Raw genomic sequence first — 142,543 nt, forward strand, 5'->3', positions numbered from 1 at the left:
GGAGGTACTGGTTTGTGGTGTCACTAGGGGATCTTTTCTTAAGGTGAAAGGAATATAAAGCCTTTGGCAATGGTGATCCATCCTTCTTACTTTTGTCATGCCTTTTCTTTGGCAGTGTTCATGTCAGCAAGGAAAAGAAGAGCTTGTTAGTCCAGCTCTGTCTGTGTCACAGTGAAGGTCCAAAGAAGCAAGCCAGAAACTAGCAGTGATGCTTGGACAGAAGGTTGCAGAAGAGATCTTGCTTGTGTTCACAGGCTGGTGCATATAAACATACTGAAGAAATGGAAAGACTCACTGCTGTAGGAGTGTCCTGCAATGGGAAACCCACCTGCCACGTTGCCTGGCTGTCTCAGAAGGGCTGCACCAGTGCAGGAGGGCTCATTGTGTTACCGTGCAGTGAATCATCCAGATCAACGCCTCCCTCACCTGTCTTGACATGTAGCACGTTTTGAAGCATATGATTAAATATTGTGAGTTGAGGCCCTGTGATTTTGTGTTGGCTCCTTAGTTAAAGACTTATCAGTTGAATGACCATAATGCTCATCAGAGATGTTCCTCTGTAGGTGAGAGCAGGAAAGGATACTTTTATACTGAGTTGGTTCCTCAGTCTTTCTCCCTATGCTGTTGCTGAGAAGGGCTAGAGATTTTGTCTGGAGGCAAAAGTGCAGAGTTGGTGTTGCCCCAAGGTGACCTACAAGTGGTCTCTGCCTTTGCTACTGAGCAGGGTGAGAGGTGGGACAGAGCTTACATGAGGCCAAGGTAGCTGTAGGATGAGGACCTATTTCTCCAGGATGCTTTGCCCCCTCAGCTGTTGGCTCCATCTCCCTCTGCCTTGGCCTCATCTCCAGAAATGAGTCAGACCCAAGAGAAGTATAGACACAGGTCCAGGGAAATGAGACTGGAGAAATTCTTGTTTTAGGAGTTGGCAACACAGCTCTGTGTGCTTCCTAGTCCTGGAGTATCTCTTGTTCTTCAACATCCAGGAGAGTGTGAGAGTCTGGGGTTTCCTTTGTGCTAGAGGTAAATGTACCTTCAAATACTTCTTGTACCCTAGGAGAGCTCTATGCTCTTAGTTAAGATCTGAGTGGCCTGTCTTGCCCCAGCCAAAACAAGACTGTTCCCTGTATTTCTTCCAGTACTTGTTTTATCTGCCCCATGAGATAAATAAAGTTACTTCCCTGAGGAGGCTTTGAAATAGGCAGCTAGAGACCAGCAGCTGCAGTATTTTCTTACTATGTAGTCACACTACACTTTTCTTTCCTTCATCCTGTTCCATCCAAGTACTTTCCATGGACTCATCATGTAAGCAATCCCTGCTCCCCTGGGGCTGTAGCCCCTTTCCACTCCATTCCTGCAATGTTGTTACTCAAAGCAGTATCTCAGCATGGTGCCTTGAAAAGAGCTGTTTTTCTCTCCTGAGTAGGTTCTTCAAGGCTGTTATTACTTTTCCAACAGCAAATACAAAGCAAGTGGAAATGTTGGCTGATGCTGCTAACAAAATTCTTAAACATCTATGTGTGCTTTGAAATGTTTTCATCCCGCTGCCTTGCTCAAGGGGTACCAGGCATTGAGGGAAAGCCTGTCAATGTAAATGTCAGAGATCTTTGGGTTCTCATATCTGTTAGGGCGATCATGCCTATTTGCTATTTCAGAGGTTGGGAAGCTGTCCCAGCTGGACTCTTTAGCACCTGGACTCACTGAAACAAAGTTTTTTTAATCTAACTTTTATCTCGGGATCTGAATCCCCATGGAAACCAAGGAGCATATTTGAAAACTCAGTAGATGTATGCAATTCAGTGGCTCTTATGTCCAGGCACATGAGTTTGTGGGAGCACTCCTACCACTGAAGGAAAATCATGGTTTGGTGGCCTCAAGAGGGAAGGTCTCTGAGGCCAAAAGAACAGGTCCTCAGGTAAGAAGCTAGAGCTGTAAGCCACCAAATATGGACAGTGTTAATCCCCATTCTCTATAAATTGTAATGTCTGCTGAGGTTTTAGGGTCTTTGCAAATCAGTCAGCTTCTACTGATATCCTGAGGACTGCCATCGGAAAACTGTAATAACGATGCTGTGGATAATACCAGGCCCTTTAGCCACTCAAGGCTCACCTCAAAGAGAGATTTATTTAAAGTAGTAGTATCTCTGCAAAGATGCACTGCTACCTAGGACTGAAATAAAGACTCTTCCTTCTCCTCTCTCAGCTACATCTCCTACATCTCCTTGCCAGGTCCTCTTTTGACAGAAATTAACCCTGGTACCTGCTGAAATCAAAAACAGTCTTCACACAAATCCTCCCTGTTCTTGTTTTATCATCCCTATAATCTGGGTCACTGTGTCCAATCAGCCTAGGTCAATATTTAACCCTTTTTCTATCACCTCCTCCTGGTCAGCTGCTTGGTTTTGAACTGCTTTGTACACCCAAAATTAATGACGGCATCTTAGAAGGATGCTTTGGGATGAATGAGGAATTTGACTACTGGGGAGTCCAAATCCAAAACCCTCCGCTATGTATGACAACTGCAGACCAGACAAACTTGTGACCCCCTTCCTCCCTCCCCTGCACACTCGCTGGAGAGCAGCAGAGCCTGGGAGATAGGTAAGTATGCAGCACCTGGCCTCTGAGCCTGAGAACCACCACTGCTTTATGCCTTCCAGCTAATGGGTGGTTTTAGCTCTGCTAATCTCTAATCAGTGCTGGAGAAACCTAAACAAACTGGCCTGGACCACTCCAAAGCATTTGTAATTACTGGATTAGGCTCATAGATAATGCATTTAGGGCTCCTCTAAAAACATCTCAGATAAGGTAAATGTAAATAAAGTGGCCTATAATTGACTCTTCTGCTGACGTTGGAACCCTGGCTGGGCTGATGTACCTGGAGAAAACAATATGAGGATGGAGAGGGGTGCCTGGGGCATCAGGCAGGTTCAGACCTACCTCTGAGTGTGACCTGTGGAGCAGCAGAGCTAAAGGTGCTGATCAGAGTCACAGGAGCTTGCAGGGTACCTGTGCTCCTTGCACTGGAACCAACCAAGCTGCAGAGAACAAGACCTGATGGAAGTGTGAAACATGCTGATGAGTTTTGGGTGGGGGCAAGTAAAAGAGGCTGAGGTGTAACCACAGGTGCAGTGCAGGTAAGATTTGCAGTAAACCCTGAAGAAGAAGAAGACGTGATGCTGGCAACTCATTTCTGGGCTGTTATTTTATTACCTCAAAAGCTTGCCATTTTCAGCATGATTGCCTTGGGGAGCAGCTAGCTCTGTGGGCAGGATGGAACAAGTGGGTCTTGCAGCGCCTCCCTCCTCCCTACAGTGCTCTGCTCAGCTCACTCCTAGCACCACAGTTCAGTCGGCAAAGCTACCGAACTGGGGTGTTTGGAGGCATGTTAAGTTTCATGAGGCAAGGCAGAATGGGGCTGGAGCATCAGGGACCTACAGTCTTGAGAAGTGTGTGGGAAGAGCCAGAGAATCAATTGCCTGGCATCCAATAGCCTACATTTCAATGCTATTTTGTTTCTTTTGAGGGGCAGTAGGGGTTCCCGCTGCAGAGGATAGGAAGTGGGACAGAGCCTCTTCTGCCCCTGCTCCTGACTCACTCTGGCCTTGGGCATGTCCCCCTGCCACCCGCTGGGAAGGGATGGGGGCAAGGGAGGGAAGACCCCTTGCCATCCCACTCTGATGGGCTTTACTGTGAATCAGTGGCAATTCCCTGGTTTCAGCACCTCGGCAAACCTTCTGCTCATGGCCATAGTTTGCTGAATCTCCAGGCAGAAAGCAAGTTGCTGGCCATATATCAGTCACAGCCTTCCTCCTTGCAGCCTCCCCTTCCCCATCACCTGCCCCTCACCATGCCAGCTCTGGGACACAGAAGACTTTCTCCAGCACTCATTGGAGTGTCAGGCTATTGAAAAGGAGGATTTTAAAAATAATCTTCTTGAATAAATCTTTTTTTCTGCTCCCTGCCCCCCCTATCCATGAAAGAAAAATAAGGGAAAGAAGAAGGCAGAAGGGCACTTTGTTTTCTCCCCCCACACACTCACTGTTGTAAAATACTTCTTAATTATTGGGAGCAAGAGGATCTCTGTGCTGGGCCTCTACTTTTTGTTTGTGAGTTTATTTTTCCTAATTCATCCTTGACAAAGGAGAGAGCCATAAAAGAATCAACCAGCACGTCTGTGGGAAAAAACTGCCCTGAAAAGGGTCGGAGGAATACTGTAGCATTTCCAAACAATTCCAAGGGCTAAAGCCTCTGTGAGATGCAGCTTCAGCTATAACTTGCCTTTCTAGGAACAAGCCTACATCTGTTTGGCAATGCCATATTTTGTAGGGTAAAATAAACCCTTGAGAACAAACAGGGCAGCTTATCCAGAGGGGTAAATGCCTGGGAACAGAGCTCACTTGTTAATCCTAAAACTGTCAGCAAAGACCCACTGGAGAAATTATAGCTGGCCATGGGCACTCAAGCTGTTTTCCCTCTGCCTCCCCGCCTCCCCCCATCCTCACAACAGCTGTAAAACCTTTATTGTTCTGCTGGAGTTGGAGAGCAGCAGAGAGAGGTCTCCCAGCTCAGGGCTGTAAGCAGCAGTGGCAGGGGGAACATCTGATCCATTGTATCTGCACTGGTGTTATTGCTTCGGTGGCGGACAAAGAAAACGACTGCGGTAAAAGAACAGCCTGAGCACCTACTAAAGAGGCATATGAACAGGAAATCCTGGCTCGTTCCCACATCTGAGCTGCATAAGGTTTCTTTCCCTACAGGATCATTATGTTTATAATGTCCTCTTGCAATTCAGGCAGCTGAGCTGACAGAGCTTCTTCCCTCCCCCTACACTTTACCTTCCTCTCATCAGATTTTGAGCCCTCCCTGTGGAAAAATGATTTGTGCACAAGCAGCCTGCACAATGGTGCTTATAAGGAATTTGCCCCTGCCAGGAGTTATTAATGGCAGCCCAGTAAATGCCCCCAGCAAAATGGGCCACTGCAAGCATCAAGTGTGTGTTGAAAAATTGGGTTTAAATCGTCCCTTGGGGAACGACCTATTGGCCACCTAAAAAATGCAGGATTGGTTTGCTGTATAATTAAGTTCAGACCATCTCTTGTGCTTACACATGCAGAAACCCAGATGTCAGCTTGGTACGAGTCAAAGTGCTGGGCTGCTTTGAAAGCACCAGAAGACAGACCATGAGGACATAACATTTGCCACTGGAAGAAAACCTACTTTGAATGCTTGGAATATTTAACTGACTGCAACAGATAATGAGCCAAACCCTCTTACGCCTCCAAATATAGATTCCTTAGTCATATAAAAATATCTCATTAGAACCAAACGTGAGTCATTAGTGAAGTCAACAGCAGATCATAAAAAAGGTACTGAGAGTCTCCTTCCTGCTATTCCGGAGAAGTTGTGAGTGTGCAGTGAAAAAAAATTCATTCAATTTTCTATTGAACATCTGTTGGCAAATCTGTTTTAAAAGGAGGCTTTTGACGGGCTGCTGGTGTGCAGGGCTATGGATCCCGTTTTTGCACTTTGAGATTTGTGGGAATAACATTTGCAAATTCTGTGCTGGCATTTTTTCTATATCTGTTCTCCTTTTTGTGAAATCCCAGGGATTTCACAGAGGATCCTGAATGCTGCCGTTCGTCATCCCACCCTAAACTTGTGGATCCCACAAACAAACAGTTGTTGTAAAACTCCAAAGCCATGAGTAATCCTGTGCTGAAAGTTGTGTCCCACGAGTTGTCAACAGCAGCATTTTGCATTTTTCTTAATTTGAAAAAAAAACCAAAACCAGAACAAAAAAAAATTACAGCAGCAAATTTTAACTTTAAGTGCCCCAAATCTGACATTACCATGGCTGAGGGAACTCAGGCTGCCTCAGTGCCTAACTTTAACCATATACCCCACAAAGATACTGAGTTTTTCAGCTTCATCAGCTTTGTTGCATTCCCTTAGCTTTGCTGTTAGTATTTTTTTTATTAGGGAAAAAAGTAACTTCTATGTAATATCCCTGGTACTTAAAATCCTCTGTGTAGTCTGTGACAGACATTAAAGAGAGGAGTGATAGGGCTTGAAAGGGGTGTTCCAAAACCCCTAAGTCCAGAGCTCTGTTGCTATGCCTCTGGTTGTACCCCAGCCTTTGGGCACCCTCATGGGGCAGTGCCATATGGGAGGTGCTGCGATGGCTGCAGGCAGCTTTGATCAGGGGGTGAAATGGCCTGTGGGCAGCCAGGCTGGATATATGGGCAGCCCTAGATCTTCAAGGGGTCTCACCCAACCTCAAGATCCTGCTTTCATGGTGGCTCCTAGACCCAGTGTTTGGTGGGCCACTGGATTTGGGGACTGTCCCTGAACACAGGTGTTGGTCCCCTTCCCCATGGTGGGACCTGGACTGAAATGGGGATGCTCATGCCAGGCCTGGCTCTTTTAGGGCAGCGGCGTGAGAGTGGGCCGTTGCCTTCCCCCCAGTTCCCCCCCTCGTCTTCTCTCTCTGGGGTTGTGGAGATCACACAATTTCCCCTCTCCCAGCACTGGGTGTTCCTGTGGGGCACGACCCCAGCCCTCTTGTGGAGTGGGATGTCCACACCCCTATTAAGTGTCTCTGTGGGGCAGGTCCTGATTCACTGTGTGTTTGGCCCCACTGTATTCAGCAGGGCAGACCCCAACAGCACCGCGAAACAGATCCTCATCCTCCGTGGGGAGACCTTGTTTCCCATTGCCGCAGGCCCTCGCTCCGTATAGATAAGACTCCCTATTTCCTCTTTGGGTCATCCCCAGGCATCTGTGAGCAGCCCCCACCGCACTCTGGGTCTGATCCCCTCTCCCCTCCGTGAGGCACAGCCCCGACCCCCGCGGGGGAATGGGGGCGGGCGCGGGGGCGGCTCTAGGACCTGGCGGCGCCGCAGCGCGCTCGGCCCCGCTCAGCCCCGCTCAGCCCCGCTGCGCTCCGCTCCGCACGGAGCCGAGCCGAGCCGTGCCGTGCCGTGCCGTGCCGTGCCGTGCCGAGCCGAGCCGAGCCGAGCCGAGTCGAGCCGAGCCGTGCCGTGCCTCCCGGTTCCGCTCCTCTCCGCCCCGCGCCACCCTGCGGGGGGCCGAGCGGCGCGTCCACCTGCCGGCCCCGCCGCCCGTCAGTCCCGCCATGGCGCTCGGCGGGGTCGGTCGCGGTGCGGCGCGGGCCGCCTGGCCGCGGCTGCTGGTGGCGGCGGCGGCGGCGGCGCTGGCGCTGGCGGGGCCGGCGCTGCCCGAGGTGCTGTTCCGCTGCCCGCCCTGCACGGCGGAGCGCCTGGCCGCCTGCCCCCCGGCCGCCCGCCCGCCCTGCCCCGAGCTGGTGCGGGAGCCGGGCTGCGGCTGCTGCCCGGTGTGCGCCCGCCTGGAGGCCGAGGCGTGCGGCGTCTACACGCCGCGCTGCGCCGCCGGCTTGCGCTGCTACCCCGACCCCGGCGCCGAGCTGCCCCTGCAAGCCCTGGTGCAGGGACAGGGCACCTGCGCCCGCCGCCGCGACACGGCCGAGTACGGCGCCAGCGCCGAGCGCCCCGCAGGTGAGCAGCACCCGGCCCCGGGCACCGCGGGTCCGGCACGGCGCGCCGAGAGCCGCGCACCGGGGACGGGGCACCGGCGCGCCAAGACCGGGCACTGCGCTCCGGGCACCGGGGACCTGGGGCTTGGGATCGGCCTCCGGGCGCTGGGGACAGTGCATCGTGCAACGGGCACCGGGGACAGTGCTCCGGGTAGCGGGCACTGGCGACAGTGCACCGGGCGCCCGGTATCGGGCACTTCGGCACAGTGCACCGCTCACCGGGCACTGGCGACAGTGCGCCGAGCACCGGGCGTGGGGCGCTGGGCACCGCGCACTCGGCACCGAGTACCGGGGGCAGCGCCGGGGCGAAGGGGTACCGAAAGGTCCAGGGGACAAAGGAATCCTAAAGGGTGACCTAAAGGGGGCCCTCCCAGGGAACAGGGACCCCGCCGGAGGGCAGGGAAGGGAGATCTCTTAGGGAAAGGAGCGAGAGTGAGTCCAGGGAAGGACAAAGGGGGTAGGAATGAGAGGGGCGCTGGAGAGGGGATGAAGCATGAGCACATCCCTGGGTGTGTGGGGAAAATGGGGTACTTGAGGGTTAGAGAGGTTTCCTTTGCACGGTACAGGAACCCCAGGGGGGAGGTGTAGCGGAGGGGGGGGATGCTTTGAGTGTCAGCCTGGAGGTTGGGGTCTTCTAGTGAAAAAAACACCAACCCTAAGGGGACAGATAAGGGTGAAGTTTGGGGAGATGCAGCTGAGGGGCAGGAGAGTCCTTTGGGGAGCAGAGGGAAGTGCGTTTGATTCAGATTTGCGTTTGGTGGAGGAGTAAAGTCCCCCTGAAGGGTGATGGGTGTCGCAGAGATACGGGCAGAGGCGGTGTGGGAGGACTGTCTGCTGCCTCCAGGGAGTGGGTGGCTGAGGGACTGCGGGAGCCCTGCTATATGAGGGACCTGTTCCCTATGGCTGCCCTCCCAGCAGAATCCACGCTGGAGCTGAGGTGTTCTCTGCCAGCTCCTGTGGGGGTCCTGGCTCCCTCAGGCCAGGCACTGGGTGCAGGGGGAAGAGGAGTGTCTCCTGAGGGCACAGCCCCGGGGACAGGGACGCCAACAGGCTCCTGACCTGTTGCTGTGATTGCAGTGGGAGGGAGTGTTCCCGGGGTTGCCGATACAGCAGAGCTCTGTTGCATTAAAGCCTAGTCTCCCTTGCGATGGACTGCAAGCTCTTTCACTTTCCGTGGGATGTTGAAAATTGACAAATCAGGTCTGGAAGTAGAAACCAGCACTTTCTACTTTGTAATCGCCCCTCCTTGACTTCTGCCTCCTTGCTGGTTTTGCTCTCCTAGCCGTGGCTGGGGCTCTGACCCCGTTTGCATAACTAGTTCACATGCACGATGTGGAGTTCCCTCCCTTCCCTCTTGAGGCTTTATTTAAAAGTGCTCTGAAGCAGTCTGTACTTCTTGGCTTCTCTCCTCGTGAGGATGGGAATGCAGCCAGGTACCTGTGCACTCTTCTCTGGGTACCTGTATACACTGCTTCGCTCGAGGAGGAGAGATGGAGAGAGAGGAGTGAAGAAAAAACACCAGGAGGAGAAACTTTGCAAGTTGCAAGCTGCTGATTTCCGCACCCAGGGTGCAACTGCTGTGGTCCCCACTCCTGTCGGCCCTGCTCCTTTGCCCAGCTGTGAAGGGCTGTAGAGAGCTGGAAGTTTGGACAACACGTCTATGTGAAATCTTCCTTGACTACATAATATGTGTCAAGGGAATGAATTTTACACTCTCCAGAAAAAGCCAAGGGCATTTAAATTTTAAGGAATCTGGTGCTGACTTCCAGGCTTATGCTTTTACAAGAAGTTCGGGGGGGGGGGTGGAGGGCATTGCAGTGATGGGCTGAGAGGTGAATTAATGCTACTTTTTCATTCTTACTGACTTTATTTCAGAATTATGTTAACTTTACTTGGTGTTTTGCTTGATTTTATTGTCTTTATTTCTTTTAAATGGGTGTGATTTATTTGACTGTATCTCTATGTGTAATATTTACAGACATAAATAGCACAGTTTAAGAACACTTTAATGTGTGTGGTGCTCTGTAATATCCATAGGAGGTGGATAATAAAAATCCTGGCACATCCTTAATCAGCGTGATGTGAAACATGCAGTTGGAATATTCACAGTTGAGCATGTCTTGGCAGAGGAGCTAAGGGTTTGCTCTCTTCAGATTACGAAACTTTTAACAGGTTGTTGTAGCCATTAGAAAAAAAACCAACCAAACAAACAAAAACAACCAAACCCACAGCAAAACCAAAATCCAAGCCTACCAGCTTCACTTGATACTCTTCAGACTCACATCGTTGCTCCCATCTGCATTGTGCTTGCTAAACATATTAGAGGGAGCTTGAGCTTGCTTTTAGTTTGGTGACAGAGAAGGCACTTTGGCACTCAAAAGAGCCTTCAAATGCTGATGTTAAGCCAGTTTCAAGAGTGCCCCAAGAGCAGGTTTTTGTCTGCAAAAGGCAGGTGTGGAGGTATTTTTAGTGTGGTTTGTTTTGTGGTGCTGCTTCTTTTTCTTTTTTCCCCCCCTCTAAATATGCTTGAAGGTATTTACCTTTTTCCCCTTTCCAGCTTGAAAAGGCTCCTTTGGCTGATTCAGGACGGAATGCGGAGCTCGTGCTATTCCTAAATTAAGAGGTTGGCAAGTTTTTTGTCCCTGATGAAAGGCAGAAGGATTGCCCAAATGAAACAAGGAATAAAACTCTGCAAATTCTCCTGCTATGGCTCCAACATTGTTTAGTCTTCCACTTAGATCTGTAAAGCCAATCCTGAAATGGTTGTAGGCGGAAAGTAACATAAACCACCATGTAGCTAGGAAGCAGGGGATGTTGTTCATTGCACAAGAGGCTTTGGGTATTTTGGAGATGTTGAGAATGTTGGAACAAAATATCAGCAGTCTGTGGAAATCAGTCTGATTCCCCCACCCCTGGGGAGGTGAGTGCATCAACTCACACCAGTGGTGGGAGCGAGACAGAGGCTCAACATCTCCAGGGATCAGAGCCTCTCAAATATTCTTGATGCCAGTGCACTATATTCCTTTAAAGTTTGTTTCAGGTCATTGTGTAACAAACTGATGTACTGCTGACTGGAACCGCCTGACCTGAGGACAGAGGGCTGTTACTGTGCATGCAAAGCTCGCAGAGCTCGTGCCAGTCTTGAGTGTGTTTATTCTCCAGCAACTCGGCCAGATTTATCACACTGTTTTGCAGATGGACTAAATGATGTGCCCGAGGTTCTCCAGGACACAGGGAGAAGAGTGAGGGCTGTCTTTTCTTTGTGTTAGCAGTCTGTCCTGGCAGATAGGGCCCCAGTTCCTATAGCCATCTTCTTTTCAGACAGGTCTAGGGTGGCATAGGACCAAATAGGTCCTGGAGACACAATGTGCTTTCAGAGGCATTTTATGTACCACCATTGGGGTCTTTCAACCTCTGCAGTATCAGGCAAAAGGTGGGGATGATGCCTTCTGTTTTAGTTGTGATAAGCTGCAATCAGAGGCTTGTGTGATGTTGAGCTCTCACCTGGGTTCAGCTCACACCTTGTGTCAGAGTAGGCTGGTTCAGGAGCTAGGCTTGTAGCAATCCAGGTCCAGAAAACAGGGGTCAGATCAATGACCTGAACTGGCTCAAGGTGCAGTGGGGTGTCCAGCAGGGTGCCAAGTGCTGCTCTAAGATGGGAACTAATGTTAAGAGGTGGAGCACAGCAGATGTTAATGATGTTAGCAATGTCCTAAATTTTCTTCCACAAGTTATGAGAATAGCTGAATAACATCTATTTTCTCCTAATGGAGACAAGATCCTAGGAATAAAACGTTTTCCACTGTGAAAAAAAGGTTCTTGAGCCACTGTTCGAAGCTGACTAGTTAAGGAAAATTTTGTCCCCTTTGCCAGTGCAGTTCAGTTGTGTTTCTAGCATTGTTTTATTTTGTTGTTTGAATACTTGTACTAATTCAGTGGGACCTTCCTCAGAACTCACTGCTAGATGTTGAGTCCTGCTTTGGAATATCATTTATTAAAACAAATGTGTTTTTTTAGTTCATGCCAGTGCAAAGTAACCTTTCCAAAGTGAAAGAGAGCTGTGCAAAGAATGCAACTCCAAGCAAACTTGAACTTGGAGGGCTGGGGTTGTCTTATTCACCTGATCTACGTCTCCAGTTCGAACTCCCACGATACAAAAACAGCGTCAAAATAGTTAACTGTTAAAAACACAGCTTGCTTTAGCATCCAACTAAAATCCTTATTTGGGTAGATCCACATGCCACACATCCTTCCTTATGGGTCAAATGTCAAAACCTTCATTTCCCCTTGGCATAAAACTGCTAAAAGACAAGTTTAATGTATTACTCCAGAACACAGAAGACTCTGAGGATGGAGGTAGCATAATATAAGTGGAATTTTAACAGCAACTTCAAAACCATGCCAGTAATGCTATGAATGCTTTTTTCATATCCACTGAATTGCCAGGAACACTTCTACTTTTCTCCTGCTTTTATAAGGAAATGAAGCATCCGTCATGATCTGCATGTGCTTTTGTGTATCTGTCCTGCCCCCACAACTTCTGACCCTGTCAGTCAAGCTGGTGGATCCAGCGCAGCAGTGGATGTCCCTGAAGGCACTCTGCTGCTGAAAAGTGGGCCAGGGTAGAGGAGTGCCAGGCTGTGAGTGTCCCCATCATCCTGTGCTAGATGCCTTTTGAGACAGAAGCACATGAGCAAGAGGGAGTTTAGTTACAAGCGTGGCAAACAGATGTTCAGCCTGGCTTTTGCAAGCTTGGGCATTACCAGACACCAGAGAAGCCAAATGCAAGAACGAAATCCACATTAGTGGGTTAATATGTCTATAGCCACTATAGTGTCTCCGCCCAGGATAAGATGAATGTCTGCAGAGCTCCTTGCCTTGGAAGAAATTATTAAAAGTGAAATGCAATTACAGCTGTGAGGATGGTAAGTGAATGAGAAGACCACATCTGTCCTTGCTGCCTCTGGGGCTTTGCCAGTAGGTGGACCAGATCTCGATGCTCCTCTGTGGTAGCTGTGTCTGGTCAGGAGCTAACCTGGTTGGGCCTTGTCATCTTTTAAGTATTAAGACAATAAATAACACCACTGTGAAGCAGCAGCTTGAAAATAATTCTGAGGCCCTTGCCTCAGTCCCACTGAAGTTTTCTGTGGTGGAAGGGATGCTGGTGTGAAAATGGTGGTTTGGAGGGAGAGGGAAGCCTGGGAAGATTTCAAGGCTCTGACCCAAAGCAGAAATGTGTTTTTGTGCTGTCCCTTGGCAAATGATCTGTTTCCTTCTTGCCCTTTGCAGTTTCCTTTCCTCTGGATTTCAGGCTTATACTCACCGATTATGGTATTTGTCAAGGGAACAGCAAGAAGCCTCGTCTGTGAGAAAGTCCATGGCGTTTGTTTTATCCACATCCAGGAATTGAGCTGTGATAAACAATTCAGAAGGCACAACAGTGAAAACTGGAATGTGAGAGGTGTCTTTGTGTATGGCTCTGCACTGGATCTGGCTGCCGTATCAGCTGGGGCTAATTTATCTGCCCGATGGGCAGTTGTCTTGGTTACCCACAAACACAACTGGATTTGTGAAGGCAGGGTTTCATCCCAGCGGCCAGCAGCACTCCAGTACCTGCTTTTCCTGGTCATATGTTCTACTCTAAGGAGCTAGGAGGAATAGTGGTTTCCCTGGTGGATATTTGGCATTTCTACTTTGATTGGACAATTCCAGCATTCTGAGCATGGTCAAATCTGCCTTCTCTGATGGCACTGATTCCTTCAGGGAGAATCTTTTGCTCTAGGCAGACAGAGTAAGAGGAAGATGAAGGTAGAATGTAAAGATGCCTTGTAAAGCTTTTCTGTTACAGAAGGAGGACTAAGCTTGGTGTACTGAGTTTCCAGGCACAAGAATTCCTCTTTTCTTTCCTTGAATCAGTGTGAAATATGTAACTGTGATCTGGTGGCTGCTTAGCAGACCCCTTCTGTTAGAGAGATGCAAAGCCATTGCCATTGCATACACTTTCAGTATTGCTTCCATTCATCTTCACCCCAGCTCTTCCTTGGGGAGGTGTTACCTGAATCAGTGCCCCTGTGAGGGTGTCATTTAGCAGCATTTACTGACCGCAGTGGGCTCGGCTTTCCAACTTGTCCTTGCTCTGTCCATCTGCCAACAGGGAGAGGTTTTCCTGATGGCCTTGTGGAGAAAGCTGTGTCAAGTGCCCTGTGTCTTCCCATGGGAGGGAGCTGTGTTACACATGTGCACCCATGCAACAATGTGGTACCTAGTGTGCTGAGTGTGCCATGGGGTTTGGAGGCTACTGTGGTGTGTGGTCCTGGTGTGGACTCCCGAGAGAGAGGGAAAAATCCTTACTGGTGGTCCTGACATGTTGTGTACATTATTCTTGGCTGCGTTTCTTCTCTGCTGGGCTGATGTTGTGGCAGTCGTGCCCGACTCCCTCCCTGTCCTAATGCACATCCTCATGCTCTGTTGTACAGGTCTTGGTCTTTGTTTGGACTCCAGCTTAGCCATGATAGGGAATTAACCCAACCAAATCTTCACTTTTCTGGAAGGATGAGTTTTCTGCCAATTTATCAGATTGCAAATCTAGTAGTATTATTTCCACAAAAGACAAGCCACTTTCTGAAGACTTGAGTCTCACTAAAACATTTGCCGGCTTTCAGAAGTCACTGCCAGCAAGCCGAGAGGTGTTTCTCATTCACAGACTGTCCAAGCGTGACCTCATTAAACGGCAAGTTGACACCTAATTACAACAACGTGTGATGTGGCTATCCTAGGCAAAGGCTTAAGAGAATGGGGTTAGTGCTCAGTTATCAGAGCTTTGCTGCAGCCCAGCATTTGGCAGCCTTGTAAGCTTTTGTAACTGCTTTATTGATTGATTTCTTCCCATTGTTTTGCCGCGCGTCATTTAACTAGATAACAGTGGGAAGATAAAGTCTCTTCCTACATCAGCTTATGGCAGAAATAAATTGTTTAATCATGTACCTTTCCTATGGACCGAAATACTGGGAAACATCAGGTCAGTTTTATAAGCCTTAAACTATCCTTTGACATTGCAGCTTTTAGTCTGAAGAAAACTGCACTGTGCCTCTTGGCTGGTAAGGGAACAAGTTTGCTGCCTGGTGCTCTCTGTAGTCAAGGATCCCATTAATTCTGCCGGCTGTGAGGAACGATTTCTTGGTATTTCATTCTGAACTGTAATTGAGAGTGACACAAAACACTGGTGGGAATTGGACTGTGTTGAAATCCCTGCTTTTTCTTAAAATTTTCTGCAGCTAAACCAGCTCAGGTAGGATGAGGGGATTTCTAATGCTCTGCCCTTGAAATTAATAATATTTTCAACATCTTACTGACTGCAGGCAATTTTAGAGAGGAGTTTTTGTGCTTTGCAGCTTTTAGCCAGGTGATGTAGGATGCCTACAACAGTGACATGCAGTGCATTGCAGTCTTGCATGACATCATCTATGAGAGAGTCTTATAGTCATGAAATGTAATGTCGTGAAAATTCATGAAAGCTTTGCTGAGTATTTTTGCTTGAAACTACAGCAAGATTTCCCCTTAAGATGTTGTTTTTCAGACTTCGGAGCAATCTGTTCTTAGCTCTTCTGACCAGTTACAGAAGACCTAGTCTAAGCTAATGAACTTCTCTTGGCTCAGTGAGATGGTCTAAAGCCTTTCCATGCTTTCTTCTTGCTGTTTTCTAACTAGAAAAGGGTGGGCACCTCGCATCCAGTCTCAGGAGTGCTTGCTGTTCAGTCTGGGGTGACTGGTGGGTACAGGGAGTTGTTGAAGCTGGTTTTGTGGGTTTGGGTGTCTTCCAAGACCTTTTTTGTACCTCCAAAGATCAGGTATATGTGACCTGTCTTCTGTAGTGTAGGGAGCGTCCTGTATTTTAGAATTCCCACATTTTGCTCTCACAGGGAGCAGGACAGATCTTGAGCTGTCCCAGTGAAGGCAGGGAAACTGCACAGAATCTGACATTTTTTTGTATGTGAAAAGTTGCTGGGGGGTCATTCTCTGTTTGAATCCAGGAAGTTTTGTCTGTGGTGCTCAGTGTGCCGCTCAGCTGCAGGTTGAGCCAGGGGGAGATGCAGGGCTTGCGTTGTAAGGCCTCTCACACAGCCCATGTGGAAACGCTCCTCTCCCATTGCTTTCAGCGGGGGAGTGGCTCACCTCCATCTGGTGCTGTTTCATCTGGCACTTCAAAAGCAAGCAGAAATGGGGAGGGGAACTCAGGTTTAGCAAAGGGGAATAGCATGAGAAGCAGGAGCAGGACGGGTCACTGGCATGAGGCTCCATCCTCCCACTGTTGGAGCCCTGAGCTGGTGCTGGGGCTTTGCCTTGTAGCCCCAGCTGAGAGTAGCAACAGCCCTGGGGCTGCGGATAATCCAAGACAGTTGGGCTCCCCAGAGTGCCTGGTTTGTGTCCTGTGGGTCCTGGCCACTGGGAGGGTTTGGTGTGGAGGCTGCAGAGTTGGAGCAGTTTGCTACTGTGGTGTTCCTATTAGCAGTAAAGCTAATTCATCAGCCCTGGGACTTTCTGTAGTTGTTTTTAGTTCCTTCTGGTCCTCTTTGCTCACCCTGCAGTACCTGTGCTAAAGACAAATTCCAGTTATATTGGTCTTGCCTCTTGGGGACACTTCTCAGAGTGCTGCAGCCCAGGCTCCGTTCAGCAGCTGCTTTGCTCTTCTAGGTTTGCAGCTGAACCAGTGTGAGGAAAATGCTGAGTGTTAACACTGTAACAAGTACCACTGCTTTCTGAAGGTTGCAACAACTGTTCCAGGCTTCTTTTGGGGCTTTGAAAAGGCATCTCTTGGTCCAGCTGGCCAAGGATAATGTTCCTTTTCTGGAACCTTTTCTCTCTGCATTACTGGGTTCCAACAGCTATCTTTTTCTTGCATAGTACCCACTACTAAGGGCCATGATCTTGATACAATCTGTTAATGTGTCGAGGGCACTTTCCTTTCATCTGAACATCATACGAACTGGATTACGAGAATGGCAGGGAAACCACTGCTTCACCATCTTTATCTGACTGTAGTCAGAATGAACAAGTAAATAATCTGCAAAGATGGAAACTGGGATGAGGAGGCTTAAAGCAATGGCTGGCCATAGTGAACAAGACTGCTTCCATGGCTTGTGCAGAGGTGGTTTTAGGAAGATTTTGTTTAGACAGCTAGAAATCCAAGTTGTTTTATATACTCCATTACAGAGAACATTTGAGGCAGAAGATCTATATTTCTAGTGGTGTTCAGGGAACATTGCCATTCCTGGGACTGGATGCTGGGTCAGCAATAGACATACTATTTAGAGGCTGACTCAGCAATCCATCACTAAATTTAAAGAGCATACCAGAATTGGGAGAGAAAAGCGAGACTGTGGAAAAATGGTGCCTTCTGGCCCAACAGGTCAGGTCCCTGTGGGAATTCTGAATAATTTTGTTGTTGATTTTAGTAACTAAGATAAATTTTATTCTCTGCTTTTTTTCCTTGCCAGACTCACAGAACCTGTCATCCTCAGCTTGCAGGGAGTGAGACAGATTTCATTAATTCTTGTGCATTACTGAGGTATTTTGGTTGATTAGATTCTTGCCTGGAATTTCTCTGTGGAGGAGCCTGGCTTCTCACATGGGACACATAAAGCTCAATGTCCTCATACACCCAGCTGGGCAGTGGTAATACAACTTCTAGTATCTTCAGGACAAATTTGGTACCCTGTTCCTTCAGGGCACCTGTTACTGACCATGGCCAAGGGTGTGCAGGTGGAGATGGTTGGTCTGCTGAGCTTTGAATAAAGTCAAAATGCCTGGGTTGGACTGACTTTGTAGGTCTGTGAAGGCTTAGACCTCTCTGCACATGAGTGAGGCATGCTTGGTTGGGGGTCACTGGGAGGAATTTGGCATGGAACCCTCTGAAGTAGCTATCTTGTCTAGTAAAACTTGGGTTATGGGAGTTGGTCTGAGGAAGTAATAACATCCACTTTGGTTTCTGCAGCCTCTGTCCTGGGGGCTGGTTGGGTGTTGCAGGAGGCCACAGTAATCCTGCTGGTGACCACAACCAGATTAATGGCCATTTTGGCAGCTTCTCAGAAGTAAGGAATTTGTCCACTTTCACAATAATGGCTAGAAATTCCACATGAGTTAATTAGTTTTATTATGAGACTTGTCCTTCCTGCTCCTCCAGGGCTGTCTGAAATGCTGAACTCATTACATGAAGAAATGAAAATAGTACTAAAAATAAAAACTGGTATCCCAAGCCTTTTTGAAGAAAACCACAGAGTATACTGACATCCTCCACCAGACATGCTTCCCAAGCTGTGGCTTTTGGCCAGATGAGATCTAAACTCAAGTTTTAGATCAGCTGGAGCCACTTAAGCACCCCAGCCTGCTTCACAAGGCAGTTTTCTCTCAGCTTGTTCTCTGCTCAGCTCAAGCTGTTGATCTAGGCATCTTAATTACTCCCACAGTTTCAGTCTGATGCCATGTTCAGATCTGACCCCTGCATGTTGCACAGTGGAGGCTGCACACCTTCAGCCTCCTTTCCCCATTAGAATGGGTTCCCTACCTTGGAAGGACACTTTTTATGGTAGTGAAGTGCTTGGAAATACCCTTGGGAAAAGGTGCTCTGCACTTGAGTTTTGGTCAAGGGTATGCCATTAAAATGACACCATGGTACTTTGGAAAGGTTTGATTGAATGTAGGCAAGAGTAATGTTAGATTGAGTAAATATTTTGGGAGCTGAGAGCTGATAACTTTCCCTTGCTTAGGTTTGTGGGGAGTCAGCCTGCAGAAACTTAACCACTTCTCACGTGGCTGTTAAACAAAGGTTATCTATGGACTCAGTATGCTGTTATTTTAATCCCTTTTTAGAAATGGTGATGTTGTCTTGAGATTTGTCTGCTGGTAAGGGGCAGGTGTGCAAAATACATACTGCTTGCTGGTCATTCCAGTATTTGCTTTATGATTATTGCTTCAGATAACTGTGTTTGGACAGGGGTTCTCTTTTTGAGTCTAACCCCTCCTTTCTGCTCAGTCCCAACTTTGTGAACCAGGCTTGACTTGTTTTACTTTTCCCCTTGTTTTGGGTGAAGTGAGTTCAACATGAGAAAGCTGACCAGTAAGGTGGTAAAGTTCCTGCAGGTCCCACCACATGGAGTGATTGGTTGGTGCCCAGCTCTCCTGAGAATTGTGAGCCTCATCTTGTTACAGGGACTAAGGCCAGTTGAGCTGATGAAGGGCTTAAACACAGAATTTTCAGCATCAACAAAATGTGTCCTATAAAAAGAGTAAGAAATGAAAATGCAGACATAGATTCTTCTAATCTCAGATGGTTGGAAAGCTTCGGTCTTTTGATAATGTTTTTTATGGTTTTCAGTTGCTGCTTTCCTCCATTTTTCTGTTTATTCTTTTAATCAGGCTGATTTCAAGGATTTGTTACCTTAACTCCTGGCCATTAGGCTGGTCCTGCACGTGCTGAAAGTGACCTTTGCAGATTCAGACCATATTGAAAGTGCTTGGGCAGTGCAGATATGGCAGGGCAGTAGAACCAACCTGGCCAAAGGTCCATCACACCTGTAATCCTGCCTTAGGTGGTAGCCAGCAGTGCACAAATTGTGAACTTTTGAAAAGAGTATGAAGTGAGCCTTGCAAGGTGGGAACAGTGCCATGGAAAACCCACGATGCTGGCAATACCACTCAGCCCATGTTTTCAGGAATTTTCACAGCACAGCCTGGTCTGCTGGCTGGTTGCAGAGAGGTACCTTCTGTATTGGGTGAGCTGCCCTCCTGACTTCCTGGAGTGGGACATCACATGCTGGAGGAGTCAAGAAAATCATTGCCAGCGAACATCAATGCTGTGTCTTGAGGCTTTGGGATAAGAAGAAGTCCATGTACAAGACCAATCTGAAGTTGCTCCTACAAATCCAGTTGGCTACCTAGTTGTGTCTCCTGCTGCATTGTGTGTCCTGGAGCAACAGCCATAGTGAGAAGGGAGGTCCCATCACTTGGGCTGTGCCCAGTGGAAGCACAGCATTGCTCAGATCTGGTTTGATCGTGAGTTACATGCTAGGAGAGCTTAGCCTCTGGGTTGTGGTTGTTGGCAGTATCCTATCCCCTGGAGCTGATGTGCCCTAGCAGAACTAAAACATTTCAGGTGACCTAAAAAACAGCTTGAAACTGAAATACAGTGGTCCCCATAAATATTCAGTTGAGTTTGTTGTTTGTTGTGTTTTGGTTTTTTCACCCAGTTCTCTTTTGCTTTTCCCCGCCTGTATGGGGAGAGTCAAGTGAATGCACATCCCTTCCATGGCATCCCGTGATGAAATGGCATTTTTGGCAGTTAAATTATGCATCTTGCTTGTCTCATGTCATTATCAGCCACATTCAAGACTTGACATCAAGCTCAATGCGGAGTGTGAGAATACTCCTGTGGGATGGTTTGCAGCTGCAATGGGCTGCCCAGTGCCATACAGACCACATCCTGAGAGCCTTTGTACAGGCAGCACTAAGCTTCTGAAACTCTCCTCTTGAAGCAGTGCACTCCCATTGGATTTGTAAAACTTTTTAAATGGGGGAAGTTAGAAAAAATTTTGCCCAAGAAAGAGTTATGGATGGTTGGGACTTTAGGCTGTGTGGCAGAAAGAGTCTGCAATGCAAGACTGCAATTAGTGCAGTCACACGTCGACAAAGGTAATCTCTGTGAGAAGGCGGCAGGCTGGGCTGAGCTTTGGAAAAACCTGAAATTGCAGGCTGAGCAGTGTTGGCAGCGTGACCTGAGCTGGGCTGACTGACACCGGTACCTGGGGCTTGTCGTTCAAGGTGTGCAGCCTGCCGTGCACTGGAGTAGCCCTCAGCTGGGCTGTTCTCCTTTCTCCAACTGTGGAAGCATGAATGGTGCCTGGAGGGCATGTAGCCACAGCCTGGCAGGGATTAGGAGACTGCAGATCAGATACTGCTCCTGTGGTGGGGCTGGGGAGTTCAGCTGAATGCCAGCTTCAATACCATCAGGTAGGGTCACCCACCATCGCAGCTCAGCGTGGAGGAAATGCGATTTGCCCATCGTGACAGTGGTGAACGGCTGCATTTCAGAGCCAGAGAGGTGGCATTGGTTCCCCTCTGCTCTGATCCCACCCCTGTGCAGTGCAGGGGCCACTGCAAGGCAGTTCTGCCACCCTGTCCCGGCTGGCAACTTGTGAAGACAGTGGGTTTCTGCTGTTTTCAGCTAAGCAGCCTTAGGCCAGGGGTGCAGGTTTGCCCTTTTCCCAGATACACACCTGCATCTGTTGTAAGGCAGCCAAGGTACAGAGAGAGACTGAATCTTTGCAAAAGCCCCACAGTTTCCCAAGGAACTGAAGTGGGGACTGTGGGAGTGGGTTTAGACACCAAAGTTTGAGCAAACGTATGTTGCAATGCTGCCTGGAGATACTTCTGTCCAGGGGCTTTCCTGTGAAGAGACAGAAGAAAGAAGCAGAAATAGCAAGTGACTAAATGTCACGGTTACATTCCTGCCATCTGAAAAGAACTCCCTATTTTCTTTTGGCTGCAAAAATTAACTTCCCTTTTCTCTTCCCCAAGCAGGCGGCCTGGCTCCCGGTGGCCGTGCCCTCGCGGCGGATGCACAGGACGGTCCAGGTCAGGCTGAAAGGAAAACTCTCCAACTGGGGGCTTTTCACTGTTGTGCTCCTTTCTAAAGAAAATGTGCAGGGCTTTTCCTGGCCCTTGTGAAGGCCAAGATGCAGGTTTTTAGCTGGAATAGGGTAAGACTGGCCTCATTTGGGAGCTCTTCTGGGTTTTCAGCTATTTGCTTCCCTTTTTCATTCCTGCTGAGCTGTGTGGGGTGAGGGCTGGCATCCGGCTTTTTGTTATTCATGTAATTAATCTCATCCCTCCCCAACTGTGGTTATGCCACCCCCAGGCATAGACTGGCTGTTTGGCATCTGCTGCACTGTAAAAGCTCCACCTGGAAGTCTAGGAAACTGAAGGTTCCTAGGTATTAGTATGTAGGTACTTCTGGGTGTGTTGTTCTTGGGCGTGCTTGTCCTTTGGTCCTGGAAGACTCAGTATTGGGATATCTCTTAGGAAAGTAAGTTTCTTAGGCTGAACAGCTTGCTAGTTGCTGTACTGATAAGCACTAAAAAGCAATGATGATGCCACTTATTGCCTAGTTTAAAGATGCCAGGGCAGGGAAAATACTGAAAAGGCTCCAATGCAAAATTCTCTGGGATTGGGTTTCTTTTAATACTCTTTGCAATAGCAGAAGTCTGGACTTTTTTGGGGATGAGAGCCTGATGGATAAGGAATGATGCAGCACCTGGGAGAAGTCAACAGCTTGGTTCTAACTTGTAAAAGGCTTTTTTGGGTCCTCTGGTATCTCCTTAGTGCTGAGAAGAAAATACACATCATTATACCTGTGCTGACCATGTGCATTCAGACCACTGTGTTCATCCCAGTCCCTCTTGTCCTCTTCCTTTTCTGCTTTTTTTTCCCCTAGAGCCCTGTACAGTTTTCCCATTGCATTTTTTTTGTCAGCAAGTGTATTGTTTTCCTGCTATAAAGTTCTGCACTCTCTTTCTTCCGCTTGTGTTCTCTTGCTGCACTGCTGCCAGTCTAACCTTCTTCCTTTCTGCTCTCATATTTTCTTTGCATGTTTTCAGTGGGGTGATAGCAGGATCATTTTGACCTGTCTGGCTCAGTGAAGATCTGCCAAAACTTGCTATTGATCCAGAGAGAGGAGCGTCAGGGGCTATCCTGCCAGGGTGGGAGGGTCAGGGCAGAGCTCTGCATAAGCATGTCTGGGAGCATGTCTGTGGAGCTGACACATTCTGGGTTTGGAGTGTGATGGAGTCCACATGTTGGTTCCTGCTTGGGACTGATCATTTTGGTTTGGTTGCCAAACCATTAAAAGAAATAAAAAAAAAAGGCAAAATACAAGGTTTTATTCTGGTAACTTTGAAATATTGGCATTTTCCCTTGGGAGCACAAAGGAACCTCAAAACAAGCTTGCAAAGACATTTAGGGAAACCAGCAGCTAAAAACGTGCAGCACTGGAGCAGCTTTAAAGAAAGCAGAGGGAATGAACGTCCACACTCAATAGCAATGCTAAAGAATATGTCACCAGTTTACCCAGTGACTCAGGATATGTGGAAAGTCACCCCAAACTCTTCCCTTTGCCTGAGAGGTGAACACAGGCTGTCTGGGATTCTGCACTGTAAGACTTTGGGTTTGCAAAATGCTGACATTTCAGTTGGCGTAAGCAGCTGGGGGTGGTTGGGGGAGAGCCTGGAGGTACACAGTGATCCCGCCTGGCTTGATGAACCATCTGAGCAGCAACTGCAGGAGCCAGACAGGATCTCTGGCTCAGTGGGTGTGGAAGACTTTAGTCCCAAATATCCAGGCTCTTGGTGGCTTATGTTGTCATTGCTCTTCCAATTTTTGCTGAAATTGGACCATAAACATATGTCCTTGGTGGAGCTGCTGGCACGCAGGCTCTCCTCCACCCAGCTGGCCCCAGTACTGACCACAATCTTCTATTTCTTTTCCTTCTAAAAGGACCAAAAAGAAGCCTTGGGTTTGACCATAAGCCAACCTTTTTGACTTGGTCACTGTTACTGCTGTGATTAAACCCAAACAAAACCAAAACCTAGAATGTTTTCTCTATGTCCAGTTTTAGTTCCTTTTTTCCAGGTCATCAGCCAAACCAAATGGCCCCAGACTTCAGGTGTTTGCACCATCCTGCTTTTCATGAAAATGCACAGTTGCTTTATAAAATTCTGTGCAAGAATTTGGAGTTTTCCTACTTGCTCTCAAGGGCATTAGCAAAGAGATTCTCTTCTCTTGTAGCTGTACTGAGATTTTTTGATCCTGGCATTCTCCCTCCAATGTGGGGCAAGGAGTGGCCATCAAGAAGCTGTGGAGAGAGCAGTAGTGTGACTGTGAACCCAGGTGGACTTTGGAGAAAAGCCCTGTAATAAAGTTTTTCTGGGGATGTCATTGACCCTCTGGATGGGTTAAATGTCTGCATCTGTACCCACCCCATTCTCCCCTCGTGCAAACTGAACAGGACTTTTCCTGGAAACCCATCCCAAACCTGGGGCTATGGCTTACTGTCATTTAGTGTGGTGCAAATCCAGTGTCTGGATTGCATTTGGACCAGGCAGTTTCCAGTGAGTGTGGGGCCAAGTCCACAAGGAAAGTTTTCCCAGTTTTTGGTGAATTGAGTGACAATCATGGTGTGCAGGCTGAGACATATGTGAACCTTTATCTCTTGGCTCTTTTTGTCCAGTTACCTGAGGTGCTGTCTGTCTCCTCAGCATGCAAATTCCTCTCTACTCATAATTCAGACCTGTGCAGATCACTCTCTCCTCTGCTGATATCCGTTTTCTGACTTAGCATTCCTGCTGCTGTTGAGTTCTGGCCCTCACCCTTTGGGGCTGGCACCCACTGAACCCAGCTGAGAATGTGCCCTTTTGTGCCAGAGCTACTTGCAGGAGCTGGGGAGCTTTGCCTTCCCCGCTGTGAGCCTTTTTGGCTGGAGAATGCATGCCCTTTCCTGGTGGGGAGGGATTTAGGGGTGAGGGGGAGGTGAGAGCTCTCCTTGTGCTGGAAGAAAAATGATGAATGACTCTCTTGTGCTTCTGAACAAAACCAGGAAATGGGGGCTGGGGGGGGGGGGGGTAAGCAGAAAAAGAGGAAATGAGAACCAGTAAAGAGGCCTCCCCCGCCTTCATATAAGCAATCACTCCACAGCATCTGGAGCCCAGTAAAAGGGCTGTTCCCAGGAGACCTCACACTTGCCAGCCACACAGATCTCCTTTATTGCAGGCTCTTGGGGCTTGCACCCCCACCCACCTCCCCTGTGCTGTCCCTGCACCCGAAACCAGCCTAACAGAGGCAAACCGAAGCTCAGTTTTCATGGCCATCAGCAACAGAGATGTGCATGTCTGGCTCAGCTGGCAGGCCATGGTCTGGATCGATCCTAAGGATATGGCTTCGATGCTGTTGAAGCAGCCAGAGCACCTGCATGCGATTTGTGCTGGCATGCTGCCTGGCAGCAGCAGGGAACAGACAATGCCATACTCGTATCTGGTGTGAAATCTGTTGGAGTGGAGTCACCTCTCCTGCCCTCTCTCATTATTGTTTTGGATGCAGTAGATGTAGTAGGGATGAGCATGGAGTGGGTCACTGGCCACGGTGGTTTGCATCTGATTTTAAGCACCCTCTTCTGTTTGCTGAAAAGTGTATCTGGTAGGGACCTTAATAGGTTAAGCTCTTTCTGAGTGTAACCTTGCTAATGTTACTGGTTTAGTCATTATGGAAGGGTTTGTCAGCAGTGGGAGCGGTGTTCCTGAGCACAGCTATAAAATCAGAATGCAGGTTTCAGAGACAAACTCTGTGAGAGGAGTGGTTCTCACCCATTTCCAGCTGCAAGTGGTCACAGTTGATCACTGAGTATGTTCATCATCCCAGCTAAAACACTGACTGGTAATTTAGTTCAGTTCTTATTCCTGTGTTGTCTTCATCAAGTCCCACCTGAATTTATATGTTAAGTGAGAGACGGTTTGGCTGTTTGTCCTTCTGGAGCTGAGAGGGGCTGTTCTTCCCCTGGATGTAAGTCAGCGTGGCTTTTCCAGCTGTTGTCCTCTACTCTGGAGATGGTGAGTGTTTCTGATGTGGCATTTGGGATTTGCCTGGGAATTGTCAGTGTTCAGGTCTCTGTAGGAGAATTCTTCATCACAGAAGTAATGCATGTACTATGGAACCTCTGTGTTGATGAATGTTTTTGGTTTTTTACATCCAGAGATTATACTTTCATCCAGGCTTTAGCTCAGTGGTTGCTCACCTGCTTGTGTGACCCCATTTTCATTCATACAAATCTGGAGGATTGAGTGCATTATCTGAAAAACACATTTTCTCTCCTGTGTGGGCATGGGAAGGAAAAGGTTTCTCTTTTTTTTTCACTATTTTGAATATTTGCAGGGTTTTTTTTGAAATCCCTTCTTATTCTCTTGTCAGCAGAAGGGAATCCTTACCCTTTTTCACAATTTCAAAATGCAGAGTGGTATCTTCAGATTTTCTCTGGCAGTTTATGATTCACTCAATGCCTCCTTTTGGTTTTACACCAGTGAAGCTTTTAAAGCAGGGTCCTTGATGGCCAGGGAGTGAGGTGTGCTAAATCAGCACCTGTTGCTGCTGCTCTATCAGACCATGGGCAGGGGTGCGAAGTTTTGAGGATGCCCCAGGGCATTGTAGTCTCCTCTTGCTGCCCCTGTGTGAGAGGGACCTTATGCTCTCATTAGGTAGCAGCTGAGCCTGGAGAATTTTACTTTTTCTGGAAGTCACTTGATCAGAAACCCTGGTTTAGTTGACTGCTGCATTTTGGTCCCGAGCCTTTCAAGTTATATGGATCCACTCAAAGATCGAGAAATCTTTGCACTCGTCTTCCTTGGGAAAATCTCCTGAGGGAAGTCTGACTACTCTCTTGTTTCTGTAACACCATGCTGAGGTGTCTGTGCGTCCTGATGTCTTACTAATTTGCCAGTGATGATTTTTTGTAGTTATTTTTAACAGGGGCATTGTGCAACTAATAAGCTTTTTATTGGTGGTAAACAAGCCGAGCTAGGCAGGAATGCGGCAGAGGCTGGAGTGGCGGGTTTGCCTCTCAGTGCTGTAGAAAAAAGAGAGAGAGGGAGAAACAAAGAGAATGTGTGGCTCTCCTGCAGCCTGATGCTCCTAGCAGCCTACCCCAGGAGCGGCAGAGCAGCTGAGGTGCATACTCTGTACCTCATGGCCTGATTTTTGGGTCTAAAACTACTCTCTTCTTTGGTTTAAGGGACTTTGACCTTTGATGGGAAGGCAATGGCTTTTCCTACCCACCAACAGCTGAATTGTGCAGAGCCCAGTCCTGCCCTGGCCCAGAGAACTGCTTCCTTCCAGGCTGTGGCTGGGATGTTTGGGGCTGAATGCATAGAGCTGGATCTTGGTGTAGGGGCTGTGTAATACCACCCATCTCTTATGCTTCTTGCTTGACAAGCTCAAAACTAGATACACAGCATTTCAAAACACTGCTGGAACAGGAGTCAGGTTGGATGGGAAGCCCATACAATGAGGGGAAATGCAGGTACTGCCACAAAGTGTGTGGCGGTTGCCTTGAGTGTGCCTGGTGATGCTCAGTGTGTGAGCCCCAGCCTGTCACTGTGGGGCTGTGCTCGGGCCCTGGGACTCACACCAAGCTCAGAGCTGCCTGTGGCCTCAGCCCCGTCCGTGCAATGCATGTGCCACCACTGTCCAGGATAACCTCAAGTGAAAAGTATCAGACTTCAGTGGCCAAGAAAAGAGTGCTGACCTATTTTGGACACTTATTTATATTCCAGTTGCTTCTCTCTGTCTCTGTAAAAAAGCTGTTGTGATTCCAATACTTTAAAAATGTCCCTCCCCCCCCAGCTTTTGTTTTGAACAGGATATTATCTAGTACTAACATCTGTATTTTTCAGTAGTCAGAATAAATGTCTTACTATCTTTTATTTATCTTGATGAAACAACACTTTTACAGAGCAAAGCTGGCTCTGTAATACAGCTAAGCATTTAGTTGCATTGTGTTTCAATTTTACAGGATCTCCTTTTATTAAATGCCTTTGCTACCATTTATAGTTTTCAGACCAAAATGGAGAAGATTGAAAATATGTCACTGCTGGTTTTGATCATACACCACAAGAAGAAATTATCTAATGTAGGGTCACAAAAATTATGGGAAGCTGTTTGTTTTAGTTTCTATGGGTTTTTTGTTTGTGTGGTTTTTGTTTGTTTGGGTTTTTTTTAAGTACAGTTTCCTTCTATCACTTACTGGCTGTATTGCTTTGCTGAAGTCTTGATCTCCTGGAAGATCTTACTGATGAAAATGCCTTTTTTTTTGTCTTCTTTTCACAGTTAGCTATTCTCTAGCTTTATATGCTGTAGTTCACAGTTAATTTTTGATATTTTCAAAATTGAAACTATAGTGTCTCTGACAACATTGTACCATTGGAATAATAACATTTGAACAGCCCATCAGTGCAGCCATGTGTACTAACCCTAGTTGGATACTTGCCATCCTGTCGATTTTAGGACTTGCAATTCTTACTGTCAACAGTAGGAATCTAAGTAAGATACTTAAGGGGAAAAAAAAGGAAAATGCTATGGGTATGATCCATATGAATGATAGCTGTATTCTGTTGTATTCTATAATTTTTCCTACTTTAGGAGGTTTTTTTGTGTGCATCTCTGTTAGCATTTTTTTGTTTTGGTTTGGTTTTTGGTTGGGTTTTGTTTCTTTGTTTTGGGAAGAGTTGGTTTGTTTGGGGTTTTTTTGTTTGGTTTTTTGTATCTTTAAGACCTGACAGAGCAAGGGTGGAAACACTGAGAGTATCTTGCTTTATGGAAATTGTAAACCCTTTGCCTTCACTAGCCAAGCTGCAAATTCAGTGAATGGCACCAGCTTCGCCCTGTGTTAGTGCATCTACATGAAGATCATACACAACTCCCAGAAGGTCAGTGGGAGCTTTTCCCCATCATCCTTGCCCGCAGCTGGATTTGTCCCACAGTGTATCTGAGAAGGATTAAGGAACTTTCTTTGTTACACAGTTGTGTTATGTGGCTATTGTGCTGTTGTATCTGTGTTCTTGTCTTCAGAGTGTCTGATGTGAAATTACAAGTTTACATGCCCAGACAGACACACAGCCACCTGTACCCCCTGTGTGCACTGGATTGTCTCTGTGCATCCATGTGACTGGACTCAGGACAATGCCGTTGTGCCGTGGCAGAAGGGCTGTGCTGGGCCTGTGAGCTTCCAAGGCTGATGGCTCTGTGGTTGACATCAAGTATAGCTGCTCCCTGAGTATGGTCAGGCTGTGACTGTCCCTGCTTGTGAGGTTGGTCCTATGCAAGGTTTTGGAGAAAGGGACTGGAGTCTTATTTTGCCCTAAATGCTACTGTAAGAGGTTTTTTTTGATGTGCCTCACTGTGCAGCCAAATGCTCTGATGTAGTTTGGGAGTGCTGAGTCTGGGGATGGTTTTCATCCAAAGTCACCAGGGAGCAGAGAGCTAGAGCAGAGCACTCCTGATACAGCAAGGGAAAAGAGAAACATCTTTTGAAGAGAAACATCAGGTGTTTACTGAACTCATCAGGGGTTTGCTGGATTAGGCATAATGAGAGGCTGCTGAGTCTGGACGCTCTCAAGAGTTAATGATATGTATATAGTTAGTTTTATCTACAAAAATTTTAATGCAAGACATTTACTGGGAGTTGAAAGGGTTTATTCTTCAAAGTGAGCAGAATTCTCCCTGAAAATCAGAAGGCAAACTCGAAGGAGGGATGCTCTCTGTTGAGTTGGCATGTTTAATATGGTTTAGCTACTCTACTGTTAAAGTGAATTCAGATTAAGCTTCCCCTGTGTAAACAAGTCAGATGAGGGATTTTGTTGTGTAATGAATTGATGCAATAAAGTGGAAGCTGTAAAAGAATCTGCCCTGAGTGCAGGGAATGTTGCTGGAGCTGGCAGCACTGGCAGAGCTTTGGGTGGGGAACACTTTGGGGAATGCATGAGATCCTCCACTTCAGTCCCTGGCCCCCATATATCCTATACATGGTGTATCAAGTTTGAAATCACAATTTTCCTGTTTTGGAAGCACATGAAGATGATTGTTCCATTTTTCTTGAGTCTCTCAAAATTCAGTCCTTTGTACTTCGGCTTAGTTGTATTCGTGATTGCTGTTGGTTTTGTGCACACAGGACTCCACAATGTGCACACCAGAATGTCAGCAGGGTGAATTTTTGTTAAAGTTAGTGGGGAAAACTTACAGTATTCTGTATTGTCAGTTTCTTGGAGACATTTGGATCTGAATCTGAGGCTTGAGTGTTCTTATTTCCCTGTGTTGCTGTTTCCATATTTGTCTCTAAGCAGGAAGACGGATTAAATTACAGTGCATCTCTGTTAACGTGCACATATGGCAGCTCTCTAAAGTTTCATATTAATTTTTATTTTTCATGTAGTGAATAATATACATCCAGAGGGTTGAGAAAAGTGCAGTGTACAGTAATTGCTGGATATGCATTTAAAAATTCCCTGTGGAAGACTGTCTAATTAGATTTAATGAGCTGGCCAGTGAGCATGTGTGTGCATGTGTGCTTTCACCACCTCTCTTGAGCTAAGAGGATCAGAAGTGCTTATGTGTGTCTGAGGTGAATTGGAGGAGTATGAGGGAGAGATGTTTTTGCACACGGAGAGTGCAGATTTGAAGCAGACATTTACCTATGTTTGTGATGTCTGTGCTGTAATGAGGGACTTCCACTGTGGAGGCGCAGCATTTGATAATGCAGGTGGTAAATTAGAAGTGATTTTGCTGTGGTTTCAGCTGCTTAGGTGGGGAGGGATGGGAGCAGAGTATCTTTGATAATTGGTATCCCTTCCTCTATTAATGTATTCCGAAGAGCTGCTGGTGCAGAGGGTGGCAGAGCTACAGCAGGTCACAAGACGTGTGTGCCGTCAAGCTGACAGGGGAAGGGTTTAATGTAACTGGAGACAAGTGGTCAGTGAGGCTGGGATTTCTGTGAGTGAGGTGGATAACAGCCATCAGGTTTGCACATTTGTGTGTCTCTGATCTGTTCTGCTGGCTGGTTTCCCACCCCTCCATCACTGGTGACAACCTGGAGTTGGCTGTGTGAAGTTTGGCTTTTTTGCAGGGGCATGGCCATGGGTCAGTCAGTGCTACTTCCAAGAAGGACCAGTCTGGGTAGAGAGCCATGCCGAGAGGGTGGCCATTTTAATTAGCATTTCTCTGTGTTTTTTATTTTTATTATTAATTAACCTTTGTTTTCTGTCAAGAAAGTTGTCCTGAAGCGTGACTTAGTGAGCCAAACATGCCTGGACGAAGGGAGCATTAAGCCTGAACAGAGGGAGGGGAGAGGGTTACACTCTAATTACTTTGTGTGCATGTAATTTTTTTTTTGCCCTCTGGTGACTGATGGGTCTTGAAAGGACTTGCCAGGGTTGGTGTGTGATTCACCAGGGCAGAGCATGTTCTGGGCTGAGGCTGTGGGCTGTCTGGGCCTTGGATGCCAAGGGCAGGCGATGCCCTTGTGCTGGTGTTGCTCACATCTGAGTCAGCACTTGTGCAGCACAGCTGCTCCCCAGCTGGGGGTCAGGCCATGGGCTCATTGCTCACACCCCAGCCGAGCTGGACAGGGGGATGGAGAGGGTTGGTTGTGCCTTGTGAGCACTGCTTTGAGTGGGTTGGGGTGGGAGCATGTGGAGCAGCATCTTGTAGCAATAGGTGCTCAGAGCCATCCAGAGCAGATGTGAAGCACTGAGCAGCCAAAGTACTTCTGCCAACCAAGGGGCTCACAAATAGGGACACAAGTAGGGAAGAAAAGAATCAATACTCTCCCAATAGGCAGCAGCTTACAAACTACCACCTGCCACCCCTGTCCTTTTCTCTGCTCTTCATGCCTGGCCCTGGAGCCCATGCTACATATTTAGACTCTCCTGAAAAAATGGGACCTAGGTTTGCCTGGATGGGGAGTTGGAGCTCATGATGTTCATGTGGGAAGCAAGAAGAGGGAAGAAGGGGAACTGGGGTGAAGAAGGAAAATGGGGAATAAGCACTTGGGATGGTGCTCAGGGAAGAGGAGGAGAAGCTGGGGCTGACTGGGAGAGAGGAAGAGGATGAGGAATTTGTGGAGTGGGCTGCAATCCTGGCCTTGAAGCTGATGGATTAGGAGAGTTTGGCAGGGAGCTGAGGATCTGGTTGTAGGCAAAGTGTAAAGTATGTGGAATTCAAGGAGGGAGCTCCAAAGCCAGTAGGCTTGGCTCCTAAAGTTCCCATGAGAGGGAACGCATTTTAGTCTGATTTCTATAAAGGTTTTCCCTTTCCCACTAGTTTTTAGATCCACTGACCAATTCCTTGCTGGTGGGGTGGTGCAGAAGTCTGAACAATGATTTTCTTCTTGAAAGTTTCGCAAAAATCGCTGACCAGATAGAGGGGTAAAGGCCTTGTTAGTGTCCACTTGGAGAAGAAGGGCTGCAGGATGAGTTCAGCCAGCATCAAGGCATCTGCGTTGGTGCTAGGGGCCAAGATGCACTCACTGGTACACTGCTCCTGAGATGGCTGGATCTCTGGGAAACTGCACTTTCTGCACCAAATGGAATCATTTAGGTTGGAAAAGACCTTTGAGATCATGGAATTCAACTGTAAACCCGGCATTGTCAAGGTCACCTCTAAACCATATCCCTGAGTGCCACATCGTGTCTTTTAAATACCTCCATGGGTGGTGACTCCGCCACTTCCCTGCGTAGTCCATTTGAATGTTTGATAACCCTTTCTATTATGAAGTTTTTCCTAATATTCAGTCTAAACCTGCCCTGCTGCAACTTGAGGGCATTTCTTCTCGTCCTGTTGCTTGTTACAAAAAGGCCCCGAAGAACTTATTGCCAAATTAGATTTTGCATATGGAAAAAGCGTAACCCTGCCATGGCAGCTGGGAGATGCATGGGAGTGGGTCCTTGCTCATGCTGGGTGGTTCCAGGTTTGCATTCTATAGTTTGAGAGTGGGGTTTCCCTGCTTCTAAGCATGCTCTCAGTAACTTGAGTAGATCTTACTATTGGGACTTTTTTCTTTCTCTGTTATTTCAGCCTTCTCTTCTTCACCAATTTCTCTTTGCTGCTGCCTTAATAAATCTCAGTGGTTTGGAGAAAATATTTGTCCTATTTTCCCCAGTCCCCAAATGAATATCTCTTACATTATTTTTATTAATGAAAAATAGTCTCTAGCAAAAGAGAATGAGAATCTTTCCCATTTTGAGCAGTCATGTCCTGTCAGGGTGGTAAAGTCTATCTCCAGTGTCATCTTCAGTTCCATCAGCTCTTCTCTGGTGATGGAATATTGGTTATGTCTTGCAACTGAGTTTGGGTTTAGTGTGTTTCATTAAAAAAAGCGAAAACACCCCAAACCCCCCCAAAACAAACACCCCAAAAATCCAAAAAAACCCCCACGAACAAAACCAACCCCAAACCCCCAAACCCATCCAACTGTTTGGGGCTTGTTCCATTAAATGGAGCTGAGGAACAGTAGCAAGCTACCTCTTTTGCAGGAATTCCTTTGGCTTGAAAGGAATTATTCATGCAGTTACACAATCCACGTTGAATTTTCAATTTGTTATGGTTTTCCCCTGCCTCGTCTTTTTGTCTAGCAGCTCCTGCTGAGTCTCTTCATTGAGTGACATACTTTAGCAAGAGTTCTAAGGTGTGGGTGCAGTCCCAATCCAGCTGCTCTTCATACTCTGAGATGGTTGGAGCAAGTGGCTGCAGTGCCGAATGAGGGTCTACAGTAACTCCCAGTGTAAGGTTATCTCTTCTGGGAGGAAAACCCATCATTTTTCATCATGAATTATTTTCTAAGAGCCTGTGTTTGCCTGCTGTCTCAACTTTCCTCCCTTCATCCATGTGGGAAAGCCAAGCAGTTCACATTTCTTGCAGAAATAAATCTTGGAAGCAGAGGACTGCTCTGTACCCATAACCTGAACATAGTTCCAGTGCAAAGATAGCGGGAAAAGCTCAGGAGCCCTCACTTCAGGAGTATCTGCTCAGATGAGTGATGTGTAGTAGCTGAGCTCAGTGTTTTATTTTTCTCAAACAATTTCAGATGTGGGATGGAGGTGTTCACTGCTTATCCTGATGTAGGAAGCCCCACCATCTGCAACAGGAACCTGAGCTGCTGCTGGCACCTGTTAAAATTCAAATAGAAGCCTACATGTGCTACACATCTGTGGTGGGTTGATCCTGGCTGGGTGCCGGGTGCCCACCAAAGCTGCTCAATCACTCCACTCCTCAGCTGGGCAGGGGAGAGAAAATATAACCAAAGGCTTGTGGGTTGAGATAAGGGTGGGGAGAGATCTTGCACTGCTGCTGCTCTCCGGTTAGGATGATCCATGGGTGTGCACCCAGGTGGGATGGCAGGGAAGGCTCCTCCTGCCACCTTGTTCTCACTGCAGAGCCCACTGTTTGAAGAGTGTCTGCAACAGGAATATGGGGATAGGGTTGTCCTGAAAAAAATGGTGAGCAAGGCTCCTGATATCTCACCTTTACTCTCATGTGTTGCCCTCTCCTCTCCCCATGGGAAAGCAGCTCAGTTTGCAGGTCTTGTGCTGAAGTATTGGTGCAGTGGGTGATGCTGGGCAGCACTAGCACATTTGGTGATGCAAATGTCTGTGGGATGTGGGTTTTCATTTTACCTCTCCCATTCAATAGCCTGTTAGAGTCAGTGGAAGGGATTACAGGTGATAGAAGTGGCTGTTGCTATTAACAAAGGCATTTTATTTCAACTCCTGAAAAGCTCCAACAGAGAAAATAATAAAAATTCACTTGCTGTTCATGTTTCCAGAGTATTCATGCCTTGGAGATGCACCAAGATGGTGGAATAGGAAGATCTAAGGGAGGGTATACATCTCCTGGGACTGTGGTCAGGAGCATGAAGAACAGTTTACAGTAATATAAAACAAAGCATAGTGAAGCCAACCGATCCTTCCCTAAAGACCACTTTTGCTGCTTTCCCTTGGCACAGGCCTTGAACCTGACACCCCCTGATTTCTGTTACTAATTTCTCTTGCTGCAACAAGTGTTAAAATCCCAGCTGCTAAGCAGCAGGTCTGGGCTGTGTTTCAATGCCCCCCCTCCTGCCCCTTTCCCAAGAGCTGTTGACGTGCCTGTGCTTGCACCCTTTGTATTGTGTCCTCCATCCTGACCCAGCTTTTTCCTTTCCCCTCCCTCTCCCACTTTTGATGGGTTCAGGCTGGGGACATGAGGTGCGTGGTGGGATTTTTTAGGAGTATATCTGCCTTGACAGTGTTCCTTGAAAACTGTCCCAACCTGAGCAGAGCAGAAAACTTGTGAGAGTATTTGAATTGCTGCCTTCTTTGATGGCCTCTTGGCTGATGTGGCACAGGGGCAAATGCTGCTCCTGGCAGACACTGGAATTGGGAGTTCTCTTCCCTGCAGAAGGTGCCACAGAATTCCTCAGTTGCGGCGAGGCCTGCCCACAGGGTTCCCTCAACCTGCTATATTTCATTTGGGGTCTAAAGTGGCTTTAATTCAAAATTAATTCCTCCTGCTTGGAACAGCCCTCTTCCCGGGTTTCCTTCACGTGCAATGTGCTGGAGTCATGGAGACATGGGAACACCTCCAGGCCTTGATGGTATGTGGAGTAAAACACACCATTTCTCTCTGTGGGGCTGCTGTGGGGTGCTGCCCCATTGGCACTGTGCGTGCAGGGGCCGTGTCCCTTTGCCATGGCAGATGGGGACAGATGGTAAGCAAGCCTTGCCTGCAGGCTTTGCAAGGTGAGCAGTAACTGGCTTTCTGCTTCTCTGCAGGCTGCTCCCTAACATGTCTGTCCCTGCCTGTGTGTGCCACCGCCTGAGCCCCAGGGATGGGGAGAGCAGGCGGGCGGTATCCCCGGTGCTGCTCCAGGACCTGACTCCAAAGCTCTCAGCATTCCTGCTTAGTGCATGCCAGTGCATGCATGTATTTTATGAAGCAGAGTTCACCGTGCCCATTCTTTGTCTCTCTCCCACCCCTTAAAATTTCCAAATCTAACTTTTTTTTTTAATCCTCATCATATGAATGCACATTTCATGCATCCAGAGCATCTAATTACAGTCAAAGTGCAGGTCTTTCCCTTTAATGCCTGTATGGTGTGCCATGCCATGTTAACTCTGTTCGGAGGTTATCTGAGCAATAACGTGAAAACATGGTCCTTGTTTAGCTCTTGCACTCAGTAAAGACTTTCTTGTTTTAAAGCAATGTACCGCCTGTCCCATTTTGAGTCTGGCTTTCTTCCAGATGAGCCTGTGTGTGGGCACGTGTGGATTATCTTCGTCTCTATGGCTACCCTGAAAACTTTTGAACCAGAAAATTCAGTGGAGGGATTGAGCTCTAAGATGCTGGTTTTCTACAGCTTCTATGGAAATAATTGCTGGGTGGTAGGACTGTACCTTGTTCTTGTCTCTTGAGGGGATTGAGGAGAAACTCAGCCCGTGTTAGATGTTAGAGAACCAACCATGAACTCACAAGCACAGTCTGAGAAGATACATAAAAAAGAAAAAACCTAATAAAAATCAAGCTTTCTTAGTTCTATCACTCCAGTCTCTATTAATATTAATTAGGTCATTTTACTAATTACCCATTCATCTGTATGTAAGGGGCAATTGGTAGCTTGCTGATGGGTCCCAGCTGGAAATTGTAGAGCATGAGAAACAGACCTTGAGAGTCACCTGTGAGCAAGAGAGGATTGATTATCACCTCCACGAGTTCTTGTTTGCTAGGCCTTAAGTCATTTTGTCAGTTCCTGAGGTTTCATGTGGGATGTAGACGTGCGCTTTCTGATGAGGGTTAAACAAGTGCTTTTTAAAAGAATTAGTGCATGTGAGCTATTCACTGGTATGTGCTTGCTAAGAGCTGCTGTCAACATTTTGAGACGATAACAAGTAACAGTAGTTACAATGTCATCATCCTTATTATATTTTGTCTCTTTTTAGGCGCCTCCCCAGTTGGGGATTTAAAGATGTTTCTAATTAGTGTTTCAGGCACTGGGAGATGGACTTGCTGAGACTCCGTTGCAGACATGTCTGTATTCTGTCCCTCTCTGGAGCTTATTCTGAGGTGAGCATTATCTCTGCTCCCCTCGTGAAGGTCACATGGTTGGCTCTAAGCCTCAGAAGCTAAAGCAGGGGACTGCAAGGGAACCTTGTGTTGCATGTTTCTTGTGGGGCTTTAGGTTTCTTAGAGGGGACATAACCACTGGAGACTTACTGGCTTTTCTTGCACCATCAGTTGGATGTGCCAAGTCATTTTTCTTTCTCTGCCTTGTCCAGCTGCACTGTCACATAGCTACTGTCTGGCACCAGTACGTTTTCTAGCCCTACCATGTCTCTGGGTCTTTCCATGCTAGGCTGAACTCAGGGGATATGTAAAGCTTAGGAAGCAAAGATTTGGTGGTGAGCAAATGTATAGTCTCTTGTCAGCCTGTCTAGACTAACTGTGGGAGTCAGATCCTATAGGTGATCTTTTCCAGCATGTTTTTAAACCTAAGTAGTGACATTTCCCGCATTTCAGTCATTTCATGCCTGATGTAATAATCTTTGGAGCCATTTAAACCACTTTTTACCCATTTAGCAAAAATTGGCAGAGATGCTTTTAATTTTTGTACTTAAAATACTATGAATTTGATGTCAGACAACTGAATGGAAAGTATTTATCCATGTCAGTCCCCTGGACAGACCTCCTTGGTTCTGCTCCCTGGAGGACCCACCAGTTCATTGTCATTTTGAGCAGAAGAGGTGCCAAAACTGGCTTCATTCCCCCCCACCCCCTGCTACATCCCTCCAAGAGTATTTTGGCAGAAATCTGGCCATTTTAAGGCAATTGTTCTTTTCTAGTTTGTCAAACCTTTTCTTTCTTTCCTTTCTCCTGAAAGCTGCTGCTGTTTACACTCCTGCTGATAGCAGGTTGTCTCTCAGACTTTTCTAATTCCTTCCTCAGCTCCCTGAGCCCAGTTCCCTTTTTCCGATTGTTTCTTGATCATGCAGCACAACACATCCCTCAAGTTCAGTCTAAGCTGCCACAGAAAATGCTGTAGTTCCCAGAGGTTCATCCAGGTGGGAATTGTTGTGGAGTGGGTTTGAACTAGTGCTTTTTTTGGCATTAGAGCAGATGGAAGGACAAAGTTACAAGCTGATGTTGTCTTCAGAGAAGACAGTGAAGACTTGGTCTGAGATGTGGAAACAAAGAGGAGAGGAAAAAGCGTCCTTTCCTGAAAAAAGAGCTGCTGTTGCTCAAAGCAAGGAGTGAAATAACAATAAGTGTAATTGATGATGTGGCATAAGTGGTGGAGACAAGGCATGGAGGTAGCTGCCTCTGGACATCTGCACATGAATAAACAGCTGTCTCAGGAAGAAATTAATTTTCCCTGGGAAGAAATTACTCTGAATGGGAACTGGTTAGGGCAGGTTTACTTCAGCACAAGGCTGCATTATGCAGCCTTTTTTTCCTTCCCTTAGGCCATCTGGGGATTTCTTGGCTGATCCTGTTCATGCTGCTTTCTGTGGGTGCTTGAGAGGTCTCTAATAGGTGCTTGTGAACAGCTGTGATGGAAGAGCATAGAGTTGGCCTAGCTCATTAAGGGAAAATAGGTTCAGAGCAACTAAGGTGATCTAGGGACATTAACTGGTGGAAGATAAGGACTGGGTTTTTTCATTGCAGCAACCTTCTGGCATGATGGGATCTGGTGAGATAGGTAAATGTATGCTGTGTACATGGAAGCAATGAAGTAAGATTCTTGCTGCACTTGGCAAGGGTCCTTTGCCCTGCTGTGTTGCCTCAGCAAGGCGTGCTCATCTTCCAGTCATTAGTCATTCACTTGTTATTTCATTTTGTGGAATAGATTATAACCAGCTGAGGAGATAGGGCAATGTGAGAGACCAGGCTGCTGTCTTAAAACTGCTGTGTTGTTCCTTTGTCTTTGCTTTGTCCTCCTTCCAAACCCATGGCCATCCAGACCATACAATGGAGAGTAGAAAAGAGCATTCTTTAGAGTAGGAGGAGCAGACAGTTTGGATTTGTGCAAGTCAAGTTGCCTAACACTGGAGTTATGCTATTAATTGTAGAAAAAACAAGTGCTGGAGCCTGGGACTCTATTCCATAGCTCTGCCACTGGTGCCTGCACGATCCCGAGCAGATGACCTTCAGTTGCTCCAGCTTGCCTGCTTGATGTATGTAAGCATTGTGATGGTGCAGCGTTGATTTCAAAGAACTTATAAACTGTGATTCATTTAAGTAGAGTGAAGGCTTAGGACTGGAGTACTTCATCATCTGGCTAGTTTACTGCAGCCTTTGAATCAGCCAGGGCCCAGGAGATTCAGCAGGAGCAGGTGGATTTGAGGGAGGTTGGCATCAAGACCTGAACCTGAAGATCCACAGTAGCTAATCAAGTCATGAGGCAGTGAGATTAAGGGTGCTCACGTTTTCCCTTAGAGCCTGGCAGTTGTTCTTTGAAGAAAAAGTCTTCAGGAGACAAGATTATCTCTAAATGAGTCTGTTCAGCGAATTGTACGCTGGGACTCTGTTGTCCTGGAGGGACCCCAGATGAACACATTCATTTTAAGTGATAATAGCATTTGATCAAATGGTTCAGGCATAGAGTTATATTTATCACTTCTAGAAGACCATCTGACCTTTGCTCCCAGGGTCTTACAGTTCTTTCAGGACCAAACTTTGGTCCCTCTGGAGATGTTCACCTGACTGAGAGCAACATTCTCCCCGTGAATAAATACCTCATTACTGCCTGACTTTTCTCAAGGGCAAGTTGGAGACTACTGTTGCCTCTTACATGCCTAGGCTCACGTGTGTTTTGGCACGTACACCTCTTTGATATGAAAAATGACTGGTTGAGTAAATGCAAATCACTTCTGCAAAATTGCTGATTCTTGTTGTATGAGGGGGGAAAAAAGACGCACCCAAGTCTTGAGTTTGAGGAGTGTCCAACCTCTGCCACGCTTGGTAATCACAGTGCTGGGTGCCAAGGAAGAATAGGAGTTTTTCAGCAGGTAAGAAGGTGATGGTGGGGTGGATTGTGTTTGGTGCTGTGGGGAAATATCTGTCTCTCACCCACCCTGCTGGGTGATTTAGAGTGGGAGCCATGTCAGGGGGAGCACAAAGGCAGCTGTCTCTCCTGGGCTTGTGCTGGGGGTCAGTTTTGCTTAATCTGCATAATCTGACTTAATAACCAACTTAGATACACAGCTGAGGATTATTGCCTGGGGTTGTCTTGGTTTGGGCAGCTGCAGTGCATGAGGCCTTTTGTGAAGAGGTAATTTTTGGAGAGAGGTAGGTGAGGTAATTACCACAATCCTTTACTTGGATTTTGCTAAACACCTCCAGCTTTTGCAGGGCTGAAAAGAGAAAGAAAATGGACTTTTTCCTGACCTCTTGCCCCTTTTCACTTTAAGTTGTATGTTCAGAGATAATAGCATGCCAAAATAAAGGGGAATTATTTATGTGGCACTAAAAGCACAATCTGTCAGAGCAAGGGACTTGCACCTAGATAGCTCTTTAGTGTGAGTTATATGGCTGTCCTTGCCACAGTTACAAGGACTTTCTTCTATCAGCTTGATGCTAACAGTCATTCTGTCAAGAATGGGATTTTTATGATCCCTTTTTCATAGATACATACTGCTGGACAGAGTGATAAAATTAGTTCCTCAAGGTCTCTTAAGGATGGAGAAGCAGGGTAGGAGAGCTTGAATCCAATTGTCTTGAATCCTAGTGCACAAACTTGTCCCTGAGACTGTTTATGGGACTTTCCTGGTGTCAGGATTGATTTCCCTCAAGTCAACTGTATTGTATCAGCATAAATTACTTTTAAGCAGATTGTGGCCAGGGCCACATTAGCTCCTTTGAAGGACTTCACTGTGAAACTGAGTGTACAAAAATTGGAGTGCAATCAGTAACAAAGAAAGTACCGAAAACAAAGCTCTTTGGCCTTACAGGCAGTAACAGAATAGGCACTAAGACTTTCTTAGTCTACCAGAATCCATTTTTGTCTTAGTCTAGTTAATCCTCTTTCATTTGCATTTCCCCCCTTTTTGGCTAACATTGGTTTTGATGAAGAAACATGCCAGAGCCTGTGACTTCCATGACAAGTCCATTCATAGTTCCTCATGTTGTGCCAACTCTAATGATTCCATCTCAGACAGACCAGAGGTGAGGACACCAATGGCAAAGACTTAAATGTTCTTTAGTGGAGAGTTTTTGTGATGGTGTTTTTATGTGATGGTGTCTTTTGCTTTCTTTGATAGTATCCTCAGAAAGGAGAAGAGTCTCAGTGGCTATGATCAGAAGTCAAGGGCGGAAGAGTCAGTGATACCAGAAGCACTGGCATAGTCTACATGGACTAGTAGTAATGCCATCCTAGCTGTAGTAGTCTAAAGAAGAGCAAGGCAAGCTTTGTGAGGAAGGTGAAATTAAAAAGTGAAAATTATGGATATTACCTTCTATGGGGAAAAGAGAGAGAGGGAATTCACCATCTGTTGAATTTGGGATTAGCTGGGAGGAGGCAAGACAGAACTACAATAGGCAATAACCTACCTCTTAAAACCAGGATTTCTGGTATCCATCAGAGTTATAAATTCTTGGGGGATTTTTCAAAGGTGTTTTATGGGTGTCTTTTGAGAACCAGGGCTGAGAGGTCAGAGGCTGCCCAAATAAAGGTATGTACTCTTTTATGGCACCATTTGAACTGTGGGACTATTTTCCAGAGGATGCTGTAAATGCTTAAGATTTCCCAGTGTTCAAGGAGAGACTGGGGAAGTTAGTGGGGGTTAAAATCCCATGAAACAGTCCTTGATCTCCACCCACTTTTGTCTACTGTGTGAGATGAGGCTATGAGGACCTGTGAGCTGATACAGCTATTCCCATCATGGGCTGGTTGTTTTGAGAGACATCCTGGGGACAGGGCTAGTTGAAGGTATTTGTGAAGTGCCTTAGAAGATTGCAGTTCATCCAAGTACCTTTGGATGGATAGAGCTGTGAAATGTGAAAGAGGGGTGGCAGTGGTTGTGTGGATAAATCTCTGTAATATTATTGGAAAGATAAATGTTTCCAAAATAATATTGCTGTGGGAACTTAGGAATGTATCTTAATATCTAGGAATACACATTGGAAAACACATTGTATTAATAAGGTAAAACAGATATTCCTGGATGTGATAGCCCAGATTTTTTCATTAAATAGAGAACCAGCAAGTGGAGGTGTTATTTTAGGTTTTGTTTTGGTAACTAGTGTTGATGTTAAGAGGGCCTGGTTGTTCAGAGGAATCTAGGACTTAGTGCTCATAAAATGGATTCCTTTTAAATTAAATGGAAGCCTAAACAAAAGTAGATCTGGAACTAGAATACTTGTCTTTAAGAAGGCAGACCTTGAAAAATGAAAAAACCTGGTGGGTGAAGTCATCTGGGCAGAGAATCATGAGAACTTGAATGCAGAGTCTCTAATTCAGAGGTGCAGAAACTGTCTGGATCAGGGTTCCTAAGCAGAGGAGGAAAACAAGGCAGGAAAGGGCTCCTTGCTGAAGCTAGTGAATAGCCACTTTAAAAAGGACAGTTGGGATTAAACAGAGAGTCTGTAAGGAATGGGAAAAAAAAGATGAATTGGCAAAAAAGCAATGTCTTAGAGGTCAGGAAGGGTAGGGATAAAATGAGAATTGCCAAAAGTCAAGCTGTGTTGGGCCTGGCAGAAGAAATTAAAACAAATAGCAACAGGTTTCTCAGCTACATAAATAAAAAGAGACTTGAAGCCACTGTGCACCAAGAGCCAACTGGAAGATCAAAGATGATGTAGGTATGGCTCCAGTATTAACCAAACTTGCTTCAGTGTCTAGTACAGTTGGAGGGCATGAGGACATGGAAATCTTGGAAACTGAGAGGAAAACCTGAAAGAATTAAATTGATTGAAATAAGTCAGAGGGCAGGAGCACCAGCCCTTCTGCAAACAGCGTGTGTTGAAGGTATTGAATATCTGCAATTGTGCTGAGTTATGTTCATTCCTACGAAGAGAGAAAGCCCAGGAAACCCTTTAGGACAAATGATATGGAAGGCTGAGAGGGTCAAGAAAGGAATAAAACTGAATAGGACAGAGTGCTGGGATGGGCAGTGAAAGACCAGGCTGGAGACTCAGATGAACAGTACTTTTGCTATTGAAATCTGTCAGTGGACAGCTAAGACCTGTATGTTTTAATTGATCTCAGGGTGAGGGTGGGCTGCCATTCCAGCCCTGCTTTGCAAAAACCACCCAGGCTCACCCTATATCCAGAGAGAAGCGTCTTATGGGGAGGGAAGTGTTAACCCCTTCGAAAGCAGCTGGTAAGGCCTCAGCAGCAGTCATGAGCTAGAGAAAAAAGGATGTGGGCAGGCACAGGTGCAGGGAAGAGCTCCAGGCAAGTGGGAGTGTGTGCCATGAGGAGGGCTTGACTGCTCCCATGAGTTACAGGAGGAAAACAAAGAGGGGAAAGAGCATTGTGAGCTAGAGAAGAGTGCTGGCATGAGGACAGCATACTATAACTCAGCCCTGATAATATCCTGTCCAGAAAATACGGCATCTTCTGCTGGCTGGAGCTCTGTCCTTCTAGGACATCTTCTCCAGGTGATATCTGAAGGGCAGGGCAGATACTTTTCTGCTCTGAAGGAGCGTGATGTGGTGTGGCTGATGGCAAGTCTCATGTCCAGCGGCTCAGGAGGCCCTTGCACTAGTCCCAAGGAGGATTTAATTTTTTCCTTAAACAAGGAATTTTCTAAAATGTTTTAGTCCTCTTCATGAGCTCAGCAGGTTTTGTCAACACACAAGGAAAAAGTGCTGACCTTGCCATGCTAATACTGTTTCAGTTTGGCAGAAGGCAAGTTTTGTCATGGAAGAGTGGTTGTTGAAGATCAGTATTTATTCACCAAATTACAAATAAAATTGTAGTCTCAGAATTTGGGATCTCAGTCAAATTTGAGTTGGATTAAGGCTAAAGCAGTATTGCTGTTTTACAGTAGGTTTCACTGTATTTTCAGAGTAGAGAGATGTTTGCTGTTGTTAATACTGTTTTCTAGGTGTGTCTCCCTGTTCTGCCTGTTACCTTTTTTTTTAATTGACTTTGTTGTTAATTGTAGCAACCCAAGGGGCATTACATGCTCTGAGCTAAAGCAAGTTTCCATGTATTTATTTATTTACTGAGATTTCATTTATTTATTTACTGTGATTTTATTGCTCAGCATTTCAAGATAGCAGGAGTGTCCAATGTGTTTGTTTTCTTTCGGCTCTAGAGTTTGCCCTGAAGCCAAACCAAATTACTCCAGCTTTAGAGGGAGCTGAAATGAGGAAATCTGTGCTTTTTCACCTTAAACTTTCAATGAAAGAGGATTTGGTGAATGGAGAAGTGGCAAGTGATCAGAAAGTGAATATTTGCAATGGGGAAATGGGGGAAGACTTTAAAACAAAGCCCTTATACAGTGCTTATAACTAGATAATGTGGTAAAGCTAGGAGCAGAGATAGGGAATCGGTTGCTCAAGAGGAGGTATCTCGTGCATGATCTCAGGCCAACACTCCCAACAGGAAAAGGATAGCTGGCATCTCTGATACTTTAATTGCAAATGAAACAAAAGCTGACAGGAGAGAAATTGAGAAGCATCACATGCCTTTAAGGTCTCCAAAAGGCTCTTCCCCAACTTAGAGTGGGTCTTTCTAGAGTGATTTTTTTTTTTCTGTGACTCAGTGAGGGTTGGATTTTAAGCGTTTGCTTCTCTCCACCTCCAAGCTTCCCTGTCATGGCTGTGCTGCCTTTGGGGCAAAGGAGCAAGATGCACTTCAGACTGTTTATGGGTCCCTCTACAGTTTCATTCTGGGAACATCCCAGGGAAGCTGATGGCTATTTTGTTGCCAAATATTCTCACATTTTTTCACCACCTGATGCTCTATTAAGAGTTTGTTCCTTTGTCTATCTCCATGGCTGTTTCATTGTTTGGATGCTGCTCTGTTTTCTGTCCTTTGTAAGGATTTATGCCAACCCCGTCAGTCCCAGCAACTGATCAAGGCCCCTATTGTAAGGGATCAACATCTGGAGACCTCCATCCCAGCTCCACCACAGTAGGTGTGATCTGAGCACTGCTCTTTTCTTTGGTGGAGGGTCTTGGTTTAGAGATCAGCCCATGCAGTGTCATGTCTTCTGGGTGCATCCATCTCTGATGATCCCAGGTTAGTTTTTTACAGCTTTAAGGCCAGAAGAACAGTGACCCATCCTCAAGCCTGCCTCCTCGTCCAGTTCAGATTTTTCCTATATGAACTGCTGTTTTGACTAGGATGCTACAGAAAACATTTGGTTTGACTTTAAAATCACTCGTAACATGAGACACTATCACAACCTTTTGTAAACTATACAGTGCCTAATTATCTGTATTGTCCATGTTTGTCTAATCCATTAGTCTCCATCTCAGTAAAAGCATATTTGTAAAAGTTGCTAATTCCTTTTTGGTCTTTATACACGTAACTATAGGTGAAGTCAGATTTTCCCTAGTTGCTCTTTTTTCCTTCTAATATCTGACCAATCTCTCCTGCTTTTGTCTATGGTGCTCCATTACATATTTTAGGAATAAGAAAGAAGCTTGTGTGGAATTTTCTTTATAGGTTTTATTCACTTTTGCTTTTCATTATTGATAAACAGTTTCCATCCTCCTCTTCTCTTACACTTTCCTTAATAATAAATATTTATACTGCCCCACCAATTTACATAGTATTCTGCAGACTTTATAAGGGGCAAAGTCCTGCCCCACTTTCTAGTCTTTCCATACATCTGCATACATCTTCCATGATGTTGTGAGGGCACTGGGAGCAGAGATGATACAGCTTTCCAGGGAAGGACCCAAATACTGCAGACACTGTGTGTATTTTGCTTCTTTGGAGCTCACTGGGAATGGGAGACCTTCCTAATTCTCTTTCAAAGAGAGGGACACATACCAGCTGGTATATTTCATGCAGAGAGTGGAAGTGCTCTGATACTGGATGTTGCCACTCTACTTTCTCTGGTGCTGTAACAAAGCCTATCTTTGAATGCAGAATTTGCATTACCTGTAATTGTATCTCTTCCCTGCTAAGAAACCTTCCCTTCAGGGCTACCTGTTTGCTGCTCCTCCAGGTGCACTTTCTAAGTGATGTAGGACAGAGTTGTAGTGAAATGAGTTGTTAACTCAGCTCTTGCAGCTTTAGGGATGTCTCTGGTCTGGAGGAACTTGATGATGAACAGAGCTGTGGCTGTGTAGGGATCAGCCCAGTGAAGCTGGTAAAAATGAGATCAGCCCAAGGATTTTCTTACCATGGTATTCAATAGGAAGAGTCAAATGCAAATATGATGATTGCAAGCACATGTGGCTGTCCATTTTGAGACCTGTTCAGTGAAAACTGAATTTATCTGTTTGCCAAGAGCAACATGCTTTTCCCTTTAACCCTCAGGAAGCCTTTCAGCTTTAGTCTGGCTGACACCATAGTAGTTTATTTAGCAAAGCAAATCATGGTGAGGCTGAGGAAGTGGTGTGAGAGGCCACAGCTGGGCTTTGTGAAAGGTAGGGATGGGGCAAGGGAGAAAACAATTAGGTAAAAGCAAGTGTTTTGGTGCAGAGTTTTAGAGAGGGACTTGTAATGTTCAGTGGTAAATAGCTGGTTAATCAATGTCAAATTGTCTCTTGAAAGGCCTCTTAATTATTTCAGCCTGTGCCAGACACTGATATCCTTGAAACCTGAAAAATCCCATTAGAAGGTGCTTTCCTTGGGGCTGAGCCAGCATGTTTCACTGTGTGACAAGAGTGAGTGACGATGGGCTGGGGCTGTCGGAACAGCAATGGGGATGGCACTGGAGGGGTCTGCCTCTGTGTCAAGGCACCCTGCGCAGCTTGTCAGGAGCCAGCAACAAATCCCTTGCCTCTAGGGTGCTGTCCCAGCTCTTCAGTTAGACAGGCAGTGATAAGAACTGCTGCTGCTGTTTTCCATGTGCCCTCAACTTGTGCCAAAGCCTTCTGTAGTTGTGAAGAAGCTGGGCATTTTTCTGTCTTTTGAAAGAAGAGGTGTCCTGGCTCCCAGCACCTTGCCAGGGCTGCAGTTCGTTTTGGAGGTGTGATGGAGGCATTAGTGGCACACAGCAGGTGTACATTCCTTTCTGAATGTCACCCATTGGCTAAGGAGTCTTGAAACCTGTCTCAACAGGGTATAAAGACTTGAACTATGGTGTTTAGGTCTTTTGCTGACTTGTTCCTGTGAGCCAAGAGGGAGAACTATGAAATTGTGAATAGGGGGAAGAACAAGAAGATCACTATTTTTCAGTTTCATTCAACATCTCATGAAAAGATCAAGCGGAGCACAAAATTAAACCATGAAAGTCATTGCTGTAGTAAGTTGGAAATGGCCTTGATATAAATGGCTTCTAAAAGGAAGCATAGAAATTCATAGATATGGCTGGCTATGAAACATGATGATTCATATGCAGCCTCTGGCCTGGAAAGTTCCTATGCCACTAGATTCCAGAAGCAAAGTAGATGATCAGTCTTTCTGCTCCTCCTAACTTCAGGTGCTGACCACAGCTGTACCTGCTGTGGGTCACAGGGATCAGTCTGGTGCTCCAAAAGCACACTGGTGCCTTGGCAGGGAGACGTTGAGGCTGGGGCCTTGAACAAGTTGCCTGCAGCTGGATGGGTCTGCTCTATTCATCCTTCAGCTTCTGAGTGGGTGAGCTGCTGTGTCACAGACTCATAACTGGTTTGATCTCTGCATAAGGAACTGCTGCAGCTCGCTGCCTTTCTGCTCCCTGTCTCACTGGGACTGTTTTTGCCTCTAGTGAAAAAGAGTGCCAAGTAACTGTTAAATGCACAGCAACATCCACTAACAGTTTGGGATAGGAAGTGCAGGGTTTAATTACATTTTGACCCTCTTTCACTTTACTGTTCAGACACTTCTTTTCCTGAGCTTGAAGTCTTGTTGGACTGGGACAGGAAGGACCAGGGGAGCTCATTTGACTGCTGCTAATGCGCCTTGCTTTTTGCTCGCTTCAAGGGTGGCTTTTGTGTTTAGACATCTGAGAAAAGATACCAGGCAGCAGGGATAAAAGATGGTTGGACTCGGCACTGCAGCATGAAATCAAACTGGAACACAGCATTAGGACAGCTGACAGTGCTTTGAATATCTTATTCTTGTAGGAAAGGGGATAGGCAGGACATTGACACTCGCTTCCACTGGAAGAGTTGAAAGCCAGAGTTTACAAGGTGTGATACTGGCTGACCAGGTCTCCCTAGTACATGGGGGCAGAACAAGTAGCTGATGGTCTGGGCAGAACACCTGGGGAGATGACTGGTGAGGACTGAGGAATGTACCTGATGGGCATGGAAAGCAAATGGTATAACTAAGAAGCTTGCTCCTGAGTATCTGAAGTGTATTGTGGGGATTGCTGCATCACTTGATCTAGCCACTTACCCTGAAGCTGCAATAGTCCTGGTTTCAGCAGGTTATCCTGCTTTTAGCAAGTACAGAGTTTCTGGGCTGCATGTGTGAGTTGCATCCAGTGTTAGCATTAAGTAGCCTAATTGTGTGCATTTGGTACTCCACGAAAGGCAGGCTGCTTGCTGAGCACTCCCAGCCTCAGTCTGCACTGAGAGAAATACCTCTGGGGCACTGCCCATGCCACATCATAGCTGAAAGCTGTGGAAGGATGCTGGGCACGGGACCCTGGGAGGGTGCTGTAGGCCAGTGATGGTGCCCTAACTCCTTCCCTAAGGTGGCACCAGTCCTGTTCTCCCAGTGGCTGGGAAATACTTGGGGTGGCTGAGTGGGAAAGCAGCCAGCTTTACAGCCAGCGATCCTTTCTGTTCCCAACTACTTGGAGTCTGACTTCTTGTCTCTCAGGGAAATGGGCATCTTTTAGCACAGGACTTGGCAAAGGGGCTTTCAGGTAACCTCTCCCTTGTCTTCCCCTCTTTGGTGGGCATGAAGGACCTTTGGACATTCTGGAAGGGATTTCAAGCACCCCATGCATTGAAAGCAGGCTTCCTGAGCTGGGCTTTTCTGTTGTGTAGGCCACCTGGAAGGATGTGCCAGAGGAACCTTGCAGAGCAATTGTTTGTGAGCGGTAGCTGGCACCAGCACAGGCTGCACTGGGTGGATGGAGGGGGACATGGGGGCTGTGTTTTGATTCTGCGTTTCCTGTTTGTTGTAACTTGGCAAAGTTTCAGAGACTGCAGGGGCAGCAAGATCTTTTTTCTTTCTTTTCTCTATGGCATATACTGAAACACCTTCCACGACTAACTCTGGTGGGTTTTTTTTAGAGGGGGGAGAGAGTGGTAAAGGAGGAAAAGGAGGATTGGTGGTGTTGGGGCTCTGCAGCTTTGAAGCACATAAACCGGAATTTTTAGGATGGGTTCATTATCTAGAGAGGAGACTTTGCTCAAAGCAGCCCCAGAGCATGTAAGCAGCTGTCACAGGGCTTTTGTTCCTTCTTCAGGTGGGATTTCAGTGGAAAACAAAATTAAAAAGGAGGAAGGAAAAAAGAAGCGAACTTCAACCACACAAAACCCTCTCCCCAGGGCCTGGTCAGAAAATGGAGATAAAACAGCAATAAAGTCAAGTGCTCAATTAAGCCAGATGTACGTGCTTTAAAGCACTAACAGATGTGGCAACAGTGGCTCTAATGAAGTGGAGTTTTATGGACAAAGTGCAATGGAGGTGGGTGTGGGTGCCCGTTGCTTCCCAATGGGGAATAGCGCAGCAGCGCTTTTGTTCTGGGAACTGATGAAAAGGAGCGTATGTGGCTGCTCGAGGCTGGTGTTTCCCACTGTCTCCTTGGCTCCTTCCCCCTTGCCTCTGGGATGGCTGTGGTTACAGAGCTTTGCAATTGTGGTGGTCTATCTGAGAGCAGTGTGAGTGGGTTAATTACAATGCTCCAAGGCAATTTATCTAATGACAACCTCCCACCTTAGGGCTCCTGGGAGGTTTTGGTGGCCCCCTTGATGTGTTCCTTCCTTAGACCCTGTGCCTGGGGTGTTACGTGCCCTCAGATGACTGCTGCATTTTGCTTTGCAAATTTGGGGATTGAAAAATACAATACATAATGGCCAGGTAAAACCTGTTATTCACGTGCTGTACAACACTGGCAGTGTAGTGGAGTAACACTTGCTGCAGAGTGGCTGGCTGGGGAGGCTCACCTGTGCAGGCTCCCACCATGTGCAGGGTTGGTTTGGAGAAGGACATTAACATCAGTATGCTACAAACCAGCTGAAGGTGTCTGGCATTTTGGGGTGAACTCCATGAGAACACTAGTCCTTCTTGAAGCCAGGGGATTCTCTGCATTTCCTTGCAGAAGCTCAGTGTTAACTATTTGGCTTGTTTATAAAGGCATGGGACAGTCACCTGGGGAACATCACACCTTTCAAGGGCTCTTTGCCGCAAGCCTGGCTATCTTCCAAGCCTTTACGTGGTATCCAGATCCTCCCACCAGGAAAGGGGTGCTGTATAGATCAGGTGCATGGCAAATGTACTAGGGCACTTGGTGTTGAGCGTGCTGGTTGGCTGTACACAGAATGCTTCCTGGAGCTCTTTGAGTGGGAAGCTGACTGTTGCACACCCCAGCTTCCCTTTCAGTTGTTCAGCTGGCTTATCACATCTGTCTCCATCACTGTTTTGTTGTGGCCCGATTTTTAAGCTTTGCAATGCCTCTCTCCTCCTTGGGAATACAGCCTACTGGTGTTCCCCTTTCTTTTCTTCCTTCCTCTACCACAGTTTTATGACTCTCTCTTCCTGCCTTTTGCTCAGCAGGAGTCTGCATACTCCTGAGGTTGGAGCTTGGGTAACTTCATGGGTGGCCCAAAACAGAGAGTCATTTGCAAACAAAGTGAGATCCAGCCCCTTCTTCTATAAAGGCAAGAGACCAAAGCAATGACATCAGAGTGAAGCAGCAGGATGCCTGGCACTGCTTCCCTTACACCTGTGGGGAGGAAACTTCCCCTTCTGAAGGCCAAGTGACATTGATGTGGTCATGCTGTAGACTCTGGAGGCTGGAAGTCACTGAGACCGTAAAGGTAACTTGCATTACTTACATGTGCATGGCCCTTGTATGCCACAAACTTCTTACAGATTAGCCTGTGTGCAGTAAATTGCTGCCTTCTGGTAGTCTGTCCGTGAGTCTGAGCCCTTCATGGGGCACATGTGCATGTGCTGGTCAGCAGTGGGATGAATCTGCAAAGTCTTAATTTGGGCAAAGCTCCTGTTTATTTCAATAGCAGTGTTATATCAGTGAAGACTTCATGCTCAGAAAGCGGCAGTTACCTTGTTTCTGTAAATACACAAAGTAAGATAAATAGTAAACGTACATAATAAATGCATGTGCAGGACCAGGTTCAGTTCTCATGGAATATGCTAACATTCAAATTCTGCCTCTGCCCCTAGCTGGGAGAAGGATAAAATAAGGGTTAAAGAAATTGAGCAAAGTGACTGCAAACCCGAGTGAAATACTGCCCCAAAACCACATGAACAGTGTTTTGACATAACCTGAAACAATTGCAATGTTACTTAGTTGGAACATCAAATGAAGACAAAATCCCAAACAACCTAGGAGCAGCTCAACTAGTGCCTTAACTGTGGGATATAGTAACTCAGTAATAGCCCTCATGAGAATGGAAGGATAATGGTTATGAGTACTGGAGGCAGCTGGGAGATGCTGGTGGGCAGAAAAGACTCAAATTACAGCAGATACTGCCTCTTTCCATTCACAGTTCAGTGGTCTGGTTTTATTTGGAGGCACTTGTGCTTTATCCCTGGGAAATGCAGGTTTCTGGGGAAAAAGCCAACACAGAGTTGGCTTTGAGGGCTGGTGCGTGGCTCAGGAGCCGCATGGCGGGGGAGGGGGAGGGCAGTAGGTCCAGCAGACCTCGAGGTGACACTTGGTGGGTTTCTGAGAAGGTAGGAAGGAATTACTGTGATATTAGTATGTTTTGAAAAAGTCAGACTGTGAGGAAATGCACAGTGAGATTTGGGTGGGTGGTGAGGGGAGCCCTGGACTGAGCTGCCGTCTGGAAAATCTACTGTGGAAAAGTGAGATGTTATTTAAAAACTGGTAATAAAAATGACTGAAGTTCATTCCATTTGTGTGCATAATAGACTGGAGAAGCCAGTGTGTCTGAGAAGGGAGTGAAGCAATACCAGAGATAGATGAGAGATAGCTCTCACTTGCAGAGTGGAGCACTGCTCTGACCTTTTGGGGACTTTAAGTATTTTTTGGTTTATTTGTGGTTTGTTGTGGGTTTGTGGTTTTTTTTCCCTTCCTTCCTGATTTTGAGGCTTTTCCACCTTTCTGCAGGGTGAACGATCAGACTTTTGGCTGTGCTGCACACAGCCTTCCCAGATGGTTCACTCCTCTGCCATAGGCTCCTCTAGTCATGGTGTGTCCGGAGCCATTTCCCCACTAGCCATTGATCTTGATGGGGTTGTGAATAGGCATCACAGGGCACAGTTGGGAGCACTTCCTCTAGTAGCACATCTTTCCTTTGTTGAGGTTCAAACCGATTTTTGACAGTCTGTCGCCAGCAGTGTTTGCTTGTTGCTGCCTGCACCTAGAGAAGTAATCATTTTAAATAGAGAATAGTCAGGAAAGGTCCTGTATACTCTCTGATTTTTTCTAAAATGTTTGGTGTGAATTTGGAGTAGAGTTTCTTGTTTGTGATTGTGTGTCCATCAGATCATAAGTCCTTCATCAGCCCTTCATGGCAGGCTGCAATGTCATAGCTGGGAATCAGCCTTGTTGAGATTCACAGCTCCTGTAATTCTGCCAGCATCTATCTCTCCTGCAGGAAAGCAAGGTGAAGCAGCCCAGTGCCAAACAGAGATCATCTAGATAATTAACATGCAGGCACCCTCATGGAGGCTGCGGTAAGGAAAGCTCTTCTGTGCTTGCATAATCTAGACTGTGGGATGCAAAAGCCCCAGTGGATTTGGACTTGGGATCAGAGATCAGCCCATGTTTCCACTGGGAAAATGAAGGTAATTCAAATGCAGCAGTAAAACCTGTAGGGAACGAATGAGGTGGTTTTGTGGTCTGGTTTCATACTAGAAATTGATAGGAACTGTGGATTTAGGACTCAAGCTTATACTAGAAGTTGGTGCAAGATTTTTGGGGTGCCTGGGGCAGTGAAGACCACACAAATGCAGGCGAGTGACTGAGGAAGGAGAGCAGACTTGGCCTGGTAAGATTTAATGGCATGTTTCATTCAGGAAGAAGCCCCTAATGAATAAGTGCTGACTACTCTGGGGATTTTACAGATGGGGTCAATGTCAAATTGGGAAGCTGCCGTACAATTAATTTAAGCTTGGAAGTGTTTTCAAGTTAATTCATTTGGTTCTGCTGGGAAGGTTGCAGCTTTGCAGAGGGCTAATCGGAGGAGCGTGTTGAAAAGACTGGGATATGGTTCACTAGCAAGGGGGAATGCTTTTATGGTGGCAGGGAGCTCAAAGCCTCACTCAGCAAAACCTTCCAGACATGTTAGGGTCTTTTCCCTGAGCAAGCTGCCTTCACACATGTTGAGGTTAAGCACACTCACAAAACCACTGTCATCAGCTGTGAGATGAGACCCTCTGGCTTTTCAGCCTCAGCTTTTAGGTGAGTCTGGAGAGTCTCTGCTGTAGGTGTGCCCTGGGGTGCTCAGCAGCTCCGTGCTCAGATGTGGTGGAAGAAAAACAGGATTGCAAGTTAAACTTTGGTAAAGGAGGCGACTTTGAAACATTATCCTTCATTCTGAGGGTCCTAAACAGCATTTTCACTAACAGTTTTTGGCATAGAGTAGCCAGCTGACGCGGGAGGGAGCAGGATGTTGCAAATAACATGTGCAGGCTCACAGCTGGCAGGAGGAGGACTGGTGCAGACCTTCCCCAGTGGTAGTTTGTGCTTCACTGTGTCTGCACAGAGTGGGCTGATAATGTGCTACACGGCCCATCAGTCAAAGCGTTTGGAAAGAAAGCTAACAAAACAACCCCTGCTATTTTCTCTCTCTTCAGCCTGGCTGCACATTTCCATGAAATGGTGGAAATTTACTATTCTTTAGAATTGTATTGCTGTTTGAGATGCCTTTGGCATTTGCTGACAAGTTCGTAGATATATTGGGAGGGGGGAGGAGAACTAATAGGGAGACAGGCAGTCATACAAACATGCACATGCAGAAACACAGAGGCAGGCTGTGTATTTGCACAAGTTCTCTATCCTTGGGAAACTGGTTACAAATATGGTTAAAAAATCCCCCCAAAAGACTGTTTGAAGTAAAACCCAGGGGAAGGGATATCTGGGACTCTGTACTTTCCTCATCTGACATCAGCTCGTCAGTATTGCTTCTGTGCTTGCTCAGTGCCAGAGGAGTTCGTGTGCAGAGGGCCACAGGTGTGCTACAAGGCACTGTGCACTGGTAAGAGATTCTTCTCTGACTTTGAACCTATATGGAAGGAGGAGGGAAAGGTGAACTCCCCTGTCACTAGGAAAAGGCAGAGAAAAGAGAGCAAAGCAGGCTGCTGAAAGCTGTGCTGCTGCGAGTCAGTGTCCCTGTCACTTCCGAGGAGCATAAAGCATTTCCTGCAGGATGCCTGAGTCAAAGGAAAGCACTAGGTGCCCCTTGGATCACCCCTTCGGTGCCAGCTGCTCAGGGCAGGGACAGAAGCTTGCTAAGCAACTCCTGGCCAGAACATACCGTTCCCTCCCCAGGCCTGCCCTCCCTGCTGGTAGAGATGGGCTGAAAAGATCTCACGGCAAAAAAAAAAAAAGAAAAAAAAAGGAAAAAAAAAAGGGTGTTTGCAGAGCCCTAGGGGATCTCAGATTGCTTTGTGGACAGCTTATCACAGTGGTAAAACAAGTTCTTGGAGTCTGATGCAGGAATTTTCTGGCTGTGATGTGCAGTTCCTCACTGTTACTGATCAAGTTGGCATGATGAAACAACTCTGTGAGAGCAGGCAGGCAGAGGGTCCCAGGAAGCAGCCCTCAGGAGTGCTTTAGCAGACTGAGAGTTCCTCTGAGCTGATCTGTGTCTCACAGAAGCCTATGTTTCTGAGCGATTTGGAAGACCAGCCTTCCTGCCAGTCCTCCTGAAAGCTGGATGGCACAAACACCTCTGAGCTACTCAGTAATGCTGGCTGTATGTCCTTTGCAATCAAAACAATAGCTTCAACATCCACATGTTGCCTGTGCAAAACTGGATGAGGAGAGGGTAGCAGGAGGTAGTATGAGGGGGTCGCTGTAGCCCTGGGTCCTTTCTGTGGTAGGGTGGGCCAGAGGACTTTTTTTTTGGCAGTTCCTGCTCTGAGGAAATGTCATTTAAAATATTTAATTTTTACTATTTATTTATATTATAATATTATTGTTATTATTTTGTTATTAATTATTTAAAATTAACTTTTAAAGCAGTGAAGCAAACTTTTTCTGCGGTATCTGAGCTCCAGGTCAAAACCACACACACTAGAGTTGTTGCACAAGAACCTTTGCCCAGGGTTGTCCTGAAAGTACTTCCCAGACTAATGAGGCAGAGGTCACCAGGGCTGCAGTCGGGCTTTGTCAACTCTTTCTTCACCTTTCCTATTGTTATGCCGTGGCTGTTGTGCATATGAAAGCTCAGGTTTAAAGGCTCGGTTCGCCTCTGGCTGCAGAGGACAAGTGCTGGGTTCCTGGCAGCCTGGGACAGGCAGCTCTGCTCCTTAAAATAAAAAGTGGCAAGCGAAACCCAAACCAGGCACTTAAATTATCCTGAAATGTTAGAACTTGTGGACACAAGAATCTAAAGTATTAGAGCCCCCCCCCCCCCCCAAAACAAACCAAGATAACATGGACACCGCTGCTCAGGGTGAAAAATCTCTCCATGGATGGATGCTGCATTCCCACAGCCCCAGCTGTGCTCGCTCCTGTGCCGTGTAGTGGCACTCCAGGACTTGGGCTGCTGGATTTCCCCATTTATTCCTCGCACGACTTTGGGCGGCACTCTCAAATTTTTCTGTGCCTTTTTTTTCTTTCTTTTTTTTTTTTTAAACTATGTGCAAACCAGGATGACCACCTTTCTTTCCTTAGAGTAATTACTGACTTGCAAAGCCTTCAGGCATTTTCAGAAGGAAAGTGCTGGCCAGCGGAGGCTGCGATTGCTGCGAGAGCGAGGTACAAGTAAGCCCGGTCCAGCCCGGGACACAGTTGGGACTCCCAGTTAGTGGGACTTCAGTCAGGGCTCTGGAAGGCTACTTGGGTGGAACTTTCTGTGGGTCTGGGACCTTAATCAGCGCTTGAACGCTATGCAAACACCCCGGGCAGATAAGAAAATGCACATGAAACCCTCTGGGCAAGCTGTCAATTGGAAAGTGAGTGCAGAGAGAACAGCGCTGGGGATGGCGGCTGCGGCCCTTGGCATGGTGCTTGTTCCCCGTGATACAGGCTGGCCCTCCTGTGCTAAGTGAGTGCTACTGGCTCGATCCCGTCCCGCAGCCCACATACACTTCAGAGTTCTTCAAAGGGATAAAGATACATTTTTAACCTGAGGCAGCTGCCGGGTTATTGTATCGTACTTTTTTCTTGTAGCTCTGGAAGTGGCAGGTTGTTTTTCAGCTCTTCTGTTTCTCAGCTGTCTCGTCAGGGGTTTCTAGAGGTCTCAAACCAGATTCCCGAAAATTTTAGAACTGGAAATTGGTAGCCGCTTTTGAAAACACTGGCGAGACTGTGCAGTTCCCTACAGATGTAAGCTGATGGCCTTTTGAACATGTTTTTTCCTCAGCCAAGTCCTCGCCCCATTGAAACCAATGGGAATTTTCCTTGAAAAAGGCCATAAAGAAATAATTTTCTTGGCAAGGAGAGAGGTGTTTCATGGGCTCAGCATCAGTGTTCAGGAGAACTAAGCTATCTGCTTAGATTCCTGCCACACTTGTCCCACCCTTCACAAAACTCTCTACCTTTTGATCCAAAATAGCACAGGAGATGTTTTCCACATGCCAAAGGAAAATGGAAGACCTATAAAACATAATTGTTTTGGAGTTTGGCACCACTTCCTTACAGATATATTTAGTGTGAACTGAAATGGGTCAGCAAAAAGGCGTTAGCCAGGATGACAAACAGATGAGGGTTGTGTATCTTGAGGCAATTATATACCTGCCCATCCCATGCCAGTAGGATTGGTAGGTGGCTTCATTAGTTCATAGATAGTCATAAGCAAGTATGCATGACTTGCAGCTTTTGGGCAGCATTATAAAGCATTATCTGGCTGTAATAGGTGGTGTTTGGCTCATGGCATGCTCTGTGTTCTGACCTTTAGTCTTGACCTCTTCACTATTCTTGTTGCTATCTGGCCCATTTGCTCTTTGAAATGTGGTCCATGACACCTGATGCTCAGCCTCCTCGAGGCTGTGCGTGCAGTTTGTCCCAAAGGAAATGCTGGTGCTTTGCACATGGGACAAGCCTCTTCTGTCTCAACAACCTTCCTCTGTGACTGAACCATCCCTGGAAGCGTCAAGTCAGGACAGCTTCTAAGAGCAACACTGGATTTGGGAGAGGGAAAAGCTGTGGGGGGCTCTGGCATCAGCCCCAGGTGAACCAGTCCAGCTTGGCAGCAGGTGAAGGCATGGCTCACCATGGGTGACTTGGTCTTGGAGAGGAGAGCTTGTAGTCCGTAGCCGCTAGACCTTCTTGGCCTCTGATCCAGTCTTGCTCCTGTGATGGTGCCTGGGGAGCCAAGACCAATCTCTGCTGTCCCTTGGTGTGTTCATGCACATTGGCTTGCACACTCCACTCCCATTGGTGGTTTTCTTTGGGCTGACATTTGTTAGCATTGGAAAGTGAGAAAAGTGAGCAAAAATATTATCAGAAGCAGGTTTTGTGAATGAATCAGCCGACAAGAGGCTTACCAGCTTGCCTGCATTTACTAGCACAGTGCTTATTTGGGCAGATGTCTGTATATTTTCGTTGGAAGCAGGAAGGAACAGGAATTGATGAGGGAAGGCACCACTTCCAGTTTGCTGCCTTTCTGTCAATTTGTACCATCATTTTTCTGAGTGAAGCAGAGGACTGCCATGTCTCTGAGAAGCTGCTCTGCTGCTGTGCTTGCTCTGCTGTTGTTGACAACTTGGTGGGACACCAAGGAGAGGAGCACAAAAGATGTCAGAACGCTAAAACTCTCTTAAGCAGCTCACTGAGGATCAAGGCCTGGCCAGCCTTGCCCATCTCTTCATGGTGCTTTTTTATTTGATCCTTTCTAAAGGCGGCCTCATGGCCTTCTCTCTTCTATGTGTTTCTAATTAACAGGGAAACTGGTGTATAAACAGAAGATTCCTGCTCAAAATATTGTTTGTCTGGCTCTTAGGATGATGGCCAGATGGCAATCACCAGGCAGCAGCCTAGACTTTGAGCTCGCCCATCTGGCTATCAAACTTGGTCTCAGTTCTCATCTGGAATCAATACTAAGGAAAGTATTGTGCTTTGCCAAATTGGTTTTGCCCCATGTTTGCTTTTCAGTTGCTACTTAAGCAGCTAAAAACCTGCAGACCCAATGCATTTAGTATTTCTGGAAGTGGGATGATCCCAGTATTGGGATATCTGAGGCCAAAATGGTGAAGAAGTGGAAAAAGATACTGGACAAATTCATTGAGAGATGGGTCTGTTGGTGGCTTTTAAATCCTGTGGGTCAGATGCAGTCTTCAGCCATGAAGTGCTTGTATTGCTGCTCTGCATCACATACAGGGAATGGTCCTTCTGGTGTGTCCCCTAGCAGCTGCTGATGGTCTCTCATGAAAGGCATGCTGGGCTGGAGGGGCTCTTTGATCCAACCCATTTGGGCCATCTTGCCATCAGGCGCAGCTGTGCATTTGCTGAGTAAGTTCAGATAAAACTCTTGCAGTTTCTCCTTTGTGAGCTTGGGGTTGTAATACCTGGAAAGAGCTTAAAAAGCTGTGGCAGAAATAAAACACTTGCGATTTTCCAGTCTCTATCATGACAGTAGAGCTATGCCCTGACAAAACATCATGATGCAAATTTTGGAAAAAGGAAGTGTTAACATCTGTAAGTGCTCTTCATGCTTTGTCTTGTGAGAAGCAGGAGAAATACATAAATTCAGCATTGTTATGTAAGGTAAAGCATTGCTTGCCCTGCATCGTGCACACTTTGATGTGATTTCTTTACCTCTATATGAGTGCCTGAGTTCCATAATGCTGGAAAGCTGAAATTGGACGTGCCAGAAAGAATGCTGATGTTGGGAGGTTGGCTGCTACAGTTCTCCCTTGAAATATGCTAAAAGACATTCCATGTTTGTCACCACCACCAGAATGGCCTGGTCTGTCCCCTGATGTGGTAGCTATGGAGCTGCTCTTATATAGAGAGATATAAACAGAGACATACATAGCCTGGGTTATTGCAGTAACAGATGACACGCATGTGTGGGTTGAATCAGAATTTGGGCTGGAAAGGACCTCTGCAGGTCTTGGTCCAAGCCTCAGCTTAAGGTAGAGCCCCCTTCAGTATCAGATTCAGCTACAGTGCTTGCTCAGTCAGATCAGACCAGGCAACAAGGAGGGATCACCATTCACCTTCTGGGCTTTTGGACCAAGGAGGAATTGAGATCTGTCCTCATTGCCACTGCAAAGATGAAAAGGACTGGTGTCTGCAGCATCGTGACCATTGTATCTTGCTTTGGCAAGGTTTGCTCTCAGAAATTCCCAGTGAACTGGAAAAATGCATAAAACAGAGAGCAGAGGAGGTGGAAGAAGTCCGGTGTTTATTCCCAGATTTCTTCTGATTTTGAAGTGACTGAACTAGCTGGCGATCTTGTGGCTTGCAGCAGTGGCAAAGATGAGACTGTTCCACTGTCAGCAGAAGTGGCCAAATGCAGAAGTAGAAGCTAAATGAGTAACACAGTGTATGACAAACAGTGGGAAAGATGGTATGGCATGGACGATCACTGAAATGGCAGGATCTCCAAGGGAAGTTATGGTGGCCATAGAACAGAGGCAAGGTGTTTTTGAAAGCAGGCTTGAGAATTTATTTTAGCACATGAATATTGACTAAGTGTTCCTGGAGATACTCTGGGGGATGATTGATGGACTCAAGGTATTGTTAATAATCACTGTGGTTTTAAGTTTTGGAGCTGAAGTACACTTGGCATCCCTAATCCAACTGGATTTGTGATGGGAAAATTACATTCTTGAGAAGTAGAATGTCAAAGGAAAACCAGAAAGAACTCCAGCAGCGATTTCCCCTGCTCTCTAAACTGTCTTTTAGAGTGGTAATAGCTTCAGAATGAAAGGATCTATTCTCACCTTCCAGATGAAAGGGCTAGTGCAATTTGAAATTTTTGCATGCAAACATTTTATGGCTTGGTAACCAGCCATGTTTGAAAATAATCCAGGGCAGGATGAACATGTGAGAGAGAGTGCCTGACTGAGCTGGACCCTTTCCTTGTCTGCCCTGTCTTCTGCAGATAATGGTGATGACCGGTCTGAGAGCATCCTTGCTGAGAACCATGTGGATGGCACCATGGGGATCCTGAGCGGAGCTGGTGGCAGGAAGCCCATGAAGACAGGCATGAAGGAGCTGGCAGTTATGAGGGAGAAGGTGAATGAGCAGCAGCGGCAGATGGGCAAAGTTGGCAAGCCCCATCACAACCACGAGGACTCGAAAAAGTCACGGCTGTCGACGGGCAGGGTGAGAAAGGCAGGAGGTGTGGGGAGCTGGAGGTGGGGGTGCAGCTGTGGGCTCACTGGGAAATGCTGAATGCAAAGCCTTAGTGACATCTGCAATAAACTGTCTTAAAGAGATTGAAAGAAAAAAGCAGGGAGAGGAAAAAAAAGGAAAAGCAAACATTGGTTTTGGCCTGAAGCTGGGGCTGAGCACACCATCTGATGAACTTTGATGTGCTGGTGAGGAGGCATTATTTTTATTGCAGCTTCACCTCCTGGCAGCAGAGCTGGGAGAGAGGGGGCTCCTGCTGGCTCAACACCTACCTCTGCAGGAGTGCAGCATGCCCTTTGCCCATGGACTGGCTTTCTCATACCCTTTTTCCCCTAAGCAAGCGCTAGGGATGGTCCAAGGGGATTTGGGGGTTAGAGAGGAACTGCAGAGCAGCTTCATTCCAGGTTAAGGGGGGGGCACAAGCCTCGAGGATTTGCTGTGCGACTGTCACATAAGTGAGTTCTTAAGTCCTCCCTGTCCCCTTCTTGCCTGTCCCTGTCTCCGCGCCCTCCAGACCTTGGCCGTGGCTTCCCTCTAGTGGGCAGTTTGCTCAAGGCAACTAAATGGGATGGAGATGGAGATGGAAACCCACCCCAAAGGTGGAGCATTATATATGGATATATGCAATATATGGAGCATTAATATGTAGGAAGACAGGGACAGAAAGGGGTTTTAAAAGAGAGTCCTCATGCCTTCCAAGAAATAGGCAAAACAGAGCCAAATAAGGTGCAGGCACCATCAGCTTTTGAGAGCTCCCACACTGCTGCTGCTCTTGTGCAGGGTGAAAAAAACCCCCATCCACTGCAAAAACAGAGAGGTGTGAAATCCCTTTGGCCTGTCTGGGAGCAAGAGGGATGCCTCCAGAGGCTGGATTTGGGTACTCTAATTTCCAGGGCTTCCCCTCCACTTCCATGGGGTCTCACATGCTTTGAGTTGCACTTCTGGGCCAGAACTGCACCACAGCTATGGGAGCTCATGGAAACCATCTTTGTCTGTCTGGACCAGCATGGCTTCATGTCACTTGTCACCACCCATGAAAGTCATGGTAGCATCTCTGAGGTTTGTCCTCCTCTGTGTATCCAGAGCTTGGGACCTGGTATTACATAGGCTCTTGGCCACGTCAGGCATATGGGAGGGATATGTGTGTCCACACGCAGCTGTGACACACTGATTTTGGGTGTCTGCAGGTGAAGTCTGCAGCAGGACCCAGTGACAAACCTATGTCATGAAGAAGTGCACACAGGTGTTCATCCCTACTGGTGTTTCCATTGCCCATAGTGTTGACATTGAATGATACCATTGCCCTGATGATTTTTTTCCTGCTTTCTGTGTTCTTTTCAGACCCCTTGTCAGCAGGAGCTGGATCAGGTCCTGGAACGCATATCCACTATGCGGCTGCCAGATGAGCGAGGTCCCCTGGAGCACCTCTACTCACTTCACATCCCCAACTGTGACAAGCATGGCTTGTACAATCTCAAACAGGCAAGTGGGGAGAGCGGGAGGTCTGAGGCTGACTGTACTCCCAGCAGCAGCCCTTGGCTCATTGTCTGTCCCCACCATGTGCAGCCACAGAGCACAGGCACAGATCAGGACTAGGCTTATACTGCACACATGATGTGAGGGGTGAGAAAAAAGCAATTACTGCACATGGCATGGACAGGTTTAGCAACACCCAAGTGCATCTACAGCCACAGGTTCGCAAGCGGAGATGAGACCCACATCCACACATGGTTGTGGGCAGCCCAGAATCTGTTTAGTTCAGAGTCCCTTCTTCCCTACAAGAGCTGCTTATCTGTCTAGGTCTATTTTCATGTACTTTGAGCCAGGTCTTGTCCTGGCTGGGCCTAGCTGCAGGAGGAAAGCAGAGAGGAACTGAATCCTGATCAGTCTTGCAGACAAAGCAGAAAGTGCTTCTCCTGAGGTTAGGAAGTTTTATAGTGCACTTTACTGGTTTTCCTCCACAAATCAAGGCTGGTCCCACAGCTCCAGGAAGGATTCTTTCCGGATAAGGTGGGGTTTGGGGTGCAGCATGCTTCTGAAGGTATTTATGGGACCCAGGAAAGACTCACAGAACTGAATTCTGGCTTCTTGGCTTTATCTGTGCAAAACCACCAGGTGTCAGTGGCTGAGGCATGGGGAAAAAACACCAGGAAAAACAGCAAAACACTGGCTTGTCCAGGGTTGACTGCAGTTTTGTGTGAATAGTACCTGGATATGAGGATCCCTCATAGCTGAGCTTTCGGAGGGGACCCCAGAAAACCTGCTGTTTTCATGGCTAAGCCTTTTGCTCAGGCCTACTTCTACCCCTTGATCAGGAGCATTATAAAAAAAAGTATGGTCCTTGGAGATAATCTCCCTCTGTCCCTTCTCTCATCTCTGTCCCACCTGGACTCTCACCCTCCATCTCCCTCTGAAGAGCCCCATGGGCTGGCTGGATCCTCCAGCATGAACACACTTGGAAGAGTTGCATGGGGCAGAGCTGACAAGTTGCCTTTAAGGAGATAAGCAACGTCTGGGGAAGAAGTTCAGACAGTGCAGTGATGCTTTATGTGCTACAAAAGAAAAGACAGTCTCTGCTGCTTCTTGTGCCTGGGAAACAAGTCAGCTTGCAGTGAAAGGTGCAGATGGGTCACTACTGTAGAAAAAGAGGACAAAAAATGCTTTCTCTTCTTCCCTGCACCTCCCTGGCAGAGGGAAAACAAGGCAAATGTGAAGTGATACCCATTTCCCTTCATCTAGGTTTCTGGAGTTGAGCTTCTTTGAATTTGCTAAAAACCAGATGCCAACAAAAGCACTCTCAGTTGCTCCCACCTCCTATGGGCCAGTACTCAGGTGGAGGGTGCCTGGATGTGTTCTCGTACTACATAGGCTTTTTCTTTCTCTCTTTTTGTGCTTTTTTATTGCCAGGAAAAAGTCTGCATTTTGACCTCAGAACAGCTGTAGAAGATTGCTTAAATTCAGCTTCATGGAGTGCATGCAGAGATTGGCCTCCCTGGAGTAACCTCTGTATCTCTCACTACACCCTTTTCCGAAATGTATATGCTGGGGATGGAGGGATGAATGTCAGGTTCAAAGTGCCTGTAGCCCTACAGGGCAGAAGGTGGATGATAATTAGGGCAAGAAACTTCTCTCTAATAGGACTGAGAGGACAAAATCCAGGTCCAGTACACCATGGTCCCTACCTCCATGCTGGAACAGAGTCAGTTCATGTTTAGAAATGTGTTTAGGTCTGGCTCTGAGGGCCTTAATCTGATATTTCAGTTTGTTTAGCCTAATCTGCAGGTGAGAAGAAGCTTATACACTTCCTTTGTCAGTCTGTCTCATCCCTCTTTCACCAGGGTATTTTTGACTCTGGTGCTTTTAACCACATTTGGCAGAGGGTGATGCATTTAGGGACAATTGTCCTCTTGGTTCATTCAAATTGGCTTCTTGGTCCTTGGCACAGCCCTCAGCCTGGATTGATAAGTAACACTGTTGGTGCAGCATAGACTTTGGGGTGTTTGAGTACGGCATCCATAGATCTTGCCTAAATCCAAACTAGTGCCAGATCACTGGAGAAAACCCACCTCTGCCAGTGTTTGGGCTTTTGGCTGGTGGATCTGGAAAGGCGGTTGTTTTGTCCCCCTCTTGACTCTGATGCCTGCCTTGTCCCTCTTCATGCAGTGCAAGATGTCGGTGAATGGGCAGCGTGGCGAGTGCTGGTGTGTGGACCCCATCCACGGGAAGGTGATCCAGGGTGCACCCACCATCCGTGGCGATCCCGAGTGCCACCTCTTCTACACAGCCCATGAGCAGGAGGACCGGGGAGCACATGCCCTACGGAGTCAGTAGACAGACATCATCCTGCTGGCTGGAGGCGGCTCACTGTGGCTCCAGTGATGGATTTTTACATGGGTTTCAGCATGTCTCTTTAGGCTGTGGAAGAGACGGGAGTTGGGTCCTGCATACTGCCCTCCTTCCTCAGCTGCCTGGTTCCTGGGGAGGGGAGGGTTTATGGGAGGGAAAAGGCGGTGGGGGATTTGCAAGGAGAAGGGACTGCTATCTTAGTCTTTCACCCAACATAAACCAGAGAACCAGTCTTTTTTGCTCCTCGCTCTGCAGCCCTGCCCTCCCTGCTGCTTCACGGCATCTTCCTCTACCCTCCAGCATAGACTGCCGTGTGCTCCCTGACCCCTCCCAGGGGGCAAAACCCTTTGCCATGGGTGGGAGTGGGTAAAAGTCAAAAGAAAAAGCCCAACCTTTGCCCCTCTTTTTACCCCTTCCCCAATACCAAAGACTGTAAATACTGATGCCTGCCTCTTGTGTCCTGCCGGTCCCCTGTACCCCAGCCTAGCCATTTGTCCTGATATGGATGTGGTGTGGGAGGGAGGGAAGGAGGAAGGGTCCTGGCTTCCCACCTGGAACATACCACTGTAGTTGGGATGTGTTCCCTAAGGAAGCATCATTGATGGAAACAGCTAAAGATGAAACATCTGCTTGCCCCACTCCCTAAAAACACTCCTGGGTGCTTCTTTTCCTGGTGCTGGGAAACAGCCAACTCCACAGGGACCTGGCTTCGGCCACTGGTCCGGGATCATGGGGCTTTGGGTGACAGCAAAGCTAAATGCTTGTTTTTCAAGGGGACCTGAAGGGCTTTTGCTGAGTATTTCTTAGGATCAGCTTATACTGAGGGAGCTAAAATGAAGTTGCTGAGGCTGGGTGGAAGAATGCCTGTGTAGATTTAGGATAACAAGCCAGGGAATGTGTCTCTTTTTCTCATTCATTCTTTCTTTGTTTCTAGATAGGAAAAAAACCATCTAAAAACATGCACTCCCAAGCAGCTGCCCCTGTTCCCTCCATTTTTGCTTGGGACTGGAGCAAGCACCTGCTATTCAGCACATAACTTTTTCTTTTTGTAAGTAAATTACAGTATGTATCTTGCTTCATAAAAGCCCAGACACACATACACACACACTTCTCTGCCCACATACATTTGTATTGATGAAATCCAAGTGATTCCACGTGCTCTGAGAGGTTTCGTGCTGGACATGCCATTCTGAGGAGAGATGTTGTCTCTGCTGTTAATTCACCTGTTGATTTCTTTCTGTACAGACACACCAGTGCTGAGAATAAATAACTTCCCTGTTGCCTAAGCAAGGAGATGTTATTTTCTTCCTTTTCTTTTTTTTTTCCTATTTTTAATATGCATACCCTTTGTAGAGCAATTGCAACAACTCTCTCCTTAAAAGTTTTGGGCTTTCTTTAAATGGTTGTTGCTTTTTGCCCCTCTTCTTGGACCCACATTTCAAATCCCAAAGTGTGAAGGGCACAGGTGGGCTCTGTAACTTAAAGACCTTGTGATTTTGCAGAGGTTTGGACATGACAGTGAAGGAGTTTGGAAGGACCCTGTTTGGAAGGTCAGGGGTGGGCATATGTGGATATGCGTGAATGGGAGCACATGAGAGCACAAGAAAACACACCTCCATGAGAAACCAAGTAACTGCAAAAATACTACCTATTTTCTGTTAACATCTGAGGGTGTTCTCCTTTTTCATATAAACCTTGCACATGCTGGCTCTCATCTACAGTTTGTACTTTCTGTTTTTGTTTAGGAATAGGGAAGTTTTCTTACATGTTTGTCCTTTTCTCTTGGAAAAGCTGAGATGCATGAAGTTGGAATAAATTAAATGGGATGCCAGAAAACTGACATCTGCCCCCTCCCCACTCTTCACAGGACATTTCCTTGCCTGATGCATCACATGCAAATTTGGCCCTCTTCATCCTTTGTCCAGGTGGTGTTGCAAACACCAGGCCCAACAGGCAACAATGGGAATCAAGCTTTTCATCATTACTGGCCCCAGTTGTATGAGCAGGGAGAAGCTGGTGTCACTCATCCTTTGGACTAACTGTATTCCTGCTACACACATGGGATCTTGTGAATCTGCAAAATGCAGCCAGGCCCTTGAGTCCTCTTGAGTCAGCATCTGGCCAGTATTTGTCAGGAGACTGTCTCCCTACCTGACAGGAGCTAGATTTGGTGGGAAAAGGTGGTTGTGTCCTGCTTTACTGGGTAGAGAGGATGGCACTGTGAATGTCCTTTTCAACGTGACGTTGATGGAGCTTCCTGAGCTGCTGAGAGGCTATGTGACTGGTGACTTCTTGCTCCTTTCCTCCTAGCCAGTGCAGGGACCTTGGCAGATGCTTGGGCAAAGGCTCTAAGAACAACTCCCTTGTTGTTGCTCTGCTCTTTCCAGCTTCTCAGCCTTGGTATTTCAGAGGCTTCTTGAGCTGATGGTTGCATCCACTCATGCTGTTTAGGAGCTGGCAGACCTGTTCTCCATGAATGATCCAGCAAAGCTACGGTTTTGGTCTCCCACTACACCCCATGCAGAGTTCCTCAGCTGAGCAGGATGATTCAGGGAGAAACCCTGCATGGTTTCTATGGAAGACACTCCCCAGGGACTCTCCCCTTTGCCAGCACAAAGGAGAGCAAAATCTGAGATGGCCAAAAAACCAGCTATAGTGTTTCCATGTGAAGCCTTTTCCCCGAACAGGCTGCTGGGAAGGTGCAGGGAGATTTGAGCTGTGTGTAGGACCAGAGTTTGGCTGAGCTGCTTCACTCATGTGGCTGTGGAGACAGGTCCTTTGAAGGTCCTGCACTTCCTCCCAGAGTGAGAAGTGCTGCCAAAGGGAGTGTGACAGCACAGCTTGGGGCACCACAGGGAGGCAAAGAACATCATAATAAAGTTCTACACTATGTTCAGTTAAAATTGCAGCATTGAAGGGGAGGCCCCATGTGGCCCCAGCATCCAGGTGGCTGTGGTTTCCCTTTGGCATCGCCCAGTGGAGGCAAAACCACTGGGCTCCTTCTCCAGCTGTTTTTTTTCTACCTCCTGTCAGGAGGCTGAGTGGGACTGACGCATGCCAAGAGGCTTGGCAGTGGTGGGGAACACCAGGAAAATGGCTGGGGACAGCAGGCTCTAAGGGAGGGCAAGAGAACAGGCAGGATGTGGGTGTGAGATAGTAAAAGGAGTAGAATTAATGTTTAACATAATCCTGTTTTGTGCCTCTGGGGGCAGCTGAAGGTGACTTGGGTGATGCTGGGAGGGTAGTGGGGCTGCCAAGTAGCACCATGGGGCACAAGGGAGCTCCAAATCAAGTTCTGCCCAGAGAGGGCTGAAAGTGAGAGAGATGCCCAAGCCCAGAGCCCGGGCGTGCCTGGGGCCACGCTCCAGTTCAAGGGCTGGAAGGGAACAAGCAGGAGCCTGGAACCCAGCAAAGGGAGCTTACAACTGGCCAGGCACCTCATAAATGGACAGAGGGAAAGCAGTAAGGCAAGAGGAGCAAAAAGCTGCTGGTTAGGCTTCCCCAGAGTTGTGATATGACCTTAATGTCTGCATATGTATGTGCATGGGTTTGATGGTTGTCATTGCTTGGATCCTGGCTTTGGGGTTTCATCCAGGCCAGATTTGTACCATCTATGTGATGGGGCACATAGAGGTGATGCTGGGAAGTTGAATGGATGGGAAGAGGGGCACAGGAGGAGGGAGATGAGGAAGTAAGTGGGAGAATGAAGGATGATGGCTGCACGGGCCGTGAGGGAGAGTCAGATCTGACACTTCAGAGGGCACAAGACAGTCGGAAGGGCCACCAAGGGCTACCACAAAGTGTCTGATGACCATGGCCTGGCTGGGTTGGGCTGGGCTGCCCCAGCGATGCTCCTGCACACTGGGACAATGGGACAAAACTTCCAGCGGCCCAGAGAGGTCTGAGGCTCACACATTGTATCTGATCCCAAGTTGTGGAGCTCAGTTTGGGATAGCATTTAGGGGCTTAACCTCACTGGTTGTCAGGTACTCTTCCCTGGTAAGCTGGCTGAATAAACATGCATCCATGCAGGAGAATTCTAAAAAAAAGAGGGAAGCTCTGCTTCCAGGATGCCCTAAACTCAAACTTGCAATTTTACCACTCACCTAACAGCTTGCTCTGGTATCAAAAGCTCTCCTAAACAATTTCCACCATTTTACCCCATGCCCCGTACTTCTCCAAGCACTCCCATGGAGCTGGATGAGCCACCCAGGGGACTAACATAGCCAGCCGTGGAATGCTTGGGGCTGGAGCAGCTCACTGGCAGGCCCCAGCACACAGATGCTCCATGAGGGTCAGGCACAAGCTAACTGAATGCATAACTTTATTAAATAAATGCTTTGTCATGAGAAAAGACAAAGATCAAAGAGTAACATAAATTATAAGTTGAATAAATAGTATACAGCAATCTTCACTTTTTAATAAAATGTGAGATTTTAAGTACAAAATGCTAAACAGAGCATTAAGCTCTTCTTCCATTGTCAGTTTTTCACAAACTGCTTTTTTTTTCCCACCAGTAAGATTATGAGTATTTCTTGTTTACTGGAAAAAAACCCAAAACAACAAAAACAAAACGAAACAACAGAGCTACCGTACGTATGTAAAGCTATAAAAAGCTACCGTAAAATGTGTAGTGAGTATTGCTTAAAGATAAAAACCAGGCAGGAAACTCGGAATCTGGTGTGTTTTAACAACTGTGTTACAATGGTGGGTAACATGCGTGGTGATGTCTGTCCCGGTGGCAGTGGCAGGGGGGGTGGTGGGGCTGAGGAGGGGGGCACAGTGGGCAGGGCTCCTAGCCAGGACCAGGACAGCGGTCTGGAAGCAAGGTGAACTGTTGGTCGTTAAATACACAATGCTCCATTTGGGGGGAAAAAAATCAACAACTAAAAAAACCGAAACCAACAGCAAAAAAGAGTTTTCATGGGGAAGGAGGAGGAAAAGGGAAGAGGGGAGAGAGCAGAGAAATAGTGCAAAATGCTCTTGTACTAGTGGTTTTCAAAGTCCACTGCAGTACAGACAAGGGGTAGCCCAGCTGCTGAGTGCCACTCCCTAGGCAGATGGGGTGGAAGGGCTGTCCTGACCCCTGTGCCATCCTTGTCCTCTCCTTCCCAGTTTGCATCCTCAATACTGGCATGGGGTCTGCACAAATACTGTAGCCAGAGACCCCTGAGCCTCACACCTCCCCCGATGCATGAATTGCCAACATCTCCCCATGTGCCTCACCCCCCACCCCAACTTCCCAGTGCCTAAATCTACCCCTTTTGGTTTCCTCACTCTAAATGAAAAGGGGTGCTGCTGGGTGCTGAGAACGGGAGCACCTTGTCACAGCGATGTCCAAGGTGTGACCAACCCCTCCTGCAGTCAGTGTCATCCTCAGTCCAAGCCAGGCTCCAACCCCAGTCCTAAATACCAGTGCAGCCTACAACCAGCCTCGTCCTGCTGGGGATCCTTGAGGGAGTGGGCAGCCAGGGGGTTCGCTTTGTGCCCCATCCCAGGAGCCAAGGTGATTTAATGGGGCAGGGGTGGTGCAGCCCAGATTTCCATCATCCTCCCCCCAGGCTGGTGGGGAAAGGACAGGCAGTGTTGTCCCAGCATGGGATGTGCAGGGATGAAGGAGACTCTGTGAAATGGATTTTTGTGCTCTGGGCTCCCAGGGCCATGTAGACTTGCTTTGTAGGGAGAGGTCGGGAACCATCCTGTGTCCCCCTCCCAGTCTCATCATGGTAGCCTTGTCATGACACCATCATGGGCCCTGTGAATTGACCCAGACCCTGCAAAAGCATCCTCCCCAAAGGACAAGGTCCACTGGGAGCTGCTGTCCTCTGCCTCTGCCCAACCCACCCTGGTGGCATGTCTCCTTTCTCTGCAGCCAAAGGCTTTCAAGTTTCGGGAAATTAAACAACAAAACAAACAAAAAAGCAAGAAAAAGGAAGAGAGAAGGAAGGGTGGGTCTTGGGAAAGGTGGTACTGGCCTGTAACAGTCAGGAGGTTTTGCACAGGGATCAGCAAGTGTACAGGGGCCCCTTGTGGTTAGCAAAAGCTCTTCCTCCTATCTTCACCCCACTTTCACCTTACCATTAACCCACTACCCTGGTTAAATAAACCTTGCTCCATCAGCCCTGCAGAGCTCGGAGGGGTTCCTCCCTCTGTTGGTCACAACACCCGCCATTCTGTCCTCCAGCAACATGGTGGTTACCCGGCTCCAGCAGGCTTTTCTGGGGGGCATATCTGCATTTGGGGACACACTTTGTTCTTTTCAGCAAGGGAACGTCCTTTGTCCCCAGGTCCAAACATGCTGCACTGGGTCTCTGTGGAAGTCCATCAGCAAAACTCACCCCCGCAGTAACTTGGAGGGAAATAACTGCAGGTGTCCATTTCTGCCCTTGACTGGGACAAGTGTCCTGGTGGAGGGCCCAGGGGGGTGCCTAGGGGAGTGATGCTTAGCCATAGGAGGCTGTGAGGGCTCCAAACCTTTGATGGTGAGAAGCCTTCACCAGAACCCCTTAGCAATGAATCCCCTTGTCTCATCCCCAGTGGTGGGGACCCAGTGGTGCTGTGGACCTCCTCTTCTCTCTGCCTGGGTCCAGGAAGCTCAAAGAAGCTCTGAAGGTGCAGGAACCTTACCCCTGAGATCAGTTATATCCTTTGGCCAGCTCCAGCTGTGGCAGTGGGATGTAGTTCCTGGTGGGTGTGTGTTTGCCCACTGGGACCACGGCACACAGACCCTACGGCTCCCTTTCCTTTCCTTCCTTCCCTTCACTGCAGAAGGTCCTCCCAGCACCAGCATCGTGGAGACCCTTGTCATGGAGAAGCAAGAGGCAACAGTCCCAAAATCAAATGTAAAAATTAAAAACAACAAACAAGTCAGGAAGGCAGGTGAGTGCTGTCCCAGCATGCCTGAGGGAGTGGGTCTCTGTGGTGCAGCGGCTGCTGTCACTCAGCAAGGAGCTGGGTCCCAGATTAAAGGCAAGGGCCCATCACAGGATCTTACTGAAGGGTGGTAGGAATCAGCCGTGGCAACATGAGCAGTACCCTCAAAGTGAAAGGAAGGAGACTAGTGTCTTCCTACCCACAGGGAAAGCCATAAACCACCCTTAACAAAAAAACATGATCAAACAAACTGGAGGTTTGGGGTTTTTTTCCCCCTGGAGCAAACCACATTTTTGGTTGTGGAAAAAAAAAGTCTCCATAGTTGGTTGTCTTTGTGGCAGCAAAGGGTGGTGAAGAGTTTTAGCCCTGATCTCCTTGTCACCATGTACAGGTACTTGAGTCTGGACAGCGGTAAGAGTAACAGCAGGATCAGCTCAGGTGCAGCCCTTAATGTTCATAGGGTCCTGATCCCACAGGCACTGATGCTCTTCTGTAACTCTGCTCCTGTGCTTAGTCCAGCAGGTTATGATTAGTTTTTGGGAAGGGCAACACTTCTGCCCCTGATTACGTATTACACTGAAACCTCCAGATTGCAGGTTTCAAGGTAAAGTTTTGCAAAGAGGAAAACCCACATCAATGCACACACACATTCATACACATGCACACAGGTGACAAACGCTTCCACACCTAGATGGACAACGTCGAGTCCTGCTTGTCCAAAAAGATTTCTGACCTTCCATTCAAGAAGAACAGGACAGAGAAGAATATATTTCCTTTTTGGATTTTTTTTTGAAGTCCACAAATACTTTTTGGGGGTATTTGTGCTGTTGCAGGATCCATGTTTCCCTCCCCAGCTCATCTCCAGACACGAAGTCAGCAATCCCATGCCTCCTGATGTGATGAAATCTGCTTGGATTGGGGGCAGTCATTTGAGGTGGAAATCAAATTAACTTGAGTGAGTCCCAGCAATGTGGGGAGGACACTCCGGAGGACTGCAAGGGGAATGCTGCTGGTTGCATGGTTTTCTCTCAAGACCCTTTAGAGATCAACTAGCTAATATGAAAAAAAATTAAAAATTAACCTGCCCAAAACCCGTACTAGAAATTCACCAACTTGGAGAGCTTCCTACATCAGGATGACCTCTGCTTACGGCAGAGAAGTTCAGGTGGCACTGGGGAGAGGTGTGGGATGGCAGAGAGGTTGTGGCTGGTTTGTCTCAGGCTCTATCCTTTCCTTGCTGAGTCCTTGTCAAGAGGCTGCTATAGATTCCGAGTCCTCAGTTTCTTCAGGGTTAATTTTTCTCTTCTTTTCTTTTCTTTTCTTTTTTCTTTTCTTTTCTTTTCTTTTCTTTTCTTTTCTTTTCTTTTCTTTTCTTTTCTTTTCTTTTCTTTTCTTTTTTCTTTTCTTTTCTTTTCTTTTCTCTTTTCTTTTTTCTCCTTTTTTTTAACTTTCTTTTCTCTCATTCTTTACCTTTCTTTCTTTCTTTCTTTCTTTCTTTCTTTCTTTCTTTCTTTCTTTCTTTCTTTCTTTCTTTCTTTCTTTCTTTCTTTCTTTCTTTCTTTCTTTCTTTCTTTCTTTCTTTCTTTCTTTCTTTTTCTTTTTTTCATTTTCTTTCCTTTCTCTTTTTTCCTTTCCTTTTTCTTCTTACATGAGATGAAAGGAATCGGAGTCCCGGGGCATGGGGAGGTGCAGAGGGGAGGGTGGAAAGGAGTCTGGGTAGGTAGTGATGGGGCAGAGGAAGGGGATGCAACTTCACTCCACATTGCTGCTGTCGAATGCATGGCACTGCAGGTCTCCACTCAGGTAGTCAGTCCCCGGCAGCTTCATGCCATATTTGTCCACACACCAACACAATCCACGCTTCCGGCCTCGGGAGGGCTTGCACTGGAGAGACACCCAAGGGCAGAGATCAGGAGCTGGCCACCAGAGGCCATGTGGCTCCTTCACACTGGGGATCAGGATCAACCCTGGCCTTGCCCCTTTCGCCCCAGTGACGCAATCCCCAGGGTAGGACCTAGTTCCTGCTCTCTGCTTTCAACACATGACCATCGCTGCTGCTACTCCAGCCCAGGATTCTCTGACTTTTCCTCCACCCTCACCAGCACCTTCAGGAGGTGTACATCAGGCCAGATGGCACTTGGAGCCACCAGCAAGGCCACCCACTGCCAGCTGTACCTGGAGATGCTCACAGCAACATCCCCACCAACCCAGCAGGCAAAAAACCTTCATCCTTCCCATCCAGGGCAGTGGCAGAGAAAAGCCTTGCTGGGTGGGGAGCATCCCTCCATGGGGCTCTTACCTGCTTCCTCTTGTAGAAGCCCTTGCGGTCACAGTTGGGGAGGTGGACAGCACGGGGGACCATCCGTTGGCTGCTCTTTAGCTCCTGCAGGGATGCCTCCATGTGCCTGCGGCAGGGGCCCTGCAAGCAGGAAGAAGATGAAGTGTGAGAAGGGGAGCAACTCACAGGAAGCCTCCAGCTGTAAAAGCCCCCAGGTCTCCTTTCCCCCCCTTACTGACACCTCCTCCCCAGAGGTAAAGGCCATCCTGCACTCACATGCTCATGGGAACCCACCCCCCTGGAGGAAAGGCAAAGGCACCCACCAGCTCAAACTCTTGCCGGAGCTCAGGGATGACAACACGTGGGTGTGCTGTGTTCTCGGCCATGCCCACAAACTTGGCCAGGGTCAGCTTCTTCCGGCGGTCCTTCTTCAGGGCCTCAGCTTTGAGCTCGGAGAGGCGCCCATGCTTGGGTCGGTAGGCCTTGGGAGGATAAGTCTCCTCTGTCATCTCCGATGTGGTCGGCTCCTCATGCTCTCGGGACTCTCGTTCTGGAAGAGAAGGGGTACCAAACTGTTGGGTCTCCATGAGCTAACTAGTGCCTGCTTTTGCACAGAGAGCCTCCTGCCCAATGCCAGAGGACATCTTTTCACCAAGCAGAATGAGAACAAATATCCAAAGAAATCCCTTTCCCTGCCTACAGCCCTGGCTTTATCCCACTGTGTGGGACTTGGTGAGTCTTTTGGGTGACCTCTGACCTCAGAACAGGAAGTTGTCTGAGGGCATGAAGGAGTTAGAGGTTTAGGATGGGCTTCTACCCACAAGGGCCATTGCCATTTGTGTGTGTCACTGGAAAAAGAGGGATGTGAGGGTCATCCCACACCCAGAATGGGACAGATGACAACAAATGAGGCAAAGAAGCCTCTATCCCTGGTGAGAGGATTAAGTGACAAATTCACACTCCACTTTGCCTTGCAGATGCAATAGCAAAATACTCTGAGACAACTCCAAAGTCAAGGTCCATTACATAGCAAAGCCACTGCACAACTGGGCAGGCACTTCAGTAGTGATACCAAAGATGCAGCTGACAAGTGCTGGGATCTCCAGGGTCCTCAGCTCACAGCCCCACCCGTCTGATGGCCCATACCAAGCAGACAGCAAAACCAAGGGTAATGCTGTTAAGCCATGCTGCCTGACTGTAGCTGCCACTGATGGTACCGATAGCAAAGGGGGAACAAGTCTAGGTTCTGTCCATGGCAGTTGTCTTCCTGTAGACCCCCCAGATCACCCCAGCATAACCTCTGTGAGCAGGATGCAGTCAGGAGCCCTGTGTTGTTTATATTTAGGAGCAAGCTGGTGACAGTCTAAACTTAGATGACTTGTGACATTTAGTACAGCCACTAGAGTGAAAAAGGGCTCTTTCTGTACTAAATTTGCATAGAGTCTAAAGCTCCTGAGGTTCCCAGTCTCCTGACCCCTGGTTCCTAGCAGTCCGGTGCTGATGCCAAGTCTGGGACCAGCAGGTGACCACAAGGAAAACTCACTGCAACAGAAAGAATATCATCAGAGCAGCTGAAATCCCTGCCTGAACAGCATCTCCCGCAACTTCGATGCCAGTGAACCCAGCTAATCCTCTCCTACAGGACAGAAAAAGGCTCAGGATTAAAATAAAAGACCCTGCTGCAAGCAGGCAAACAGGAATCTCCTTAAAGATCAACTGCTCCCTTGAGCCCACATGAAGCCCCAGGGGGGAGAAGGATGAAGAGGATGCTTCTGCCCTGTTAGGCTGCCCAGGGATGCCTGGGGATGCCCAGTGAGGGGGACAGATGAGATGCTCAGCGGCAGATGGCAGCACCAGCCTGTCACACACACCCCAGCTGGGGGGGTTGAAGGTGACTGAGGTGAGAGGCCGCTGGGTCTGCCACAGATAACCAGCTTCCTAATCCTCCTTGCTGAGGTGAACTTGCACTCTCCCAGCAAAAACCAGAAAGTTTTTCACAGCCACTTATTTATTAAAGCATCCTTCATTTTTTTCTGTTTCCACAAGAACAGTGGTGACTCAGCATCTGAGACTCAGCACCCTCCTAACTGCCTACAGCAACATGAAAGACCCCCTGCACCATCCCTGGGACTCACATGGCTCCCCAGGATGGGATCATCTTGCATTTTTCCCCATGATGCTGATATGCTTGGGTATTATTCCTTGTTGCAGGACTGACCTGCCCCCACAGGTCAGGACTCCTTTATCCTAAGATGAACAGGGATCAGGGATAGGGAAGAGACTGAGTAAGTTGGGAATGACACCCTAGGAAATGAAACTGTACAAGGTACAGTTGAAGTGCAGCCTTTGTCTCAAAGATGCTGTAGCAACTCAAGGTCCAAAAGAAGATCAGAAACATCCATAGTGACTAAGCCCTTCCACAGCAGTGAAACACAGTGTTCCATCCCAGGAAACCCCTCTGGCACCCACTGCCAGGGCCAGAGAAGGCACAGCCAGGGCATCTCCCCTACGATAATAAGGGGAAGTTTCATATTGGTGCTGGCAACCCTGAAGTAACACAAGAGGGGCACAGCTCTTACCTCTGCAATGCCAAGTACATGAGGAACAGCTCCCTGGGCAATCCTAGCAAATAAATAACAAATGAAGGGAACCACACAGTGAGGATTCAATCAGAAAAACAGTATGAGTTGTCCAGTCCCCAGGACTCGCTATGCAATGGGTGTTAGCAGCAGCTCAGCCTGCTCATATGGTCAGCAGCTTTAGCAGCAAACAAAATAACATAAAGATGCAAACACGTATTCTCTCCTCTCCCTGCAAGCTGCCAATGAGTCAGAACGAACTGGGGACTAATGTGGAGCCCTTTCAGCAAAGGGAGGTGGGAGCACAGGAGCCCAATGCTCTGCAAAGGGAGTTGGGGACTGGGGGCACACTGAAACCTGCCCAGCTCCCAACCTGAGTTCAGAGCTTCCTGCAGGACTGAAAAAGCAATGGGAACTGACCTCCTTCACTCTCCCTGGCATGGCCATGCACCCCTTATGCAGTGATATGACAAGGGATGGCTGTGGTGGGACTCCTCCATCTGTCACTCAGCAGTGGTATCTAGTTTGGATTTTTGTATCCCTGTGAAAACCCCATTGATGCCTTGAAGGGATCCCTTTCCCCCACCCTCTAATGTTTTTTATAACCTGATTTCCTTCAGGAACAAGGCTGACACAGCCCCTTGTCATGCACATGATGGTCTGTTCCCTAATTTGATACTAACAAGACAATTTTGACAAACTGAAGGACAGAGGTCTCTGACACAGAAACCTATGACAAGCTCTGGGCAGCTGGTGAAGGATCTTCATGGTGCCAAGAGGAGAGGGAAAGGCAGAGCCAGGGCATGCAGCACCCATGCAACCCCTCCCTTCTCTTCCTCGCTGGCCCACCCACATCAACCGGCAGCTGCCCACTGCAGCCAGGACCAGACACTCATATCAGCATCTCCAGAGCACCCACCTGCCCATCCTCACCCACCAGCTCATTCACTGACCTCTGCCCCTGGGCTGGCTCACGGCAGGCAGCATTGGCACTGCTGTGCCTCTATGCCTGAGGAGATGCTGGCAGGAGCAACACTCAGTTTCCCCAAATGAGCCCTACTTGTGTCTCTCTCAGACTCAGGAAGGAGGCTGGAGTTCCTCCCCCCTTGCTGTCAGGTTCTGGCCTGCTGCATAACCCCTTCCTGCCTCCTCCCACTGCCTTGCCAGCCTGGAGACTGAGTTTCCGGCAGGTGTGTGTCTGCAGAGGCAGAGCACAGTGCACCCTCTGTGGGCACAAGGCACAGGGAGGAAGGCTCTACTCATGGTGTCCCCAGACCAAGGACAGTGGGAATCAGGAGGTGGGGACACATCTCCATCCCTTTTCCCCACAACTCGGGAGAAGGTCACCTCTCAGCAGAGGTCTCAGGCTTGCAGGTCACACAGAAGAATTACATTGCTAGCCAAACCAAGGATGCCTGGCTAGCTTGGGAGGTGATACCTGGCCTGTAGCCACCTCAAAGGGATGCTGACCCTACAGCCAAGGCAGGAGACTGAACTCAACTCAGAGCTAATCCATGGCTTCACGTCTGGTCTGACGCTGTTGTGCCCAGGGAAAGAGGGGTGAGCATCTGAAAAGGCTCTTGACTCAGGTCAGATCAAAAAAACTGTGCTGTTGATGTCCCAGTCTATGAGCTCTGGGAGGCAGAAAATACCCATAGCAGAGCATCAGCTGTCCTCTGCCCTGAGCTGAGGGTATAGTGTTTTCTCCCCACTCCAGGCTAGCCAAAGGGAGCTATTTGCTATTTCTCCACCCTGTCCTCCAGAAGGGATGCAGAGTAGCAAAATATCGGGAACTGTTTCTTCAAAGCTGCAAATTGCTCCTGTCTGGCTGCCTGCTGTCCCCACCAGATCCCACGCAGAGCAGACTACATACCGTCCTGCCCTTGGACCAAAACCCAGCCTGGGTGTTTCTGGGCTTCAGATGTTTTGGACCCATGTGAAGTCCCCATAAGCTGGTGGGTGCATTCATATGGGGGAGTGCACTGTGTGGGAACATCGCCTCCCTGCCTGCTGACATTACAGAGTGGAGCAGGAAGCTTTTTTCCAAATGGCTGAGAAGCTTGAATTTTTGTAACACATTTTCATCGCTTTCTGGCAGAAAGGTAGGAAAAGGATCTACTGACCACTGCTGCTAATGATCTGTGTTCATTACAGCCACAGTGCACTGCTAGAGGACTTCATGTCCCATTCAACACCCCCCACCACAAAAGCCACATCCACCTAAGAAGGACATGCACAACCACAGCACAACCCTGCTAAACATTATTGATTATTATCATGATCATTATTATTTACAGCATAGGCACTAATGTAATACAGCACTTAAGCAGGAAGGTGTTGGAGAAAGATGTAATGGGTGTCTCAGTTAAACCTTTAGCATAGGAACGACACAAATGTCAGTGGAGGAGATCTCGCGCAGTTGTCCCGTCCTTCCTCTGCCCCCAAACTCAGCCATATGCAGAGATGCTCATTGCATATGGGTCTTATACAGGAAATCTGTGCTCAGGTACCTGGCTGGTAAAAACCCTCACTGACTATTTCCCCCAGCTCTCCTCCTCACTTGTCTCCAGAGGAAGGGACATGCTTCATCTACACCAGAACTTCCTGGAATGGGCAGGCACCTGTGACATGAGGGGAAACCAAAAATTCCTTCTTCCTGGTCAGCGCACAAGGACAACCACTGTGTTTGCATTCTCAAAATGCAGGCAAAAAAGGGATAATGCACACAGGGAGGGGATGCAAAGCAAGGAGTGTCATCTCATCTCGAGCCCTTTCACAGCTGGAAAGCACATCTGAGCAAAAGCATTCCTGAACTCCCCAGAGGCCACTGGAGTCAGCCCAGGCAGAAGGGCAATTTCACCCGCCTAATGAAGCACAGCTCGTTTATATTCCCAACACAGGCACAGCCTCCAGCCCCGTGCACAACTCCACAGGGTGGGCAGCAGAGCCGGCTCAGGCACTGTGCCCGGGGCTGGGGTCACTGCTTCAGACCTCCGCCCTGGTGAAGTCAGGCAGTGATCTCAGGCGGCCACCCAGCCCGAGGCCATCTGGCACCCACTGGGGGAAGAGCAGCCAGGGCAGGGGATGCAGGCTCCAGCCAGTCCCTTCGCTGGCCCAGGGCGTTGGCTGCCAAAGAGCCAGCTGCGATGTGCCTTGGACTTTCGACGAACTTTTGTGCTTTGGTGGGGACCTGGCATCAAGCCGGTGCAGCCTCTCTGGTAGGGACTGTCGAGGGAGCATGCTGGTCATGATTGCAGGTGATTAGAGACTGGGAGGAGACACCATACACCAAGGACAGAAAAACAGCAGCCCTGCTGGGACTGGCCCCCCACCTCCCACAAGTCTCAGCAATGTACCACAGACACTTAAATCTGTGTCATGCAACACCCATCTGCTAACAGAGGTGTTCTGGATGGCTAAACTCCATGTCTAAGTAATTGCAGAGATGCTGCACCCTCCAGATTGTGACCAGATTGTCATCATTTGGCTTGGGAGCTGATTTTAGGATGGAATGACAGATCTCTAGAAATTCCAGCCTCTTTTCCTGTGACAGCAACGGTCAGACTTAGGCCTCCAAAGGTCTGAAGTGAAGAAAGTTAACTCACACAACATCTTCAGTATTGTTCCCCTTGCAACCTGTGATGTAGTTCTCATGGGCAGCACTGCCAAGATGTTCTGCAGGCACAGGTGAAGTAGTAAGAAACCTCAGACCTATCCTTCCCAGGGAAGTAGGCACCTCAACAGCTGCCACAAGCAGCAAATGACCTTTGTAATTTGCAGAATGTGGAAGTCTTCAGCATTCAAGGCATTGTGAATTGCCCACAGAAAGACCCACTCTGCCCCACCATACCCAGTCACCTCCCAAAGATGTATTAGAGTCTGAACAGTGCATGGCTCAAAAGTCACACAAGCTTTTCGAAGAGAGGCTCTGGGATTTCCAGGGCCTTTGATCCCAGTACCTTATATCCCTGTGACAACATGGTGAAAGTTGATGGGATTTCATCCCCTTGATTCACAGAGACACTTTTAAAGAGAATTATATGGATCAGTAAGACCAAACTCAGAGAAGAGATGGAACAACAGCCAAGGGTTGGAAGGACTCAACTCTAGGTTAGGACTTATCTCCATTTTATTAAGCCAAGAGCCAAAAGGATGCTTAGGAACAGCATAGGAATACCTAAATAGCCTTAGAAAGCAGGCACTGATGGCAGAGGAATATGCTGTACTATGGCCTTTTTTTTTTTTTCCAGTTCCTGTTTGGGGTTTGCTGAACTAGCCTGGAAGACCAGCTCTTTCTCAGGCAATTAATGTCTCCTCAGCACAAACCTGTGGATGCAGATTCTGCTGTATCAGCCAGGGCTCACCTGCAGAGCGTGAATATCAGGCGCTTGGGCTGCCCCCAGGTTCACATAGGATTCATGGGAAAGGGAGATCATCATCCTGATGACCTCGGTGTCCTCATGCAGAGCTGAAGGGGGAGAAATGCAGCTCAGCGTGTGGGAAAGGAGCTCTCAAGGGAACCAGCTTATGTTTTGGTCTGTTCTGGAAGAGCAGGGCCTATCTGTAGGAATGGATCTCTAGGTCAGCACCATTACTCCACAGTGCCAACAAATGCTGCAGAGGTGGGAGAGGTACAGCTATGGGAACTGGATGCATAAAGATCTGTGTTGCTATGTGCCAAATGGTACTTTCCTGAGCTGCCTTTCTTGCTGCAGCCACAAAACAAAACTCCCTGGAAGCAACTCTCTAGAGCAAGGAGAAAAGCAGGTTTAGATCTGGGGAGCTCCATGATGTAAACTCCTTTCCTACATGTTGCTAGTTGTTAGTTCAGCAGCCTCCAAGCATCCATGCTGTGCTGGAAGAGCCAAGCTTGGGCACCAGCTGGGGGGCTGATCTGGTGCTGCATTGAACCATACAAGCAAGGACTGGGGGCTCACCAAGAGGTGTTGTCTGTCTGTTTCTCTCCAAGGAGTTCCCAAATCTGCCTGCAATCAGTTCTCCATGCAGGCATGGGAGTTTGTAATGCATATACAAGACACACCAAGACCAGGTGAATGCCTGGGTAAACACGCAGCATAGCCAGTGAACTTTGGGTTCCCAGTGACAGTGGCTTCTGTTCAAGAGAGAACCTAAAATGTCTAACCAGTAAAATAATTGAGAAACTTTCCAGAGTTTCTTCCTCCACTAAGATGAAGAACAAACATCCATTTGTTTCAATTAAATGATACTGATGTGCACCATCTTGCAAAATTGCAGGCACTCTTGCTAGATAGCTGCTTGTATCAGCTTGACATTTCCTGAACAAAGTTATCTTCCAGGGAACTGAACTGGCAAGTGGAGGGGAAGGAAGTATTGCAGGATTAGATTTACATCAAGAAGCTCCTGTTGCTGATGCACTGATGATAGGAAGATAAAATGTATTTCCTTCACATCATCTGGAGACTGCAGATGTTCTTCATTCCATATGCTGGAACTGTAGAAGAAGCTGAAAGCTGAATTATGACCTAGAGAAATCTAAATAAATCATCTTTCAATATCATAGTGCCCAAGACATATTCTTCCTTCCTGGAAAGGATGAAATAATTCAGCCTTTCTTAGTCTTGCATCTTTTCCAATAAATCCACCCTAGTGGTGGATTTCATTGGTTGTAATAAAGAAGGCAAAATCCCTATCAAGCTGCCAAGGAACTAAGAGCAGAAAAGAGCAGAAAAGAGCAAAGAAGGAAAATTGAGAGAATACTGCATGACAGTCTCTGTTTAACTAACAATAAAGGTGAGGAAAATCTGGATTAGCTCCTGACAAGCATTGCTGAATTGTTTACCAGCAGTTTCTCCATGGGGCTTATCTGTGAAAAAAAGATGAAAACACACAATTTAAGATTTTCTGAATGAAAACAAAAGAGTGTTTGTTTTCATAATCTGGCCATCAGAGATGACTTGGAAAAAACCTCACTGTGTCCTTAGAAATGAACAAAGTGTGATGAGTTCGAAGAGAACCCTTATAGTGTCCAACAACTATCATTATTGTATGAGAAAGAAATGGGCAGGGGGACATTTCTCGATCTAGGTAGCTCAACATCTGCGATGGAGGAAGCATAACTAGGGAGAAGGAGTAGGTAGCTTTCCCCTCTAGGACTATGTGGGGCCTGTCTCTAAAATTCAGATGAACATTGGTGTCAATATATATGAGACATCAAGAAACCTGGACTTGAAAGCAGGTGCTGCCAGGATGCTGTTTTGATCTCTGAAACCCAAATATTACGTCATAGTAGAGTCAGGTGCTAAGAAGGCCTTAGAAGCTGAGTCATAACCAAAGGAGTGCTGCTGGTGGCTATCAAAACCTGGGAAGTCAGTGGGGATATTGTAGCATTTTACCCTAAGAACAGTATGAAATTAAGAGGAAAATCCTGTATTAAAGTTGATGATCCTGGGAAGAGGATGTCCTACCACAGATGTAGTCACCACAGGTTACACTAAGCTCTCTGGCCTGCTTACAGATGAAGGTACCTTTTCCATTTTGGACAGGGTTTTGAATGTGATTTAGTTTCATACTGAGCAGAAGTTTTTAACAAATTTCCTATTGAACTGAATCTCGTAGATGCTGCTTCCACTACAGGCTGGTAGTCTCCATCAAAAGATCTGTTTTCACAGATGGTTATTGAGGGTCTCTGTTAGACCCAACAGCAGTCAGGAAGTGGCAGAGCCAAGAAAGCCTTTGCTCGTCCTGAAGAGAGGTAAAGGTACGTCAGGTGGAGTATGAAGATGCACCTGTGTCAGGTGCTAGACCAGAAGTGGTCCAACGCCAAAAATATTTCAAGTATGCAGCTGTGACTGCAAACTCCAGCCTAGCCTGGATTAATTTGTAGGCTGTCAGCCTGACTTTCACAGTTTTGCCTTAAACCAGATGGAAAAGTTGTGTGAGATCATCCATTGCTCATCTCTGTGTCAGTAGCACCAGATGACACATCACCACATGTACTGTCCATTACAAGCTCCCAAGGTTCCAACCTCTGCCCTGGACTCCTTTCCTTCTTAATGGCTCCTTCTCTCTGCAAGCCTTTGCCTGGGGTAGGTCTTGCTGTTATTTAATCTCTCAGTCCACTTCAGTAGAACACAAAAAGGTGCCAGAAGTTTGATGCGTATACTCGGACAGTATTGAAATGCAGAAACTCACCCAAGCTTGATCCTACTGCATGACTCTTGCCTCTCCTAGCCATTTTCCTCCCTGAGCTGTACTACTGCAAACACTCACCAATTCCCTTTGTTCCAACAAGATGCAAAGATGCTTTTCAACATTAAGAAAATGTCATGGGTCTCTTGATGGAGAAAAGGGTACACACCTCTTTTATCAGGTTTGAAACTCCAAGAAAGACAACGGATCAGCCCTTGCTACAGGTCTGGAACCTCTCTGGAATGATAAAATCCTTGTTGCACTTTGTTTCTCCTGCAATCTCAAGCTGCCTCTGCTATTACAAAGTCAAATAACTGAACACTGAAATGGTTATGAAATGATGCACTAAAATTTCACCCATATGTGCTATTTCTTCAGGAAAGCAGGAGTCACAAGTGAAAGCAATGTGACTGTATGTCACTTTGTATTTAAATGTTGTTAAAATATATTAAGACATGCATGTAGCTGTGACTGCTGGACAGGTATAAGATATGAAGTTCCTCCCTAAAAAAACTCTTCTTCTTTTCCAGAATCTCTTTTAAATTAAAAAGCGAAAGCCAGGTTCCAAAGTTTTCACTGGCTTATTTAATTACTAGATTTTCATCATTAGTCTAACACATAACATCTGACTTCTTAAGCATAAATAATAAATGGCTCTGTTGATCTAATTGTCTGAGGATGATTTCCATCTGTATTTGGAAAAATAAAATATTTCTACGGTTTTTCTACAAAAAAAGAATTATGAATATTGGCCAGCTTTGCCCCGAAGTTCCCTTTAAGAAACACTCCTTTTCCCATTTAGCTAGGGGATCATTTCCTTAAGTATCTGTCAGGATTACCTTCCTGCCCTTAAATAGCAACCAGACAAGTTATCGCCATCAACATAACAATCACCTCCCCCCCCCCCCCCCCCCCCCCCCCCCCCCCCCCCCCGCCCCAGCCAGCTCTGTCCATCCAACAAGCAAACAAACCAGACTGCAACAACAGCCCTGGAGGCTCGAAGCTGGTAAGAGCTTTCCAGCCCTACCAAATCCAACAGCACACTTCGGCTTTGGCCCCACAGTCCTTGGTGGACTGAGGTGGCTGGTTCCCACAGAGGGGATAGATGCCCAAAAGCCTATGATTCCCTGGGCCTGGAGGAAAGATGCTCAGTATCTTGCAGGATCAAGCCCTTCTGGGCTAATAAGGAACAATATGCCAGTTTGCTGTGGGGGATTTTGACGCCCTATTCCCACATTCTGCATGAAAAAGTACCACTGCAGGGGAGTTAGGATGAAAAATGATGGGAACTTCAGAGGGGTCGGAGAATGAGGGCCACAGTGAGAGCAGGGATCTGTGCATGCAACACACAAGAAATACCCACTGACTTCACAGGCAAAAACTTAACATTCCTCCACAAAGTTTAACCTGTTGACCAGAGTCTCTCTCTCACAGTTATCATATAAACAGATAGAAGACTTACTGGAATATGCTGAGAAATTGATTCCTTAAGAGCAAATTTGCCCATGTCAAATCACTGAGTCCCAAATTCCTTGAAAACAGCTGGCTTCTGCTGGTATCAACTTCAAACAGTGGATTGACATAAACACTAAGGGATCCCCTCAGATCACCAGAATCAGAGACACCTCAAAAACAGTATCTTGCTGAGAACTGCCTTGGATACACAGCTGAAGGAGAGTGTCTTGTGGGGGTTGAGTGGTGAGGGGATGGGGGATGTCACTTGTTCACCAGATGTGATGGGACCCTTCCAGGATGAGCCAAGGCATGAACCATGATCCACGTCCAGTGATCTTAGACAGGCAGCCCCAGGACACGGGAGCACTGGCACAACTGCCACACCACTCTGTGACCCACAGACGGCCCTGCATATTGCCCTGGGGAGACCCTGTGTGGATGCTCATGCTAAATGGATGCAGTGAGTCCATGTCTTAGGGGAACTCCAGCATGGGGGCTCAGGTATTCTTCTCCTTCTCTCCAGAAGAGCCTCCTCATACTTTTGGTTAAACATGTCCTGAGGATAAACAGGTAATATCTAATTTTCACCTGTAAAAAATCTCCTTATAAATGACAAAGTAGTTGTCAGGCTGGCTGCCATTGAGTCCACACAGACCGGAGATGATCTTTGGATCATCTCTGACCTCTGAATGCACTTATGTCTTTGGGTCCTGTTGCTTCTTCCTCTCAATGTTGAAGTTTGCTTCTCCTGCCCTCAGCTTGCCAGATCTCAGCAAATTTTTCATCTTTTCCCAATTCAGTTCTTCTTCCACACCTCAAATGCCTGTTGTTGCTTCCTGGGTATAGAGAAGTTTGCAAGATCCCAGTGACCTCAGTGCACCTGACACCACCTCCTCCACTGATGCTACCAGGCACCACTGCCCCCCCCATTTCCCCCAGCCCAGGCATGGGGCAGGAGGTGGATAGGCTGCTCTCTGCACGTCACAGTTTCTCCACCCCTTCACTGGGATATCTCTCAGTGTATTACCTTAGTCTAGCCAGAAAACACAACCCACCTCCAAACACAGGGGGTGAGTCTGGATCCACACAGCTGGCTAATCTATCTCCTTCCTCACCTCCTATTGTTTGATATGCTCACCTGCTGCATCTCATTTCTCAGCCCTCAGTGGGAGGATAGGGTAGGCTGATCTGTATGCCAATATCTGATCTTGATGGCAAAATACCGATGTCCCAGTCATAATCAGAACCACTGCAACTAAGAGAGGTTTGTGTGCTACCTGGAAACCACTCTGCCTCCAGAGACAAAAATGCGCTGTGTGTGTGCTTGCACACATTAAATGTTTATGCAGGCACATGTGGGCGTGTGAACACGGGTACATGTGTGCATATGCTCACACGCATATCTTTCCTTTGCATATTAATCCTGCTGCTCTGTAGCCCACATTGAGGGCAGGTGTGTTCCAGCCAAATTCCTCACTTATGCCTGGCCTTGAATTTGCACAAAGTGCTTGGTAAAAAACAGACAAACGAAAACTGTAAGATTTGCTGTGCCATGGACCCTTTTATCTGCTCTGTGTCTTCACACAGGGCAAATGAGCTGGAACTGTTCTCAGCAGCTCACCCTCCAGAGCAGAGGAGGACAAGGCTCAAAGGGGCTGAGGTTCCCGTCCCCCTTCCCAGGCTGCTCCCTGTCTTTTCAGTTTGCATGAAAGTTCTGGGAAAGGCTACTGCTGTAACAGTTCCCGCAGCTGCACCTACATCTGCGATGTCTTTCCACTAGGAGCGAGTAGAACTTCCAGTGGACGTTAGGAGGAAGCAGAGCACCATGCTCCTTGTGAGGCAGCGCCCGTGTGCTACTTCTCCTGCACTTCTTCCTCCCCGTCTGCCCTGATTACATGCGCCAAACTAAGTGACAAAAACCACGGAGGGATGTCTTGAAGCTGGCACAGAAGGTATCCAGGCTCTCCTACCCCCTTCTGTCAAGGCTGAGGGGAAACCTTGCCCCACAACAAAGCAAACACTTCCAGTCGCACATGACTCTGCTCAAGCCACTGACGTGCCAAAGCCGCAACGGTCAAATGGGCACAGGATGCTGGTGCTTAAATATCGACACAAGGAGGCACAATGTCTTCCTTCAGCATCCCTCAAGTTTGCAGAGGTTCCTGTTTGAGACCAGTCCCTGTTCTCTGCTGTGGTGGTGCAAGCTCTGTAGGGGCTCCCTTCATTCACCTGGAGCGGGTCCAGGGCTGTGTGGAAGCTCAGGGCCAGCTCTATCACTCATGCACGCACGCACGCACGCACGCATGGAAGCACAGAGCCACGTCTTTTCTCTGGTGAACTCTGCTGGCACTCGGCAGGAATTTCATTTGGATCAACTACTTAATATTCTCCCTCCTTCCTTAGAAACCAGGCTGCTGAAAAATCCTTCCAGCAAAGGCCCCTCCTTTCCTGTTTGAACCACCCTATCCCTTCCTCCCCCATACACACACACCGCAGAAACCCGACTCACTTGCTGGCACCTGATGGATTTTACCTTTTTATAAAAATATATTGTTATTGTTGTTGGAACTACGGATCAAAAGAAAAATGGAGATTTTCCTGTTTCATATCTGAGGTTTTGCAGGCCTGTTGATACTAGCTTTCACCTTGACAGCTCAGGAGCTGCTTCGCACAAAGGACCTGTCACTCACACCAACGGATCCCTCCCCTAGTGACACATGTGCACAAGCAAGCACGTCCCAAGCACCCTGCTGCTGTGATGCCTGCCCTAACCCTCACTCTCACCCCAGACTTCAGTGTGGAGCTGCCCATCTGCCTTACCACATTCCCATCGCTCGCCCCTGAAGTCCCACATCCCCAAATGCAGAGCAGAAGGGCATGGAAAGGAGGAATGGGGTGGGGGGGAATATGTTGGGGAGCAACGAAGGACTGCACCAAACACAAGCTGCAGGAAATTTGGGCTCGGCAGCACTCCTCCTCCGCCTACTTCCAGCTGACGCAGCAAAGATGATTTTCTTAGGGCTAATTCTGCAACACCACCCCTTTCCCCTCCTGGTTATCGTTGGCTCATGGTTTCATGAGGAAACTTGCCAAGTCTTGCTCAGTTTCTAGAAAGAGAGCAGGAATGAGAGAGGAGAAGGAAATATTTGACGACCTTTGTTTTTCCACAAGCCTTTTTAGGGCAGCAGGCTCCAATCTGTGCCCTCCACTCCTGGATGCTTGGCCTGACCTTGCTGTTTCAGCAGGAGGAAGTCTGGCAGGAGCACAGGGGAGAAAAATGGAAAGATGTGGTATATTTCAAAAGAAACCTAAACAAAACAGAGAAAACCCAGAATCCTGCAGCCTGTGCCATAAATGAAGCTCATTCATGTTTTTTTTTTACCAGGAACAGTCAATTACAGCCGTGATGTTTTGCTTTCAGTAAAGGACAGTGTCTGACTGTTGTGGCAGGAAGGACTACAGGGATCATCCTGTTACCACCTACATATCCATCCATTTAAAATTAACCTTACCAAGGCCCTTTAATCCCACACTTGCTTTCATTTCAGACCTCAAGAAACCAGTAGCACTTTCTGCCCAGCACCTCCAGCATTCCTCAGTACCACTGTGCCCAGCATACCTATGAGGAAACTGAGGCATGGTATCCGTGAGTATCTTGTCCCCAGGCAAGACATCTGCTCTAGAGGAGAGCCAAGCCCAGCCTCCCAGACTCAGGCTCTTGCAGTACCACTTGAAGCATCTCCAACTCTGTAAGGAGGAAAGCATCTGCAGTTTTAAACTTGGCTAGTGTGAGGGCAGAAATAGATAGAAATGCAGTTTGATCTAGTCCTCACGACTGTCACATAGTTTATTTTGCAGAGTGCTGATTCTTTCTCAGCAGGTCACAGCTCAGGGCCAATTTTGGTCATCGATAGATGGGAAGGCCAGGCCAGCTTTCCCAGTTCATGGTCCCTGTACTGCTGGCCAAACTGGCAGAGGCCAGAAAGTTCAGGTCAAACTTCATTTCTTTTCTTGCTCCATTGCTTAGAAACATGCCTATGAAAATATACTTTGTTCTCACACACTACCAGTCAAATGCCAAGTGACTTTTTTCCCCTCTCCCATCCTCAGGAATTCTTGATTTATTTTTTATTTCTTTTTTGCAATTGCACAAATCTCAAGAGGAGCCTGCTGGTCTCCTGTGGCTTTCTGCAGCAGCCTTTCCAATCCAGGCTCATCTCCCAGCTGCAAAGAAAACCTGTTGAAAAAGAGGCCCCTGCAGCGCTTGGGGAGTCCAAACTGGAAGTGCAGGTAGTGCCACGGGGTTGGTTTTGCAAAACAAACCTGCAACCACTTTCCTATCCCTCTCCTCGTTCACTCAACGGGTGCTCCCCATCCCAAGAAAATCAAAAGCAGCAGTATTACAAGGGAGCTGGCTGAAGTTTTCACACAAAGCACCTTTGCAAGTGAGAGGCAGGTGGAATGAAAGGAGATTCACTGTGGGAGCCAAGTGCCAAAGTTTTCTCAGGTGCCTTTGGTCCCTACGGGACACCCTTGTCACAGGTGCAAGGATGGGCCCTGCTCTCACAGCCACTGCTGGGTTTCAGTGGCACGGTTTTGCCTTCCCCACCACACTGCCTGCCCCTGGCCGCAGGCACACACAGAGTAAATAAACACTGGGATGACTCGCTCTGGGATACTTCACATATCTCTGCTGCCAGCGGTTATTGCCCAGCTTCCTGGGCTCCACGGCAGGAATGTGGCTCCTGGCTTCACCCTCTGCTCCCTGTGCAGGTCTGCTCCCAGCCTCCATCCTTTCCAGTTTCCTTTCAAAAAACCAAGCTCAGCTTTGCTGTTTCTGGCTGATTTAAGGGAGTTTGGACATCTGATGTCATTTTGAAGGAGGGGGGAAGTTATACACACAGTATTTGGTTTGCTCTGAAGGATCAAGCGTAGCAACCCAACCACTGCCTGCAAGCAGCAAAGGGGAAAAATAATAAAAGCATCAAGATTTATTAGGTACTAGAAAGGAGAAACGAATTCCCATTGCGTGGGTATAAGCAGAAGCTTGCTAACAAGTAGAAATTACTTTTTCGTGCTCCAAAAAATGTGGGGAGGTTTTTTTATGTTTTTTTTTTTGCCAAGTGGTCCCCTGGACATACAGATACCCTCTCTGCCTCCCTTTTACACTGTGGCAAATACAGATGTATCTGGAGGAATACAGGGAATGTGTCCTCACATGAGTTACAGGATCCAGAAATGGGAGTGAAATGAGTGCCAAAGTGAAAGAGTGCTTTCTTTCATGCCTTTGTCACGTGCAAGAGGCAAACACTTCAGAAGCTTGGCCTTGCATTTGTGCTGCCGTGTCTGCATTTTGCTTGCTTTTAACCTGTTCTTTCTGGTTACTAGCCACACCATATTTTTTGCAATCACATATCCTGCCCCTAGTGCACCTGCGCTTTTCACCTCCCTGGGCTAAAACCTACTGCCCAACAAACACATCCAGCAGCAGGCAGCCAGGAAGAGCAGGCTGCAATGATGCCAAGAAGAAAGTGTGAGGCTGAGCAACAAACCCAAGGTGGCTCAGGACTTTGGGGATGAGGCTGTTGGTTGCAAAGAGGTGCCCTGCCCTCTCCTCTACTTCAAGTTGTAGAGGTCAGCTCGGACTCTAGTGCAAGGTGGAGGGTATGATGAGAGAAAGAGGTCAGGAAGAGGGTGAAGACGGGTGCGGGAAAGATGTAAAGGATGTAACTGGGGAAGGGCTGGGATGCAGCTGTGACTAAGAGGGTGCATCTGCAAAGTGGGGGAAGCAAAGCTTTCCAATGGCGATGGAACAGCCCACAGGTGATGATACAAGGCAGGGTGGCGGAGGCGTGAGATGGTGCAACAAAAGGTTTGACCAGAGCATGGATGGAAAGGATGAGAAAAGTTGCAGGGGGCATGGAAGAACAGTTTTGGAGATGGAAGAGTACCCACAAAGATGGAAAAACAAGTGCAGGTATGTGTGGAAGAACAGCTAGAAAGATGTAAAAGTAGCTGAAAACGTGGAAAAGCAATGGAGGAGGGTGGGGGGCTGGGAGGAGTGGTAGAGTAACCAGGGGAAGTGGTGGTGGAGAAGCAGACAGAAAAGGGAAAAGCAACTGGGGGCCTGGTAGGCAGGGGAAGGAATGGGGAAATAACTAAAAAGATGGAACAGCAGCCAGGATGTGTAAATGTGTGTGTGTGAGAGAAAAAACAGCCAGAAAGACGGAGAAGTAGCCAGAAAGATGGAAAAGCAGCTGGTGGTGGTGGAGGGGAATGGAGGAGCCGGGAAGGCAGAAAAGCACGCGGCGGGGGAGGGGGCTGGAAGCGCACGGGGGGAGGGTGTGGATGGAAAAGCTGGGGGAAAGATGAAAAAGTAACCGGGAAGGCGAAAAAGCAAGTAGGGGCATGGAAGAACACCTGGGAAGATGGAAAAGCAGCCGGCGGGATGGGAAAGCAGCCGCGGGGGCAGGAAAAAAGCAGCCAGTGGGAGGGAGTAGAAAAGCAAGCGGAAAGATGGGAAGGGAGCCGGAAAGACGGAAAAGCAAGCGGAGGGTCATGGAAGAGCACCCGGAACGAGGGAAAATGCAGACGGGAGCTGGCAGTCGGGTGGAAAAAGCCGGCGGAAAGATGGAAAAGGAGCCGGCAAGGCGGAAAAACATTCGGGAAAGCTACGGATGGAGGAGCGGGATCACTCACCGGCCTTGGCTTGCTCGCGGTAGCTCTTCTCGCTGAGGCAGACGGCGGTGCCGTGGAGCAGGGCGTGCAGAGGCTTCTCTTCGCCCTGGCGCGGGAGGCAGCGCAGCCCGCGGGCGCAGCGCTCGGTGTAGACGCCGCAGGGCTGCCCGGCGGGCAGGGCGCAGGTGAGGCAGCAGCCGCAGCCCGGCTCCTTCACCAGCTCGCAGCCCAGCGGCGGCGGCGGGCACAGCGACAGCGCCTTAGCATCGCAGGGCTCGCACTGCACGAAGGAGCCCAGGCACCGCGACAGCCCCGGGCAGGCGCCCAGCAGCACCAGGAGCCGCAGCAGCATCGCGGCGGGGATGCTGCGGGACGGGGCGCGGGGAGCTGCCGGGGTCGGGCGGCGCTGGCTTTCCGCTTGCCCCTTCGGGGGCAACAAAAAAAAAAAAGGAAAAAAAGAGAAAAATTAAAAAATAAAATTAAAAAAGGAAAGCTCAGCCCCTGCTTGCAGACGCCCCACTCTGGGGTTTATTCTCGGGGTGCGAGACCCTCCCGCTTTTCTTGGAAGCCGGGGGGGGGCGTCTAGGTTTGCTGCTTTGTCTATTTTTTTTTCCTTTTTTCAGCTTTTTCTCGCCTCGAAAGGGGGAATTCGCACCGCGATCCGCGGGAGCGCAAAAAGAGAGGGGGAGGGAAGGAGGGGGGGAAAGGGAGCGAAGCCTGCAGGGGTTGCACAGCCTACAGGTTGCAGGGGGAGGAGTGGGGGGAGCAGGGTGGTTTGGGGAGGTGGGACGGCGATTTCACACACGCGCACACACACACAAACACACTCTTCCCGAAGGCTGGGAGGAGGCAGGTTGAGAAGAGAGCAAAGTTCCTTGAAAACCAGTATCCTGCTATTAATGCATCAAAGCAGTCAGGAGGGAAAAATTAAAACGCAGTAGAAGGAAGAGGGGATGCAAAGCTCCCCTTCCCTCTCTCTTCTTCTGCCGGAGGAGAAAAAGTCTCTCCCGGCGCAGCGAGCTGCTTGAGAAGCTTGGTATGAAGCAAAGTTGTGTTTTGATCGGCTCTGTTCAACTCTCCCACTTTCCTCTTCCAAGATTTGCAAAGGGAAAAGAAAGGAAAAAAAAAGACCAAAGGAGTAAAAAAAAAAAGTTTTCTGCAAAGTTGGAGTGTTTTGTTGCAAAGTCTGCAGAGGAGCAGTGAAAAATCAGGGGGAAAGAAAAAAAAAGGAAAAAAATCCACTTTGTAGATCTCCCAACACTTTTCCCCTGCAGAAGTTTCTAAAGAGACTGAATACTGCAGAACAGGCTGTCTTTTAAATAGACTGCCTCTGGCTGCCTGCCAGCCCCTCGCTGCAATTTGAGATCCCAGTGACACCTCAGCTTGACTAGGTGCCAGCAGCGAGGGCCCTATCAGTGCGCGCTCGGGCCGTGGGGGTGGGGTGCGCAGCTCCTGACTTCTGGGCTTCAAACCCCGGGCACTGATCAAGGATAATATGAGGAGAGACAAGGGGAGGAGGAGGGGGAAGTGGAAGCCGAGGATCGGGATGGGGGGAAAAGTTCAGACCTTCACGGGTTAAAGAAAAAAGCAGCAAAGTGGTTGCCATTGGGTTGCAGGGCAGCCTGGGCTGCAGGGAGTCTGGATGGGAGAGGTCAGGGCTCTTAGTTTGCGGAGGAAGTGGGGAATTGAGTTAGCAGGGCCTGATGCTGCATGCTGTACCCTGTGCTGGTGGGGCAGGGACCCCCATTTGCTGCCTGGATAGCTGAAAGGCTGGGGAGCCTCGGAGGGGAAGCTGGTGTGCACAGCACCCATCAGCTCCAAAGGTGAGAGCACAGGAGGAGATGGCTGGGTGCCTGCCAGGGAGCAATTTTTGGGTTCAGGAAGGAGCCTTTGTGTGTGCAGGGTGCCCAGCTCTCCTCTCCTGTCCCACTGCTCCTGGGCTAGCTTTAAAAATGCATTGAGGCTTTGCCCAGTGCCAGGGTGTGCCCCTGACACCCTTAATCAGCAAGGGTTAACGCGGCCGGACAGTCAGCGAAAGGGAAGGCTGGGCTGCTTAGAAAAACTATGTTAGATTCCTCTTCGGAAAAGTTCGCTGTTGCTTAGGGCATACTAGAAAACAAGGGGAATTTTGCCATGTGAAGTCCAATTTGCACGTTTTAGCTTTTTCTGCCTTTTGCCCTGCACAAAATAGAAAGGGAAAAGAAAGAAGTAGGTGGTAAAAAAAAAAAGGTACTTTGCAGTGTGCATCCCCTGCCCTGTGCAGCTTTGGGTTTGTTGTCTTTTGTTCCAGCACCGCTGCATTCCTCAGGGTTACTCTTCTCCCGGCCCCGGGTCCCTCTCACTTGAGTCTCCTAGTTCTCGTTCATCGCTAGGAGCGGGGAAGCTGGAAACGTGGGGAAGGGAATCTCCAGCACTGGGGTGTGCAGCCCCGCGGCCAGCCCGGCAGCTGTGCTCAGGGGTTACACCTGAAGAGGGGAATGAGCTGAACCCAGCTGAGCTAAGGGTGGGAGTCTGCTCAGAAGCGCAAGCACGGGGGCATCTACTAAGTCACACGCTCCTCCAAAGCTTCATATTCCCAAGGTTTCTTTTTACATCAGTCGTCTATGCAGCTGCATTGCATGGATTTTGCCACTAGAATGCACCCTTATCTACGGTAAGAAGAATGGATGGTTGCTTAAAAGCATTAACTCCTTCTTCACCAAAATCTCCATGCTTAAAACTTTTGTTGCACCTCTCAGGTGTTCCTTGTTTCACTGCTGTTCTACCCCACGTGGACTCAGTAGTAAAGATCAAATTCCTCCTATTCTTACCCCTTGCCCTTCAAAAAAGGCCACATTTCTAAGCTTGGTTGGGTAGTTTTTTTGCTTTTCTTTCTATCACAGGTTTTGCCAGGGATTTTATTTAATACTAGCTGAATCTCTGCTTAAATCACAGTTGACTGCAAAAAAATAGGCATCTTTAATGAAAGAAAAGCATCCCCCAGGGATTTTATCTAGAAGTATTTTTAAATGGTTTCTCTAGTTGACACTTAGAAGTTTTACAGCATATTAATTGCATCCTGCCTCTGTTTTTTATGAGAATCTGCCACTGGTCTGAGGAGGTGCTTTGCAGAAAATAGCACCAGGCAGAGAGCGCGCACTGTTCACCTGAAGATCTGGATGCACTTTGTGAGAGGGCTTAGGGTGGGAGAGAATTTGGTTTCCTCATTCTCCCCTCTACCCTGTTAAGAAACAGTGTGCCCTGGTACAGAGACAGCAAGAGTATGTAGAGGGGTGGAGGAGATGTTTCACTCCCACTCCAACCTGTAAGATACAAAATGGTGAGGCATGTATAGAACTGCCTCCATCAAGCCCAGCTGCAAGCCCTGGCATGGGAGGCTTGGGCTCGGCTGGATTGCCATGGGGCAGAGATCCTCTGAGGGATCCTAGGGAAAGCTGCTCTAATTTAGGGGTGCCCAGGAACTTTCTCTTGGGTTTTCAAAGCAGGCCAAAATCCAGGTTGGTGTGAAGGTGTCTTGCAGCCACCCTCTTTTCACTCCTAGGCTCTGCTGTGAGGACATTCATCCCACAAAAGCTTGCTTGGAAACCGAGTCATATCCTCAGCCAGAAGATTACAAGACTTTAGCCATGAGATGTGCCCTGATGACAGATTTTCTCCCATTTTATGAAAACAGTCTCAACCATGGGGATCTTTGGGCCCACCGCCTGGGATGGAGTTGCAATTGAGCTCCTGATGCATGCTCTCCATGCTCTCCACACAGTCTGTCTTTATGGCATCTTTTGCTGACACCAAGAAAACCCCGCACTACCCTGGGAATGTAATACAGCCACGGGACAGTGTGCAGCGTATGGCTGATTGTGAGCTGTAGGAGATCCTGCAGTTAACAAAGATCACGTTTCTTCTAGCTTGTGTTCTTCCAAGGGAAATTGCAGTCATGTTTTGTGTTTATAAGACATGCTCTCTTATTTCAAGGGAGTGAACAGAGAGTGTCCAGAGGAAACCAAGGTTTCTATTAGTATCTTCTAGTGTATTTCATTGCTATAGGCTCTGTGTGTTGCATAAGGCTCTGTTAGAGAGAAATAATTATTTGGAAAGCAGTTACTGCTCTTAACTTCTCAGATATGTCACACTTCATTATGATACTCTCTGTAATGTGCAAAAGCACAGTCTTTCCTGGGTATGATAAAGAGCCTGGGACACATACTTTAGTCAGTTTGGGCTAATCTGTGTGTTTTGGAGGCACTTAGAATATCAGAAAAATTCAGGCAGTCTAGAAAGATTAAGAGCTGAATTGCAGATACAAAAGTGAGATTTTTTTTTCTTCTCCCTCCAAAACCACTGTGTTTTTTGTAGGTCTGAAACACATTAGCAAAATAATGCATTTACAGGCGAATGTATATTTTTTTTCATGAGTAAATATTAAAAAACACCAAATAGTTGTGAAATGAGGTGCCTGAAGCATCATTCTGACAGAAAATCTGATATTTCAATTCTTCCAGGGGAAAGTGACAAGCAACAATAGTGGAACTGATGGGAAAAGTTTGAGACAAAAGTGCAGAAAAGAAAGATGAGCAACAGCAGGAGGTGCAGATATCAACATGATATTTCACTTTGCATGGAGACAGCACTGAGTGTCAAAAGTAAAATGCGATTTCTTCCCAAGATATTTGTTCTTCCCTTGGACAGTGCCTTCTTACTTGCCATGATAACCCTAGCAAGTGCTTGCAAGCTTCATGCTGGGAGCCCCTTTCCAGCAGGATCCAGCAGCCCATCCTGCAGCAGTAGATGTAGTGGAGCTAGCGAGGGCTAGGTGGCATACTGGATACATTGGATAGTCACCTTCAAGGACTTCCTTCCACGTCCAGCAAGGGTCTAGGCTGAATGAGATTATCTCTTTGCAAGCAGCTTTCTGTGTCACTAAAAAAACAAGCAACCGATGCTTCCAGTGAAGACAGCATCAATGTTTTTCTTTCTAACATGCCTCATGGGGGTATCAATTTTAAACCGCACATAGAAATGGAGTCTTGCCCCACAAAATCAGCGCCTGGGTGTTCTTGTGGGGCTGTGTTGGCTCTGTTACACATTATCAGGGCTCAGCTGCCAAGATTTCCAGTGGTGAGTGGTATCTGGGGTGCCTCCATCTCCCAGTGGCCCACACGAATCAGCTTGGGGTGCAAAGGGGAGGGATTCATTAAGTGAGGGACATCAGATCCTGGGCATGAGGAGGTACTCAGAGTCTTTCATAAGAACTGAAGCATAAAGGCTATGCTGGATGTTTAAATGATACAGGCAAAAATAGCTCAGGGTTCAGATTCCTCTTGCCTGAGCACAGACGAAATTAGTTTCTTTTGCTAACAGGGAAAAGACAGATGTTTCATCATGAGCAGACAACAGAGGTTCCCCTTTGCACCTTTCTGACGAGAGTGGAGAGCAGAGGTCATTGCATTGCTAGTGGCTCTCGAAGGACCTGAGAGGAGTCCCTGAGTGCGGGGTGAATGGGTCAGTGTCCTTCTCACCCTGCACGCATGCATTGCCCAACAACAAGCAGGTGCTGTGACTCTCTTGCCCCACTGGCCATTCATGCCGTAGTCACAGGCCTGTGTATGTTCCTTCTTCCCTGGGGTATCGGGAAAGTGCAGTCTGGCTTTGGGGAGAGAGACTGGATGACTGGAGGGGAGTTGCAAAAGTAGCACCAGTTTCCCCTGTCTGTGCAACAGAGCTGATGAGGCTTCTGTGTCTTAGAGCGGACAGGGGTGGGGGTTGGTGGGAGGCTTAAACGGCTGTCTTTTTAAGTGGCTGGAGATCTTGTAAGGTGCTCTGCAAGCTGGAAATATCCTTGCTTTCCATGAAAATCCTTGCTTGCTTTCCATGAAAATCGCTTGCTTTCCACCTCACCTTCCTTTGCTCTGTGCTGCCCACGTTGTTTTTTTATTATTAATTGTTTTAGATTCAGACAATACTTCTCCTTTGGCCTCAGGCAGATACTCTGGTTGAATCACTGAAACACTTTAACATACTTCTGCTGAGGCAGCAAAACCCAGTATCTCTCTCTCTCTGCCTCTCCAGTGTCACACTCAAAAGGTGACTGAGACACAACATAGATCTGAAATTGGCTGAAAAGGGAAAGTGCTCCCTGCTGAAGTGCAGAAAACACCTGCATCTAATAAAGACAAATGAGAAACATCATCAATAACAGGAGAAAAAAGTAGTGTAAATAAAAGGAAGAGTATAAATTCAGATGATCTCTGGGGAACTTGAACAGATGCCCTAGCCTGCTGTCTTCTGGAGGTATTTGTCTAATTATTTACCTTGTAGCACAGTAAACTACAGGGGATTCCTGTGTGTCTCTGGCATAGACTGAGGCACTTTAGAAACTTCTGTGCATGTGGATGCCATGGTGAATGTGGGACACAGAAATACGATAGATTGTTGCTGTGACAGGAGAAGGACACCTCCTAGAAGAAGAAATTCTCCTAAGAAGGATACTCCTTTCTGCCACTGTGAGGGTTAGTGTGTTCTGTTGTGAGCATTGGGTAATGATTTAGGGTAGAAAATATGCTTGGAGCTGACTGACAATCCAGAAATCCCTTACAGGGTATGCTAGGTGGAGATGGGATGCCCTTTACCTCTGTGATCATGTACCTGCTGTCTGGCCCCATGAGCCAACAGTAAGAAGTACTCTGTCTAGAGGAGATGACTCCTAACTGTGACCATCACCTCCCTCCAAACCTGCTCTGTGCACGTTCATTCCTGAACCTTTGCGTAGTGCCTGAGGAGTTGGCATGAAAATAACCTCTTGGAGCCCTGCTGATTTTATTTTTTCATTTTTCATCTTTCAACCATTCTGGATTCCCGTCTCCTCCTGTGCCTGAGCCAAGATGGATTTGGGCTTTTCCTCTCTTTATACATTGCCACGTACCTGGAAATGTTCTTGTCTAAATCATAATCACCCCCAGGAACACACCAAAACACCTGTCCAAAGGGCATGGAGGTGTAATTCTCATGGAGAGTCTCATGCATGAGTGCCTGACTGCACCATTAATGTGAATGTGTATGGATGGCTTGGAGGCTTTCTAGGGATGAGGAGGCAAACTCTATAGCCTGATTCTGAATAGCTCTCAAAAACCAGTCTTTCTCTTCTGTTCAGGTGCTGCAGAAGTTCCTAGGGACATCCAAACTTCTCTGGAATCTGGGGATAGTAAGTACTGGCTGTTACCATTTATAGTCCTTTTGAACAGGGAAAAGTCTCTCCTGCCTGTGACTATCACACCTTGATTTCTTGCAGAGCTTTCTGCTGGTGTAATGCCTGTGTGCAGCTGTCTTCATTAAATACCCACAATGAGCAGTCATATTGTTCAAAGGACAGTTACAATCCTCATCAAACTAATCCAGGCTGCAGCATAGAGCCTCAGCTTCCCCAGTGTGAAAGGCAAGTGTCCTATCTCTGTTCAGTTCCAGACACATGCATGGAGCCTGATCCCTGAAGGTCTGCAGAGTGCTGTAAGGTCAGAAACACGTGTGGCATTTCTGAGTCCTGCTGAGACACCAGGGACAACAGGTTTTGTGAAGGTGATGCAGGCTCATGCATGACTGGATAGAGATGGACTCAAACCAGAGGGGCCCTCCAAACCCTGCTTGGATACATCCTCTTCTTAGCCACCAGTAACTGGCCTGGATGTGGGCTCATGATTATATCCCTGAAGTAATTCCCTGGACTTCTCCTTACCCCCACTCTATAATTATTCATAGTTATTTTCTAATGGCTGTCCTACCACTTGTTTTCTTTCTGGCTTTCTTCTTCCGAGTAATGAAAACACATCAATGGCCTTTCTCCAGGAACTGTTACTAAAGCCGTCACCCCTACCTATCCCCTCTCCCCATGTTTAAAGCCCATCAAGCTCCATTGGATTTGTGGCCAGAGTTTGCATCAAATTACTATTTTAACGTTGCCAAAATAAGCACAACTAGAAAGTTTGGATGGGTGTGTGTGTGAGGGGGAGGGATATTGGGGGGGGGGGTGGGGGGATAAGAAGAATAGGGAGAGAAAGTTTAAAATCTTCCCAGATCACTATTTATTACATTTATAATAATTATACTTTTCCAGATGGTTACACTGCTGAAAAGCAGGGGGATCAGCTCTTGCAGGGCAACCTGTGCATGTATTTTGGCCTTTGCTTTTCCTCTATGGCAAGTCCTTTGTGTCTTGCAGCTGCTGCTGGGACACCTCTGTCCCCAGTGGGATAGAAAGGACAATGTGCCTGTGCAGGGAGGGTGGATGGCTTCGCTCCCTCCACAGCAGAGCTTGCTCCCACAAACAGACCCCAGCTTGGCTGGCCAGTTTGCCAGCTCTTCTGTGGCTGAATTTTGTTAACCCAGTTCCCTGACATCAGAAGCACAGAAGAGGTGGGGTGCAGGACTAGTGGTGACTGTCTAAGCTGTGACTTTAGGCAAAAAGTATTAAGGGGTGCTGTCTTGTGGCTCTGTGCTGAGCTGTGCCTCATTCCAACCTCCCAGGAACATGGTCCTGCATGGGTAGATCTAATGGATAAACCCAGAAATTTGGAGTAGCTTCTGCAAGTCAGGCTGTTCTTGATTTGTCAGAGGATAATTATTTATTTGGAGGGGTGTAGCAACTAGGGAAAAGAACAGAAATGTCAAAAGGCACTTGGCTTTTCTTCAACCAGCCTCTGCTTCTGTTGCCTCTTTCTGAGGCCACTATCCTCCTAAGTCTCTTGCAGTCCTGAAATCCTTGACAAGTATCTCCCTTGCACCACAGCTGAAGTTACTACTATCTCCTCTTGTTGCCTTTGCTTGACATTTCTTGCTTGACACCCTCTCTTCTATCCTAAGTCAGAGGTGTGAGGACCCAAAGACTCATCGGAAGCAAAACCTCAAAGGCATTAAAATAACACATTTTGTCATTGACCCAGTTATCTTCATTTTCAGAGCTGTCTCACTTCAGACCCACCAAAAGCTTTGGATCCCACATATTCTCACCTGTAATGTGATATATTTTATATCTTATACCAAATGCCCTCCCTAAAGCTGCATATCACACAGGCCCCTCAGTGAGGAACAGAACCACCCACTTACCAGGGGGAAAACATTTTTATACAACATTCACTTTATCTCCAGCCTGTGAATCCTTATCCTCAAGGGTAAGCAAAACCAGTATCATCTCTTGAACTAAAATTCATAACTCTCCTGCCTGTGACAAATCACAGCCTCAACAAAAGATATTAATTTTATGGCATATTACAGCTTCTCCTACAATTTACCTGTCCCCCAGGATCCTAAAGGTAATATTTATTTCTCTGTCTGTCCATTGAGGACCAACAGCCTTCTTACCTCCCCTTTTTTCATCCTCCTCTTCTGTTCTCCAGTTGCTGGCTCCCTTAAGATAGACAGGCACAGCCATCACAGCAGAGAGACCCAAGTGGTGTTTGTAAACCAGGGATACATCTCCCTGGCACTCCTGAAAAATGGTTGTTTGCAGTGGTGATCCTCTTGTTCTCTCCCGTGTACAGTAGTAACAAAAGTACATAGAGGAAGAGCGGCAGGGCCCCACTACCAGTCTGCTACTCTAACTCATTTACTTCCTTGGTGAGGGAAGGCATTTTCACCCTGTGAACAAGGCATTCTTCCTCTTGGTTTTGCTAGGAAGCATTCCAGCTCCCTTTTCTGCCCTGCTGCCTCTCTGGCAGAGCAGAGCATTGCTCCTGGATGCCCCAGTAAGAGTCCTTGCCATCATTTGGTGAACAGCCCTGGAACACACGAGTCCATAGCATTGAGACTGGCCCATAAAACTTACCATTGTTTCACTCAGTATTAAAAGAAATAATACAAAAGTGGTATTAAAGTAGATGCATAAGAAGTAGTATTAAAGCATATGCCTATAAAAGGTCGTTGAAATAAGAACAGATGCAACAATCCAGGAAGGTGGTGAGAGAAAACAGAGTCTGTGCCCAGTACAGAAATAGTGAGGCATCCAATGTGCAACTGTCTCTTGGGCTCCCAAACTCAGAGTACACATCAAAGTCTTGAACTTGGTTCAACCTATCAATTCTCCCTTCCCCACCTCCCCTCCCCTTCCCTTTTTTTTTTTGAGGAGAGACTCCACAGGCTCTTATGAACCAAGTTTCACAACCTAGGGCAGGTACGTGGCTTTCTCTGGTGTCTTCGTATTTTTCCTTCACAGCCATGCCATGATGGCTGAGAGAGAGGGAGATAAAAAGTCAGACCCACTTATGCCTCAGAAAAGTCACTGGCAGGCTGAGCAAAGCACATGGGTCTCACAGCGGGAGCCAGTGCCCTCATGGATCTCTGCTGGGAAACAGCATATGAGCATATGAGTCTTGTGCTTTTGCAGCCTGGGGAAATGTGGTGACTCAACACACTCATGGCAGTGGGTGGGTGTCATCTTTGTGTTGGGATGTGTGTGTCGGCATCAGGAATTAATTCAGTATTCCCCCTGCATGTTAAGCTGACAGGAACTCGCTCAACCCGAAGTCGTGCTCCGGCACACGTGACATCGTGTCTTTGAAGGCACTGCTTGCAATGGTCTCAGGAAAATGCCAACCAACTGCATGCTGCTTGCCAAGAGGAAGGTAATGGCAACAGGGCAAGAAAGCAGAGCTCTCTTATCAAAAAAATTCCAAGAGAGCTTCTGCATAGCTGTGGGTCTCACATTCCGTTGGGATCTGTGGACCTTTGGACACCATCCCTCTGTCTGGAACAAGTCTGCTATAAATGATGCCTTAAAATATTTGGCTTCCACTAAGGCAGTTAATTTTTATGTTCCAAATAGGAGCCTGAGATTGAACCAGTGTTCACAAAATGGGCAAGAGAGGGCTGAGGGCTCAAGCAAAATGTGGACCAGCTTAAAGGGTAGACTGAGAGAACAGTGCCATGAAGACCAGGCAATTTACAATGGAGTTAGGCAGAGAAGCAGGGATCTCCCTCTCCTGCAACATAAGGAAGACAGAGAGCCTTTTCTTGGTGTTGAAAGGTCATATTAGGAAGGAGCACAGTCAACAAGCATCCTGGAAATGATGCCAACTCTGCCAGCTTTCATGTACTAGAGTGATGGAATCTTCCTTAGGACAAGAACTTCATCTGTGAACAAAAGCCAATGCACAAATTTAGGCCAAAGGAAAAAAATCATGCCTCCCATGTGCCTTCATTTTTATGACCCTTTTGCATTTTTTTTCTGGGGTTTTCAGCAGCCTCTTCAATCTTCTTGCAGAAATCCCTGAGGACAGTCTGATCCAGTGTAAACTTTACTGTAGCAGCATTCCCAGGTGACTGGCTCCTTTAGCTATTCTCTGCACTCTAGGTCTGCCTGAAGTCACTACTTGTTGCCAAATCCTTGATGCTTTTCTGAGGTCTCCAAGTCTGTGAACAGCATGTTGCCTGATTTCCCATCTCTTTCTTGATGACCTTCCTGTCTGCCTCTTAAAATTTCATCTTTTCAGAGTATGGTGAGAGTTTTCAGATCTTGTATTTTATGTCTCACTGTCCACTGAAACCTTCCTAAATCTGAATGTATTTCAAGTGCAGTGTGAGAGATTTTGGAGGAGGTCACATTGAGAGTCCTGTAAGACCTTCATCTCTATCCTTCCGCCATCTCATCCTCAACTTTACTCACACTCATAAAATCACAGAATAATTTGAGTTGAAAGGAACACTAAAGGTCAACACCCTGGCATGGGCAAGGACACCTTCCACCTAGACCAGGTTGCTCAAAACCCCATCCAACCTGGCCTTGAACACTTCCAGAGACAATGTATCCACCAGTTCTCTGGGCAGCCTGTTCCTGTGCCTCACCACTCTCACAGTGAAGAAATGAAAACAACTCTTCCAAATGAATGTAGTACCCTGCACATCCTAAGTAACTGTCCTTGCAGACTCCATTGCACCTCTCCTTATACATTTAAAAGTTGGTTGTCTGGTTGAAAGTAGCTGTGGTGCTCTTTCACGGTGTGGGGGGAACTGAGATGCCCCCAGATCTGAGAGTTGTGGTGGGTATTGAGAAATCCTGTCTTTTCCAGTGTCAGTTAACCAAGTGGTGACTGCTTCAGTGCTTGCAAGGCTAATGCGTTCAGTCCTTCCTCCAAAACAGCCTCGTTTTTGCACCTTTGACTCCACTGCTTTTCCAGTAGGCTCAGGAGCCCTTTGGCTGATGGCTGCTCAGCTTCCAGGCCCAGACAGGGGTGGGTGGCTGCAGTCTCCTTGGTACAGCTGCAGCCTGCATGGGATGTCTTAGAGTCAGTCATGTTCCAGCTGGTAGACGAGCCAGAAAGGCTGCTCTTTTACCTGAAGGGGTAGGTGGAGAGTGGCCTTAGGCAAAGTTTGGACTTGGGACTCCTATTCCTGGAGCCGCCTGTCTACAGTTTTAACCAAGCATGATACGTGTGGCTGCTGAGTTACCACCACTAATCTTTTTCCTCTCTACCATAACCAGCTTCCATAAGATAGTAGGGCCAGCTCTGAAAAAAAACAAAACCAAAATACAACCAAAGAAAAACCAGAAAAAAAGGTTCTGTTGAGGGAAAAGATTAGTTAAGCAACTACATTTCTTGTACAACAAATGGCTGAAGACATACAGGTTTCCAAATTTCCAGGGCACTGTAAAATGAAATACAGTGGGAAGGAGGAATGAGATTAATGGGAAAAATGTCATGGTTTGCTCTCAGCCAGAGCAATCTCGCCAAAAATGATGGGACCTTGCCAGTGAAGGCATGAGCAGGATTTGGCCTTGAATCTGTTAAATGAGGACATTACCAGAGTACCATATTACACTGCCTAGTTCTTTGAAACCAATTCTTCTAAAGTAGAAAGGATTTGTTAGGAGGCTGCAAGGTCAGGAAAACAAGATTATTGGTTTAGCAGCCTTCTGCTGTGCTGGGGACCCCAGGCGATGGTGAGCACAGCTCTGCCCAGCATTTTACATATTTTGCTTTGTCATTTAAAGACTTGTAAAAAGGACAACGAGGCATTATCCTTTCTTTCTCTTCAATATTTGCACAGTTGGTGTAATTCTTACTCTCTGCCTTTTTTTTTTCCTCCTTAGAAAACAAGTGCTTCAATGCCCTTATTTTCTAAATAAACTGAACATGCCCACACAAGTGCACCCACGAATATTAGCAGCCCAGAGCGCATGACCACAACAACGAACCATTTTGTAGTGCAGTCTTCATGAATATCCTGTTCAGACCAGCCGAGCCCCCTGTTCATAAACAGCTCTATAGTTCCTGTTAACCAGCAGCCCTCCAGTAATGATCCGTTCTGTTCAGCCCTGTACCCTTTGGTGACCTCCCAATAAAAGACACCACTATTGCTGCGCAGCTTGGCCACAATTAATCAGCATAGCTCAGGACTTGCAAATTACTTTCACCCTTGCCAGCCATTACTGTTGAGTGACCCTACAATAACAAATCGAGATCCACTATTGGCAGAATAGTCAGGGTTGTTTTCTTTTTTCCCCCAAATACCTCAAAACAGTTCTCTAAATAATTTTTTCCTATCCATTTCAGAAATTAAAAGGTATAGCCAGAACTTTGATTAACCTGAGCAAAAGAAATAATAATTTGGGGGGAAAATCACTTTTAATTGGTTAATTGTCCTGTCAGGAAAAAGAAGGAACACCCAGTGTCAGTCTGGAGGATCCAAGTGTCAGATCACGTGCATGGGACTCTTCAATGTGTGTGTGTCCATCCTGAAAGAGGAAGATATCACCCATCTTACGCCTGGGCATGTCTCTTGCCTAGTGATCCCCATCTGAAGGCTTCGAAGATGCTATGACAGCTGTGCTGAGGAGTGTGCCAGATAGCACAGTCACATGCTGGTGCTTGAGGCCCTGCCCTCTTTAACTTGCTTGTGCAAGTCAGTCACAACCTCTGGTTTGTGCCCCCCCCGGCGGGCAATTTGCTGATAGCCAATGCTGCGAGTGAACACTTTTTCCTATAGCAGGTAGTCAGTTTCCAGCTCTCTCCTTTATCTGGTTGCCAGTTTTCAGGAAAGCTATAGAAATGTTCCATCTTGGAGCACCTTGCAGCACTGTCAGATTGGGTTGAAATGGACCAGCGGGTTGAAAAGCTATTGTAAAGTTATGGGGACATGGAAACGTCCATACCCTTAAGTGTAAATAGGACTGAGCACCTTTCAGTCTGCAGTGTCTAGTGTCACAGCATTGTGGTGGCATTTTCAATGTGTCCTTCATAAGCCTCTGCCAAAGTCAGAGTCTGGAATTTGTCCTGTTTCACCTTGTTTTAACACCTGGGGTTGAAATGAATTTTAAAACCAGAGGGAAGCACAAAGTACTGGCACACAGTGGGGTCCTGGCTCTGATCCCTCCAGAACCACTGACTCACTCTGTGATCTTCGGCAAAGCTGTTGACCTGCTCATGCTTTGTGCTACACAGCTGGATAATGGAGGGGGGAAAAAAAAAGGCAATGGGAACTTTACTCAAAAGAGCAGATGCAAAGATTTTCTAAATAAACAAGTCATCCAAGTCCTGTCACTTGAGTCTCCTCAATCCTCCTCTCTTCTTTGCACCTTATAGCTCAGGCAAGAAGCAGTTTAAAGTGGAAAGTCTAGGGCTGTGTTTTCTTACACATTCTGGATCCTTCTTTAACTGTGAAAACTTGACCTGGCAACAGTTTCTGAATGACCTCGCTTTGGCTGTGAAATCCACTTCAGCTTTGCAGGAGCAAATTTTTATAGTCTTCTCTGGTGGAGGAACAAAAAGATTTTTATTATTATTATTATTTTTCTTCAAGAGGAAACTTTATACAGACTGTGTGTTATGGTTTCTCCCAGCCCTCAAGGTCAAATCAGCAGTTCTGTTCTCACTGTTCCCCACTCACTTTATATCACCCAAAAAATAAATCTCTTCCCTGCTCTCACTGCAGATACTCTCCGCAGCAGAGGGGAAGGACAGAAGCACAAGCAAACAACATGACATTTCTGCCATTGCAGCGATGCACAGTAAAGCACACATCTAGGCAATGTGATAGTGTAGCTGAAAGTTTCTAATTATAATTGCTACCTCTTACTTTAAAGGAGGAATAATTCATGGGAACACTGAGCTGTCCAGATCCAAGGTTCTTACACTACAAGCCATGGCACTGGAGGTACAGGCCTCCAGTGGATTAACTTCAAGCTGTAACTAAAAAGTGTTCAAAGACACCACTGGTGAAGGTTTGATATCAACTTTTCTCCAGCTTGCTAGTGAGTGCAGGATCATAAGCTGTGGCTGAACATCTGGGGCTCAGCTGGAGCTAACTTCATCCTCCTCAAGCCCCCAGTGCCAGAAGCCTCTGCTGCAGACTGCAATAACTTGCTTCTGCTCATTTTTGTCAGGGCATCGTATGCATCACCAACCATGCTCTGGTTGAGATGTTTGTTGAAAAGGCTTCCCTGTGCGTGACAGTGGTTGGTTGCATGTGCAGCCAATATGCCTCACACCTTGTCAAGAGTCACAAATGCACACAACACAGGACATTATTATATATGTGCCTGTGCACTCTTACAAAGCTGAACTTTAGATGACAACTAATCCTGAATGATGTGTTAAAGCAACAGGTATGCCATAATGACTAATTCTAACCTGAAAAAAATACTTCTTTTTATATCCTGGTGTGACCCTTGGACAGGAAAGCCTGTCTTCTGACTCTGACTTTCCCCATGGCCATAGGGAAGTCTTAGCTTCAACTTCTTAGCCTTACACACTGGACTTAATAAACATTACCTTTTAGTTGGCCAGGTCATACCTGTGTTTCCTAGGCTTGGCCAGGAAAATAGCATGTCCCAGGGCCATTCCCAGTAAGGACTGTGGAGGTGACTACCACAATATGGAGGGGAGAAGGGAGTTTAATTAGGAACCAAGCTGAACTGACTTGTGCCAGACAGACTCCAGAGTATGGTCCTTGATCTCTTAGTTAACAACGATACGTATGGCCTGCATTTCCAGAATTGTAAATGAGACATCACATCATCAGGGTTGGGAGAGTAACACACTGAAGAAAGGGAGACAGGCCAAGGACATATTACAGTATTATCTTACTATTTCTTCACACTCTCTTTCAATCAAACTGTGTTCCCTATCCAGTATTTTACACTTGATTATGGGCTCTCTGGGGGCAAAGGCCATCTTCTAGGTACATTTATGCAGCTGCTGAAACAATGAGGTCATATCCTTGATGAGGAAGAATTTCTGCATGCTAGGGATGCTAATGATGCCAGGATGCTCATGGGAAGAGTGAAGGAAGACTCCCCTGCTGAGATGCTACTCGACGGTAGAGTTGAAGGTATATTTTCTTTTCTCACTCCTTCCAAGTTGGCAGGGATTTAGTCATGCTGATCTAAGGAATACATGCATGAGATTTTGTGACCAGACAGTTCATTCCTCTGGTCACAGAGGTATTTCCACATTGGAAAATGCCTCACCTGCATAAGAATTACCCCTGTCACCAGAAATAACTAAATGTGGAACTAAGCTGTGAGGTCTAGGGAATATTGTCAGAAGTCTCTTTAAGGTAATTTTTATTGGGTGTTGGATGTCCTATTTGAGGGTTATTTTCCCTCTTAAAGGCTAATGTAGGAAAGAATCACACCATCAGCTCAACCCTCCCATGAACTCCTGGCAGACTGTGTTCACAAGGGAGGAGGTAGTAGGATGAGCCACACTAGATTACAGTGTGGCCAGATGTCCTGAGGAGTTTGTGAAGCCTGTTCTTTGCTATGGGTTTAACACACGTGAGGGTACTGCTCTAGCTGATCCTCCTGTGGAGATGAAGTTTGACATTTCTTCAAAATCATCTCCTCCTCCTCCTCCTGTCTCCCATGGTGTGGGAAGCACTGCTCCATCACTGTGACACTGATGGCTTTTGGGTCACTCTCTGTGCTCTCCCTACAGTTCCAAGAAAGCTTTTCTTCTGCAACATCTCCAGTGTCCACACTTGTCTTTCTGTTCATCCAGAGGGTGTCCTATAGCTTTTCCTTCTGCCCACTGTTTGCTCCATCACTGTGGCCCAGGCTACCTCAACCAGAGAGGCTAGGTGGGTTAGGGAGGGAAGCAGAGCAGGGAGACAGAAGTATTAGTGGATTGGAAAAGCCATTCAAAGGCACTCTACTTCTCTGTGTGCACCATTCTACTCCATGCTCTACAGCCACAGACAGGCAGTGATGGAGAAAGTGCCTATATGGAGGCATAAACTGCTCTAAGTTTTCACCCCTAGCAGAGCAGAGCAGAATGGAGTGGTGCATGGATGTTACGTGCCTCTGAGAAGTGAGTGATAAAAATGGCTCATTAGGCACTGGCATGTGTCACAGGCTGATCTTATTCACCCTTGGTACTCAGGGACTTGACGAAGGGGGTGAGTTGGTAGGACAAACATAGCCTTCTCTACTCTAAATCCACTTTCATCCTTGTCCTGAGGACTGGAGATTTGGGTCACATTTCCATACATTCTGCTTAACCCTGTTGCCTGGTGCAGATAGGCTAAGATCCTTGAAGAGCAGTTGGTGTGTTTGCACAGCTACAGATTGCCCTGCAGGCTGTGCAAATTGAGGCATTCATGAAAACCTCATACACCAGCCTTTCAGTTCTGCTTGGTAACTTCTTACAAAACCCTCTGAAATCAAAGAGGAAGGAATCAGGCAGCCTCTGCCCACGACAAGCCCCAGTGACTAGATAAAAAGGAACAATCCCCAATTAGCAGCCGATGCAGAGCCATCTGTGCCTATACATAATCTGCTAGAGGTGGACCACGTGAGGAGAGGAGAGCCTGGTGTCAGCTTCTTGTGAAAACTCCTGTGATTGCATGACAACAGAATAAACTTTTGGGATGCTTATGGCAACATGAGAGTAGCCAGTCCCATGTGGGCAACATCAGGCAAAACAAGTGAGGAAGGGCATGGTAAGGAAATTCAGAAGATGTGTTGGTGTGGTCATGCTTGTTTTTTGGACATTTGCTCAGCTGAGACCCGGAGAAGCTGTCACACTTGATACATCACAGATGACAAATATGGGAGAGAGGAGTATGGGAAGTCCATTGAAGCTGTAGAATACAGTAACTCTCAGGTTTATATCTAGGAGGGAGCAGGTGGAGGTAATGACTGCTGTGAGCAGTCCCACAGTTCATTGTTTTTCTTTTCCTTCCTGTGGGGAAAGGAAAGCATGGTTGAAGCGGGCTTTGGCTTCTGTTTTGGACAGAGTTGGACATTTCACATGCTTTATCTAAACCAGTCCACATTTTGCACAGTCTCATCCTGTGGCAGCATTTCCACATCACTAATCACAATTTTGTTTTGGTTTTTATTGTTGTTGCACAGATCTGAACTGTTTTTGCTTTACCCAAAAGGGAGAAGTAAATGACAAAGACGTGAGATTTACGCTGCATCCAGATGTGCCTGGTAGACAGTCATGCAGCGTGTTATATTTCTGTCTTGCATTATCTCTCAGGTTTTGACCCCAGTGATGCAGAGCAGAGCACCTCAGCAAGCAGCATGCTTAGACAGGGGGATACAGAGAGAGAGCAACAGCCTTGGAAAATGGTGCTTTGTCCATCAAGTGCTGGGTGACTGCATGAAACAAGCCTAGATTTTGATACTTTTTGATTCCATAGTGCCTGGAGTTTTGACCCAATACAGCTATCTGCACTCACACAGATTTTGGTGCTAGCTCCCAGGTCTTCCTTCTAGTAATGAGACTTCCTTCTGCCTGAGGTTATGCTCAAGCCTGAGGGATAATACCAAATTCACATGTTTTTCAAGGGCTGGATCAAACTGTAGAGGTGACTGAACATAGGAACAAATGTCCTGTTGTGCACAGAAACACTGATTTTTGATACACCCACTTAGTGCAGCCGGGGTGCTGGCAGACAGTCTGTGTTTGGTTGGTGCTTTATGGGACTGCAGCAGGGAATGCAAAGCTGTGGGAGGTTGGGTTCTCTTGCTGAGAGCACCATTTGTGATTAAAGCTCATAAAATGACCAAAGGTTATCACCTCTCTTTAGCATGAGATACACAACCAGCCAGGAAAAGGTAGTAATTGCTGACTTTGCAGTTTTACTAGTCTGCAGTCTTCCAGCTGGCTGCTAGTTCTCACAGTCATGTTGTTCTCCAGGCTGAGCTGTATTAATTGTCTCAAGAGACCCAGCATTAGCTGCTTTATTGTAACCCAAACTTGTGACGAGTAATTCGTGTTCTCTCGCTGTAATTGCTAGTAGTAAAACATTATTTCCACCTATCAGAAAGTCTCATTATGAGAGGCAGGCACTCTTTGGAGCAGTTGTGGTAGCCCATCAGAAAAGAACTTGGTGTTTGAGACTTGAAGTGCACCTGGATTTGTTGGTGCCAAAACCAGTACATGATAACATAGAAAGATGGGAGTTGACATCTCTCTAGCAAAGATTTTTAAGGAAATGGGCTATAGCTTCTACCTGAGGCAGTTTTGAATAGATTTCAAGCTGTACAAGGTTCAACTCCGCCCCCCCATGACTTGCAGTCCTCTTTTCATACCCTACCTGATGTCAGTTTTCCTGTTGGGTTCCTCTGTTGTGCTTAGGTTTGGTGGGTTCCCTCAACCATGTGGACATGAGCGATTTAGCAGCATTTTCATGTGTTTACAGTTTTTAAGCTGCAAGATTTGCAAGCTATTATAAACAGAAAGGCCCAGCCTAATGTTGCGGCTTGACTGAGCCATCAGCATCTCTAGATGTGTAGGAGAGGCCATCCTTCCCCCATGTGTATTTGCAACACAAGGGGAAAGAAGGAAGCATAGTAAAGCTTAGTACCACATAATTTACTGAAGTGTGACAGCTAATTTGCATTTTAGCTAAGACATCCAAGAGCAAAATGCAATCACTTTCACACACACTCCAGGATTCCTACTGCATAATGGACAATGAATTTTGCTGAAGTCCATTACAAATAAGGAAGAAATGTGACAAGGCTCCAAGGAAGTTTTGGGTGTTTGTGTGAAAAGGTTTACATTGTGAAAGACTCTTGTGAAAGGTATCCCCATGTGAGCTCAGTATTCTTCCACCAAAAGTTTGTCTGTGCCTCTCCTGTGAGGTGGCCAGTTGAACAATTCTGTAGGTGGATGCTGAGAGATGGACAGGAGGAAGCTGTCTGAGAAAAGGACTCCTGAAGAAAGGACTTGACTGTGGGATGGAGGATCAGGCAATTGAGACTGTGCTTATTTTACTCTGGTGACCTCATTTAGAAATCCTCCACTTGCTGGTCATTTTAAATCTTGTGACTCAAAAGTGAGGATTTTAAAATTTGACTTTCCATACTGTCTAGAGAAGCTGGTGTAGTACTGATTGTTTTTTTTTTCCCCCCCTGAGCAAAAAGAAGTATCCTGACAAGGGGACATAATTTTGGTGTCTTATCAGTCAAGCATGACAGTGGAAATCTCTCTGTTTCGTTATTTAGTTCTGCTACAAGGAGCAGTCTCTGATCTGAGTGTGCTTCTGCCAGACCGAGTGGCTCAATGCCTCTGGTAGCCAGCGTGACACCCAACCATTACTCATGGCAGATCTTTGGGCTGAGGTTCAGGCTCAAAATCCTTCTTCTGGATAAGAGCCCTACATCTCACTTCGAAGAGCAGCACTTTATTTTCCTCGCCATCAGCTAACTCAAAAAAATCCTCATATTTTGTCCCTCCAGGCTCTTGTGAGTGCTGGATGTGCAGCCCTGTGCCACCACTCTGAAGTGACTTCAGCAGAGACACAGCTAATTCCAAAAACTGAGCCCTGCTCCTGCTCTTTCACCAGTTAATACAGAGCAAAATCAGGACTCACATACCTCATGCAGGGCCATAGTGTCTCCTTTCAGCTGTTGTTCCTGGGGTTGTGTGTGTCAGTGTGGCTGTCCTGGCTGGAGGTAGAGGCACACCCTGTGGAAGACATGATAGGACCAACTGATTGCACCTGGGAGTGAAACTAGTCACAGTTGGAAGGGTTTCTGCTTTCAGACCAGCCTGCTCCAGCCATCTACATGCATCCTCCAAGCAATTTTAATGTTCCTGGAAAGTCCTCCCAAAAACAATCACATCATCCAGATCAGCCGAACATGTGGCCCACTGAACAGCTGCCAAAATCAAATCCATGTGCCTTTGAGAGGTGCTAGGGGAATTGCAGAGACCAGAAGGCGTCATGTTAAACTTAGAGAGTGAGACACACTGTCTTTGGACAAGTTTCTCGATGAGTCTGCCCTTGGCAGAAGCCAGCAAGCCCATTCAGAGAGGAGCTCTGCTCTGTGGTGCAGGCAAGTGCCTTGGGCAGCTCCTCTGCCTGCTTGTTTTTCCTTCTGCCTTCACTTTTAGTGCTTAGCCACTTGGAGGAATGTTGGCCTCTCAAGTCTGGTCTCCCCAGAAGAGCACAACCTCTGCTGAGACCACCCAGCAGAGGGGCTGGGTACGAGGGTGCCCCTTTCCTGCTGGGTTTGGTTACCAGAGCCTGTCTTGTCCTTGTTCTCTTAATACAGTGCTGAGAACAATGGGACCTCAGTCCCCGCTTTGGTCTTGAAGTAATGAATAACAGCATCATCAGCTGAGGCAGTCTGGCCATATTTGGAGAGGATGCACTCTTTTCTTCCAGGAAATGAGTCTGTGGAGCAGGTCAGCCCCTGTCAGCACTGATTGTGAAACCTGTGTGACAGTAATGTGTTGAAGACCTTTATCCCCTGCTCTGCCTTCCCTCTACACTACACATACTGCATTGCCCTTGACACTCATGAATAGTTTTTTAATAACCAAGAATATCAGTGATCAAGAATATTTTGGAGGCTTCCTACCTTCTTATAAACAAAACCCCTAAACCCAGAATTTTTCCTATTTGCTTTGCTGATCAGGGTTTACCTTGCTGGTTCTTGGGAAAGGTATTTTTATGTTGCCATTGAAGCCTTAAGAAGAAGGGATGAAAAACACATGACTCTGTGTCCTTGCAAAGAACTTACCTGATAACAATCTTCTCCCATCACTGATTTGTCAGACTTACAAGCCAATGGAATGTTAGCAAAGGGAAGAAGGGACAAGATGTCAAATCTCTTGTCTGCCCCTTTCCAAACTCCCTTTCCACTTAACATCTGCCAACGCAGGGCAGGATACAGAAAAAATAAAGGCTACGCCTGCCAGATGGCTGATGGATAATGGTACCATTGTAAAAATTGGCCAGAGCAGCTCAGAGAGCAGCCCTGCCACCCATCACAGCATGGGACAAGGGCTCAGATGGCTGTCATTCATCTCCAGGCATAAAGTGGGGCCTTCCTTCCAAGACCTGAAAGACCTCATCCTGCCAGATGCAAAGCTGTCTGCAGTCTCCTGATTTAAGTAGGAGTGGAGAGTTCCTTTGCATCTCTCTGGAACAAGCATTAATCCTTTTAGATTTGTTGTTGTGGGGGTGTCAGGAAAGGGGTGTCTCTAATTGTGCTGGGGCACGCTGTTGCAGGGAGAAGGTGCTGAGATACCTTCTGTAAGACCTTCTCTGGGGCTGTCAGCTCTGATTCATTCCTGGCTTTCTTTTTTCCTTCTCTCTTTTCTGCTCATTTGTGCTTTCTTGTAGGTCTGTCACAGAGGAAGATTTTTATATTTGTTGAATTTATACTTCAGTGACTCAGCAAGGGGCTTAACCATAAACTCAGTTGCCCCAAGGAGATATGGATGGAAGAAATGATGGTGAGTGTGAGTATGTGTTGGCAGGGGGCAACTTCTTCCCCAGCCTTAGGTATTCACAAACTTTGATTTAGGAATACCTGAAGAAAGCTTTCATACTTCCTCCTTACTCCTGCTGAGCAGAAACAGGACTAGACATCATGTTCCGACATGCTGAGCCATCTCCTTCCTTCGTGTTCAGCAGCTTTTCTCTGGGTGCACTCGAGGAGATCTTGGAGAACAGTACTCCCAGCCGGTTTGTAACTCCAAAATACGTCAGCTGATCACTATCTTGTCTCAAATACCTGTCTGGTACAGACCATGTGTGGAGTATTAACTCTGTAAAAGAGGGGCTGGAGCAGTGGAGCAGGATGGACAAGAAGCTGAGATTTAACTCTTTCCCTGCAAAGGCCCCTGCGCTGCTTACAGCTACCATATGTTAGCAGTACCAATGCAGGGGGATGCAGCGCCACTCATGAGAATGCACTGGGACAGAGGAGGATGCCTATGAGGTGAGCACCAAATGGAGCTGGGGGGTCCACATCAGAATCAAAGTAGGCAGTTCCTCCTGCTGCCTGTAGTCAGACACATGCATGGGCAGAGTATGTCATGGATACAGAAAAGCTTCCACGGAACTCTGGATAAGGTCATGAAGAAGAAATTCACTAGGGATTAATAAACTTGCAGAGATTAACATGGTTAGGCAGACCTGGAGAGAACAGCATATTTACTTGTACAGGTCTTACTTTCTCTGGGTTGCAGGGCAGTATGTACATGTGGTCAGACCCAGCTCAACTGCCTAATGCTCTTATACAATCTCCTAGCTTGTTGGCAGCTGCCTTAAGCTGAACATTGCCTGGGATAGGCCGCACTTCCTGGAATTGCTGTGACTTTCATAGAGAGTACCAAATATTTCCCTCTTGGTTGTCATTAACAGAATGAGAGGGAGAAATGTTGTTCCATGATAAGCCAAGATGTTGCCCACAAAACAGTGTTGCTTAAAGACAATGAGGGAAGTTTCCACACTAACCATCAGAACTAAGTGCTCTCCCTTGCTTCCTCATGTGCAAAGTGTATACAGTAAATCCTGTTTCCTGCTATAGGCTATATGGCACTGGGTGACTGTACAGCTTCACTACCTTCTTAGCATTTTGTTCCCACCAAACTATGTGTGCAATGTCCAGACATTTGTGTGTAATCCAGAATCTCCTGATCCACAGTAAGTGTGGAGCAAGACACAAATTAATAAGCTTACCCTGGCTCATTTATTGCACCTGGCGCTGCCATGCAGAGGCACCACAGGGATTGTCAGAGATATAGGGAGAACAGTCAGGGGACATAGCACGGATTTTAGGTGTTGGATCGTGGGAAATGTGACCTGCCTCAAGCAAGGGTCAGGAGCCATTCATCTGTGATATTATTGGAGTGGCAGGTAGAAGATACTGCTGGCAGTATCCTCAGGCATACCCTGGCTGTTAGCTCAGGACTTAGTACTAAAATGATCTCCTTTTGGAACTTTCCGGCATTTTTGAGCACCTTCCTCCTGTTCTGTAATCCTGCTAAAGTTTAAACTTTATAATCACTCGGAAATGAAGAGGTCTAAGTCCACTCCTAATGCACCCTGAGAGAGAAACTCATGTTTCTGCTACCATAGAAGATCTTTGTACTCTCCTTGTTCCAGAGGAAATCCACAAAACCGAACGTTATGCAACACATTTGGCAAACAGGGCTGTGGTGGGGCTGTGGCTTTGTGACCAGATGAAGTGACACAGGGCAGGAAAGTCCCCAGTACTCAACCAAAGTGCAAAAGGGAGACGTAGAAGGGAGGGAAGACTGCTGTTGTGGGGACATGAAACAAGAAGATCTACCAACATAGTGATAGGCTGTGAGGGGGGAAATATCACATCAGGGAACAGCAAAATCACTGTGCTGTTTCACAGGCATCTAACACAGCTTTACCACAGAGGGAATAACCCAGCAGGTTAGAGAAATAGGATAAAATGAAAGAGTTCATCCAGTGATGGGTAGGGTTAATGTTACAGTGGAGGGCAGTCTCAAGATGTGGTTGATTTCCTCTTAATTTAAACTGTCTAGTATTTAGCTATTTGCTACAGCACACTGTATAGATCCCAGTTGAGGCAGTGGGGAAAGATGTATATCTCTAAGAAATACTTATCCCAGTCTATCCCGAAGATAGAGGGTATTCCTGGTTGAAAATACCTACTTTTCTTCATGAACAGAATAATTCTAGACAGCTACTTAATTTAGGCACCTAATTTACAAATGGCTAAAATTGGTGGGATGAACATCAGTGTAGATAAGAATGAGTCCTTCCAGGCTTCTCCATCTGATTCATTATGTAAATATTCTCCAGCACCACATTTAAGAAGATACAAAAGTTGTTTTTACCATGCAAGTAACAATAAGTACTTGACAAGACTGCAGAGGACCCCAAGGCCTTTGTGCTGTATTGTTGACAAAAGAATTACCAATGCGGACTATTTTCTTCTTTCCTTTGCAGCTTACAGAAGACAAAACAGTTTTCCAAGAATTCTGTTTTTCATGTAAATGTGTCAGTATTATTTTTTTGGAGATGACAGTGCCTTCTATGAAACTAAGATTTTTAAAAGCAGCTTCAATATACAAATATCTCACCACAAATGGCTTTATAATAACTTTTACAGCACATATCAGCCTCTTCTGAATACAAACCCCCATTTTCTCTGTGGAAATGTTCCTCATGTTAGTGATGTGGACCACTGTGTGGTATGAAGCAACTGAGGGCTGTTAGTTTGCTTAATGTAGCACAGCTAGATAGAAATGCTATGCATTTTAGAAATAGTTCTAAAATACTCTGAAGGAAGGGTCAGAAAGGCCACAGTGTATGCAGGTTGGATGCAATGTCATAGACATTGAATTACTCTGGAGTAACATTCTCTGGTTTGAAGAACTAAGTTTCCAAGAGTGAAGGTAGGATGAGTCAGTTGGTGGTCTGGGGCTGGATATCACAACCGCTGCTTGGCTCTCCACAGAGCCCACTGCAGTGAACTGGACAGCCCTCTGCACTTGCTGTTCTTCACACTGGAGCATTGGCTGAGCAACATCCTGAGGCAGGTGCCAAAATTTCAACCTTATGAATAATCCATGGGATTTACATGAAGATGTGACAGGAACAGCTTGCATATGTCAAGTTAGGCATATGCTTCAGAAGGAGGTGAAAATCCCTCATTCTGAGAGTGTGATGAGGGTATTAGGTACACTTCAGTCAAAGTTTTGTATTCATCTCTTGTATTGTATTTGTCAGTGATCTACATCAGAGGACTCCTTCCTAAGTCTTCTCCATATGGAAATCCTTCCATGTTTCTGCTCTAGATCTTTCTTGTTTGTGTTATGCATCTTCTGAGAGCTGGTGATTCAAACTGTGTTTGAGGTTAGGGAGTGACGCTGTGTACGCAATGGCATTTTAGCACTTTCAGTCATGTTTTCTAGCCTCTTCCTAAGAGTGATGTAGTTTCTGTTGGAAACCAAGACCTTGAGGCTACAAAGGAATCTGGCACAAGATTCAGGGAACAACTCTACAAATTTCCCTTTGGAGGTGTTTTTCTTCTCAGCACACCTCATTTCTGTCTCACTGAGAAAGCAGTTTGCTTTCACTGAGGTCTGGGGAACTTTTTACAATTTCCTTAGGGATTTACATGTATAACATACAAAAATATGACTATAGCTAGGACAGAAGTTGCCACAGAACACCACTGCTTAAGTATCTCTGGTGTGGAAAGAAGGGTGTTCTGTCAATCTCAAACCACAAAAGGGATTCAGGAAGAAGAATGCAATTTCTGTGCAGTAACGCAGCCAGAAAACCAAGGCTAATGATCTTTTTCCTACTAAATACAGGCTGGAATCCTTCACTGTCACAGACTGATGTGGTCTTCACCTAAGTCCTCAGTCCTTGGCATGCTATTGGACAGAGGCAGGGTGTTCACTTTTAGGCCTCACACATGGAAGAATCTCCTGGGACTTTCCTTTCTGACATATGTGGATGTCCCTAAGCTCAAACTTGGGATCTCACAGGGCAAAAGGATGCTCTTAATTGCTACCTACTCCGGGGGCATTCTGGCTTCAAAGGGGTCCATTGCTCTCTGCAGGATGGAGTAGCACTCTGGAGGTATGGAACAGCCTCCTTTTCTCACTTGGTGTTTGCAGGGATTTATGCAACTCTCAGAAACACTGTGTTCTGATTCAGGCAGATTAAGTGGTGGTGTCTCTGAGGAGTTGTGATGAGGTATCATCAGGGACAGAAGATCCTGATGAAAAATATTTTAAATGTAATTAATCTGCATGACTTAAGACAAAAAGCATCATTCTCACACACACACACACACATCCAATTGACAAGGCCTGCCAATACCCACACAACAGCTCATACAGATGGATCCTTTTGCAGTGACTGAAAACATCATAAGTAGAAAAGAATTTCAGTTCTTCTGTTAGCCTGAAAACAGTTTTTAGAGGAAATATTAGTATTCTGAACATATGACAACTCCTTGCATTGCCTGGGGAAGCTCTTGGCTTTCCAGTAGAAAAGCTGTTAAACCAGTAATGGGGGACTGGGTGTATGAAGTGTTTATGAGTCTCCCATCTGTAGGCCAGACAGCAACATCTCATACTGAGTGTTTTGCAGTATCATCAACCCATCTGCAGAACTGTCTGTTTGACCCCGGGTATGTGATGGACTTGGCAAGAAGCAAGAAAGAAACAAGGATGATGGGGGAGAGTGAGAGGTGAAGAAAGGAAGATGGGTGCAAGAGGAAAAGATATAAGGTGAGGAATGTAAATAAGCCTGTTCAAATACAACTGAATCATTACGTTTCTTCAACCAAGTCCTTCACTCTCAAACTCATAAACTAATTAGAAAGGTGCATTTTACAACTCCCTCACCCCAATCCATTAAAATCCATTTTTTCAGCTGGTCCTGCCAAATTCTGAGGAGGATTCCAACCACATGTTCACTAGGGAAAGTGTTAGTGCATGGGATGGTTAACTATATAACTGGAGGGACACAGTTTTTACTGATGAAGGAAATAAACAGCAAAGTAATTTTTTTTTAAATTTTCTTCTTCTTGGCAGTGGGCAGTGCTGAACTTCCCACCCTGTGCAATGTTGTCAGCCTGAACTATACAGACATCTGGCGTGCAAACAAATTACAGCCCTAGTTAAGTTTGTCAGTCTCTCCATCCATCTTGTTCTTTCTTTTCTTTTTCTTTTTTCTCTTTTCTCTTTTCTTTTCTTTTCTTTTCTTTTCTTTTCTTTTCTTTTCTTTTCTTTTCTTTTCTTTTCTTTTCTTTTCTTTTCTTTTCTTTTCTTTTCTTTTCTTTTCTTTTCTTTTTCTTTTTTCTTTTTTCCTTCCTTCCATCCTTCCTTGCTTCCTTGCTTCCTTTCTTTCTTTCCTCCCTCCCTCCCTCCCTCCCTTCCTCCCTCTCTTCCTCTCTTCCTTCCTCTCTTTCTCTCTCTTTCTCTCCCTCTCTTTCTCTCCCTCTCTTTCTCTCCCTCTCTTTCTCTCCCTCTCTCTCTTCCTCTCCTCTCCTCTCCTCTCCTCTCCTCTCCTCTCCTCTCCTCTCCTCTCCTCTCCTCTCCTCTCCTCTCCTCTCCTCTCCTCTCCTCTCCTCTCCTCTCCTCTCCTCTCCTCTCCTCTCCTCTCCTCTCCTCTCCTCTCCTCTCCTCTCCTCTCCTCTCCTCTCCTCTCCTCTCCTCTCCTCTCCTCTCCTCTCCTCTCCTCTCCTCTCCTCTCCTCTCCTCCCCTCCCCTCCCCTCCCCTCCCCTCCCCTCCCCTCCCCTCCCCCTCTCCTTCTTTCATCTCCTCTCCTCTCCTTCTGTCTTTCATCTTTTGTGCTGCTCCAGCACCAGTCTTCATAATGCATTAGTGGCCCAGCCTTCAATTCATCCCAGAGGAAAAAAACTGGAAGGTTACAGTATGATGACACCCCCATGGCTAACAGCTAGACTCATAAACCATGTTCTCATTAAAGTATTTCAGTTTTTATGATGGAAACCAATCTATCACTGTCAGCCATGGAGTCTTAAATACAATTTCATTTCTACTAAAAAGGCACTGACCGTGATGGTATATGGTCAATATATTCTGAACACGCTTCATGATCTTTAAGTGGCAGGATGTTTACAACAGCTCATGAAATCATTGACAGCTGTAAATACCACACAACCATCCTTGCTCTTTTCTGATTACTGAAACAGTGATTCTGTGAGGGAGAGAGAAGTAGATCCAATGGGTTTTAATCAGTCTGGACAGAACTGGCTTGAAGTTATACAGCAGGAGGAGGACAGCTTAGAGTCCTCATTCAGCTTTCATTTTCTTTCACACTCCATCTGTGTGACACAGTTCTACTAAAAAGAGAGGCAATGTGAGCAATCAAAGTCCTGCTTTTACTGACCTGTAGCTCCAGTGCCAATATCAGTGCCTTTTAGAGGCCATTTCCAGGAAAGAGAGAATCACTTGTAACTGTTTCCCAGCCTGAACCTCCTCATCTTACTCCTTAAAGTGCATTTTCTTAACCTGAGCTTTTCCATAGAACTGTGGATTTTCTTTCTTTGAAAGTGAGGCAGACGATAAACACATCACATTTAAAATGGATGTTATGAATAGCATTTATTTATGTCATTGGTGTCCATGAAGTTAGTCATAAGACAACATTAAATTATTTGATAAACTTCCTAATCAAAAAGATAACCCTCTTAAAGGGAGGGGACAGAAAAATGAACAGAGATACTGAACATTGAGAAGTATGAAACATAATGATCAGGTGCCTCAGGATTTCAGAGATCTAGCAAGAGATTGCCTTCCATGTTATAAAGAAGGGAAGTTCTAAAGATGAATTTCAAGGAAGATAATATTGAAACTGTATATTCATATTGCACTCCTTCAAGGGATGTGGGAGCAAATTATGAAAGATGTCTGAAAATGGAAAAAAGTTTTGTATGGCAGTTGATACTTTTTTTTTTAGATTTTTATTTGTTTAAGGCTGTGATTGCTGCCAGGCTTGCTCAGCAGTCTGGGCTTAGCTGTGTATTCCAGTTGAGCTTGGAAATGGCAAGAACTGAGTGGTATACACAAGGCAACCAAGAGAAGTCCGTATTCATATCAGCCTTACAGATCTTCAAAGTACTGCATCATCTGAGGCTGATAATGGTGAATGGTTTGGAAGCAAGTCTGATTCATTGCTGGTAGGGTTTCTGTCTAGAACCAAAGAAAGCTGGTAAAATGTGAGTGTTAACAATTGCTTGTCAAGGGAACGGATGATATCGAGAGACTTCAGCATCTTGGAACGACTGGTTAAGAGATCAGGAGCATAACTAGTGTTATCCTTCCAGTTGCAGAGAATGATGAGGAAAGAAAGAGGAAGGGCGAACAGTTCAACACCTGGCTCTGAGCCTGGTGACACCAGGAGAATGTTTGGGGTTTTTGATCAGGTGTCCATTTACATGCCTGCTGGCAACAGCCAGGGCACACCTGCCTCACAGGGCTAAAAAGTTCTTTGCGCAGTAGTTAAATGGGATCTAAAGGTCTTTTCTTAGTTAAACAAATCTGCGATTCTGTGATCTAATCCAAAGAGGGTAAGCAGGACTTGCCTGGATGTGCCTTTTCTGCAAAATTGCCACTTTTATTTATTGCAACAGCAGAAGAGCTAACTTTTGGTCTCAGAGAGTGAACTTTTATGTGTTTCTTTTTGCTGAGGTTCCAAGCTGAAGTATTGTTTCCAATGGGTGGAGTGGTGAAACACATACTGCGTCTACTATGCCTAAGCAGAGAACCTCCATTTCCAGGGCTGTCAACTGAACCTTCTTCACACTATAGAGTGCACTTCTTAAATGCAAAAAAAAAAAAAAAAAGTGAAATGTGATCTTGCTGGAATGGGGATGCATCCAAAAGAACTGTGCTTTGGGTTGTACAGCCTTCAGAAGGAGTCAGAACAAATATCCAGATTTCTATGTGAGACCAAACAGAGTTGCTCAGTCCCTATGGAGATGAGATGTAGAACTGGAGAATGTAAACAGATGTGGAGACATTTTGATGCATTTTTGAAAAGACAAATGACTTTTGTGCTGCTATATTTTAGAGTTCACTCCATCTCCTTATCAAAAATATGATGCAAAAAGCAATAGTCACTTCATTTCTATTTCTCAATCTGTCTGGAGAGCAAAAGGCACAGTCATCTAGTAGATGAGGTAACAACAGAGCCTAAGAACTGTTGGGAAAAACTTGGAGAGATTAAGATACTAAAGAAAAAAGAAAGAACTATCAAGAAAGTAAGAGTCTGAAGCACTATGGTAGAACTGGGTATGGAAGATCTTGAAATAGCATGTGTTTATATTTTCTTCCAGGTGGGTTGATTAGTACATGAGAGATTCCAGCACAGCCTCATCCTCCTGGAAAAGAGAATGCAAATAAAAAGTATCCAGCTAACCCCATATGGATATAAAGATTCTATTGAAATGAGAAACTATGGGATACAAAATAGAGTTGCAGCTTCATAATCTTTTTACTCCTTTTGTGCAGGGGAGATTCACTCCATGAAAAAGGTAAGGCTGACACAGTAAGTCTGGAATATTCGCAGCATCTGTGGAGCTGACTTCTGAGGGTGGACAGGGAACGTGCCAACAGCCAAGAGCATCTCTGGAACTAAGGTATAATGGCAAGGCCCCTTGTTCAAGGATATCTCAACCAATTTCAACGTACCAATGTGGTCTGTTTAGGTCAATATTATGAACAGCAATAAACAAGAGGACACTGTCTCACCAGTCTCATGGATATAACTTTTCTGCTTACAGCTGTATTTGGCAAAGGTCTGTAGGTGGTTATGGACTTTGAGTCAGTGTCTGGGCTTGGATGGGAGCCTTCTGGCTTAAAGTCCTGCACTCTAACCATCTAATCTCTCAGCCCAAAGGAAATTGCGGTGTCCCTTTGGGCCCTTGGTAAGACACCACAGCTTTGTTTGTTGAGTGCTTAGCTTTTGATTGGGATATTTGAAGGTTTCACAGATGGCAGTCAGTTACTCTCTGCCCTTTTTCTACCTGGAGGCTGCCCATGGATGGCAGCAAAGAGGCAGGTGTTAGAGGGACATTGGGATATGAATGGAGGGAGTATGTGCAGTAGAGAAAGTGCTGGAATTGCTTTTTCTGTGAAAGAAAGGCATCCTGGCAAACAAACTATGTGGAATACAATATTTTCTGCAGTTTGGTGCTGCTAAAAAATGCTGCACTGGCATCTCTGCAACATGATACTCCAAAGTAAGAATACAGTTTGTTATTACATCTGTGGCCAGGAGGACTTCATGGTGGTGGAGGAGATATCCTCAGCTATGGCTGAGTGTTTAGTTTCCATGTCCCTTCTGTCCTAGGATAGCAGTCAGCGATAATTACTTTGGTGGTTTATACTCTGCAATTCATAACCTCTAGGGACTATACTCAGCTCCACAAATTTGTTCCATGCAAGCCCCTTGTAGCAGGATGATGACTTCCAGTTTCTGTTGAATTTGATGTAGGTTCACGTGGGAAAGCTAGAGAAGAAATTCACTGAGGTGGCCAGTGGCAGGACAGCTTTTGGTAATGAGGCTTTGACATTTGGAAACAATCATGAAGTGACAGAGTAACAAATATGATGATTGACCTGAGGCATGAACTACCCGCCACCAGATCTAGAAAGGAGAGGAAAACTGATCACTGATAACAAGTGTTATGCACAGGAGTGTTAAGAATATCTCTTGATGACACAAGAAGATGGGCCTGTGACTTTTAAATCTATTGCAAATTCCTGTTATCCGAGCATGCTTTTCTTTAAAACAAGAGAAGAGGCACTTTCTTTTTGTTTTCTTGTTTAACAGAGCTCCTGTGCCTGACATAATCTTTACACTTGCCTCCCCAGTTAAGTATCTTTTTTCTTTTCCTTCCCTGATGTTTGCTTGAACTTGGTGAACCCTCATCACGTGTGGCAGTGTTTATATTTGCACAGGCTGTTCTGCGTGTCTCTGTTTGTGTTGCCACCACATCTATATGGCTTGGCAGCAGCCCCACGGCTGTGTTTCAGCTGCATATAAATCAGCTTCCCTCCATTCCCCGGTGTTTCCATCTGTCTGTCTTCCCTGATTGCTCTGAAATGTTGCAGGGCATGGAGTTTAGCCCATTGGTGAACCCTTCAAGTCAAGGTGGCACTAAATAAAACCTGAGCTTCTTCTCCACAAACTCTATGAAGGTGTTGGGGTGTTTTTGGTTTTGAAGGAAGAGTAGTCACCTTGAAACAGAGACTAACCCCTGCAACTGTAGTGTAGTTTTCAAGTCTGTTATTTCCAAAAAAAGTTGGTGCAGAAGCTCTGAGGTCACCTCTGGCCTGTAGAGCTGAAAATCCCTTAGACCTTTATTACATGAAAATCGGCCCTTCCTCACACAGATTTAATTTGTGTTCTTTCATTAGTTATCATCTCTGGTTTCTTTAGTTATAATATCATTAGTTCACTTCTTTCTTTAGAGAAAGAGATATGTAAAGGACCCAAAGATTGGTGGCACAGGGAACTGAAGGTATCTGGTCATCCAGGGAAAATGGTGTCAGGCAGAAACCATAAACATTGACACTCTCCATGTACAGAAACATTTCTCCAGGGATCTCCTCCCAGACAGAGCTCACAGTGCAGCTGACTGAATTGCTGTGAACACTGAAAATATAGTTCTAGCCTACTCAGAGTGTCCCTGGTTATCTCTTGGCCAGATCTCTTCCCTCAGGGAATGGATACGCTAGGGGAAGAGGAATGGAGTAGGTTGCACTTTAGCTGTTGGTATTAAATGGCCAACTCAGCAGAGATGACAAGAACGAAATGGGGAGTCTACACTTCTCCCAAGTATTAGAATTACCTATTCCAAGAAACTGAGAAACACCAGTAGAACAAAGAAGACAGAAATGCAACAAAATGCCTTTGTTGTCTTAGTGTGCTTCAGTTGGGTGACAGATCTAAAAAACAACATTTTCTCACCATCATTGTATTTGTTTGGTACTCTGGCTTCCTTCTGAACATAAAACTGAAATCAGGCCCTTTACTTTTACATGTAAGTGCTAGGAGGTCTTTGCATGGTTACCCTAACTCTAGAAAGAGTAAGTACCAACAACCTAATTTCAGAAACATTGTAGACTGAGAAAAATAGGGGATAAACTTGAATTTGCCTCCCAAATTATTGACAGTCTACTTCACAAAGGTGACGATGTCCTTACCTAGGACAAATAGATTAAAAATCATCTGTGACTCTGGGTTCCTACCTCTTTCTGGCCTTCTCTCAAACTGGGATATGTTTGGGATTTTTGCTCTAGTTTTGCTTAGTTCTATATCTCTAAACTTGAAATCTTCGAAAGTTATGTCAAGTTAGATCTAATGCTTAATTTTAGAGAATCATGGGTAATGCCTGTTCTGCTACACAGCTAAATCCTTACCAATAGAATTTATCTGATTACTACATCTGTCTGGCAGTGCTTTGTTGCTAAACCTTTGTTGAAGAGTGGGGTTGGCTGTGATTTATTTTTTGATGGAAATAGCTGATTTAGAAATTCAGAAAAGACAGATGTCCCTTTGACATGAATGTCCCCTCATGTTGCACTTCTAGCTGGAAGAGAGAATCCTGGATTGTTTTTCAATATTGCTTATGTCCCAGATGCGTATCTGAGTATGTATCATTAAAAATCAGACTTGCAAGAAACCTTGGTCTGTATCTATCCACAGAAATATCATAGAACCAGAGTGGTCTTGATGTTCACCAGAACATTTCCAGGAAAGTTCCTAGGATGCCACAGAAAGTGCTGACTAAACAGTGAAAACATATATAAGGCAAGTGTATGAGAGCATTTTTATTTTTTTTAATGGAAAAAATATTAAGGAACCAACTGAGAACTATATTGACATATCTATATTTACTTTTTAAAAATTTTATTTTATTTTTTGAATGTTGGATCATAAATTTTAATTCAGTGTTGTCCAGTCTGTAAAACAATGCAAGAACAGGACATGACTGGCAGTATAAAGCTTCATTCAGCATTTAGAGAGTGGAAGAGAGCAATCGGGTGTCAAAAGAAAAGAGTAGGTTAGATCACAATGAGGAGACATCCTTTCCGCCCCCTGGGGACTTCTCTGCTCCTTAGAATGAGATGCAACTGTTCAGGGCTTAGGACAGAAAAAAAAGAAAGGGCAAGAAAAGATTGATTTGGATGGAAATCCCTGTCAGGGACTGGTGAGGATAGAAATCTGGAGAGTAAGAGTGCTGTGTTAAAGCCAAGTTGGGGGAAACATCCCATATAGAAGGGATCCAGAGATTGCTATTGAGGTGCTGAGATTGAAGATTTTGCCGGGATAGAAATAAAAGTAGTTTGTGCCCCTCAGACTGACTCCTTGAGCCTCACTCATGCCTGAGAGTATTACTCTGTGTGCTGTGTTTTTTTAGGTGGACATGCATTTACAGCTCTGACTTTTTCATGTTCATGCACTTTATAAACCCATGATCCTATTTTATTGGGCTTTTATAAAAAGGACTGTTAGGTCTAGTGAAATTGCAGCTTAACAGAAGAGGCTGAGATAGAGAGATATACAAGAAGGGAGATAAGAGAAGGAGCTTGAGTGGAGAGTAAAGCAGAAATGAGCCCCCACAGAGAACTTCTTGGGCAAAGCAGAAGACAAGGCAGAGCTGTGTCAAAGCAAGTGTTGATTTATACACTTTAAATTTACCCATAAACTAAAGGCAAATGTACAGCTTTATTAACATCCCATACCCTGCTCTTCCCCAAATCCTGCTCAGCTAACCCCTGCTTGAACCTGGAGCAGGATGTAATACCAATCCACTATGCCAGCCACCCCACCAGAGGCATCTCATTGCATTGCTGAGAATGAGAAGCAAAGGGGAGGTGCAGTGCAATTAAAAGTGACAGAGAAGAAAATGCATTTTTCTTTCTGTCCAGCCTAGGGAATTCAGTACTGCAGATAATTACTGAAGCACCTTCCAAAACAGGAGAGGCTATAACAGGAGAGGCTGTTTCTCTGTATTCAGACATAACCAGTGGTATAGGTAGTGTCCCTAGTGGGATACGCTGTCACAGGGGAGGGAGTATACATTAATATTCACTATGCTTAAAGGGAGTTTCTCCTCTCCTGCTGAGTTTGGCAGCCGTTACTAGATTCCTTCTCTCTCATTTTGAGGTCCTATAGTCCAAGTCTAGAGGAGCTGGGCAGTCCTCAAAAACACTCTTCTAGTCTGCAGTGAATTTAAAAGTATCGTTCAGCTCACATAGAGACTGCTGGTGGGGTTTGGGTGCATCCACATCACCAGGAGGTGACCTTATACCCAGGGAGAGGAACAACAGAACAGCCAGGTCACTGAAGCCAAATACTGCAAAATAAAATTTGCTCTCATTCAATCCATACAGTGTTCACACAATTGCATACCCTCACCCTAAACCCAAGACCTTGGAACAAATGTTTGTTCTTTTGGAAATGAACAAACAAACAATCAAACCAAACAAGCATAAAAACTACAACTTATGATGTGTCAAAACCCAAAAAAGGTCTGGCATGTAAGATTTGCCTCATGTCCTTCCTGTGGGAAGAAATGTTAGACAAAATGTTCTGGTCCTCCAAAGAAGTGGGCTCTGCACTGTGCAGTATGCAAAGGCAGCCCCTCCAGGACCCTCATGATCCCCAAGTCTTCAGTGCTGGGATCAGCACAAGGAAGGATGCCAGAGAAAAAGTTTAGGTTACCTCTCAGCAAAACCCTTTGGCCTGAATCACTGACATCTTTGATTTAAACAGTAATTTAAAACATGCATGATGAGAAGTCAGGGAATGGATCCAGGAAGGCCTGGGGTCCAGCCAATCTGGCGTGTCTGCCAATTTGCTATTCAGAAGGTAGGTTTGCTAGGAAGGGGCAGGATCATGGCTGAAACCTGTCATTGCTTCAGCTAAGCCACAAGACCCTATTCAAAAATGACCAGAGATTGACTGGCTGTGCCAGCACTGCCTTGCTGAATGCCTACAGCTCTGCTCTTTTGCTCAGCTGCTCTAAAGCAGCATATAGAAGGATCTGGGAAAAATCCTGCCATACTCTCTCTGGCTGATCAGAAAGCTTTGCTGATGTGTGCCCCATGGGTTCCCCTCTGGGCCACTAAGCCAATGGTTCAGTGATGAAGCTTGAGGATGAGGAAGGCATGCAGAGGCACCAGGAAACTGCTGAAGAAACAGAGAAAATCTCAATGAATGGAAGGACAAAAGGAGCATGTATAAAAAGAACATGTATCCCAGGCAGCTTCTTTCCACTCTTCAGTCTCTCTCAGAGCAGTGGCTTTCCTGAATGATGATGCCTGGACCCTACCTCTTGACATGTGAAGGTAAAAGAGAGCAGGGTAAATCCATTTTTAACTGACAAAGTCCTGATTGCTTTATCTCAAAGGAATAAATATATGACCCTCGATAAAGGTTTTGCAGGTTGAATGCTACTTCAAAATTGACACAGACCCATTTCCAATGGGGGCCCAGATTTAGAAATATCATTTTTTTCACTTTGGTGAAGGGAGATGTGAGTTCTGATCCATCTCTGAGTCCAGACTCTGTGGCTCTGGTCCACCGTGAGTCTTTGGTGGTTAATTGCTTGTTGGGGTTAGATACCAGTAGGTTATTCTCACACAAATTATCTTCTTCCCTGACAGACAATTTCAGATTCTGTCCTGGTACTGATTGTATCACTTTTCCCCTCCTGGGTCAGCTTCAGGTTGGAAACTCATTTCTTGAAGAGGGCAGATAGAAGAAGAGGTCTCTGACTTTGAATCAAATTCTGTATGATCGTGACTCAATGATCATAAATCCTTCAGGGCCTGAAACCTAACAAGGGAATAAAGGAGGAAGCTCTATCTCTCTTAGATCAAAGTGAGGAATAAAAGATGTGAAGGAGACAAAAGGTGCTACAGGGTATGTGAAAATCAGAGCTCCCATACAGCTTGCTGAAGACTGCCAAAACAGGGTTCTCCACAGCCATCCCATATCTACGCAATACAGTGATGGGAGCGATTTTAGATAAGATCAGGCTTAGAAAGAGCATGCCCGGCTCTGTTTCTTCCAGCAGAGCAATATGGAAACCCAGTGCTGGGAAACCGTTTTTCTGTGCCAGTAGAGAGGCAGGGAGTTGTGTGCAACCATTCAGGAGCCTCCGCTCCCACGCATCCTCCCGCTCACTGAAACCCTGGCAGGACAGTAAAGGAGGAATTGATTTATGTGCAGTAAGCCAAATATATAGATAGATAAATAAATAAATAAATACAATAAATTATGCCTGTCCTACCTTGCTGATATAAAGAAAGAGAGAGGCACGGGAATCAGATTCAAGAGGAAGTCATCTGCAGGTGTGCAAAGCTGGGCACTGGGTGCTGACAGCTCTGGTAAACATGATATTTATTCCCTAGGAGAGAATTTCAGACTACTCTTTGTGAGATCTGTCACTCACTGTCTCCTGTTCTCGCTAGTGAAATCACTCTACTGTGAGCTCATCTGGGTCAGACTGCAATGGAGGAGTCCAACTTCAGTTTCCCCAATGTTTTAGTTCTTGTTTTGGTGACTTTGTTCCTGAAAGGGTTCAGATTCACTGCAGAAAAATGTCCCCTTGGCTGAATGTAACCCACTGGCAGCCATTTTGCTTCCCCATTTGCCTGTGTCAGTGGCAAGCCCGTTCCCAAGTGTTTTACCAAATGTCCACCCAGCTGAGCAGGCCCTTCTTCCATGATCAGTGGCAAATTTCCTGGGGAAAGAACATAAAAAAGTTACCATGATAACCATTCTCTAGATGGGACCTCCAAATTCCTATTGATGAGTTCCTTAAAGCACTTGCTGAGAAGGCTGCCCTGTGGACCATGGTGTTTAATAGACACCAGCCTCAGTGAATTCTCTTCATCCCTGCTTCTGGGATCCTCAACATTCGATGTCAAAAGAATTCTCATGGGAAGGGCACATAATGTGAAAAAATAACAGTATGCTTTCAAGCAGCTCCTTTGAGCTTCGCCAGACTTACTCTCCTGTTCGGGATCTGGTCTCCCATGCACCATACCTTTATCCTTTGTCATGTCCTGCTGCTCACACACCTGCAAAAATGCAGAGAATAGGTCTGTACACCCATGGTTTGGTCTCATGAATTCTCTCTCAATAAAATAAACAGAGATCTTGTGACTGCATTAGCCCACCAATTCAGGAGGGAGTTTGGTGTCCAAGAATTGCCTGGGAACCCAAACACATGGCAGCAAAGAGGATCTTTCTTTCCCTGTTTTTGCCAGGTATTCAGCTCCCAGTCTGTTCAAATACAAATGCCCTTTTCCTCTGTGCACCTTCAGTAGCAGAACTTGGCCATCCAAGTGAACAGTTCTTTTTCACTTTGTTGCATAAATTGTTCAAGCAATGTTACAGCAGAGCTAAATTCATCCTTTCCCCGCTACCAAATTCCCATAGAAGGTAATACAAGGACTGGGGGTGGAGAAGATTTAGGGTCAAGAGATTTCCATGTACCACCACAATGACAGATAGCAAACATTACCTGGAATAAAACTGAGGGTACTTCTAGTTACTTTAACACCTCTTGTGGGGTCCACACAGGCTTTCCTAACCTTCAGAGAAGGAAAAAAAATTCCCTACTGTCTGTTCTTATGCCAGCATTTTCCTGCCTTCTCCCAGAGCAGCAGACTTGTTACTCTTTAATCCTAGTGTAGATTAGGAGCTAAAGCCCAGGATTCCCTCACCCTGTAATATTCTAGAACTGCTGCAGATCAGAAGAATAATTAAAAAAGACAAAAGAAAAATGGATACTAAAACTGGAGTTAAAAAAACTATGGATTTGACAGAGATACACAGCTTTATCAACCTGTACCTCTCTTTGTCTCACACTTTTACCTTGGCCCCTCTCTCTTTGCTTATATCTCTTCCCCTCATCCCCCAGAGGCTGACTGCTCTTTCCCCAAATTGCCCGAACAGCTGACATGGAGATGTTAAATGAAGAACAAGTGCTTACCACCTGTGTGGAGCTGAAAATGGTGCACTCCAGTTTCAGACCCAAAGAAGGGATGGGGAGCCTGAAAGCGGATTTGTTTTTCTAACTCTCCTAGTTAGTCTAAGTAGAGATAATCCTTCTCTTTGAAAAATCCATTTCTAATAAAAATAATTCATCTGACTTCTAGGTGAAACCTCAAAATGTCCAAATTTGCTGGAAGTGGGTTTCTGACCTTTCGATGTGAAAGATGAGCTGGCGTGTTTCCCTGGGAAACCTTACTTTCAGGCAAACGGTTTGACAAAGTCAACCTGTTCCTGCAGAACCTCTCCAATCTGGCCAGTGGTGTTTCCAGCCAAATCCCCCCTCCTGCCCTACTCCAGCCCCCTCTGTTACAGCTGGAGAAGAAAGCATTAGTGAAACAGAAGGATCCCTTCTTGCTTTCAGAGTGGAAATGAAACAAACATTAGTCTATTTACAGAGGATCTTCATGTGGAGGCTTGGGCCAAGAGCAAATGCCAAACAGGCCTGGGGTTAGCCTTTCCAAGGAGCAAAAAAAAGCTACAAACGTGACCCTAAAAGAAGAAAAAGAAAAGGGGGGGTAAGGGGGGGAGGGGAAAAGAGGGAGAGAAGGGAGAGAGAGAGAAATAAGTCAGACTTGGAAAAAAAAAAGAAAGGCAGGTGCTATTTCAGCAAAGTTCCCGACTCAGCAGTTTTCTTTCAAAGCTTTCCAGTCCCACTGTTTGCTGAGTTGCTCCAGGCTCAGCTGCAAGGCAGGCCAGAAAGTACACGTTTGGGCCATTATTGCTGGGCTGGCTCGGCATGGCTTCTAACCATGTGTGAATGCTGCTGCATTGTCTGAGCCTCCTGGCAAGCTCCCAAGGGGGCTTCTTGTTTGCACTGCCACATCTGTTTGAAATTCTGGCACATCTCAGCCTGAGAAATACGGTTTGTAGTGTCATGGCAACCACTTTTTCTGGATCTGACAGGCAAGGCAAAGTTATGGAGGCCTGGAAGCCCTCTTTGCAAATCTGGTTGCAATGGATAGAAAACTCGTGAGGCTACTGATCACACATATAACCTGTGTTTTTGGGTTTTTTCCTCCCTAGCTTGCTATCTCCTACCCTATTGTGCCTTAAATCACTGTACTTGTGGCAGTGGATTAGATCAGAAATTTGAATGAGACCATCAAATCTATTCTTAAAACTTCAAATAGGTTCAGCTTGAACCTCTGTCACTGAGCTGAAAAAGGCAAAGACATCACAAGTCCCCAGACCTAAAACATCTTGTGTACTAGGGGATATGGGGCAGAAATTTGCCTTTCTGTTCCTGTGATAAGAACATTAAGGTGCCTATGGAAGATTTGCTGAACATGTCTGTCCTTTTTCCTGAGGAGGAGTGTGAGGTGAAAGGTGCTGCGTGTACTTCTTTAGCAACCCTCTTTTGGACTAGTATGGGCAAAGCTGCCAAATTTGTCCTCAAGTATCTTCAGTGCAATCTACACTGAAGGAAAGATCCCAAAGCACTGACCAGAAGATAGATAGGGAATTTAGTTAATCACGACCACAGTTAATGAGTCAAAGAATCCTCTAGCTTTGGGCTGGGCAGTGTTGTTAATTAGCAAGTAGTCATCAGTATAAAATGTGTTTGCAGAGTCTCCTAGTGGAAGCCATGTGAGTCCATCCTTCCTCAGTTGCTCTGTGTCCTGTGCCATGTAACTATGTCCAGGGAGCAGAGACCACGGTCTTCTGCCAGTGCTCCCTCCTGTGACACCGGGATCCTGCTGTGTTAGCAGGAATGTAAACGTTTGGCAAAGACAAAGAGAACAAAGCCACCTGAATATTTTCTGCCTGGAAAGGAGCCTGGCAGGAACCACAGGAATGTTCATTGAAGCAAAGGGAACCAGAGAGAAACTGAAAAGGATGAAATCCTTGACACCAGTGCCTGGCTTCAGGCTTGAGTCACTCCAAAAAAGGCAGTGTAGGGAGGGATGAAAGGAGACCTGAGCCCCAATGAGAGCCCCCTCTGAATGCTGATACTGTTGGGATGGGTGGACGATCTCCCTCCAGGGAAGAATGTCATAATCCTGAAGGAACCAGCTGGCAGGAGTGTACAAATGGTGGCTGAGCGGTATGGATTTAAACAGTAGTAGGCTGATCTGAAAGCAGAACATTTTGTGTGTAACTTAAAAGTAGGTCAGAGACGGGTTATCCCCAAGAAATGGACTTGGCTTGGCAAAGATGAGTGAGTACTTGCAGGGCTGTTAAAAACTTCTGCTTCCCCAAAGAAAAGCATTAACAAGAAGAGGAAGAACGGCAGTGGATCCAATTAAAAACACACACCAAGGCAAGAATGATAGAAAAAAAGAAAAGAGATTTTTTCGAAATGTCTTAAAAATATACAGTGGGAGAATCCAGACTTGTTTGCCATAAATGAGGAGGCAATCATGGTTCAACACAGGTGTCTAGGCCCGGAGGGAAGTCAGGAGAGAGGGCAGCCAGGCAGCAAAGAAAATAATTACAAACTCCATTGAGGGTATCAGCACTTATTTTGGGGTATGAGTCCAACTTTGCTATGAAGACTCCATTTGGAGGCATGCCATGAAGAAAACTCTGAGGCAAAATTGACTATCATTGCCCACAAGAGTGGGAGGAGCAGGAGTCTTTTCCCAGCTCTGACACCAACCTGTCAGGTAGAGTGTGCCCTGGTGAGCCCATGCCTCAGTTTCTCCACCAAGATTTTCCCTTGACAATAGTGCTCCTGATAACTGTCACATGTTCTGAGAGCTTTGTAAGGAAAGCAAATATAAAGGTAGGAAAGATGTAATTTTGAATATGTTAAAATAGCTAACTAATGTTCTGGTCTTCCTTTATGATTGTTCGCTTGTGAGGGAGCACCCTCTGATATGATCATCCCAAAAGACTTCACAAAGTTGCCAATCAGTCATGAGTACAAAAGCACCCATTAAGGAGCGATGACTGCATGTATTTGTTCAAAAATTCAAAAGCTTCCCAAACCAAGTCCAAGCCAAATCATTCTCTAATGACTTGACACAACACAGACCCAACAAATTATAGAGTGAGTTATTTGCTTTCTCTCCATTTTCCTCTGGTTTATGTCACGCTTTCCTATCAAAATGTTGTTTCAAACTCAAATGGTTGCTATTTGGGAGCAAGGACTCCTCATGTCCTGGTCCTGATGTCTGTTGCTGAAGCATCACCATAACGTATCCCTTGAGCTTGACTGGGGTTTCTATAAGTTGTTCTTCCTCCTTCTACCAACTGTTTCAGAGAAACCGTGAGTGAACCCTAGGTTACTTAAGTAAGGTTTGTGTCTGGGAAAATCCAATCTAATTGGAAGTCTGCAGCTTGGAGTGATGATCCCATCTCTGCATTTAAGATGGTTTACACAGGTTCTGGAATTGTCTTCTAAGTGAAGAAAATTAAGACAACGTGGTAGTTGTTCTGTAAACAAATATGGCAGTAGCTGTGAGATGAAAGTCTAAAATGAGTAAGTCTTGACTGAGTTGTCCCAGACAGCATGAGATAGAGAAAAATCTTAGTTTTCCTTGCTCTGATGCATAAAGACATGAAAGTAGGGAAAGTGGAGGAAGAAAAGGATTTTGAATGGGAAAAAAAGTTGCCCATCCCTTGGTTCATTGGATGCAATAAAGACCTTGCTTAACTTTATATTAGCATATAGCGTATGTGGAGAATGCCATCTGAATGAGCATCTCCAGCCACACATTTTGGGAGGAGAAATGGACACTTTCAGATATAACTCATCTGTGTGAATGTAGACAGTTACTTTTGAATGTGGTGATTCAAGCCTCCGTTGACTCCATTGATTACATCTGAAATATAATGCACAGTCTTCAGAATGGGATGTAGAGAACACTTAATGTGATTAATTGAGATGGGACTGTCAGCACCATGTCAGATGTGTGGCATCCAAATTTTGTCAGTCCTTGGACTGCAAGTCCATGCCATCCCACCACCAGTTGGGATGAACTTTGGACCAGAACTGCCATGCAGCTGCAGGATGCTCTGCACTGTGACCGGGACAGAGCTGTAGCAAGGATGGAGGGAAGGGGTATGCCCAAAAAAGGAGGTAAATGTAACCCAGGCCTTTGTCTTGCCAGTGCTAATGTCAGACAATAGCTGCAATTCTGAATCAGAAGGAATTTCTGGGGGTTGCTAATACCTCAGGACAGGGCATGCTATGGGGTGAGCAGTCAATGAAAGGGGAATCAAGCTGCTTATGCTTTAGGGATCAGGTGCCTCACAAATGTGCTGGTTAAAATAATTTTTTCTTCTGAATTTACCTGACATCAGCCATTCTCAAGATACTTGCAAGGTACTAGGCTACAAAAAGTACAGGTGTGTTCCACTGCAGCTGTGCCTATCCTGCTCAGTTAGGGGCTTGGAAGAGTTATCGCCTCTTCCAAGAAGAAAACTGGTTTTTTTCTAGGATAGGAGAGATTGAGGAGGGGTTTGACTAGAGGGCTTGTATGGTCTGAAGTGAGCTGAAAGCCAGCAGTATTGTGCCTTTTCCAAGATCCTAACTCAGCTTTTGACCTTTGGCAAATCATTGACCTGAAACGGAGCAGCTGGAAAGTTGAATAAAATTTAGTCTGGCAGGAAAAATAAAGATGCTGCATCGAGTTGAGCTGTAAGCCTTTGGTATTTGGGTAAATTTTGGTTCAAAGATACACACAACCCGAACTGCTGTACCTTCCTCAGGGATTTATGGGACTTTGGACCATCCCCTCTGTTGCTGTTCTGGTGTAACATAAGGAAGGAGTGGGAGATGAACTGTGATTGGCTCTGTTATCAAGACATAGGCAATTCAAGAAATCAGAAATCTTGATGGATTTGGTTTTTAACTATCCAGTTAGGATTTCTCATGGATAGGTAGATGAAATTCTAAAGAGAAGATGCAAAAACATAATTTAATCTTCTTTCTTGCGGTTAAGTTTTAGAAAAGAGTGTTCTGTTGAGGAGGGATGGGGCTGGAGAAGCAGTAGTGGGAATAAAGCAAGTGTAGGGATTCCACGCCTGGTGTTATTGCTGATTTCTTATATGGATTGGGGCAAGATGCCCAGTCTCTTCTCCTTCCCATACTCCAGCTGGAAAATAAGGCAACTACATTTGCTTGGAAAAGTTTTAAGACTGTCCCTTCACATATACATTGCAATCTAATCCCAATAATCTGTGAAGTCAAATCATATGGATGCTCTGAGGTTATTGCAAAGGGAATCAAAAGCTCTAGAGATCTGTGAATGAAAGATAAGAATTTCCTCTCTTCTAATTTTTCTTCTCTCAAGCCCTGCACAGACAAGAATGAAAACCTGGCCTTCAAATAGCTATATTTCCCCCACTGTTTTCCAGCTTTAAGTGAAGGTTTGCACCAGCTGTTTTTTTAATTCACTCTCTTGCCTTAAACAGGAATGTCAGGGACAGAAAGACATCTGTGTACATCACTAAGCAATGTGGTATTGAACACTGCTGAGTTCTCCTTTCTGCTGCTCCTCACATCAGATCTTGTGGTGTTAAGCATAAGAAGTTATGTCTGTCTGAAAGTCAACATAACTCTCAGTTTGTGTTGGTCACCCACAAGGCTGTAGAATGAGACTCACATTTATTCGATGGCACTGTACTGAACAGTAAAGGCATAGTGTTTCCAATTAAGTGGTCTGATAGTAAAAGAAGATTTATGGATGAGATGGGAGATTAACAGGGAAATGCTGGTCCAAGAATTTTGAGGGCACTGACTCAGAGAGATAGATAACTTCAGGCTCCCTTGGATTCACCAGGTTCCCTTACCACATGGCATTCATTAGGAAGCCCTGAAAGCAAGTGTTTGGCCCAGAAACGTGGGACTCCTTTCCCGTCTTCACTGACCCTTTAAACAGTTAACAGCACTCTGTATCTTCCCTGCAGCAGAAGCAATTCCCAGACATTGAAGCATTTCCATTGCAAAACACAGCTTGGGATTCTGAACACAAGTTATTTGTTTGGAAGATGTAGACAAAATGAAAGTGTAGCAAACTCATACCAGATTGGATCCACTTCAGAAGCTGCCAAACAGCTGCCAGTGCTGTCAGGTCAGAAGAGCTTGCCAGGCTGTTCCCTGGGGCAGGGGGTGGGTTTTAATGGGGAAACCTGGGATCTGGAGATGAACTATACAGCTAGCCTGGAACAGAACATGCTGTCTACTGCATTTTCCCACCCGCAAGTGTATAAACATGTCCCCTACCGCCTTTCCAGGCTGAAATGCAGCTGATCTAGAGCATATCCACAGAATAAAATGTTGCTGGGCAGTTGGCAGTTGCTGCAGTGTCCCTTCAGACAAAAGGATATACGCAAGTTAGGGACTTGGAGAAGAACAAGCAAAAAGGAAAGAAAAATCTGTGGGATGCCAATGGTTCAGTGTCATGCTAAAGGCCCTGTTCTTAACCTCTGTGCTGTGCCTTTCAGCCCTACTTTGCTTAGAAATATTGGAGAGAGTGGAAGCTTCTGCTTTGTAGTCTGGGAAGGAGAAAGATCTTACTAGCCTAGGTGAACAGGCTTACTACCTCACTGAGAGAGTGAAGTAGATGTTAACTGCAAGAGTAAACCTTTTGAAAGGATGTGAGATGTCCAGTCAATTGGGATTCTTTAACTACAGCATGGGATGTTTCTTTTGCTTCTGTCTTAAAAAAAAGAGCAAAAAAGAAGATCTAGAGAGATTTGTAGCTCAGGAAGTTTGGTGCCTTTCACCAGCCTGAAATGAGATAAAAAGAAAATAAAAAACAAGCAAGTTGAATGGGATAGTGAGGTTCAAAACGCTTTGGAAAGAAAGATTAAAAAAAGAAATGTTCTTTATTTGTTGGATTTAGATCTGAAAGGATTTTTCTTTAATTTTTAATACACACAAAAGACAGGGAAATATCTTCCTCTCTTTAAGGACTTATGAAAACTCACCTTGTAAATCTGTCCATTTGGAAAGGTACAAACTCTTCCATATGTCATTAGTAATGTATGTCAGGTTCCCCTGCTCTCATATTTGTATGAAAGGGAACTCTCCCTCTGTTATCAGAGATTAAGCAGAGACAACAGAAAAGAAATCCAACAAAACTGAGATTAAGTTGGTAAATTACAATGCAAAGGGCTTTGGAAAGAACTTCCTCTGGGGCAGCTTGAAATTTTCCATCGGTATATTTTTCAGTGGAAAATTGCCTTTCAATAAAAGCAAAGTTGTTTTGTGTTATGACCAATCTCTCAACAAGGGTTCAGAGTGTGGCAGGAGGCCTGGAGATTCAGCTGGGAAATCTGTGTCTCCTAAAGTCTGTCACCACTGAGCTTTTTGACCCCATCCTGCTCCAGTGCTGGGCCTGCCGTGTGAAGTGCATTTCTCACAAAGCACCATGGTGATACAACTTCCATGCACATGACATTGTCTCAGCAAGAGAGGGGACCATGCTGCACCATGAGAGATGTGGGCAAGCCAGGAATGTCAGCTCACAAGGAATGACAGCGACACAAAGCATACCAGCTTCAACTCCCATGGGGGAGTATTTCTGAGCTGAAATGGAGGGCTCTTGGCCAAAGATTTTCATTGTTGGATGAAATCTCAACATTTTCCATGGGAAAAGAAAACAAAAACACAATAATAATAATAAAAAAGAACCATTTTCAGCCCAGCTTTATCCAGTCAGTATTTGAGAAATTACAAGGACTGGGTTTCTATTAAAATAATTCTTCAAGGGACCCTCAAAAATTGAGAATAGGAGCCATGTATTGCTTGGGACTAATCAGACCATTAGACTAGGACCACGGGAGAGATCAGGGAAGGCTATCCATGTGTGGTTCAGGCTTGGACTGATTAGCAGTTATCAAGCAATGTTAAACCACATTAGGCAGGAATAGCCAAAAACTTGCAGTCAACAAGTTGATATATTTGTTTTTAAGGCAGAGTGTATGGTGGTTCTGGCAAAAGACAGCATGAAGAATGATAGTGAGTGTCTTGATATTGGAATAACTCATAATAAGTTTGATCCTCTGAAATCCCGGTGTCTCTGACTTTCTCCTCTTTTGTGCCTCAGAAAGACCTTGTTAAATTACCTGTTTCAAGGGCTGAGCAGGTCTTGAGCATGAACAGTTAACACTGCAAGTCCTCAAGAAGACAAGACTGGCCAAGAGAGAAAGAAGGGAGAGGGATTTGTATCTGTAAATTGCAGAGATACAATACCCACCTTGCACTTATGCTCAGTTTCAAGTTTCTGTTGAACAGCATCTGATACCTTCCATTTTCCACTGGTGAATTAGCCAAACAACAGGCAGACAATAGAGACAAATTGGCTCAGTCAGCAAACATGTTAAATGGAAATGAGCTGGCCATGAGAAGGAGGGAGGCGAAATGTTGAGGAAGCCTTTACTAGTAAGTGATCCTTCCTTGGTTTACTTTCCTGTGTTCCAGGTAAGCTTTGGAACTGACAAATGAAGGCAGTGCCCTGGGAATTCTTCACAAGAGATTATATTTTCTATAGCTGTTTACAATTACATCTGCATGGTGTCATTTCAGTCTCCTTGGACTTTGTATTGTGATATATTTTCCCTTAGCACTGACAAGTAATGACCTTTTTTGGGTCATTACTTGTGGTAGAGAAGGAAAATACTTTTCCCCCCCTCCCTCTCTTTCTGACTCTCTGTATTTCTATTTTGAGAAAAGAAATCAAAGCAAATCAGATTGTATTGAGTGTTACTGTCAAGACACAAGGCCTCCTACCATAACCCATCACCTGAGACAAAGCTTTGCCAAAAGTTATATGCTCAGGCCTGATTCTAAGACTTAAGAGTTATGCCACACAACTGTGATATAAGTGATAGTTTCCTTTAACTCTTCCCCCTAAAAGAAAAGTTTTAAGTTTCTCTTGGAAGGTTATTCTCAAGGAACTTGGTCTCTTGACTGACAAAAATGGTGGAAGGCCAGTGTTAGCCATTCCAAAAGGCTTTCCACCCCGCTTGTCAGAAGAAAGAAAAGCATGGCCTTCGTAGCATAAACTGGGGAAAAGGGTGGGAATGCAGCCAAATCATAAGGAAGTGTAAATATACATTTATTCCTTTAGTATCCTACAGGCTTTTGGTATTTTGTTGTTTCCTGACTGGTGATGATATTCATTAATGATGGAGATGCTAAATATAAGTGAAATGGAAGGATTTGTGTAGTCAAATTTATTTCTTGTGAGATACAACCAGAGAATTTGAAATCTTGATATTTTTATATGACATCATATTCATGAGACAGTTCATCACTGCATAAGTCTTTAAGTGCTCTAAGTTTTGCAACCTGAAGACAAAGGGCAGCCAGAAAAAAGTACTGATAACAATTTAAGCAGAAAGCCCTTATCTCCTTCTCCAGAAGTCCTGTATCTTGAGAGTGGTGGTAGGACAAAACATTCCCTATTTACCCTGTTCATAATCTTTTCCCTTGGCAACTGATGTTAGCAGCTGTCAGCAGTAGTGCTATGGAATAGAAGGATCCAGTCTGATGTGTGTTGCCTGTTCATGTCTTGTGATGCAAAAAACCTGCTGTGCTGTTTGAAGTAAACTGCCGTATGTGACAGCCACAGTTGCTTTAGACATGAGTGTAGAAGAAACATGAAATGGTCAAGACCACTTAGACCTCCCTCTCCAGTCTGTTCTTGGGGGAAAGCAAAAGACTGTGCCTTGTGGTCTTCACTCCAAATCTCATCTCCATTTTGTCATTAACACTATTAAAAAAGGACATGTTTGCCTTGTGATTTTGGGACACTCCGCAGTAGAGCAGTTGTCACCACAAAGCACATTTTATTGGTCATTGACTTCTTTTATCCCTCTACTAGCTCTATGCCCTTACAATTGTTCAACACTTTTATCTTCTTTGGTTCATCCCCTGAACTCAGAAGGGGCACCTTATCCAGCACAGTTGTCACTGAAAGGCACCAAGATCCTCCCTGTCCAAGGATATAACTACTACCTTGCAGCTAAAGGCAGGACTGCAGCTCAAGATGAACAGACGAAACTGAATCAAACTCTCCAGGATTCGGTGTTGCAGAGTACCTGTCAAACTTTCTGATCCACTTTTAGAACCTGAGCTCCCAGCTGAAACTCCTTACATCATGCTGACATTTCCCTCAGGAATAAAGGTCCTGGAGGTGTGACTTCCAAAGCCACAGACACCACCAGATTACAGTGGATATGTCCTCTCCAAAATGGAAATCAGCACAAGTCGGCTGAACTGGGGCATCCATCCAATGGAGTGAAATGTCCTCCCTATTCATGCCTAAACAAGTTGACCAAAAATTTTCTGACCCCAGCAGAGATGTAGTGTAGATGCCTTCCAAGTCTTAACGGTTGGCAAGCATGGAAGAAAAAGCAGTTCAACTGCCTCTTGGCATTACTTGAGCTAAGCTCAATATAGTCTGACTATTCAGCTGAGCTTCCCTGCCTGTCCATCTGCATTGACTCAGGTCTCTTAGTTTGGACCACAAGAGCACCAAAATCTTGCAGCTTGTTTGGCTGTGAGGTAATAATTTCATTGAGAGGACTCATTCTTCTTGAGAAGGATCCTCTCCACCCAATTTCCTAAAGGCAACTAGACTTGAGAAATTATTCTGTCTCTATTTGCATGTGCCAGTTTGTTCCCCTCCAAATAACTGTCAAACCTGTTGGCCAAGTGATAGAATTCTTTGACATTTTTCTGAGATATAAACAAAATTAAGCACCCAGAGAGAGATACAGAGAGATATGTGGTAGCACAGCTTGTTGTGTTTAAATTAGAGTCCTGAGAACAGGAAAAAGTTTCAAACAGAGGTCTTCATTAATCACCAGACACAAGTCAGTGGGAAACCAGGCATCAGTAGTACTACATGAACAAATAGTTTGTTTGTCCAGAGTTTCTTCCTTTATTTCTTCTATTTTTATTTGAATCTGTACAGCACCTAGCATGGTGGTGTACAGAAATACACTTTTAATAACATAGCAGGAGTGTTGGCATGCAGAAGGGATCATGAAGAGGGAAGAAACCATACTAGCAGGCAGCTTCTTCGTTTTACATCAGTTTTTAATGTCAGGCCAACTCAGAGTAGAGGGGCGAGGAAGCAGAAAGTGAAAAGAAGAAAAAAGTGAAAATTCCACAACTCCAACAACAAAAACCTCAGACAAACCAAGAAAACATCAGCATGTCCAGGGACTACTTGCTCCTCAGCTGAGGAGCCTGTTTTCATGCTCATCTCTGTCTTGTGTCCCAGACTCATGTTGCCTCTGAGGCTGAAATACTGGTTCCTTATTCTGAAGATCGAGTCTCCTGGGCTTGGGTAATGTTTTCCAGTCTTTCTAAGGTGTCTACTTTATTGAATAAGGAAATATGAATACAGTCTGACTCCATGGGCATGGAGATTGGTTACCACTTACTTCATAGTAACTGTCCAGGCAGAATGAGAAAAATGGTGCAGGAATGAATTGACCCAGATTGCCTTTGTAAACAAAGATGGGAGAGATCAGGTAACAATTTCCCAAGTGTTGTTCAAGGAGGAGTCATAAGCAGGCAAGCAGTGTGAACTGCTCACACTACAGTTTGAAACACTTCTGTAAAATCCCTTTGCCTTTCTGCTTTTTCGGCTTTTCAGCAGCTCCATCCTTCCTGTTCCCATGTTCCCTGAAATCCTCTTGGTTTTATTTTTTTGCACTGCTGAAGGGTGTCTTGTATACTAGGAGGCAAAACAGCCCACAGTCTTGACGTCCACAAACCTGGCCTTACACAGTCATTCAGCTCAGTTACTTCTCACTTCTTTTATTTTCTTTTTAATCCTGTTTCTTTCTTCTACCCTTTACCTCCCTCCCACTCCCTTTCATATTTATCCTTTAATCAAATCACTATATGCTCTTCTCAGCCATTCTTCTCTAAATCCCTCAGGCGGGTTAGAAGCCCCCTGCGGAAAGATCTTTTTTTTTTTTTTGGCAACTGAGTTGAGATAGGAAAGAGGTCCTTGACAGAAGCATATTCCATTCCAGAAAGTTTTAATCCTTCCAGATGCTTTGTCACAAACTGTGCTTT

At 46.3% G+C, this 142,543-nt stretch overlaps 2 protein-coding genes across 5 annotated transcripts; one reads left to right on the forward strand and one right to left on the reverse strand.

Moving 5' to 3' along the window:
• The first annotated feature begins 6,908 nt into the window (after positions 1–6,908).
• Positions 6,909–65,007, forward strand: IGFBP2 (insulin like growth factor binding protein 2). Of its 4 annotated transcripts, none has more exons than XM_071562647.1 (5): positions 6,909–7,531; positions 21,139–21,195; positions 59,620–59,843; positions 61,212–61,352; positions 63,534–65,007. In XM_071562647.1, the coding sequence occupies exons 1-5, from the start codon at positions 7,132–7,134 to the stop codon at positions 63,699–63,701; spliced, it is 990 nt and encodes a 329-aa protein (XP_071418748.1). In that variant the 5' UTR covers positions 6,909–7,131; the 3' UTR covers positions 63,702–65,007. The 4 variants fall into 4 exon arrangements, with proteins under 4 accessions (XP_071418748.1, XP_071418749.1, XP_071418750.1 ...); XM_071562648.1 differs by having other exon boundaries at positions 21,142–21,195; XM_071562649.1 differs by lacking the exon at positions 21,139–21,195.
• Positions 65,008–65,014: 7 nt separating this feature from the next.
• Positions 65,015–92,025, reverse strand: IGFBP5 (insulin like growth factor binding protein 5). Its single transcript, XM_071562652.1, has 4 exons — positions 90,771–92,025; positions 73,191–73,417; positions 72,889–73,008; positions 65,015–72,473 (listed from the first exon to the last, which is right to left on the reverse strand). The coding sequence occupies exons 1-4, from the start codon at positions 91,099–91,101 to the stop codon at positions 72,342–72,344; spliced, it is 810 nt and encodes a 269-aa protein (XP_071418753.1). The 5' UTR covers positions 91,102–92,025; the 3' UTR covers positions 65,015–72,341.
• Between the last annotated feature and the right edge of the window lie 50,518 nt (positions 92,026–142,543).

This window comes from Pithys albifrons, chromosome 8 (assembly GCF_047495875.1).
Source record: "Pithys albifrons albifrons isolate INPA30051 chromosome 8, PitAlb_v1, whole genome shotgun sequence".
In the NCBI taxonomy this organism is placed as follows: Eukaryota; Metazoa; Chordata; class Aves; order Passeriformes; family Thamnophilidae; genus Pithys; species Pithys albifrons.

Coding starts and splice junctions, on each gene's coding strand:
- IGFBP2 (XM_071562647.1), top strand. CDS start 7,132: ATGGCGCTCGGCGGGGTCGGTCGCGGTGCGGCGCGGGCCGCCTGGCCG. Junction 7,532..21,138: donor CAGCGCCGAGCGCCCCGCAG/GTGAGCAGCACC, acceptor CTCTTCCCCAAG/CAGGCGGCCTGGCTCCCGGT. Junction 59,844..61,211: donor CACGGCTGTCGACGGGCAGG/GTGAGAAAGGCA, acceptor TGTTCTTTTCAG/ACCCCTTGTCAGCAGGAGCT.
- IGFBP5 (XM_071562652.1), bottom strand. CDS start 91,101: ATGCTGCTGCGGCTCCTGGTGCTGCTGGGCGCCTGCCCGGGGCTGTCG. Junction 73,418..90,770: donor CCGCGAGCAAGCCAAGGCCG/GTGAGTGATCCC, acceptor CTTCTCTTCCAG/AACGAGAGTCCCGAGAGCAT. Junction 72,474..72,888: donor GCTTCTACAAGAGGAAGCAG/GTAAGAGCCCCA, acceptor GTGTCTCTCCAG/TGCAAGCCCTCCCGAGGCCG.